At 41.0% G+C, this 144,179-nt stretch overlaps 2 protein-coding genes and 1 non-coding gene across 6 annotated transcripts in view; 1 reads left to right on the plus strand and 2 right to left on the minus strand.

The window, feature by feature from the left end:
- The first annotated feature begins 26,956 nt into the window (after window positions 1-26,956).
- On the plus strand, window positions 26,957-108,816 carry ARHGAP25 (Rho GTPase activating protein 25). Of its 4 annotated transcripts, none has more exons than XM_016137867.2 (11): window positions 26,957-27,431; window positions 61,127-61,326; window positions 68,509-68,596; window positions 73,417-73,533; window positions 85,113-85,320; window positions 89,985-90,117; window positions 91,201-91,274; window positions 92,838-92,959; window positions 93,773-93,969; window positions 98,680-99,212; window positions 107,050-108,813. In XM_016137867.2, the coding sequence occupies exons 1-11, from the start codon at window positions 27,179-27,181 to the stop codon at window positions 107,255-107,257; spliced, it is 2,133 nt and encodes a 710-aa protein (XP_015993353.2). In that variant the 5' UTR covers window positions 26,957-27,178; the 3' UTR covers window positions 107,258-108,813. The 4 variants fall into 4 exon arrangements, with proteins under 4 accessions (XP_015993353.2, XP_015993354.2, XP_015993355.2 ...); XM_016137869.2 differs by having other exon boundaries at window positions 27,316-27,706; window positions 107,050-107,257; XM_016137870.2 differs by lacking the exon at window positions 26,957-27,431 and adding an exon at window positions 60,652-61,009 and having other exon boundaries at window positions 107,050-108,814.
- Window positions 108,817-130,123: 21,307 nt separating this feature from the next.
- On the minus strand, window positions 130,124-130,229 carry LOC118605845. Its single transcript, XR_004952253.1, has one exon. It is a non-coding gene; the product is annotated as a U6 spliceosomal RNA (small nuclear RNA).
- A 10,035-nt stretch (window positions 130,230-140,264) lies between these two features.
- Window positions 140,265-144,179, minus strand: part of BMP10 (bone morphogenetic protein 10) — a 6,816-nt gene continuing 2,901 nt past the window's right edge. Inside the window, exon 2 of the mRNA XM_016137866.2 lies at window positions 140,265-142,057. Coding sequence (XP_015993352.1) covers window positions 141,117-142,057 — 941 coding nt within the window. The 3' untranslated portion in view covers window positions 140,265-141,116. The remainder of the gene's footprint in view (window positions 142,058-144,179) is intronic.

Below are 144,179 nucleotides of genomic sequence, written 5' to 3' on the forward strand. Positions count from 1 at the left end.
TCGTTCATTTGTAAATTTATTTATTCAAATGTTTATTTAGAGAGATAAGTTTCCACCCCACATAAAACTTAAGTTCTTAGGTGGAAGGCAGTCAATAACCTAGTAAATCGAAATTAAGATAATCAGAAATTAATAACCTGGGAAACAATAATAAAAGTATAGATGATCAATGAAACCAATTGTCTCTAAAAAGAGTAGTAAAAGAGACAAATCTGGGGTAAAATTGATAAAGAAAACAAGAAGAGAAGGCAGAAATAAATATTAAGAAAATAGGATATCACTGCAAATAGAGTAGATATTTTTAAAATCATAAGAGATTATTATAAACAATTTTAAAGCAGTATATTTACAAAAAACTTAAAAGCCCACCAACTGTAAAATACACATTTATGAAATTCACAAAGATAGACTAGGTGGTTGTCCATAAAACATGTCTCAAAACATCTCAAAGTATTGATGTTATATAGATTATGTTCTCTGAAAGTGTTATTAAATTATAAATTAACATCAATACAACAGTTAGAAAATTCCCCCAAATTTAGAAATTAAGCATCACAATTTCTAAATGACCCAACAATTCAAAGAATAAGCTACAAAAGAAATTCAAAACTATTTGAACTGGATAATAATGAAACATAGCATGTCAGTATTTGTGGGATGCAGTTAAAGCAGTTCTTAGGGAAAAATTTATAGCTTTAAATGCTTATATTTAAAAATAAAAGGTTTACGGTTATTGGTCTATGCTTTTATATAAGGACATTAAAAATAAAAGAGTAAATCAAATCCAAAAGAGTAGAAGAAAGAAAACAATAAAGACAAGAATAGAAATTGTAAAATAGAAAACAGACAAAAAATTGAGAAAAGTTGACAAGTTAAAAGTTTTTTCCTTGAAAAGATTAATAAAATTGATATAACTCTTGTAAGACTAAGTAAGGAAAAAAGAGGAAAGACACAAATTACTAATATCAAAACCAAAGTGGAGACATTAGTAAATATTCTAAATCTATTAAAAGATACTAAGAATGATAATAAAAAGTTGTATGGTAGTAAAATTTGAAATTCAAATAAAGTGGACAAATATCTAGAAAGACAACTTAGCAAAGTTGACACAAAAGAAGTGGAAAATGTTAATAACTTTCTATATATTTAAAAATTTAATCTATAATCAAAATTCCCATTTCCTTCCCCACAAACACCACCACCACCACCACCACCACCACCATCACCATTACCACCAGCAGCAACAACGATAGAAGCAAAACCTATGGGCCTAGAGGGATGGAGTGGTAAATTCTCTCAGACATAAGGTAGAAATAGTACCAATCTTACACAAATACAGAAAACAGAGGAGAAAACATGTCCCAAATAGTTTATAAGGCTGTCATAACATTGACAGCCTTATAAACTTTTTTCTTTTTTAAGATTTCTAGATCCTTTGGAGGACATATACTACTTGATTTTAAAACTACTGTAAAGCTGTAGTAATCAAGATGGTGTGGTTTGGCATAAGAATAGACAAACTAGTCAAGGGAACAGAAGAGTAAGTACAGAAACAGACTCACGCATAATATGGTCAATTGATTTTTGACAGAGGCACCGAGACAATTCAATATTGAAAAGGATTTTTTTTTTTTTGAGCAAATGGTGCTAAAACACTGAATACTTGAGTGGTAAAAAATGAACCCCAACTCTTATCTCTCTCCATATCTCCAAATTAATTTCAGATGAATCAAGGACTTAAAAATATAATCAAGAACCATAGGCCTTCAAAAAGAAAATATAGATGAATATCTTCAAAATCTTGGGGCAGAGACTGATTTATTAGGACATAAAAAGTATTACCATAAAATAAAAATTTGATAAATTGATTTTATCAAAATAAAACATGTCTACATGTTTGAAAGCACCATTAAGGAAGTAAATAGGCAAGTCGCACACTAGGAGAAATTATTTTCAATCCATGTATCTGACAAAGACTTAAATACAAAATATATTTAAAAGCCTCCTAAAAATTAACAATAAAATGACAAACAACCCAATAATAAATGCAAAAAGACTTGAAGAGATACAAAAGAAAAAAAATATATATATATATAGTTAGTAAGCACATGAAGTTTCTCAATATCATTAGATATGAGAGAAATGCAAAATAAAACCAGGAGATGTCAATTTCCACCAGCTGGAATGCCTAAAATAAAAAAATATATATTAGCAATTCTGTATATCAGCAAGAATGTAGAGAGACTGCAACTCTCATACATTGTTAGTAGGAGTGCAAAATGATACAAATCTTCTTGTAAGATTCTGACTTCTGTGGTCCTTCTCTACAGTTTCTCATAGAAATGATCCTCCTAAATATATCAAATGTCCCATTCTGGGCCGCCACGCATGTATAGGCACACAGCTGTGCATGGGTACCCTGCCATACACTGTCCCATCATACACACAGGAAAGAATGTCTTAGTAACTGTATATTTGCTAGAAAAATGTAAAATTTTCATTAAAACATAATCAAATTATTGGCAGCAATTTAAAGTAAAGCTATGAATGACTGCATTGTTTTTCACCACTTACTCTATTTTCTCTCTTTTCAAACTAGACGGTAATGTACTTCTGAATCTCCAAAACCTAGTAGAGTACCTGGACTGTAATGAGGCATAGTAATTATGGGCTTGGTCACCTTTATGTAGAATCCAGATAAATATCAGGAAATAAATTGGTTGAAAAATGTCACCTGTTCATATTATTTATTTATTCAAATACATTTATTGAGCTCTTATTTTCTGCTTATTAATTTAATAAAAACTTGGACTGTTGGAAGAAGGACCATATATTACTGATCTCTCAGCCACAGAGCACAGTGGAAATCAGTAATTAGAAGAAATGTGTTTTTTGTGAAATTTTATACTTAAATCAACATTGCAACTGTAGCTAAAATTGGTACCACATTTTAAATAAGGTAATTTTTATATGAAATGTAAATCTAGTATGAAAATTAAGTGCTTATCAATAATACTTCTAGGAAGCCATTTTCATACAAGAGGCCATTCTGGGTCACTGCTGAGTTCAAAGCTTGAGAATTTTAACTTATGAAAGTTTCTTTATTCCATGTAACTTGTATTACTTCGAGTTTCAGAATCGGAAGGGCTTTTAGAGATCACTTGGTCCAATCCCCTCATTTTCCAACTGAGGAGGCACCGCAGGTGGAATGTCCTTAGGCAAATATCACGCAGTTAGTTAAGACTTGAGACAAAAATCGGTCTTGTAACTCTTGGTTCATTGTTCTTTCCTCCACTGCAAACATATAAAATGAGAAATCCTGGAAACAGCTTATTTGGGGGACCTGGAGGATAGAGTGTCAGTTTAGGGGAAAGTAGGTTAATTACAGAACTCTCCAAAAGCCCTGTTCCTCAGAAGCCAAACTATGAGTCTTCTTTTTTCCTGCCACTAATCGCAATCTCTAGTGCAGGTTTTGGTCAGGCAGGTGGGAACAGGAGCTGGACGCTAAGGAGTCTAGGCAGTGGTCCCTAACATTTTTGGCACCAGGGACCGGTTCTTCTATGAGAATCTAATGCCTGATGATCTGAGGTGGAGCTGAGGCAGTGATGCTAGCACTGGGGAGCGGCTGCAAATATAGATGAAGCTTCTCTTGCTGGCTTGCCGCTCACCTCCTGCTGCGTGGCCCAGTCCATGGCCCAGGGGTTGAGGAACCCTGGTCTAGAGAGAATGAAGTTTAGCAACTCATTTCACAGAAGAAGAATTAAAATTAGAGAGGTTAAGCCACTTATTTCATCCTCCTCTCGGTGAGAGCTTTGTCCTGTAGAAGTTGATTTTGAACATTTCATTTAGTCATGATGTCTGGGCTATGGGCTTTATTGTCATGAGGCTCTCATTTTACTGATTGATAAGAAAAACAGAGAAGTGGTGTGCTATGATGAGAAAAATTCTGGCAGGAAATGAGATGTCCATTACCACCTGTGGCTCTCTGTTTCTCTTGGCAAGGCTCCTTTTGAAATCTTACATTGCCTCCTGTTGAGTCATTCGGTGGAGCTTTTTAAAAATTGTATTCATTTGCATTAACTTTTATAATGAAGAAGTGTATTCCCAACTGGACTGGAACAAAGCCTGCGGTTACTTTGTGCCTTCCATGCTGTGTTTATTCCCTAGCGGCCTGAACCAATTTTCAGTACTGAGAGTCAGAGCAGGAGCAGAAAAAGGAGGTAACTGGCAGGAGCTAGTCATGGGTTAAATGAAAAAACATAATATGTGGCTGACACACAGTCCACATTCAACGTTTGTTAGCACCTAGTATCATTACGATATTATTATGAAACACAGTACAGTATGTCTTTCGACTCAAAAGTATCATAAGGCGTTATAACTATTAACCAACTTAACAAATTAATGTTTTACTTTGTACTTTTGTTTTAAAATCTAACATTGCATGCTAATTTCAAACATATATGTAATCACTGGAGAAGCATTAAGAAATAGAAGCTGTCTGGAATTGACATTAATGTGTCTAAAATGCAAAGGAGCTTTGAACGTGCATCCCAACACATGGCCATTACAAGTCTAAGGTCAGTAAGACATGCTTCTTACCCTTTAGACGAGGACAATTAGGTGTCTGCAGAGGCCCATGTTATTCCCAATGCACCTGGCCCAGGCTCTGCTGTGTAGGAAAAGGTTTGGTTATTGCACTGAGGCTCCCAGGGGTAGAGCATGAGGGGAGAGAAGCCAGTTCTACAAACATCCTTGGGTTTGAGGAAGGCCTCTGATGTTCAATGCTCAGCTGAGGACAAAGATTTCCGGCAAGTGTGCTGCTGAGGGAATATCTCTTCGCATCTGACCTATGAGTCTTCAGTGAGGCTTTATCAGCTGGAGTAAATGAAAGAGCCTAAGTCCCTGACAATAGCCAGGGCAGAAGTGTCTCACCATTAATTCTCACAGGCACCTAGCCTGGAAATCTTGTCCAGGTGTGAATGATACTTCTGGACAGTGGCATAAATATGTGACTGAAATTTGAGGAGCAAAGAGCAAATGACAAAGGAGGCCAGACCTTCCTTATGTCATTGGTATGGATGACTCGGGCTACTCAAGGTCCTTGAGACTCCTTGCTCAGTTAGTTTATGTTAGTCCTCGCAGTTCCAAAGATTCTCATGCTCCAGGTTAGAGCTTCATCACTGTGGCCCCTTTTGGCAGAAAGGCTGCTTGAATAGCTCTAGTGAAGAGAGGCTAGCCTCAGAAAATCCCATTCTAAGCTTCTGGTCTTTTTAAATAGAATAAATAACTCTTGGGAATTCACAAAAATCATAAAGAAGGCTGTGGATTTGGGGATTTTGAATCAAGTTTGCCTAGATGGCTTGGACAGCTGATACTGGATTTTCATTGAAAAGAAGCTTTTCAGTATACAGTTGGAGATACAGTTTTTGAATGAAGAATTCCTGACAGACAACTTACTGCCATAAATGCACATTAAGGTATAAAGAACTGATGTCTGATTGAAAGGACTTATTTAAAGTTCACTTAGGAGGGTAATAGGAATCTGAAGTAGAAGAGTGAAAGAAAAGAGATACTAGTAGAGAAAGATGGGTAGAGAGAAGGAGGGCGTATATGGGCCTGGGGTAATGAAAATTTGCCACATAGATGGGAGGAGGAGGTACACATCGGATTAGTAACAAGTATGTATTACTTTGTTTGTATTGCTGTAATAAATTGTGAATTTAATAAAAAAAAATTTAAAAGGTCCCAAATTCTGTTTCTAAATCTCAGTGACATAAGATAATATACATTCTTCTACATTTTCTTTTTAATGATCTAAAAAAAAAAAAAAATCAGGTGTGGAAACTTGAGATTTTGTGATCTATTACAGTTTACATTCTGATGATAGTACTCCATGTATGTGTCTTTATTCTTCATTTTTAACATTATACATATAAAAATGAACATATTTTTGTTATAAAAATGTTTTTATGGTTTCTTTAGTTTCACTAAATCGCTTCCAAGAAATGATTTCTTGGTTAGAGTATTTGACATATTCTGTTTCTGACATTGGACACATATGTTTCTTTACTATCTCTCCACTCCCTAGGATAAAAACTTATAAATGGCAATTAGTAGGATTAAAATGAGACAATTCCAATTGCATTATGAAAATTTGAAGCTGCTTTGCATTTTTCTAAATTCCTTTGAGGATAAACACCTTTGTTAATAAAAAACATATTTTCATATGGAAATTGCAACTGGAGGCACAGGGTACTCCAAGAGTTCATATATATCTGGTTAACTTAAGGACAGATTGACAGATGGCTACTTGCATTTGGAGCTAAGGAGTCTTCTGATTAGTGCTGTGTCCATGTGTGGGATACCAGCTGCATATACTGCTGAGATTCAGAAATAAGTGGGTATTTCTTGTGAATTGGTGGGGTGGTCTGCTATGGAAGGTTGTATCCTGAGGGAGAAAAGAACCATGCATAAAGATATAATTCTCAGAGGGGTAAGAGATTTGGAGGACATAATTGTGATTACTTAAATCTGCCCAGATGTATACCTTGGTCTAGGGGAAAAATATTGAAGGAAAAACTGGAAATTCTGTAATATATCAGACTCAAGCAATCCTGCTTTGGGATCTCTCATACAGCCCATAACACAAAAGGGAGGGAACCATTCTCTTTCGTTCCCCTTTAGGACATTGCACAGCTCTGGTGCCCTGCAGCTCACAGTTTGTAGCACCGTAGCTCAGGGAAGGGCAGTGATGGTTGTCTCTGGCAGAGCTGCTTTGGGGCAGAGGATCTGCTTGGTGGAGTAATGGTGGCCACAAGTCAGGAAACTGCTGTGGCCAGTGGAGATTTGAAGAAAGACCATGGTGCAGAGACCATGGTATATGCCTATTGAATCATGCAGATATCATGGGAGTGAGATCTCCCTACATACACGGTCTGTGGGGACTGCCAGAAGTACTTGCACTGGAGTAGTTTTGTGGGCAGCTGATGGTCCAGGGACTTTGAGAATACCATTCTCTTTGCCAGGAACATTCTCTTGGTCACAACTGCTTCTTTGCTAGAATCATCTTCCTCGTAAGTATTAGCTATTCCAAAAAAACATTATCTGACCATTTTATGTTAGCTAGTTTCACTCTCACCCTCACCAACATCCTTTCATATCACCCTGCTGGACACTTCCTCACATAGTTTGTAAGTACCATGATAGTGGAAGTTCACCAACATATACGTAGCATCTAGTACAGTTCCTGGAAACTAGTAGGTGTTCAATGAAGACCTCACAGCCCTCATGCCTATTGTTTCCTGTTCTGAAGGACTCTTCTCCCATCTTCATAAGTCTTGCTCCTTCATATCAGTCCCTGGACTCTGCTCACCAGTTACCTCCTCAGAGAGGGCTTCCCTGACCCTAACCCTTTTCCTTGCCTCCAGGTTCCGTCCCTGTGCTGTAAAATATACAAAGGAAATGATCCAGAATATCAGTCTCCCAATTCTTCCTAGGATCCAGTGTATTTTCACTTTAATTCAGCAGCTTTGTGTGAGCTTTTGTCTTTTTAGCTGTTGGGAATAAAAGATAAAGTAAATGGAAGAATAAACATTCAGATGAGTAAATCAGGAGCATTCTTGGTGGCTGCTTGAAGGTACATATCAATCTTTTTCTTGGAGAGTCGCAAATGATTTGCAAAGCATTGACAACATTATAAATGAGAGTCCCCCAGTTCTGGTGCAGGTTGGTTTTCTCATGTCTTTTTAAGGGTTATATAATGTCAGTGAATTCCCTCTGAAGTTGGTGAGCAGCCACCCAATGACCCAATGACAGAAGAGTCATACCCTTGCCTTGTATAAACTATATTATATCTGTAATTAAAAAAATTTTAAAGACAAGTTTCTGTAAAACCCAGAGAGCTTTACCTATATTTATCACAGGATTCCTCCCGTTTATAGAACTTAGACCATTTCAGTGTGTTACTATTGATATTTTTTCAAAAGGTCACTCACAGAGAATTAAATTTGAATGCTTGCGTATTGTGTTATTGAGTTCTTACAAGTATTTTAGGTTAATACTTGCCAAAACTGAAACATTATTTTTAGTAATGATTGGGGAGCATATCTGAAAGGTGCTAATCTATTTTCTTTAATTTCCTGATTTGAAAATTATAGATATATGTGTAAATATATGTAAAATGTGTCATATATATATATATACATATATATATATATCTCAATTAGAACAAAACATTGTAACAAATCAGCATGCTTCTGTGGTTGTGAAATTTGATTACAAAACATATTAACATGCTTTGTAAAGAATGAAGGTTATAGGAAGGTATATTGTGTGTGTATGATATTTCCCTAGATAGAGCAAACTATGTAAGTGTTTTGTTCTCTTGTCTTGTGTATACTTTGACTGGCCCACAGTTATTTGGGCAAAGTTTGACCTATTTCTCTTGGTAAGAAATAACCAAGATCACACATTTGTAAGGTGTCTGGCTGAAGTTATGGATACAGCCTAGGAACTTGAAACCATTTTTCTCTGTGCAGCTCTGACAGGGTTAAATAGAATTTGAATGTAACTCATGCTCTGGTCAATAAGAAGCGATCTCTTAGTCGCTGAGCTGACACATCAAGACCTCTTCTCTTGCCAGGGATAGGTTTGATGTATAGACCTCAGGACTGTGAGCTCAGTACACCGTGTGTACCATTCAGCACTGTACCCCTTCTTCCCTGCCATCATGCACAATGAATGTCAGTGAGCAGGTTGGAAGGTATGACCCTTCTGTCATTGAGTGACTGCTCACCAGCTTCAGATGGAATTCACTGACATTACAAAATCCTTAAGGAGGAGACATGAGAAAATCTAAGATGAGGAAGCAGCAAGGCTTTGGAAACTTGGACAGAGAGCCGAATTTTTAGTATTGATTCCTCAGAATCTTTTAGGAGGACAGGAGCTGTGAAGGAAGGATAATGAAATTAGAGTTTTTAGCCTGAGGAAGCAAGACTATAGGTGCCATTTAAATAACCAGGCATATTGGGTTGAGTTAATGATTTAGCCATCCACCACAACATACCCCCCCCCCCACACACACACAGCTTGCAAAATCTAGATGCTACTAAGCCTGTAGCATCTGGAAAACACACTAAACATAAAACAACTTTTAGGACTTGTGGTTCCTAACCAGGAGGTGCAGCAGAATCACCTGGGATTCTTTTTCAGAATAAACATACGTGGGCCCTATCTCAGGCTTCCTTCTTTGTCAGGCGAGCTAGAGAATCTGCATTATGGTTTGGACTTACCATTGAGAAGATCCCTCTCCCATTTTCATATGTGGAACACTAGGTTCCTTGAAAAGTTTTCCCAGTTGATGTGAACCTAACTTTCTTATCAACTCACTTTGGGCAGGAAGATGGCCCTCTTTGCCTACAGAGCACAGAATCTGGTAGTAAGAGGACAAATTGTTTTCTGAAAGGCCAGCAGAGGGAGCTGAGAAACAACAGTTTTCCTCTTGCCAAATACTCCCATGGCTGCAGATGTGGAAAAAGTCAACTTTTCTCCACTATGTTATAATTTAGAACAGATTTAACCAAGATCCTAATATCCCAGAATTTGGCAAGTGAGTGTGCCTGGTATTTCAGTTCCACTTTGCCTCCCTGAGCCAGACATGTGGTCCTTGTTCCTGAGCGATAAGAGGACAAATTGAACACACCAGCCAACATGGCCGTCTGTGCTGCTTTATGCACCTTTCTGAGGCAGAGCCAAAGAGAGCAGAATCAAATGGAGCTTTGGATTACAAGAAAAAATGTACATTTCTCTTCAGATTTTTTCTTAATAAGTGAAGGAATAATTTTCCTTAAGGTAATAGTGTTATTATTATTATTATTTGATAGTTGCCTTATTGAAGAGTCTGATGACAAGCCCTTCCATTTGATTTGTACTCAGGACATATAGCGTGAGGTTGGTTTATACTAGTTCTGAAAATGGGTCAAATAGGTCATTTATAAGTGAAAAGGAGAATCAGACACAAAAAGGGAGGAAAAATAAAAGTTCAACCTAGACTTGCAATTGTGAAGAGAAATAGAAATGCCTAAAAAAAAAAAAAGGATATGAACTTGAATTATGAAAGAAATATGTTGATGAATAGAATCCATTAAATTCCTGAGTTAATGGAGTAATAATATTAATTTTGTACTAATGGCAGAACTTCAGATTACTCCTTGTGTATTAGTGGGGAAAGATAACCAGAACCAAACGGAATGTAAGTATTATTTGAATCAGAGTCTCTATTCTTCAGTTGGTATATGAAATGATGTGAATCAGACTAAAAATAGCAAAAGGGACATTATTTATTTATTTACTTATTTATTTATTTACTGAAAGAAGCTCTTGCAATTGGTTAGAGTTGGCTTTTCTGGTTTCTGCATAGATGAATGCCAGCCTAAGATCTCTCACGGTGTTCCATCTGAACAATACGTTCAGAATTTGGTCTATATCTCCCAGCCCAGGTGGCTTTGGACACTGCCGGACTACCCCCTCTTCCTGGGAGACATCTCCACATCACGTGTGTGACAGTTCCTTCTCAGGAGTTCAGAGCTCTCAGTCATCTGGCAGTTTCACAGGGTTAAGATATTTGCTCCGTGACATGAACTTGGTGGCTTTTTCAAGTTCTTCTATAACTGGGCATCAACTAGGGGCTGACTTGCCCTCTTGAGAGGTAGGTAGAATTACCTTCACTCTGATAACTGGGCCTATGGAAAGTGAAAACCAAGATTTCTGCTATACCTTCCTAGGGCTAACCAATCTTAGGTTGTTCTCTGAGTCTCCTCTGTCTCCTTGGCCTTCCACTTCCCCTTGGACTGTCTGGGTCTTCTATGTCAAATTTGAAACAGAGTCACTTTAATTTCTACCACACATACACACACAAAACAGCAGTCATATAAGCCCGTATAAGATTCTTTGCTGAAAATAGTCCTGGGAAAGTGATGAAGGATGTCCAGGTAAGAGTTACAGCTCAAAATGTAGGCCCCTCCCTATCAAAGGCACCCATTTCTCTTTCCTTATCTTCTCTCCAGTGGATTTCCCAAAGAGGTCTAAAGTCTCCTTTTTTTGCAGAACATTTCAGCCCTTTTCTTTTGAGCCTTGGTGCTTGCCTCATGGGGGTTCATGGTGGTGCTGGTAGGGAGGAGTGAGGGTGAACTTTTCCCCTAAGTCCTTCTCAAATTATTTTTCTAAAGGAGAAGAGTGCCCTTCTGAAGACAAATTTTGGTGTAAGCCATAAGTTAATATTTTATCCTTTCATTACGATGATTTTAACTCAATTACTCGTGTCCTTGAAAGGAGAGCTACTCCCTCCTACATTAAACTTTATTCACAACCTTGATCTTGATACATTTAAACTGCTGGTTGGAGAAGGAAAAATTTTGCACTAGAAACTAAAATTCCTTTAAACAGAAAAAGTACACTATAGTATTTTTTTTAAAGCAATAATACAGATTTTAAAAATCCAATAAGTTAAGATGATCACATACTCATAGTAAAATATTGCATTGCCTTCTTTCCTTCCCCTTTTTTCCCATCTGCTCCTGTGAGGTAGCCGCTTTTGACTATTTCTGCTTTTAGCTCTTCTGATGGTTACAATCTTAACTTCCCTGAATGAGAAGGATGATTAAGCTCTGAGCATGAGGGCAGATCATAGACACTGGAAGGCTTAACTCAAACATGTGGGTGGGAAGCCAAGTTAGAATTTCTGCTGAAAGAAGAGGGGCCCCTTCATTGTCAGTTGTCTCCTCAGATTCGTGATTCTTAAACCAATTACCCATCAGTATCACGTGGGAAATGCAAATTCTCCAGCTCGACCCCAGGACTTAATGAATCAGAACCTATGGGAGTGGCACCCAGCAACTGGTGTTTTTAACAAGTTCTCTAGGCAATTCTGTCATGCACCCAAGTTCGAGAAGCACTGTTCTAAGTCAACCACAGAAACCCTATGCTCTTGCCAGTGACTGTTGAGGAGTGGACCTGTGACCATCTGGACTAATGAGATCTCATGAGAAGTTTTGTTGGGGGGCTCCTGGGCAAAGATCTCTTGCTCTTAAAAGAGATGCATGGAATAGTAGGAGGCATCCTCAGTCCTTCCACCAGATGTTATTGCATCTGAGTGAGATGGTGGAACTTGTGGTCCTGGTGTGAGCGGACACACTGAGTAGGGCAGAGGTAGATAGATATGAATGCATGATATCCTAGAACCCTGACATTAATCATCTGAGAATCGTCCTACCATGGACATCTTGGTGTGGGAATGGGTGAGGAGAAGGGATAGGAGAATAAACCTGTTCTACTGTTTATTCTGTAGGCATTTGTTCAGTCATTTTCATATCCCATCCCCCAGTCCAGAGCCCTTCCAGGCCCTCTGTTCCATTGCAGTGTTCTCTTAGGTATGTTCTGAGCTGATGTCTCTTCTGCTAATCTTTATCCCTCGGTGTAATTCCACCCATCAACTGGCTTCCAAAGATTCGTGAAAATCCTTGGCCTACTGATTGTTACCTATGCTCCCCATTCTTTCTTGTCCTTCTTTACTGTCATTTAGATGGAACTTGGGGAAGGCAGAGAGAGAAAAGAGTATGCTTAGTTTGCCAGAGTGAATCAGAAGACCCAGTTTGTTTGTTTGTTTGTTTGTTTACTCTAATTGAGACTTGACACCCATTGTCCGTTGTAACCCCTTTCTAAAAGAGAAAGAAAAGATGAAGTTCATCAAGAAGGAAAAGAGCTCCTCAGTGGGGTCTACTTGGAACACCCATGTAACTTTGTAGGACATACTGTGGAAAGTAGTCTTCACTCTTACAAGCTGTGGCTTCTCCAAAAATATAAACCTTTGGGTTAGACAGGGATACCGAGTGAGTGAACCTGGCAATAGAGGTCAGCAGGTCCCCTGAACTTGCTTTAGGTTGCTTCTACCTTCCCCTAGAGCTTGGGCCAACAGCCTTTCCTCCCAGAAAGTAACTCAGAAGATGTGGAATGTGGGTCATTTTACCTTCATAATTTTATGAAACTGAAGTTTTTGTCCAGCACAAACAGATCAAGAATCTATATATAGTTTTATTCAAACCTTCAACCACATGATATAATCTTGAAGTAGCACTTACATTGGTGAGAAACCACCATGGAGTCTCTAGGGCCATCTCAGATAGGCTTCTGTATTCTACTTTATAGAGATTTCTGACCCAAACTTCCTTCAGCCTGATAATGGTTTTGCCACAGCTGATATTTCTCTTTGCTCTTTAATCCTAGTTGAATAATACATGTGGATTTTTCTCTCTTAAAATGTCAGAATGTGACATTCTGTTTGTTTAGAAGTATTTATTTTATCTGTATTCCTTAATATATTTCTCTTATAATTAAATAGATGTTAAACTCCTGGTTCTGTGCTGTATCTAATCAGGGCCCCCTTTTGAAAGGGCAAGGCATGGCAGAAGCACTAGAACTGAGTCAATTCGCTCCTTTCGTTGTGAACATCAGACTCTTCCTCTGCAAAAGGTGGAAATTAATCACGGCCTCTGACAGGTTGTGGTGTGGAGGCTTGACAGGCTTGAGATGTGACAATGTCAGTGCTGTCTACACAAAGCCAAAAAGGTCCGGCGTCTAAGCAACTACACCATCGCTACCACGGAGAATGGCAACGGCCACGTGACCCTTTACATTTTCACTTAAAGTGTAGATGATTATCCCTATCACTTTTCTTGTCTAAATCTAATCTGTAATGCACTGCAAGAATTTTTTCATTTCTTTAAACTGGGAGTGAAAGTAAAAGGCATATTTTAAAACATTCTAAATGCAGAGATTTTTACGACACCTCCTCCACTTACATGTAATTTGACATATTTTATGTTTCATAGTGCTGTATGCTTATTCTCTTTCCTAAGCCAATAACTTCACTTTCATAGAAGAGCTTTTTGTTTTTCTTTGCACTCATATTTCATTGATTTAAATAATTGACTTTACCAGATAGTTAGAATAGTAAATACAGCTTGAGATGCATTTGCTTGGGAATAGATCCAACTGAATTAAAATGTACGATTCACTTGATAAATGACATATTATTAGTCCTGAGCACTCCTCAGAACCTGGGCACCCTTCAGGGAATTTTACAAAGGACTGCACAGAGAAGGTAAGTTAGTTAAGGGCAGGTCCATTAAAGGAGATTCTTGTATACCAGTTAAAGACTTTCCCTTTAGAGTGGTCTTCTAGAGCCTGGCTACTCAAATTGCCATCTGGGGATAAGCAGCATCACATCATCTGGAATGTGTTAAGAATGCAGAGTCTCAGGCTTCACACTAGACTTCCTGAATCAGTATCTTCACTTTAACAAGAACTGAGATAATTCAAAATCAAGAGAAAGTCTGAGAATCACTGCTGAGGGCATATATTAGGGCCTCTGTTCTTCCCTCAACACACTCTCTTTTAGTGGGTTCATCTACTTTTGAACTTGGTACAGAGTGGGTATGTCATAAATATGTGGTAATTTTGTTCTGAAAAAATGCAAAAGATTGTTTGGTTGGAAGTTACCTCCAGAGCCAGCTTATGGGCCACCCAAGAAAATCAGTTTCATAATCTTTGTCTGCATTTCCACTTGCTGCTGTAATAAATCCACAAACCTAGTGGCCTACAATAACACAGATTTATTCTCTAATAATTCTGGAAGCCAAAACTCCAACTTGGTCTCATGGGGCTAAAGTCAAGAAGTCAGCAGGGCTGCTTTCCTCTGAAGTCTCTGAGGGAGAATCTGTTTTCTTATCTCTTCCAGCTTCTAGAGGACACCTGCTCTCCTTGGCTCGTGGCCCTTTCTCACATCATGCTGACCTGGGCTTCCCTACTCACACTAATCTCCCCTTGCCTCCCTCTCATAAAGCCCCATGTGATTACACCCGGCCACCTGGATAATCTAGAACAGTGCCCCCATCTCAAGATCTTTGACTTAATCACATCTGGAAAGTCCCTTTCCCAGGGAAAGTAACATGTTCTCAGGTTCCAGGGATTACAATGTGGACATCTTTTGGGAAACATTATTCAGCCTCCACAACAAGGTATTGTTTTAAGGAAATTTAGCATTATTAACATTAGCATTTTACAATGCCTGCTATGTCCCAGGCATGTTATATACAGGAAACCTCATCCTCCCGAGAAAAGCCCACAGTAGATACTATCTTCCTGTCCTTGTGGATGAGAAGACTGGGGTTCAGCAATCACTGGGATTGGCATCCAACACTCATGAATCCAAGCTTATTGAGTACCATTTTGCACCTGGCTCATATCATCAACACAATCACCTGATTTGCTCCCAAACTCAGCATGGGTGATGTCAGACAGCCCAAGGTTGTTCAGTTACCTATTATGTCCAGTGATCTAAAGCCCACACGTATTTTGAGAAGGAACGTTGAAATGTTATGCAAAGATCAAAGAGATGGTTTTGCTAGACCAAAGCCCTAGCAACTTCCTGTGCACTATCAGCTGACTGATCAGGACTCATTTCTAGAAATCACACGCCCAGACTTTAAAATCACAGGAGATAGAAATGCCATCCTTTGGCCCAGGGATGTTTCAGAGATGTCACTCTGACAAACTGCCATGATACACTGTGGCTAAAACTTTTGGTGGGGCAGAGGAATGAAGCTGTGACAGAACAGAGATTGTGGACTTGGAAACATTTTGAACAGGTTTTTATAAAAATAGCTCCTATAATTGCTCTGGAAGCTTTGCAATGGGCAGAGATCAATTTCCCCTCAATTATGTGGATATAATTACTTTGTGACTAGAATCATCCAAAAAGGCAAGTTCTTTTATACAGGACCATAGTCTGCTCTCAGCATTTTCACACCTCCTGATTCGAATGTCCTTTAACAAGGTGGGCAAAATCTATGTGGTTTTAAAACTTGTAAGTTATTTTTTGATACTCCTTTTCTGCCCCCAGATGCTGTGGAATATTTGAGAGTGACCCTAATAGACTCTTCTGCTTGGTGAATATTATCTTTCAAAATTGAAATAAGTTTTTACAGAAATCCAGTCGTGCTTATAGAGGTGACTAAATGCAGAAACACTTTAGACACCTCCAGACTCTGAAAGCTTATTAACATCCTTATTCTTTTTTCCACCCCATGTGTCCGAAGCTTCCTGAAGACAACTTGAACTAATACCAACTCTACATCAACATTGGAAATAATTATGTTTCAAATGAAAATGTATACAAGTTTTAATTGCCCTGGCTACTTAAAATATCATAAACAAACTTTTTTTTTTTTGAATAATAGATAAAACAGACTTTATTTATGAAACTGGCCAAAACTTATTTCTACTTTTTGCCATCAGAAATAGCAATCAGAACTTAATTCCTTGCTTTATTTTGAATTTTATACTCTATTTTAAGGATTATATTGTATTTTTTTCTGACCATTAAAGTTTGTGACAACTCTGACCTCTCTGGTCCTTGCCTCAGTTTTCTTATCTGTAAAATGAGATAAATAATATCTGCCCCATTTGCACACAGAGTTATGATGAAAATCATGAAGGAAAAATGGATTTGCAATGGGCATGAAAGTTGTGTTCCCTTTGCCAATGTGCAAATGAGTTTAAAGTAAAGTTAAACATATGCGCTAGCTCTTCCCTTCCCCCAGCAGTGTTGAGTGCTCTGTGTGCATTACTCAATGTGAACTGTGGGTTTCATATCACTGGCAAAATCAGCTGCCTTTGTCACTTCCTGTTCTGACAGTGCTCTGCTGAACGCCTCATGATCGCAGGAGAGTAGAAGGTGGCTGGCAGTCCAGTTTTGGCTTAAACCTACAGTGTTTGAACTATTGGATTAGATTTCCTCTCAGCTAAGTCCCAGGTAGACAAAAGATTATAAGTTTGCCTCTCTGCAGCTGGATCCCTTTCCCTTCTCCGGGTGTCTCCACCCCTCCCCACTGCACCACTTCCTTGTTCTCAATATGTCCAAGCCGATAGAACTGGTTGTGTCATTACTTGCTGGGCAGACAAGGATGGGCTCTTGAAACCATACCACTGATTTGTGGTCCAGAATTAGTCCCCATCCCCAGCATCTCAGCACCACAGTGCTTTGTGGACAGACAGCACCCTTCCTCACTTCTTTCCTTGCTCTTTCCCAGTACAATCCCAGATGGCTTTGCAGCCTGATTGGATTTTTAAACAAGAACCTCGGGGGCCTCTTATTTCTCGAGTTGGAGCCAATACAGCACATCTTAACTTGTTAGCTATAAACTTACCTTCTTAGTAAGTCACATGAAATCGAAATATGAAGGTTCTTTAGGACACATCACTTAACCAGTGATGGTTATTTTCTTCTCTAATGTTTGTTAAGAGCTTACTACATGCTAGACACTAAATTGAGTATTTTTGATGTTATCTCATCTGAGCTTATCAATTCTGTGAGACAGATATAATTACCTTCATTTTGCATATGGGAGAAGTAAAGCTTAGAAAGGTTAATCAGCATGCCCATGGCCATGCAGGCAGTCAGCTGAGGAATTAGGATTCAAACCCAGGGAGTCTGGCTCCAAGGCACCACCTCCTACGGTACTTCTCATCCCAGCTCAGGCTCCTGAACTCTCAGATTCTTCCACAATGCTTATGGGTGCATGGGTGCTCAAGGACGGCCATGTAAAGCACTGTGCAAAGGACTGGGGTGACCACGAGCACATGTCGCAGACAACCCTGTGTAGGGGGTTGACAGGTGCCGCATTCCTCCACTCTCCAAACTGGAGATTGGCGAGCTTGGCCTGGGGCTCAGCTGGATGCACACGGGCCTGGGCTCCAGCAGAGGGGCAGCATCTCTTCTTTGCTCTCTCTTTTTTTATGGGGCAAGTGTGACTGTGGCTGTGTTTTGCTCTTGGGCTGGCCATTCTAGTGCTCATTTACATGCATCAGCTGTGGTTGGTAAGGAGTGTGGAATAGCAGGCAAATTTTGTGATTCTGAATCCACCGGGAAGCAGTGGTCATAAATGGACTTCCTGTAGGCAGAGCTTCCCAGCACATGACAAAGGAGGTCATTTATAATTTAAAGGTCTGTGGCCATCCACTCAGGAGAGGCAGACTTTATGCCCTGAGAATATTTTCAAGAAAGTGAGACACCCCCCCCCCCCTCTTCAGGAGCAGGGAGACTATAAAGTCAGTCTGACATTTGTGAGCCAGGCTAGCTGAGACAGAGTAAGAAGGGGCAGATAAAAACCTGGAGCAGTTATAAGAAGGAGGAGGACTGTGAGAACATGGTCAGGAAAGAAAGGCAGGCCGCAGGGGCTCCTTCTTGCTCCAGGGCTCCCTCTAGGGACGAGTGAATAAGCCCCCACTGCCCAGTGGGTTCTGAGGACTCAGAGGGGAAGGAAAACAGCACTGAATCTTGGAAGCTTGACCATTTTAATGCATCTTTGCTGTGAACTGAGTGCTTGGGAAGTGGTGATATGGAGAGACACCCCAAGGGGGCAATCACAAGGCCCATGCAGGTACTCCGCCCCAGGGAGAATCCTGGACCCTTGAGAGTGAAAGCATGGGGGATGGGGGACAGGAGAAGTTATCCTGCCACCTTCTTGCTTACCTGGCCTATTGGCCAGGTAGTCCTACAAGTTTCTCTAACCTCCTTTCCTGGGGTTAGTACCTACAGCTGTAGGACACTTTCAAAAGTAGTTTTTAAAAGGCTTGAGGGATGGACGGAAGGATAAGACAAGCCCTGTCACTGTCTATAGCCAGTCAGTCTGGGATGGACACAAATTGAACACAGATGTGTCTTAGGTGATTTTACTAATACATTTTCTGGTCCCTGGAGATTACCTATGGTGGCATGATGGAGGGTTTTGGAACCCCAGAGGACTTATTTCTTCAAAGAGATGAATAAAAAATCTGGCTTTGGAAAGAGAGAATACAATTGGTTGAGCTTGGTCATGTCTGACATTGGAAAGTGGGTGAGGTGGGATAAATAATCTCCCTCTTCTTACTCTAGATGCAACAGAGTTGTGCCCCTGATTGATGAGCTCTTGGGGTCAGTTAGCAGATCTTGAGCTGAGCAAGACTGTCTCATGGGCGACCTGAGGAGTCCTCTGGGTAGCCAGGATTCACGGCCTCCCTTCTTCCAGTGGGAAAGGCTGAGACCCTCCTTGACTCAACTTCCCACTGGATTGGGACCTCCAGCTCTCCAGGTGTTAAGAAGCTGACATTTTCCCCAAGTCTCCTAAACACTGGGCCTCTAATTTAGACTGCTTGACATCTGAACCTCTGATGTTCATTTCTCCTGGGCAAAACCTCTCTCACACTAGCCTCATAAAAAGAACAACTGTGGGTAGCCACCCCAGCTGGGACAAGCCCCACAGTGTGTAATTCTTACAGGATGCCAAGAGTGGGGGCCCAGGCACCTGGGAACTTTTCAAGTTATTACTGATTGAACTGGCTGATGTTCTTCCTGAGCCACTTTGGGGAACCCAAAAGTGTAAAGTCAAAGAAATGTCTTTTCACATTATCTAAAATGTCCACCCAGTAGACTTCAGCCCTGATCACCAAGCTCATAGGTAACTGCCCCCTGGACCATCTCCACTTGGATGTCTGCTGGGCATCTTGAGCTTAATATGTGCCAACCTCAACTCCATTTCCCCAGCCAGCTCCTTCCCCATGTTTCCCATCTCGGCAAGAGGGGATCCACTGTTCCATTTTCTCAGGCCATGATCCTCGTAGTCCCCTTTTATTCTTTTCTTTTTTGCACACCCTTCATCCAATCTGTTAACTGAACCGATAGGACTGATCCAGGATATATTTAGAATCTCGACATTTCTAACCAACTCTCTGGCTGTAGCATTGCTTTTGTCAAATTTAGAAAAATATCACCCTCACAATTGATGGGTGGACAGAGCCTTTGTCCAGAGAAAGATACCCCTTCCTCTGGAGGGATGTAGCTTCACATTAGGCAATGGGCCTTACTGGATTCCAGTTGCCCTGGTCCCCTCTTGAGGTCCATGCCGCCATGCCGCTTAGTGTATTAACAGCATGACTGTGTATGATGTGCTGGCTGGGTCACACTGGTCCAGACCCATCAACTTCTGTCACCCGTACTATTGCAAGCAGCCCCTAAAGTCTCTGCTCCTACCCTTGCCCTCCTCGCCTTTCGGACTCGTCACCCCTTTTGCTTTCTCCCTGCCACTTGAGCTGGGGCTGCTCATGTCCTCTTCTCTGGTCCTTGACATGGATGCCATAGTGATCTTTTGAAAGTACACATCAAGCGAAGTCATTCCTCCACTCAAAACCTCACTCCGAGTCAAAGCCAAAGTCCTGGACAGGTCTTAGAAAGCCCCGTACTATGTGTCCCGTTATCTCATCACATTTGTCCCCAACGATCTCCTTTTTCTTTTCTTGGCTCCAGGCACACGGCCTCCCTGCTGTCTTTGGTTCCGCGTGGCTTGCTTCCACTTCTGGTTGGGCTCTTATACTTATTCTTCCTTCTTCTGGAAGATTCTTCACAGATATATATCTGAATCATTCCTCACCTTCTTTAGGTCTTTACTCAAATGTCCAACTGTTCAAAACTGCAGCCACCTCCCCTGAAACCCAGCACATCCCCCTTCCCATAGCACTTCTACTTTCTTCTGTACCCCCCTCCACCATCTAACATATTATACTTATTTAATTTATTTATTGTGTTTATGTTCGTCCCTTTTTACTAGAATAAGTCTCAGAAAGGCAGGAATTTTTGTCTGTCTTACTTTGGCTCTATTCTCAGCTCCCAGAACAGTGCCTGGTATGTAACATGTGAACAATTCAATTGATATTTGTCGAGTACATGAGAGGCTGGAACAGAGCAGGCATCTTACATTCGACATGTGAAATGATTGTTTTTGCAGGTCAAAAGCAGTCAAGTGGTTCAACCTCATATAATGTAACCTATAGCGATGGCCCACAGGAGGTATAGGGTGGAGGGTATCCTCCTTGACTTGCTCTGCGTATGCCCATTCACAAGCTTCAGGTACTGTTTATATCCCTTGATAACAAATTGTTGATTTACATAGACATTTCTCTCCCCATTCCCATGACCTATGGAGCAACCTTCCTCCAGGTAGAGCCTTGACCACAATAATGCCAGTCTTGACCTTTAGGATTCTCTATATATTTTTGGCCAGGGGATAGCTGGAAAAGTAAAGGTTAATAAACTATCAACCATGACCAGCCATCAGAACGAACACAGAGACCGTGGCAGAGGTGAAGTCAGTAACAAAGCTGAGCGTTTCCACCTCACTGCTCAGGAAGGAGGCTCTGAGCCAAGGTGACTGCACAGTCCCCTGAGCTCGAGCAGAGTGTTCAAAAGACAGAAGTCTCTTCCTCTGCCAGGCTGATAGTTTTTGGTATTTGTTTCCCCCCCATATTTGCCACATAAAAAAGGAAAAGGGAATAAAACCTCGAATCTGTGCCTTCTATATTCCGTTTTCTTAAAGATATAGACTATTAAAATCCTTATGAAAAAGATCTTCCTTGCCACACTCCAGGGCATACATGCTAGGGAATCGGGGAATTTGTAGTTTCATTTAAGGATGATAAAAATGTTCTAAAACTGATTGTGTTGGTGGTTGTACAACTCTGTGAATTAAACATCATTGAATTGTATACTTTAGATGGGTCAATCAGAGAAGCCATTTATCTCAATAAAGCTGTTATAAAAAAAAAACCCCAATGAAATGAAGATCAGACATGAGAAATTGTCTCAAAATGCAGAGGACAGTAACAGAGGTGAAGAAAGGTGAGGAGACAACAAAGAGGAGAGCTGGCATGCAGGCAACCGGCGTTCCTGGAGGCGATCCCAGAACGAGTAGGATAAAAACCACAAGCAAAGGTATAAGAAAACCCCCTTCCTAGATTCCTTACAACGTCACTTAGCCACATAGATACTTAGACATATCTGACGTTTGCAAATGACCAATAAGCACTATTTGTTAAAGAATTGTTTGCTTGAACAATTGGCAATGACTTTTTAAAAAATAAAAATAATGCCAACTGTTAGTGCAGCTGTGAAGGAACCAAGTCCCTCAGATATCACTGATGGGGACTTAAGCTGGTAGAAATTCCAGGACATTTTGGAAATATGTATCAAGTCTTAACATTCTCTTAATCCACATTCCCACATTTCTCCCTCTAAGAATTCACCTGAGGGTGAGGAGAGAGAGAAAGAATTGACCTCAATATATACAAGAATATTGTGAAAATGTGTACTCATCTCAAATGCTCACTGATACAGGGATTTATTGAATAAATTTGGCTCTTGTCACATAATTAAAAACTATGAAGCCATTGACAATGATGTTTTAGAAAAATGCTTAATGACAGATCTGTTTTTTTTTTTTTTTTGGTCAAGAGAACATAACAGCTTATAAAACAGCATGCACACTATTTTTTAATTTTAAAATACATATATATGTGTATATAATCTAGTGTACAGCATGGTGACTAGTTAATAATATGGTATTGTATATTTAAAAGTAGCTGAGCAGATCTTAAGCTTTCTCTCCACCGACAAGTAAAAGGTAACTATGATAACTATGTGAGGTGACGAATGTGTCAATTTTCTTGGTCTTGGTAATCATTCTATAATATGTGTGTATATCAAATCGTCATCACATTGTACACTTTAAATATGCATAATTACAAGTGTCAATTATTCCTTAAAAAATTAAGTGTGTGTGTGCGTGTGTGTGTGTGTGTGTGTGTGTGTGTGTGTGTGTAGAGAGAGAGAGAGAGATACAAATAAATGGAAAGAGTAAGAGAGATAAAGACTGGGAATGGGGAAAATTTTCATTACACCTTAAATGGTAAGAGTTATTTTTATTTTCTTTATGCTTATTTAAAACTTTCACAGACTTCTATAATGAAAAAATAACAATGAAAGGATTACTTAAAAGGTCCTCCAGTGATTGTCTCCTCAGGGGGGAGTCCAACCCCTGAGTCATTATATGGGAGGCCCTGGCCCAGTGGCTCCTGCTGCCCCTGCTGCCTCTTCCTCTGGCCTTACCTTATGGCCATACACCATTCCTCACTGGGTTTCATGTTTTAACAGCTATCTTTGCTTCATCTGCCCGGAAGTCCTCCTCCTGCTCCCCCACTTTATTCCCTGCCTGGGTCACCTTTCCTGGGAAGCTATCCCTGACCACCCAAGCAGAACTCACCTTTTTTTACTCTCACCCTACCCCACGTATGCTCTATTTTTGTACTGTAAGCAGTTCTGCCGTTATGTTTACACTCTTCTCTCATGAGTCATTGGAGGATTAGGTTCTGAATCATCCTGTTTACTGGGCATCTAGCACAGTCTTGGATAAACGTTTATGGAGTGAATGAGCAAACAAATGAATGAATCTGTTGGCTGAGCCCTAGGCTCACGTACCTGCAGGACATCTGTGCTCAAGTGCCCCTCAAGTCTCTAAACATAACGTCCCCCACGCTGAGCCCAGCACCTTCTCCCTCAGCACCCTGACTCCCCTCCCTGATCCCCATTGCAGCCCTTGACCTCGTCGTGCTCTCCTCGCCTCTGAGATTGGAGCCTCCATCCCTCCAGGGACTGGAGCAGACTGTGGGCATCAGTTTTGCCTCCCACAGAAATACCCTGGGGCTGTCAGTCCCACCACCTGAAAAGCTCTGGTATTGTTTTCCCTTCTTTACTCACACACTGCTGCTGACCTCTCTCCCCTCTATCTCACTCTCATCTGATTGTCTGCCGCAGCCTCCCCATCCTGATCTCAATTAAAAATTCCTCAAGGGTGTCTATATCATTAGTAAATTCAAAACTCTTTACCAAGGCTTGTCAGGAATCCAGCCTGATACAGCCCTATATCTCTAACTTCTCTCTTCCATCCCACCCCTTCCATCCTTTTCAGGAGCAACCTGATGGGTTCTTTCTTGCCTTTGTGTCTCTTGCATAACTCATCCATCAAGCCTTAATTTAAAAGATACTTCCTTTCCCTCACACCCAAGTCCCAATTAGGCCCCTCTGACATCAACTTTCATAGCTCCCTACATTTCCCCCAATGTAACCCTTCTCATGCTGTATTTTACTATTCACTTAATTGTTCTTCTCTCTCAGCAGACAGTATGCTGAATGGCAGCAGAAACCAAGTCTGTATGTTCATGAACATTCCTCCTATGTCCAGAAAAAATCAAGCCCTTTCTCAGTAAATAGTTAGCATTCAATGAATGGTAGACAAATTGCTTTTGCTTTTGCTATTATACATGCCGATTCAAACTTTGAGATGAGACAAGACAACTAGTTCTTCATTTTTTGAAGGTTGGAAAGAGGGGAGCAGCACCGTAGCAGCTGGCTGACCCAGAGTGGGCCCCTTGGAAGGAAGCCTGCAGTGGTGGGCCTTCCCGGGGTGCTTTTCATCCGATGGCCTTTCTAAGCATTCACAACCAACTTCCCCATCAGTCATGAGTTTTTCCAAGCCTTACAGGAACCTACCCTAAAGAGTAAAGGAAGTTCTTTGCATGTTTCTAAATAGTAAATTTAAAATATTTTTAGAGCTTCTGAGTTAATGTCCCAGGACTGAAACTTTGGATGATGTTAAGTTCCCAGTGAAGATGTTGCTGAGCTGGGGCTCAAGATAGCTGTTTACTGCCCCAGATCCAAGTCAGGATAAAAAAAAGAAGCAGTGGTGTTCCGGTCTGGCAGGCAGTAATGCAGACTGGGGGCTTCAAAGTCTCCAGCTGGCTGAGGCAAGTTCAAAAGGATGAAGCACCCCTGGGGAAGTTAGCAGGGATATGGGTAAATTGGGTTGGTGTGGTGGATCAGAGACTTGATCAGCAAATATTCAGTCCTTTTTACCCCTCCCCCAGGGCCGTATGTACTTCCTGCCTTGCTTATTTGAACTTGACCATGTGATGTATGTTGGCCACTGGAATATAAGCAGAAGTGATATGAACAGAGATTTTAAATGTACTTGTGTGATTCTTCCCTCTTAAACTCGTTTCATTCACAATGAGAAGAATATGTCTCAAGTCACCACTGCTCCTCAGCCTGGTCCCTTGAATATGAGTTTTAGTCAAGTTTAATTTGAGATGGCTATTAAATATCTAAGCAGAGACGTGTGGGTGATCTGGGGCCGAGGGAGTGGTCTGGGATGGAAATCTACATTGGAATTAATCTACATGGTATTTAAAGCTTTGAGAAAGATGGGCTCATCAAAATGTGGATGTGGATGGAAAAGAAGCCTATTGAGTGAGTCTTGGTTTCCTCCAATATTTAGAGGTCAGAGAGATGAAAAGGAAGCAACAAAGAAACAGATAGGAAGCAGCCAGGAAGGCAGGCAGACAACCAGCCAGGTAGAAGTCCTGGGAGCCAAGTAGAAAGAGGACTTGAAGTTGGGGACAGTGATCAAATGTGCCCAAGGCTGCTGATAGGTCAGTGACATGAGATGAATTGACCAGTGGGTATAGTGGCAGGGATGCCATCAGTGTCCTTGATAAGAATATATTCTGTGGAGTCATGGGGCCAAAAACACCAACAGAGGGGATTCAGGAGGGATAATAGCAAACATATTTGCAAGTGTAAAAAATGCTTTGCTCAGCAAATTAAGGTAAGAAATGGGGCTGTCGCTGAAGAGGAAAGTGGTATTGAGAGAGATTTTTTTTCAAAACAATGGGATAAAAAAACAATAAGTTTGAATACTGATGGGAATGATCCAAGAGAGAGAAGAGATTGATGATACAGTAGAGATGGAGGACTGGTGACAACCGGGTTGTTCCTCGTAATGGGGAGAAGGTTGAGTGTGAAGGCTTACATGCAGGGAGGTGGGCAGACTTAGTGGCGGAAGCCTGCAGACATTCTCTTCCAGTTACATCAACTTTCTCAATGAAAGAGGAAGCCAGGTCATCAACAGAGGGTGAGACTGTGGGAGGTGAAGAAGAAAGTATGACAGAGTTGTCCAGGAGAGTCCAGGAATGAATGGATGGAGGGTCTGTAACTTGCATGCTGGCTAGCAGTGACTGTTTTACCACTATCTAATAAAGTCTCATGACGGACCTATGAAGTAGGCCCTATTATTTGCCTCATTTACAGGTGAGGAAACTGAAGCACAGAGTGGTCAAGAAACTTGTCCAAGGTCACACAGTATGAAAGTGGGGGAGCCAAGATTGGAACACATGCAGTCTGGCTCTGGGCCCAAACACTTAATCACTAGGTTAGGGTGACCCAGTTAAACATATGAAGGCCTGTCACGGAACTGAACTAAATGGAATGAGGGTTGAATTAACATCTGTGGTGCAACCACTGTGAGCCAAGCTCTCTACTAGGTGTCTACCTTCACAGCTCTGTGCAGTCATGGTTATTATCAGCCCCATTTCACTGCTGAGGGCACTGAGGCCCAGAGAGATGCATTTGCTTGTTAAAAGCTGCAGAGCTAGGAAGTGGAAAAACTGTCTTTTGAACCCATGTCAGTCTGATTCCCAAACCCATGCCCTGTAGATAATGCCAACCCTATTATAACACGTGACAGGCTCTCCTCATCTTAAGAGAACTTACTGGTTAAAAACATCAGAACCTTTCCTGCGTCAGGTTGAGGTCGCTTGGAAACTATTCTGAGGAGGTGGAGAACTTACCATTGGGTAAATTCTTACAGCAGGAAAAAATTTAAAGGAAGGTAATTTTGGGGGAATGCTGGTTGTTTGACCATTTTCTGATGCCTGATCCACTCAGTGAGGAGGAGGGTTTAGAGGTATATGGCAAGAGTCTTGGAGTTTTCTTTTTCTTTTTCTTTTTCTTTTTCTTTTCTTTTTCTTTTAAATTAAAGTTATAGCCTTATATCATAAGAGCACTTGTCCTACTTCTACGAGCATTTCCAAAAAATATTTTAAGAAAGAGTGCGCATAATGCATCATCTGCATAGAACAGCCACCACTTCCTCATATGCAAGGAAGCAGACAGTTAAAAAAAAAAGCCAGGAGGCAGTCGTTGTTTATCGCGACGTCTCTTGGTCTCTTCGGTGAGGCCTGAGATTCTTTCAAACAGAAGCTTTGCTTCCCATGACGCAGAGCGAAGTGTAAACTGGGATATTTCTGGTAAAACTGAAAACAAGAGAAGCAGGGTGCACACTTCATGAGGTACTAGCACTCAGGGGGTTGTGGGTAAGGTTCAGTGGGGGTTTGGGTGCCATCCCAAAGTCACAGATGAATGGACCTTTCGTCTGAGAGGAAGGAAGACACATGCTGGCAAATCGACTTCAAGCCCAAGATTGCCTGTGAAGCAACCATAAAGAGGAAAACACACACACACCGGCTAGAGGGAAAGATTGAAAAAGCAGAAAGGGTGCAAATAGCGACAGACTCGCCATTTCAGCAGCTACTCACTCGAACCAGAAGCAAAATGTCCCTGAAGTTGCCAAGAAACTGGGATTTCAACCTGAAAGGAGAGGCTGGGAAAATAGGTACGGTCAATGTCTTTTTGTTAGCTTTGTGGTCTACTTGAGCGTCCACCATTTGCATGTTAGTCTGCAGGGAGCATAGTCTGCCTAAAAATAGATCTTGGCAAATTTTGGTTTGGGGAAAAATTTGCATTCGAAATGATAGATTGGCTCAAAGTTCTCAAATGCTGGGAGAGGGCTCTCTCCTTTGTTTGGAGGTTGCGGTGGAATGGAGCTCTCTGGTGTGTGCGATCTAGGGTACTTTGGATGGGCTAAGGCTACAGATCACACACAAAACTGTGAGTTTTTTTCTATTTATCATGGAAGGATCATTTTTTTTTCCTGTTTGGACACTCATCCATATTTTGAGCGATTTTTCATAGGTGCACAGAGACAAGAGTCTTTTGAAGTGCTTGATCTGTGAGTAAACTCAAGGTGTCCTGTTTTGTGAGCCCACTGGATCTTCAGGCCTTCTCTGTGGACTCAAGGCTGAGGTGAAATTACTGTAGAAAGACGTGAACAATGAGGACAAGACAGGAACATAGAGACATTTGAAAGTATAATAAAGACAATTTTAGCTAAGGGGGGCAGAATGAAAAGGAATTCTTAGAGGAGTTGAAAAAGTGATGCATTTTAGATTAATTATCGTAAGGGATGCTGGCATGTTTTTAAGATATACTGGCCTTTAATCCGTACCTCTTTTCATTGACGATGATAGTGACACCTTGATTTTACTCCATTATGTGATTGTTATCATGAGTTTCTTTATGTGAATTTCTTTTACTAGTAAATTTATCACAGTAATTTAGGGTAGAGCAATTGGACCAAAAGTGATTTTCTGTGTTTTATATTTCTAGCCATATAGTGATTTAACTTCCTTGATATTAGACATAGGTAAGTGTTAAGGTGTTTTTAATGGCTTGAAGAAGGTTTGCTTGGAACAAGGTTTAGTCTTGGGCTTCTGACCGTAGTTAATGTGCTACTAAAATAAGTGGTCTATTGTAAAGTCACATAATGGAATATTAATAGAAACCTAAGAAAGGATTTGAAAGAAAACTGAGAGTAATCAGAGAAGCCATTTATCTTGGTAACCAGGGAGGATTAGCAATCTCCTAATCAAGCTAGGAATCACAACATGCTGAGGTCAGCTCAGAGAATAGGTAGTGTGCACACCTCTTACAGAAGCCAAAGATTCTTCTTCTAACTGCTGTTGACAACAACGTATTTAGCTAATACTCATTCCATTTATGTTATAATAATTTGTTTTTAGAAGCAAGACTTCTATGGTTCTGTTCCTCTGAAAATGTCTCTCTTCTTTTACATGGGATTCATTCTACCCGCTCACCATCTGTGCTCTCTTTCTGTTTGAAAATGGGAAATGTGAGGTAATTAAAGATTAAATGATTAAATGGGTAGATTTAATGATTTCTATCAATTTTTCTTAATTCATGGTCCTGTGGCTAGCCTGTATTAGTCACTTCAAGTGCCTGCTCAAAATACGAATTCCTGGACACCATCCCGACTTGTGAAATTAGAATCTCTGGAGGAAGGCCCAAGCATCTGCAATTTAATAAGAAGTCACTCCTCTATCCAACTCGACAAAGAAGTTTTTCTGTAGGGGCTGTAGCCTAAGTTAGTAGTCTCGAAGAGTTACCATTCACCTAGCATAGAGCATAGAGCACAGTGCCTGGTCCCAGTGGGCACACGATAAATATTTGTTGACTGAATCAATGATTGGCTGCAAGCAGATGATAGTGTTAAGCATTATGTAATTAAAAATAATTAGATAATGAAATATAGAGGAGCCCTTCATCGTCCATGCCATTTACAAATTTGTTATCCTGAGACACTGAACAGCAGCCAGAATACCTTTCACGAGTGTCACGTCGATGAGAATTCAGATTACAAGATGAGTCCTCTAGGGGAGAGTCACTGACTCAGCCAAGAAACCTGCAGTCCCTTCTCCAGCGCCCTGTGTCCAGATGCGAATGTAGGAACTGGCTTAACAATATGTCAAAGAGGCCCTGTTAGGAAGACAAGCGGAACTGGGCATCATGTCAGGGTTAGTGAGGATTATTAGATCAGCGTTTCTCAACCGCTGGATATTGTGGGCTTGATAATTCTTTGATAGGGGCTATCCTGTGCATTATAGGATGTTAGCAGCATCCCTGGCCTCTACCCACTAGATGATAGTAGCACTCCCCTACCACCAGCAGTGGCAACAACCAAAATGTCTCCAGAAATTGCCAGATGTTTGGGGAGAAACATCTTCCCTAGTTGAGAACCTCTGGAGTAGATGATCGCCAAAAGGGTAAGATTGAAAGGTCACTTGGGCCTGGAACCCAAGTATTACCTTATGATTCACTGTCTATGTCAATTTTCAAAAGGCTTGTAGTAAGATAGATGGGCAGCGACATGAGGAGGATGCCAGGTTCAGTTCTTGTTTAGAAAGCTGCAAAAAACTGACCAATCATGTGGCTCAGAAAGGGGCCCCAGCATTTTCGTGTGTGTGTGTGTGTGTGTGTGTGTGTGTGTGTGTGTGTGTGTGATTTCCCCTAGGTCTTGTAAGTGCTGAGCCAGGGCTAACATGAAAGTGAAAGTCTCTTTGGGGGGGGGGGTTGGGAGAAAGGACTCTCCATTGTATTTCCACCTCACAGAGTTGGGGAGGGATCTGCCAGATCAAAGGGCTGACCCAGAGACTACCACCATGGGCCTTGTAGTGGTGGCAGACCAGGACCCTGGCCACTCTGCATGCAGTCCTGGTGCTGGTTAGAACAAAGAGGAAACAGACTTGACTTGTGATGGAGCCAAGAGTGCGCTTGCCTTCCTTTGATCCTTTATCATCTTCAATTTTAGTCCAACAATTAAAACTGTGACAGCCTTCCACTGCTTTTACGCACTGTTACTCAAATCTTTTACACTTTCACATATTTGTCTAACTCAATGGTAAACTCTGAGGTCAGGTTCTAGGACGCAGTATCCTTTCCTGTACTGTCCAGGGGTCTGGGACATCCAGAGCTTTGCACGTGGCACTCTGTGGAGAGGGTACTGAACATCCAGGGAAAGGTCTCCTTTGCCCTGTGGTTTGGGGACCTTTAGTTGGAAGATTGCCATGTGAATTTCAGGACTGTGCCTATTGTATCCAGTCACGGGCACCTCTTTTTATTTTCTCAGTCTCCCCCTCCCCCAAGCTAAAATAGAGGAGAACAAGCCCCTAGAGAGTATGTGACTTTGACATAGATAAGGAAAATGACTGGAAGGGAGATGGTTTTCAACCTTTTTTCCCTCTGAAATTTAATGTTGAAAAAAAGATTCAGAAACAAAATTCATTAATCTAGTCTCCCAAGTGTGACAATAGTGGAGGGTTTTTTTTTTTTTCACTTGACTTTTTTTCCATTTGATAAAACATGATTTGTCTGACATGGAGTTAGATCTGTTTCTTAGAAAATCAGAGTAAAGAGAATGAAAACATTGGTTACTTAAGATCTTTGTAATTAGACCAATTTATAAGACCATAAGGCTTTACACAACGCAGGTTTTTATTTTCATTAAAAGAAGTCATATTTGAAAGTATAGTTTTAGATAGATAAATGCATACATAGATAAACAGACAAAGAAAATCACAAATATATAAAGCAGTCCTATGAATGAATAAAAATGATTGAAAAATGAACAAACAACATGAATGGACATTTTGAAGGATAAGAAGGAATAACACTGCCAATAAACATATGGACATATTCGTAATCACAATAATTAAGAAATGTAAATTAAAAACATAACTATATACTTATCCTCACCCACCAAACTGGCTAAAACAAAAAGTCTGACAAGACCAGTGCTGTCCAGGACGTGGAGCAACAGAAACTCTCCTTCGCTGAGGAAACAACCGTTTTGGAGACAATCTGGCATTGCTCAGTGAAACTGATGATGCACAAACCCTGTGAAGCAGCCGTTTCACCCCGGAGACTGTCCCCTGGAGAAGCCATTGTGCACACTAACAAGAATAGATGTGCGGAAGTTCCACAGCAGAGTCGTGTAATAACAGGAGGCAGGAAGCAACCTAAACTGTCGTATCTTTGTAAAATGGAATGCTATGTAAAAGCAAAAAGTAATTAATCATAGTTACACAGTTAAGTGAGATCGAAAACCAAAACCTTAATATTGGGCAGAAAAGGGAGGTCACAAAAAAGCAGGATGGGGTTCATTTATATTAAGGTTAAAAGCTACGTATGTATGTGGCAAAACTATGAAGAAAGAATGAGTTGACTAATATAAAACTCAGCATGGTTGTTAAACTTCTGGAGAGAAGAGAAAGGGAAATGCATTTAGGAAGTTTAAAAGGTAGGTAGGTATATGAGAGTTTATTTTATTATTGTATGTAAAATGAATAAAGAAACGAACATGTAAATCAACACTTAAAAATCTGGAAGGATGTACAAAATTTATTAATAGTAGTTAACTATAGGTGAAAGGTTTATAGATGATATATACCCACACGCATATGTATTATTATTTTATAAGTATTTTGCAGGCTTTTTATAATTAGATATTAACTGTGCTAATAAAAATTCCCAAAGCTGAAACAAAGAGCTTGGCTAGGCCTGTAGGTGCAGGTCTTACAGGCATCGCATCTTCTTTGGTAATTGGCAGGCCCCTGCAAACCCCTCGTCTGAGACTGGAATAAGCCAAGACGCATACCTCATCATCTGTAGACTTTCTGGGCCTCTATACTCAGGATACAGGGTTTTGGGGAAGAGTGACATAGCCCACAGTGACCAAGCCAGCCTACTTGAGCATATTTCTTGCTTTCTGTGAACATGGGAATGCTGGTTCCCCAAGCCGCGATGCCGAGACTATGCAGCCCATGGGGAGCTGGTCTTTGTTCGGTGTTCAGCTTTGCCAAATTTCCAATGGACTAATCTAGACCAGTCTGGGTTCTGGACTAAATGTAGTTTATTCATCAAGGCTTAAACCTTTGCACTTCCTGAGCAGCTCCCGGTCCCCAATGAATAAAGGTCCCCACACAAGCAGGCAGAGTCAAGGACAAAAACATGCCTTCTTCAGACCGAGAACACTGGCACAGGCATGCTACTCTCAGGGCCCACATCTGTCTTTATTCCTTGTTCAAGAAAAAGTGTCTGTCCCTACTTTTAGGCATACATTAAATTCTTTCCTTGCTGCCCAGGCCGAGAGCCTTCTGGCCATCTGGGGAACAAGGATCGATGTCATCCTACACACCAGTAGAGTGAGGATCAACTTGAGTGGTGATAGGAAGTCAAATTTCTATTCGCTGCTCACTCATCGAGAAAGTCCTCTCTGCAGACACTAAGCAAGGCTGACCTAGATTCTGTACTTTGTGTTAGATTGGGAGCCAGAGTGCACGTAGATTGGTAGAAGTGAGCTCAGTGGCTCTTGGAGCATATGTCTCTGGCAATGGGACTAGACTGAGATGCCACATGGTCCTGGCATGGTAAAATTGCATTCCAGACACAGGAGTGCCGCTGTCTCTGGCTCACAGTTTACAGAACATGTAAACAGAGTGTCTAATAGGAGAACTATGGAGACCCCAACCCTCCCCCTCTTCGCCTACCGCTCCTTGCCTGCTGCCTTCAGAGCTGGAGCATGGTTGTTTGAATAATGAAAGCCCACTATAAGGGTGTTGGAAAGGTCCTAGGACTGATTGAAAAGGATAAGCTGGTGACAGTGGTCCCTTCACACCCAAGACTGTTTGAAAGAAGAAAAGTGTAACCTCTCATGAAGCAGTACTGTGGTTGGCTAATTGCATACAAGAGAAGGGAGTGTGTGAAGAGCTAAAGTGAAGGTCCCATTATGATCAGAGCAACTGAGGCCACAGGGTACCTGTGGAGAGCCAGGAAAACACCATGGGGGGACCCAGGGTGAGGCGTTCCATCCGGAGGATGGTTGCCAATTTTGTAGACTCCCCAGACAGAACTGAGATATGGAAGTTACAAGGCAAATAACTAATTTATATGTCTTGTTTTCTGCTTTACTCATCACCGTTTTTCTCCTTGTAAGCCTTTTTTTTTTTCCTTTGAAAGCTTTCTTTAAAAAACCTAAAATCACCCTACCAAAAATGTTAGACCCATAGGTCTGGCCACCAAATATAAAGGCAGTCCTGCTCACTGCTTTGCAGGGCTTATAGGCTAGCAGAGCACAGACAAGGAAATAATTACAAGACACCGAGACAAGCCCTGGGATGAGACCAGCCGCGGTTGCCGCAGGAGGGCACCTACGGATAGGAATGTTGGCCCCGCCAGCACTCTTCCCGTCACTGCCATTCTGCCATTCCTTTCCTTTAAGGTGTGGACGTGTATGCTCTTCCGTGAGTCCAGGACTTACTGTCTTTCTCACGCTGGTTTTCCTGTACACACTCTCTGTTTCTCTAGAGAAGAAAAAGGTTTTGTAATTCTGTACAGCTCCTCCTGCGAAGGGGTCACACTGAGAGATCGTAGGATCTGGCCCCGTTCACCCGCCCACGGTCTCCTCCCACGCCCGCTTCCCCAGCGCACACACTCGCACTTCAGAACTCAGTCACATCCTACCTTTTCCAGTCCCTGCTCTTTCTCATTTGCCTAGAACCCTTTCTACTCGGGGTTCCCTTATTACCACCTAATTCCTACCCATGCTTTAGTCACAAAGTGTAGACATCCTGTCCTCTGCATGTCCCTAAGTCCAAATCACTGAAAAGAGAGAATAATAACCCTTTCCCAAGACATTTAAAGAGAAAGGCTTAAAGCTCTAGAGACTGTGGACTTCCTTTGAGATGAGCCAACAAATGCATTTGAACTTTCATAATATGAGTCAACCCTACCAACTGATTGCTTGGTTTTCGAACAACGAAATTAGTCTTTAATCAGTAATATGCAACACCTGCACTCTAGGCCCTCCCCGGAGAGAATAAACTTGAATTGCCTGTGAAGAGCAGCACTGATGGAAGATTGTCTAGGGTAGGAACCCCCAACCCCCGGGGTTGCGGACTAGTCCATGGTCTGTTAGGAACCGGACTGCACAGCAGGAGATGAGCGGCGAGTGGGCGAGTGAAGCTTCATCTGTATTTGCAACCGCTCCCCAGCTAGCATGACCACCTCAGCTCCACCTCAGATCATCAGGCGTTAGATTCTCATAGGAGCACCGGTCCCTGGGGACTGCTGGTCTAAGGGACAAATTGCCCATTTATCTCTTTGATAGGAGTGTGGGAGGGCAGGAGGGTTTTGGTGCAGAAAAAGGTGAATGGGTTTGAGACCCTTCTGCTAATTTTCAGTGAATCCCCTGGCAAGTTGCTTAATTATTAAATAGGATTAATAATACATATGTTAAGAGGAAAAATTATTTCATGTATATATTATTTTAGATGTTCAGCAAATACCTTTTCCCTTCCTTATAGATAATTTCATTTCCAACCTCAGATCAAACTACATTACCTTAGCTCCCTCATAGAATGGGCTCATTGAGTTCTGCTTTAATGTTACACCCTCATTTTTTTTTTTTTATCATTACAGCAAGTAATGATTTCATGAAATTTGCTCCTCTTTGTATTGTAAATAAGAAAACGAGGAATGGACAATGCCAGTGACTCTCCTATGTGTAACTCTATGTGAAAAAATTTGCTGAGAATTCAGTGCTCAGAAATATCACGTCTCCTTTGAGGAACTCCTTGCTTTCTCCTTTCTGATAAGACAGTTGTGCAAATTATTGGGTTTCTCATTTTGTCTTGACTGCCAGGAAGCTCAGAGCTACATTGAGGCTTAGAGCTAAATTGATGCTCAGTCACAACAATTTTCACTCATTTGATTGGCACACACATTTTTCTTTCTCTTTGATATAAATTTATGTGTTCGTTGCAAATAAGTTTTCTATTTGAATATGAAAACCCCATGAAATCTTTTCTTTTAAGACAAGACTGTAAGTATATGCATTATATCAGTACAGTGCTCCTCAGATATTCTGTGGGTAGATTTCACACTTATTAGTAGCACCTTGACATGACAATTTTTTAAATGGTATTCGAAGTCATTCTTTAAGTTCATAAATGAAAACAATTCTACAGCCACTCATATTCTTTTCCTAGAGTTGCATAAAATGATGGTATCTTGAGTACACTTCATTTATTCATTCGTTCATAAAGTATCTATCTGCTTACCTCTATGTGGTAGGTCCATTTTAAGGACCATTCTCGATGGTGTACTTCTCACGCTGACAGCATTCTCTTACCCACAGCTCCATCTTTCTAAAAAAAGTGTTTTTCAACTTTGGTGCCACCACATATTGTCTATAAGCTTGTGAGGTATCCATCACCAGAACTGGGACTGACTCAGGTGACAACTGCTTCACTCCCTTGCTTCTTCCCTGTGGTACCAATCCACCCCCAAAAAGTGCACATAAAAATCTTAGTTCCAGATGGAGCTGGTAATATTCCACCGCTGGACCCCTGGACTACAGCTTCTGAACCGTTTGTGCGCTTCCTTGTTGGTTTGGGACTTTCAAAGTGAAAGAGGAAGTGCAACAGTATAAAGATTCTGAGGCTGATGTCGAATGTTTTTTAATATTTTAAAATAATTTTATACATTTAACAAAGAGAATTTTCTGACAAGGTCTGAAGTAGCTACAATAAAATGATCCAGCTATACATAGTAGGGTAGTTAGGAAGCTAGCTTTGGAGTCAGACTACCTAAATTTGAATTCCACCATCACTAATTACTAGCTATGTGACCTCGATCCTCAGTTTCTTCATCAGTAAAATGGGCACATAGTGCTAACTCATATGATTCTTGTGAGGATTAAAGGAGATGATCTTTGTAAAACCCTTAGCATAATAGCAGCATTGGCTATACGCTTCATAAACATCAGTTGTCATTATATCGCCACTGTGGGCATCACTACAATGTAGATATGATAACAACTCTTTTTAATCAAGTCATTGGTGAAAGCCACAGCCAGAAGTGCTAGGGTTTCATTCGTCTTGGCCCAATTTAGTTCTTTCTTTTCTTCAGATGATTGGTTGTCACAACCTGCTGATCCTCTTTCTTGCGCAGTGTCATCCCCGGCCCATGACAACCCTGCTGGTCTGTAGTTGGCTGGCCATGTCTTGTTTCTACTCCTCTTACCTCCGATGTGTGAATGTGCCGTCCTTCCTTAATGCATATGAATTTTATCAATTATGCTTATGTAGCTATATGAGTCTTTTTTCTTTTTCTTTCTTCTTGGTCTTCTTTTTTTTTTTAATTTTCTTGTTTTTTTTTTTGTTTTGTTTTTGTTTTTTTTTTTGCCATTTCATTTCTAAATCAGCAAAGCACCTGAGTTATGACTTTCCAATAAGGATAATGAGGCACTTCTGGTTAAGTTTCCTGCAGGACGCCTGCTGTAGAGACAGCAGGCACCGTTTCTGTGCTGTTGTGATGGGAGCAGTTCCTCAAACTTCCCTTATTTGGGGTAGAAAAAGAGTCACTCTGGGTTGTACACTGTCTGGAAGATCTTCCCCCAGTACTGAGGAGCCACGTTCTCCAGAATTGCTAACGTCTCCCACTGTTTCTTGTGCCTTTGGCCACGGAGTAAACTTGAAAGTTGTTCGGGCCTCACTGGGGTCAGTGTTTAATGTCTGTGATCACTTACATGTAGATTATAGCAGCAGCTGACCAGTTTTTCCGATTTACTGTAAGAATCCCACACGTGGCCTACTATTCATTTTTAGATCCTTATTTTTAGATAAAATTATGAGGAAACAGCAAGACCTTTGAAACGAGATTCCTGTCTTCCTTACCTCAATTCTGATCTTGCTATGTAGGGTTCTTGTGAATGCATTCTTCCCCTTAACTATCCTTTTGCATTTTATTCTGTGTGCTTGGTCATTTAGAACCCAGAACTCCATTCTGCTGATGGGTAAGAAATCTCACCATGCACACAACCCAAGATAATGATGGTAATAGCTGAAGAGTACTGTTGTCACCTCTAGTCCTTTCTCTGCCAAGGTCCTCCGTGCTCTGTTCTGAGACCAGCTTGCCTTCTCTTCGTTTAGCACTGACCCCCCTTGGGACCATTCTGAGTATTCTGGCTTAGCTAGGGTGACCATGCCTCTGACTAAGAAGATTACTGAGATATGAGACTGTCGTTATAAAAATCGTGAAAGTGACCCTGGCCCCGAATCTCTATATCTGAGAAAACCAGGTATTTTGAGAAAATAATACCATCATTGTGATAGATGCTCTGTATATCTACTGAATTGAATTTCCAGTGAGGTTACACAGTTTAAGGTAAAAATGAAATTATGGAAAAACTTCTCAAAACTTTAAGTTGTTGTGTGTTCTTTTTTTTTTTTTTCTTTTCCAGAAATCCTTTCAAATTCTCTCTTCAGTCTCCCTGAATCTGCCATACTTTCTCTGGAAAAACTGAGAGCCATACCTGTCAGTCATATAGCAGGTTACTTCTTTCCAGAATCACACAAGAATCTCTGCCCTGTGGAATCTATATCTGGTCCATAGGTTTGCCACTTTATTTTCTACCCTACTTTCTCATCACCATGGCCACCAACACCCATCTCCTCCTGGAAGCTTTCCCGAATTGCCCAAGTAGAATTAGTTTCTCCTTCTCTGTGGAATAGTACTACTTCGCTCCTTTTCCTTCCATTCTGGTTGACGCATATTTATCAGAAATCTACAGTGTTCTGGGAACTGTACTAGGCTCAGGATGAAAGTAAATAAAAAGAATTAAGGTCTTGGGCTCGAGTAGCTCGCAGTCTCATAGGAGAGACACTCAGAGGGAAGCAGAACTCTCCATAAAAGGGAATCAGTTCATAAGTAATTGCAATTGTGACAATTAAAAATCTGACACAGAGTTTTTTCTATAACTAAAGTTTCCTTGCCCTACTTGAGCTATAGCCCTTAAATATCTACTAGGGGCTAGTTGTAACTTGTTATTTCAAATATAGTCTTTCAAAAAAAAAAAAAAAAACCCCACAAATCATTTCCAATCCCAGAGTGCTATTCTGATTAATGGCCAATAGAGGGCGCACGCAGACAAATGTACGGTAGTTGCCCGTCTACTGATAAAGTTGGTCTGTTTCCATTGTTTCTCTTCAGAAAGCCCTGAATTTAATTAGTCTCTGGTCAGCACGAAGTTATCCCCATATCTCATCCTTCTGTGACCTGAAATTCCCAGCGTTGTAATGAAAGTGAGTGATGATGTAATCGCCTTTGTGGCTTTGCAGATAAAAAGCGAGGTTCCACATAAAAAGTGCTTCTGAATGAACACACACACACACACACACACACACACACACACACACCCCAACTCAACTAGGAAGCCAGACTTGAATGTAGTGAAGTGGAGGGTGTCTTTAAGAACATCATCCTTGAAGTCAGATAAGCCTGGATTTGATTTTCGGCTCAGCCTTTTATCACCTCTTTGACTTTGGGCAAGTAGCTTTAATCGCTCTGTGCCTCAGTTTTCTCATCTGAAAAATGGAAACAGTCATCCTTTCTCTATCATAGTGTTGCTATAAGAATCAAACAATGGCTGTCCAAGTCACTTAGCATAGTACCTGGCCACAAATTATTGTTTCATTACTGGTAGTATCTCTCCTTTGATGGCCTCATCTCCAACAATACTTCTCCAACCAGTTCAGCCACTCATAGTCATAAGTAATCATGTCATCCCTATAATTGTACCATCTCTGAAATCTTGCTTTCAGACTGTGACTACCACACCCTATGTGCCTTGCTCACCCACCCAGGCAAGTCTCTGACCTCAAGGAGCTGCCATTCAACTGGTTCTATAACTTTTTTACTAATCAATCTTCCATTACATCCTCTTTACCATAGATTCCTAATTCTGGTGTCATAGAGCTGCTGAGCAAATACTCTTAAATCCCTCTCTTCCGTTGTCATAACCATCTGAAAACACGCCTAACCCTGTTTAGACCCAATGATTCACCTTCTGGGCGCCTGCACCTGGGCAGTTAAGCATGGCTGGGGAAAATCGGAGCTTCTAGGACTTACTTAAAGTTTGTGATCTAGCATGTTAGATCTAGAGCCTACTACACTTACCTAGTAAATTTATTTTCCTTTTCTCCAAAACTTATTTTTTTCTCTCCTCAAGACTTTACCACCTCCTCCCATCATCACTCTCGCTTTTATATTTCGTAAAGAAAAACATATGTGACCAAAGGACTCATTTTTCTGCCACCAAATGTTTTTGTTTAACCACATCATCACTTCCAGCACCGCCCTTAACCCTGGACAGCAGGAGCCCATATCCAGAGGCCCAGATCTCAGAGGGTCCTGCTCTGGTCTGGCTCCAGCTCTTTTTTTCCTCATAGGACAAGGCGTCTGGCCAAGCAGACATGCCCACCTGTAGCTTGTGCCCTGCTTGTCCTTGGGACTGTGAAATTCTCTGTAGGCCAGAGCTGTTTCCATGTCCTGTACAAATATTTTCCTGTGTCCTTCTATGGTTCTTCAGATGGTTGATTGCCGGGAGTTCCAGAATAGAGGCTGAGTGTCTGGGCTGACGTATTCATTTGTATGTGTGCGAGTCCCCTCACTACGAGGAATGGAGCTGCAGCTAAGGAGAGAAGGGGCATGGGCTGCAGGACAGGGCGTCCATTTGTATTCTTGCCACAGGATCTGCAATGTCAGTGGTGGACCTGGTCACTTCCCATTCTGCAGTCAACCTAATTAAGTATTGGTGCATGCCAGCCCACCAAGAAGGTTCTCATCAAAGTCACTAGTAATGTGCACCTGCTGGGTTCTAGACTGCTCAACATCTCCACTTAGATGTCTCGTGGACCCCTCTCTCCTAGCGTGTCCAAAACAGAATTCCGAATGATCTTTCTTCCCACCCTTCTGTACCCAACACTAGTGTCAAGTTGGAAAGGGTCCAAGAGCAGTGATTCCTGAAATGTTCCATGTTGTTACTTTATTCTTGTTTTTAGTTTTGAATTTTTCTTCTATTATAATGTACATTAAAGTATTATTTATACTCCACAGTGTAACTGAGTAATGCACAACAGTCCATAAGGTAAAAATAATGTTTTAGTGTGTTGCTGAAATCAAAGGTGAAAGTTTTTTGCTTATGATGTGTGTGTGCAGAGGGAAAGGGTGCTAATAATAGTTATTGATGCTGTTTATCAACAGACTCATAGGAAAAAGGAAGTTCCATTTTTTTTTCTCCCAGCAAGACCATATGACACTTATTTCACCTGCTCTAAGCATGAATTGCCTGTGGAGTATTCTAGAAGGATTTGTTTTGGGAATAACATTGCAGAATCCAAATACCTTAGACCACTTCTGACTCTTTCAGTGACTTTCACTTGTGTCTCATTCCATCCCTAAAAGGGATTAAAGATGCTCGTCCTCATTATGAGCCCAGAGAAGGTGCTGGACTGGTTCGCACTCACTCGGTGAGTCGGAGTGCTGGCCTAAGCCCAGCCAATCTTCTCTCTCCCAACTCAAGCCTCACTGCTGGTCTGCCAGGGACTCTGGACAGGAGCCAGAAGGAAATGGGAAGGCACAGGAAAAACTCAGTTTCGTAAAACAAGGACCCGATGTTAAGGGTGAAGAGAGAGCGTGGAGGATATACAGCATGAATAAATACGGCTAAAGAGCCATGTGGCATTTAGTACATTCTAGAGGACAGTAAGTGCCTTATTATCCTTCAATTAGCATAGCTTTCCTTTTCCTTCTTTCATGCCTATGCCTGCCATTTTTCCTTTCTATTCTTAATGATCTCCAGAGCAGCTTATGATTATGCATATAATACCCAGCAACATTTATATCAAGCCAATTTCAATGTCCTTCCACTTCGTGCCCTGGATTGGCTTTAGTAAGCCTCTAACTCTCTTGAAATTGTATGAAAAATTATATGTGTCCATGCAGATTCTCAAAGCGGTCTGTAATTTTATAAACATTAAAATCATTCTTTTATGTTTCCAAGCAGATAAAAAAACTCTCAATGAGGAATCCGGTGATAATTAGCCCAGATATAATGTAGTGAGCAAAGGGCTTCCATTCTCTGTCCTGACTCTTCTACCCAAAGGTATTTATTTTCTGGATATTGTACGTTGAGAGATGTAAAGGAAAAGATAAGACTGAGTGAGAAAATATCACATGGGTTCCCTAATCCAGACTTTTTCTGGCCCAATCTTCCTGGCCTGGGGCCAATGCACTAGTGACAACCGAGAAATTCCTAGAATGGCTTCTCGATGCTGAACTGCAGGTCCTGACCAGACACAAGACCAAACCCTGTTCCTCCAAGTGTGAACCGAAGCGGACGGTGGCCGCCAGATGGCAGCACATCCGCCAGGACCGGGATGGTCTGGTCGGCACAGCGAGATCTCAGGAGCTGCAGCCGACAAGCTGGGCTGGGTCTCGGCCTCCATTTCATTAGCTTCAAGAACGTGACTGTGTATATAGTAGATGATTGAATTTTAGATCTCGCTTATTGTGTTGGGCTAGGGATTTACTGTACTTTCTATTATCTCACTTGGTCTTTATATCATAAAGGGCAGACAGAAAAATTACCTTCTACATCTTGACAGCTCTGAGGGAGTAAAACTTGGTACTGCCAGAAAAAAAGCAAAACCTAATAACGTTCATGAAATTAGTCACGCAAATTGTAGAACGGAAGTTATGGTTCCATTTGTTCTGTAGCAGTATAAAGAGTACAAACTGTTCTTTAAGGTAGAAAGGGGGGAAAAAAGAAAAAGAATGAATTCCATTTCAAGGAGGGACTTGCCATTTCCGCTTCCAGGTGACCATTATTTGTTTACTAGTAGGCTTGTAGAAGATGGGCGGCGTTATTATCACTTTACAGATGAATGCAATAGGCCTCTTTGGGGCTGTTTTCCTGGCTTGCCTCCCAGAGGGCTCCCAGCTCAGTCTCCATGGGTGGCCACAGGCTTGGCCCTGGTAACCCTGCCGTCTTGGGCAGAGCTGACTGCAGCGTGGTGAACAGCTGACTCAAGCTGCCTCTATCTTGTTTTCTCCCAATCTGAGGTTCATAGAAAACAGGCATTTAGAAGTGAGCCCTGCAGATGGTAGGGCACTAAGAGGAAGGCCCTAAACTCTATCAAGAGCTCAAAACTTGCAAAATCTACCCGCCCCCCTATCTGTCTGTCTCTCACTCTGTCTCATGTTCTTGCTCTTTCTTTCTGTCTATCTGGCCATCTATCTGTCTATATTAAACCAGCTCAATGTAGTATCCATTTCTTGTAGCCAAAAAATTGTAGGCTAAGACAATGAGAAAACGTGGAGAAATTATGTAAACTGCCCAAATACAAACACAGAAAGTTAGCAGTAGAACCGGGACTGGATATCAGGTCTCTTGATCACTACCCAGTGGGCTTTCTGCTACACTCCACAAGAAAACTCCTTTGCAGGGTCTCTAACCCCGCTAACTTGCCAACACTGTACTATCTCCTACCACTGGAATTAGGAGACTGTGGTTATGGAAGGAAACACCCCTGGCTATATTCCCTTATTTGTTTGGGACACCACAATGAATAATCTGAGTGATGAGCACGGTTGGGCTTTTTTCACAGGAGCTTAGGCTCGTAAAGTGGATGATATGCCCTGGCCTTGCTAGTGTCCGTGAAAATGACAAGCCAAATTAAGGGGCATCATTGGCTGAGTCTGGGATCCTGCTCCTTATGATTTGAAAAGGTTTAGCTTGGTCTGTTGATCTTCTCCTCACTCTCATGCTTTTCGAGGCCACACACCTCACCCAAGTCACTGCAGGATAGTAGGCGTTACTTTTTTTCCCATTCAGAACTTGCATTAGCGATGGAAACTTCTGTAGGTCAGGACAGGATGAGGATGTCATAGTGTTTGGTGTAACAAGCGTGTTACAAAGGTGAGCAGAAGAAAAACATTACTTTGAAATTGATATCTAGTAAAATTCTTTCGTTTTTGATCTGTAGCCTTATGAGTTTTGGCAAATGCAGAGTCATGTGACAACTATCACACTCGAGACACTGAGCAGTTCCATCGCTGTAATGAAATCCTCCTACACCCTCTTTTTTTGTCAAACCTTCTTCCCCATCCCTGATCCTGGGTCACTCATCTGTTCTCCATCCCTCTCGTTTTTCTTTTTTCAAAGTGTCATATCAATGGAATTATGTAATATATACCCTTTGGAGTCCGATTTTTTTTTTTTTTTCTCAGCAGCAAGCATTTGAGATCCATCCATGTTACTACTTGTATCAATATTTTTGTCCTATTTCTTGCTAAATACTATTCCATTACGTGGGCGTAGCCATTTATCAGTTGAAAAATGTTGGTGTTGATCCTAATTTTTGGAGATTATGAATAATTTGCTATAAATATGTGCTTATGGGTGTGTACATAATGCCTCATTTCTCTTGGGTAATTTTGAGTAGTGAGACTGCTGGGTCATATGGTAGGCATATGTTTAACTTTGTAAGAACTTGACAAATTGCTTTCTAAAGTAGCTGTACTATTTTGTGTTCCCACCAGCCTTGTATGAAAGATTGGGCCAACTTTTCATCCTTACCCGTCCTTGATGTTTTTAGTTTGTTTTTAAATTTTATTTTAGTTATTTTAAAATGTTTGCAGTGATATCTCATTGTGCTTTTACTTTAGTTTTCCCCCAGTGACTTTTAGCATCTTTTCACTTGGTGAACTGTCTGTTCAAATATTTTGTCTATTTTTTAAGTTGGTTTGTTTTCTTGTTGTTGTTTTGAGAGTTCTTTACATATTCTGGATACAATTCCTTTGTCATATATGTGATTTGAAAATATTTTCTCCCAATCTGTGGCTTGCTTTTCATTTTCTTAATGTCTTTCATGGAGCAAAAGGTTTTATTTTGATGAAGTTTGATATCAATTTTTTTATATAGATTGCATGTTTAATGTCAAGTTCTTTTCGATAATCCCAAACCAAGAGAGTCTGTGGATATTAAATATGTTTCATGAACGTTATAGACTCTTGGAACCTCTCGTTTAGCTCCTGCCTGCGATGGTTTGCAAACATTTTCTTTCATTTTTTCTCTGCAGCACCGCCCATGTGAACACACCCACACACTTAAGCATTACAAACACAGATTTCCTGTGTCACTGAGAACCCTCAGCCTCCCTTTTCAGGCCTCCTCCCAAAGATCACAAAAGTCACATTTTCCAAAGTATTTCTTGTTATGCCGAGGAAAGTGCTGGAAGATCGGAATAGTCAGTGCGATTTTTATGGCTGAACACTCCAGAATGTCATTCTGGATCCTCTTCTTCGAAATTATGCAAGTGGAAATGCAATTCTGGAAACTCATCTTCTCAAAAATGCATTCATCCTCAGTACAATGAAACTCTTGTGATCTATCAATGAGATGTAATACTTAAGCCAATTAATTAGCTATGTTTTTCTATCTGCATTTTGAAACATCTTCCCATATATTAAAAGGAGGAGATGCTTTCAAAAGCTGCTCTTAAGTCTGGGTACAGCCCTCCTCACCCTCCACACTTGTCTTAAGTCCGATTTGAAGTCAGCCATTTCATAGTCGGCACAATTAGACAACAACAACAAAAAAGGCCAGGAAAGAGCAGGAAATAGGGAAAAGGTGAAGTTGAAAGAGAAAAAATATGGTTCATTCTTGAGCACATGAAGTAAGTCCTTTCTACCGTTATTTTATTTCACATTGAAAGATTATTATTTCTTTTCTAAATGTGCCCCATGTCGTGTTATTATAAGATGTATCTGTTATTTTATATTTGATGAATCTCCATTTAGTGCATATAGTGAGTTTAGTGAAATCATTCCGTTAAAATAAAACCCAACCCAAACATTACAAGTTGCTTTTCACCTTGAAAAGGTCTCTCATCTCTACGATGTACCAGATCAGAGGTACTCAGAATTGGAAGTGAATCCTCTGTGTCATGAGTCACTCATTCGCGGTTCCCCTTCTTCCACTTCCTGTTTGTCCATCTGTGCTTCCTGCTTCTTCAGCTTCTGCACCCAGGACTTCAATGTTTAGTTCGTCCTTCAGTGACCATTGGCTAAAAGCTAACACATGGATAAAGAAAATAGAAGGAAGAGCAACTGATGTTTCTCTAGTTCTTCTATGGACAACAAGAGACTCGGTGTAGAGGCTGTGAGAACTACCAAGAGGTGGTCAGCCACAAAGAGTAAGGTCTGCGTTTGACCACCAAGAAAGCCCAGGTCAGACAAAAGCACTTAGGTGGCTCACAAACTAAACCCTAACATTTTTTGTGAGGACCTTGGGCGGTAAAAGCAAAACTCCTGAAAGCATTTTTTTTCAGACAGCCGATAAAGTTTGACAGCATGGAAGAGGAAACAGAACTGCAGGATGTCAGTGGCAGAATCACAGGAGAAATTCTGCATTTTGCTGAGCCTCGCTAAATACTATGAAAACATACACCAAGTAGAAAAGCTGGTAAATGACAAAGTAAATTCTCAATAACTTCCCACAGGTCAGTCGTTCCAAGCAAGCCATTGATATTGATTTTTTCCTATTTGATTATGTTTCATAAATTTCAGAAAGATTTCTTCTGTCAAACCATAAACATTTTTAACAGCATCGCAAAATATCACTGCAATGGAAAATTTCACACATTCCACAGCCCGTAATTATAATACAGTAGAAGTGTCAGAAATTTTTTGCTGTCACTTTTTTTTTTCTTTGAAGCGTCTCACACATACTTCACCATTTTTTCCTACACTATTAACACACCAAACACTTGGCCTGAGTCCTAAGAACTTAAGATTCTTAGACTTTTCAGTAGTTGAAGTTTTAGGAAAACAGAGTATCTCAAACCTTCCTACTGGTTTGAGATAGACATACTTTACCACCTAAGAAAGTATTCTTATACTCTCGATAATTAATTTTCTCATAAAAATCAATATTGAACTTTATCAAGTGTAAATTCACAATTTTTTGAAAACATATGGCTTTTTAGTTCTTTTACCTATTGATGTAATAAATCATTTAATAGTTTTCCTCATACTAAAGTATCCTGGTATTCCTGGAGTGTTCTAGACACTTGGAAGACATGAGTGATGAAATGAGCAAATCTCTAACTTGGTAAAGCATATGGTCTATTTAAAATGGTCTTTATAAAATGAATTAGGAATTATTCCTTATTTTTCTGTGCAGTCTATTCAGCTCCTCACTGCTTCCATTATGGGTTTCTTTTGCGTGTGTGCAGCAACTAAGTATATATTTTGCTATCTGTCTTTTTACAGCTTTATTGAGGTATACTTTATATGCCATAAAGTCATTTTGTTGTAAGTGTACAATTCAATGATTTTAGTAAATTTATAGCACTTACAGCAATCAGCAAAATGCAGTTTTAAAATGGTTTCGTCTCCTCAGAAAGTTCCTTCCTGCCCATTTGCAGTCAATCTCTGCTATCATTCTCATCTCAAGGCAACCAGTGATCTGATTTCTGTCCTTAGAGCATTGCCATTTCTGGATATTTCTTATATATGGACCTGTAATATGCTGTCTTTTGCATTCAGCTTCACTCACTTAGCACAGTATTTTCGAGGTTCATCATGTTGCAGCAGGTATCAGTATTTCATTCATTTTTATTTTTGAGCAGTGCTGCATTGCATGGCTATAGCACGTTGTGTTTGCCCATCCACCAGTTGATGGACTCTGGATTGTTTCCAGTTTGACCATAATGAATAATGCTGCTCGTATTTGCATACGAGAAATTTTGTGGACATGTGTTTTAACTTCTTACGAGTAGATTCCTAGAAGTGGAACTGCTGGGTGGTATGGTGTGCTTACGTGTAACTTTTTAAGATGCATCCAATTTAGGGAGAGTAGCTCCTTGTCTGTTCATGGAGACGTTCTTGTTCTTCTTTTTTTGTTGTTCTTTTTGTTTGTTTGTTTTTTGGGGGAGCCCCAGTTTAGACGAAAAAGTGCCCCCTACCCTCACTGGTACAGTGACTCAGTTTAGGAGCCAGCAGGACAAGGCCACTGTTTTTTCTCTGGCTGGACTTTTAGCACCTAGGATAAGCTGGAAATCACACACATCAGCCATGCCTCTGCCCTGGGAGTACTTCCAGAAGGGGATCTTGGGGTCTCCATCTGTTCCCTGCCCCCAGTGCTGCGGCTCCTTCCAGGAGTTGGCGCAATTCTTCTTGTCCACAAAATTTCTCATATACAAATGTTCCCAGCAGCATTATTCATAATGGTCAACCTGGAAACGATCCAGGGCTCGTCAGCTGGTGGATGCCCCGCATTCTGGGGCAGCTGTACTTCCACATGCACTGAGTTGTGGATTGCTCGGCTCCTCTCTCAGTTCAGCCCTGCGTATCCTGCCCCTCACAGAAATCCTTCTCCCAGAGAACAGCACACAAGATTGCATCCTTCTCTCTTTTTACTTTCATTTTACATTTCCATTCATTATTACTGAACTAATTCTTTGGTAATTTTTAGGAAAATTTGGAAATGGGACTATTACGCCATGAGGTCAAACCACCTGAAATTCCCTCTGGCATGTCTGCTGTCCTTTCTCTCCCCCCAGCACCTGCCCTTTCTTAGCCCCAAAGGCCATGTTCAGGTTCTGTGGTTTCTGCGATGTCTTGGCTGACAGCTCTAAGCTCCACTGATCCCCTCCTTTCCTGAGAGCTTTCTCTTTTACTTTCTTTCCCAAATAACGAATCCCTCATTTCTGCTTCCCTTTCTCTAATTGTACACCCCACACACATTGTGGTATTAGTAATAAGTGCTAGTATACAGAAACCAGAAGACTGTGGGGGGCTAAGGGCCTTAACAAGCATCTTATTTGACAACTTCATTTTATATATGTACAAACTAAGCTCTGCAGAAGTCATTTTTGATACTAATAATGAACAAATCTTTACCTACTTTATACTTCATAAAGGACATTTACATATTGTATTCTGCTGGTACATAATCCCATCAGGCAGGGGAGGGTGATCTGCCTAAGATGACAGAGCTAATTCAAAACTTTTGAAATTGGATGTAAATTCTTCCTAATATTGGGACAGATTTCTCCCAGTGATTTCTTCTTTTTTGACTCACTTTAAGTCTTAAAATTTTTAGATTGCGAGACTCAGCCTGTAGGTCATCGAAAACTGGCATAGAGCTTCTATAAATAACTTTTGTTTTCTTTATAAAAAATGGCAGCAAATAGAAGGTGTAAAAATTACCCATAAACCTACCTCTCTGGAAAATAATCAGTCTGGTGTGAATCTTGCCATTATGTTTTTCTGTGCTACACTCATATGTGTTTGCACTTTCCCTATGTTACAATGTGTGTATATACGTGTATGTGTATTTTTTAAAAAAACAAAACAGAGTCATCTCGTATATACTATTTTGAAATGAGTAATTTTTAATCTAAATGCATCAATTTAACACATTCCCATGTCACTGTAATCTAATAAAACATTTAGGGCTACACAGTATTTTACTTTATGGCATAGCATGCTTCATTCAACTGTTCCCATGTTGCTGGACATTGTAACAGTGAACACCTTTGTAAATAAACTCAATGACATATGTTATATATTAACTAAATTACTAGAAGACTTCCTTGGTTGAAACGGCATGGATGTATTTGCAGCTTTAGATATATAAGGTCTGGTTGAGAGTTGGAATGATATATCCAGAAGGTGATGGGGTCACTAATATCTGGGAGCTAAGGTAGTACCTTAAAACAAATCAGCCACTCAGCCTGTTGAGCTGTCAATACTTGAGTAATTGTTACAGTGGTTTTTGTCTTTAAACCTCTTACATTGTATTATTACTGGGACTTCTCAGGGGCTCTTCCTTGGCTTAATATTAAAATTCACAAGCACTCTAACCAAGGGCATGTCAAACCATTTCATTTGATTAAAGTCACCCAGGTAATGTCTTTTTTGGCAAATATATTTTTCTTAATAAATTAAATGAATGTATCTCTAGAGGCATTTGTTCTTGGTATAGAACTGGCGTCCTGCATGAGCTGACAAATTAAGTTAGACACATTGCACCTAAAATAGGATTGCTATGCAAAGTAGTTGGCTGAAAGATGTTTTATTGGTCAATCAAAAAAATTTAGAATTGCAAATGAATTCAAGATGCTTTATTTCCATTTTTTTACATTTTATTTTTTATAAATGAAGAAATGAAGTCTCAGAAAGGCCATGAGAATTCCACATCTGGTTTGTGTCTGAACTAGAACTTGAACCTGGTTCTCTTGATGACCAATCAGATACACCTTCCACTGCAATATATTGACTGCCTCTCTACCACAGAACCAGGGGAGCTGTCATAAAGTATTGGCAATCTACCAGGCTGCAGTGGTAGCTTATGGACTACCACTTCCTCCAACTTTTGTCATTGCAAATACTGATAATCAGTCACTGCACTCTTTCTAGTGAGCCTGTGCTAAGCCTCAGATGTCCCAGACTTCACTCCCAGTCAAAAGGATTGTCATGCAAGATGGAGTCTCTTTGCCTTCCTTACAACGGCTGTTTTTCAAGGTGGGGCTGTCCACTCCTCCTTTCCCTACCCCAAGGAATCTCATTCTCTCTCTCTCTCTTTCTCTCTCTCTCTCTCTCTCTCTCTCTCTCTCTCTCTCTCTCTCTCGCATGCACACACACACACATGTCCGTGCACGTGCACACACACACACACACACACACACACACACACACACACACCATCACCACCACTAACTGTGTGAATCAAAGTTGACTTTACAGGAAATACTATCCATAACTGGAAACATCAGGAGTCCCTCGGTTCTTTCCCTTCATTAACTGATAAAATGACAGTGCAGGGGAAATGGAGGGGCAGGGTTTGTCCCGGAGGGAATGTGTACGTGTGTGGTATAGCATCTGCATAGTATCATTCCACTGAGCTCAGAGGAATAACTAACAGGTCTGGAAATGCAGGCCTGGGAAAATGAGCAAGTTGAAGTTCAAGGCGATAGCTGATGTGTGAAAAAAAATAAGCCTAATAGAATCTATTTTTTTAAAGCCTAATGGAATGTTAAAAAAGAGTTCTCATACACATTTTAAATGCCAATGCAGAGAATAAATATAGTGACCCCTATGTATATCTACTATTGAAATTTAATAGTTATCATCAAAATTTCATAATAATAGCTTTATCCCTTTTCTTTTATTCCTTTTCTTTGCTGAGATATTTTAAAGCGAACCCCACTATGTAATTTTATTCCTCATGTGTAAGTATACATCTTGAAAAATATGGACATTTAATTTTTTAACCACATGTCCAACAAAACTAATTGATAATTGATTGGTATCATCTATCCTCTATTCGTAATCAAATTGCTTCAGTTTTTAATAGAATCTTTTTATCAGGTTGTAGAATAAGAGAAACACATTCTAACTTATACACCAGGTCCATCCCACTGCAAGAATTATTTATTGTTCACACTCTTAGTAAAATTATAAGGTTAAAAGTCACTATTTCTGAAAATCAGTGCAGTCCTAGGAGCAGACTGGAATGACATCTTTAGGATGGCTAATGGCTTGTAGCCTCATTAAGGCCCAGTGCTTGATCATGGGTGTCAGTCCTTGAGCATCGCCCAGGCTGGATGGCTGCTAGGAAATGCTGGGGCCGCGGAATTTATTTGGGTTTATAAAATACAAATACTTCAAGTATTCTAATGCACTACTTATGTATAAACACAAATGACTGAGCAAAACCTCTTACTGGAGCAAATGACCAGCTCTGTCAATGAAGGCTCAATACCTCTCCTAATGCCCTTCTTACTTTTAGCACAGCGCGTGATTGCAGAGCGGAGCGTACTGTGCTCACTGTCCCGCAGTGGGACATTATCCTTACCCTGATATCTGGGAAGGCAGTTAGCTTTGATGCACAGTTAAACGACCACATTGTCCACTCAGGGTACATTTACCACTCAATTGCCAAATCTCCATTTCACCTTGTGCTGAGGAAGAGGCAGCCCCGGGCAGTGTTCAGGAGGAAGCAGTCACAATTCTGTAAGCTTCTTGTTATTATGCTTAGCTTCCTGTTATGCAAAGATAGGCAGAGGAGGCCGATGAAGTGTTGCAACTGATGGAGACACACACCCACAGGAGGCAACTGTACTGGAAATTCCTAAGAAACGCACAAGCCCCAAACCATGCACACCAGAGGGCTGGCCCTGGAGAGGCACCTAGCTCAGAATATTTGCCAGAGTGCAGAAGGCCTTGCAAGCCCAAGAAGAAACAGAAAACCAATTTTCTCTCTCGCTCTCTTCCTCTATCTCTCCACCCCCACCTTCTCTCTGTTTCTATCTCCCTTGTATGGCTACTGACACCACATTTTTACCTCTTCCTGCAGAAGACATAGCTATGTGTGCTGAATCCCTTTCCAAATCAGAATTTGCTTTTTCAGATTGAAATGTTCACTTGTCAAACAATGAAGAACATCTCTCCAAACTACAGAACATGAGGAAATCAGCCTGTTCAGCCTCTGAGGATGAGGCAGGCAGTTGGAAAACAACTTTAAGATGCTTCTTTGAATTAGGTTGCATGAACTTACCTCATGGCCCATTGTCTTGGGAAAACCTGTGTGATTTAATTTTGGGTACACCGAGCAAGCCCCTTTGCTGTCATCAGTCTTACAGTTAGTTGTCTTTGGCAAGGGGCAAAGTTTTTCATACAAAAGTTAAAAATCAAACCAAAAAAAAAAAAAAAATCACACTCAGGAGGGTAATCACAGGATAAATGTATCCCGAAGTCTAAATGCCAGGTTTTGAAAGTGACGAGACTTCATGTTTCCCACCTCCCACCTCCTTGAATGGTGGGCGCTTTAAATGGGGAGCAGTTTGCTTTGGAGAGGCAAAAAAGGGATGAGGAAAGCAAAGAAGTTTGGAAGTTCCGAAGCTAAAGAATCTAATTTTCTTCTACGAGAGCCCTCTTCCCACGATGTATTAACTGGACAGAGTGAAGGTCAGCATGTGTGGGCACAGTGAGTGTGTGTATGTGTGTGTGTGTGTGTGTGTGTGCGCGCGCGTGCACGCGCGCACGTGGGGTGTGGGCGAGTGTACGAATCCCTCTTTGTCAGGCGGGCAGTGATGACAGGCCTGCTGTTTCACACAGTTCCCCAGCAGCTTCCTTCTCGGCTGGGGTGGTGTGCCCACTGTGAGCTGCAGTGTGACCTGAGCACTGAGCCCACCTCAAGTTCACTCCGCGTTCTTCCCTCCCACGCCACGGCCACATTGGGCTTTGGTCAGAATCCTTCCGTCTCTTCAAATGAGCTTGAGTGGAGAGTTGGTAAGCCATGGCAGGACCACCTAATATGACCATTTTCGTGTCGAAATGTCAGCATAGCCCTGGTGATGGGTTTGGGTTTCGGTGCCATTGCTTTGTCACTGTTTTTCAAGGCCTGCTGAGCCTTGCAGAGCATATGTTGAATAGGAAAAATAGCACAAAGTTGTTTGAACATAAATTAAGGCAAAATAGGTGAAGGCTGAGGTAGATGTCTCACATGAGGGGTTAGGAATAGTGGCTTTTTCCCTTCCCAGAGGAAGGGTTCTTACACATTGATTCTTAATGTCAATGCACTCGAATACATGCTTCTTTGGGGGGTGTGAGACCTATGTATGGATACTGGGCTTTGAAATCCAATTTCTGGCTGTGTAACTGTGGCAAATCATCTCACTTCTCTGAGCTTCAGTTTGTCGTCTGTAAAATGAGAATGACAATATGGTGCTTAGCTTATAAAGTTAGCGTGAGCACTAAATAGAACTAGACTTATAAAATGCTTGCATTGTGGCTGAACATAGTAAATACTCAATAAATATATCACTACTGATGTGGATTCTTATGAGAACAGGACTTACATCTTCTATTGGCTACTCTGCTTGAGTGGGCACAAGTGAATATATTTAAAAATCCCACAAATAGGTAAATTGGCCAGTATTGGTTGCAGATATAAAATACCTGATAGTGGCTCCATTTCATTCTAAAATAGTTATTTTATTTACTCAACAGATATTTATTGGGGAACGTCAATTGGTCAGATACTTTTCTAGGAGGCATGGTTAAGTGGGCGAAGAAAATCTATAGAAATCCCAGCCCCCTTGGGAACCTGCTTTCTGATGGTCGAGCTTCCATTCCCCATTCTTCATCAGTGCTACTCTTTCCGCATTCTGATTTTACCAGGAAGAAAGTCTCGACTAGATGCTAATCCCTCTTTAATACTTTGTGGTTCATGATTGATTACTAATCCCTCTTTATTTAATACAAGGGGAACATGACAGGGCCTATCACAAAATAGGGCTGGGGTTGAGGTAGCAGCCATTGGCAATAGTGTGGTGGAATGCATTTTTGAATGCTAGAGTGCACAGTATGTATTTTAAATACCACAGGTCTTGAGTTCATTAATTTAGAGGGTTTCCTTTATTTTTCAAACCCTGCCCATGACTTACATCATGCCCTGCACATAAGAAATGTCCAATAAATTTTTCTAATTTGTTAATTAAAGGAATAAAAAAGATAAATTCCTTTGTTAAAGAGAACTCACACTATGATTTTTTATTTGACCATTATTTTCTCTCCATATAATGCGCACACACACACGCGCGCGCGCACACACACACACTTCCTTCCTCTCTTCATCTTCATTCCTTCCAATTAAATTTTCTGAGCCAGAAACTGGAGGGTCCTCAGGATACTAAAATGAATAAGACATGGTCCTTGCCCTCAAGATCCTATTTATAGCTCCAGCACCTTATAACCTGCAGCCATGCAATAAAAGCACAAACATGTTTATTCCTGAGGCCACAGGGCCTTCAACGCACCTTGGCAGTCAAATATGTCTTTCCGAAAGAGAAAACTGAGAACAGAAACTCAAATACTTCTTTTAAAAGGACCTCTTGCCTTTGAATGGTGCTTGATGGCTTTACACGACCTCTATTCGACATGTTCAGTGTCTTGGTAGAAAGGGCGAGTAGTGCCTCAGATCATGACGTTATCCTGGTGTGTATCCATCCACTTGGAGACAGAGGAGCCTATTTCCCCACCTGCAGGCACCATCTACTCCTCAAGGACAGCTCCTGTCCCAGGGGTGTGACGTGAGCAAGAACTAGTTCTGGATCTTTGCTCAGCACAGAATGATAGACTCTATTATTCTTTCATTCCCCTTCCAGGTAGCCGCCCCTTGCTCCATCCCTACACTCTTGGGGATAATGGATTTTCTTGCTGCACTTCTTTCTTCCATACTTAGACACAGTGAAACCTCCCTTTAAAGCCCCAAGGAAAACAGTAACCTGTCTTGTATGTAATTTTTATTTCTAGAGCCTCAAGTTATAAAATGCCTGCCCTGATGCTCATGTCTTCTGTGCTCAGCCTTTTCTTTGGTTTCTGAACATCTATTGTGTTACTTTTCAGATTTGGAATTTTCATGTCATTCAAATTTCCTGACTTTCCCTTGAGCCTGTCTCCCCTCTGTGCCCCTGACCCCCACAACCTTTCTCTTAACCCACAGGCTTTACCTATCAAAACTAGAACTCTGAGGAAGTCTAAAACACTCAGCACACCCTCACATTTCAGAACTGGACTCCCTACTCCAGAGAAGCCAATAGAAGATGTACGTCCCATTCTCATTTGCTCAGAACTGGACTCCCTATCTGTTCAAAATCATCTTGTTCTCTGACTTCCTTCCCTGCCTCCCAGGTCTATGAGCCATTTAGGGGCAGGGTTATGTCTGGTTGATCTTACATCTCAGAACTCAATACGATTCCTGGTTCATGCCCAATGCTAAGCCACTGTGCATTGAATGAATGGATGGAGAAGGCTGACTTACCTTGCAGAAGTCTTTGCCTCCCTTCCTCCTATTCAGTCAGCTGCTGATGGTCTAATGGTCTGCGTCACAACAGCCTCTCCTACTCTTTCCTTCTCCACTGCCATCACTCTATTCAGGCCTCTGGATTTGCACCTGGAATATTGTACAATGTCCAGCCAGTCTTCTATTTTTCTTTTTCTCCTTCCCTCTCTTTCTTTTCAGTCTTTCCCTCTTTCATCTTTTCTTTTTTTTCCCTTTAACATAAGATCGAGTCCATATTATAATAATAATGCTAATAAGAATAGCCTCTGTATATAGCTATGTTTTAAAAGGCAGACATTGGCTGGGGCCTCTTCACTTTTTATATTAACTCTTACAGACTACCCACCCCACAAGGTATGTATTATTATCATAATTTCACAGAGGAGGAAACTGACCCTCAGAGACAGAACATGTCTATCCATGGCTGCATATATAGAAGCCTGTACTGTTTGCTATTTCACCTGCTTTCTCTTTGTTAGACACTGTTTTAGGTACTAGGTTCACAAAGATGAGCCAGGCCCAAGCATCAAGGTAGAGCCCCTGTCTTCTTAGACTGTTGTGGAGAGAGAAGACAGAGTAAGAAAGAGTACTAAGTAGAAAAATAAGTGCTTTGATGGGCATATGTCCCCAGTTAAGAGAGAGCAGAGCCCAGGAAATGACCGAGTCTAGCCTAGGCTGAGAAGACTCCTCATAGGAGGTGTGGCCTGAAGTAAATCTTGAAGGATGAACAAGTTTTCTAAGAGGTCAAATTGGGGTGGGTAGAGAGGGGTGGGAGAATATTCCAACAGAGAGAATAGCATATTGTCAAAGGTTAAGTGCAGGATGGGTATGAGAGAAAAGCAAGAAGCACAGTAGGGAAACCACAAAGAAATTTGAACCCCGTGGTGGGGAGTTCAGCCTTCATCTTTTAGGATGAAGGTGTTGGAGGGCCATGGGAGGTTCTTAGGCAGGATAGTAGCATGATCAGATTTGTGTCCATAAACAATGTCATCGGCGGACTGGAGGTGGGTCTGGTTAGGAGGGGTATGAATCAGAGGCTTATTTCAGAAATCCAGGGAGAGGATAGAAAGGTCCCAAAACCAGGTGGGTGTAGAGAGGAAGGCTGGATCAGAGAGAGAGACAGAGTTGTTGGTTGTGATGACTCGAGGAAGGAGGTGGCTTTCTGATTTGGTTGCTTGGCTGTGAAGAGTTTGTCCACATCATAGACACCAGTGGAGATAAAGCAGTGGGTGTATTTGTTGGTGCAGGGTGGAGAATGGTGAAAGGCGGGGAGGTGGAGAGGTGGGAGGTAAATGCGATCTTCAACATGGTGACCTTGAGATTCCCACTGAGGTATATGCAGGCAGTTGAATAGATGGGCCTGCAACTCAGGAGGTTTTTGGGTTGCAGCCATATAAGTTCTACTTCCTTTTCAAGTTCATTTAAACATGGTTCCCAAAATAATATACTACTTATACCAACATATTGAGAAAATACCTTAAGTGGTTCCCCCAGTTTTGAATAAACTATTCCTATCTCACTCACACATAGAATCTAAACTGAGGCAAAGTTGAGAGCAAAAAACAAACAAACAAACAAACATACAAACAAACAAAAACAACAAAAAACAACTCAAAAGTAGATGCTAGAAGATTTCATGACTGATTATTTTTGGGGTTAGGGGTCAGAAGATGGGAAGATGAAGAAAGGAAGTGATAACACTTCCCAAGCTGACCTCTTTGTTAGTACTTCCATCTTTAATTTTCTCTTGCTCTAATGTGGGGCAAACCCCAGCTAACTTCTACTGCAGAAACAGTATCCCTGGAAATGTGCACTTCTTTCACTTCTCTTCTTTCTTTTCTAGTGCCATCACTCACCTGCAGACTAAAATTCAGCATATGCAGTAATATTGCATAACTCATCTACATTTTTACCATGCGCCTCCCCCCTTTCTAAGGTACATGAAACAGCTCCCTCTTGCCTCTCAGATCAAAGTTGAGGTTCTCATTCTGCCACCTGAAGCCACTTTTTCTGGGGCTGTACAGCTTGATTTCTTTATTTGATGAAATGCTTCCTTACCTTTAAGGCCTCTTTGGTCCCATGCTTAGTAATGATAACACTCAGATTCCAGGAAGTGCTGCCCAATAGAGCCTTCTGTGATGATAGATATGTTCTCTGTATATGTTGTCCAATCATCTAGCCACGAGCCACATGAGGCTACTGAGCACTTGACATGTGGTTGGTGTGACTGAGGAACTGAATTTACTTTACTTTAATTAGTTTTCATGGGCATAGCTGCTCATGGCAAGTGGCTACTGTATTGGACAGTGCAATTCTAGAGGCTGTTCTTTCTCTCTCTACTAGAGTAAGACTGAATTTCTGACTTCATGAGACCTTCATATTCCCCTTCCCTAGAGTGTTCTGTAAATGTTTAGCAACTGCCTTCCAAATTCCCATCTTGCCTCCCTGGTCTAGCTCAAAGCCTGGTTCAGAAATCCTTCCCGAAGGGCTGGGAGCATGCACTCAGTGTGCTATGACTGGCTCACAAGTGAAGCTTATCATGGTTATTATTTTCATTATAAGAAATAGCTCCATTAATAGTAACAGATTTCTTTGTTTACTTTATCCAGGAACAAGTCACACCCACAGAGAGAGAGAGACTGTTCAAAGGAACTAGCAAGGAAAGTTAGTCAAAATTAAGTTAAACTCAAGGCCTATCAGGCTTTCTTCCCTGATATTTGAATTATCTCATGATGCACCTGGTAATGTGCAGTGTGAGGTGGTAGATGGCTTTGACATGGGACAGACAGTTCCCCTGTTTAGTTACTGGCTCATCAGAGCTCCAGCTGTCACCTCCCCCATGTTTGGGCCTAATTTCAGCAGTGTGGAGGTTTGTACTGAGCCATCTACTCTCTGACTTGTAACACATGATCCAGTGACTGTAGTCACACCGCCTACGCTGGGGATGGTAACAGGCCTCAAGAAACACTGGGTGGATGTATGGGTGAACAGTATCACTTCTGGAATATAAAAGATGGTTAGTCAAGACCTTGGACATATGCGGCCAGACAGGTGGCTGCCTCCTTGCCATAGTGGCATTAAGCCTCTCTTGGCCAGGTCTGAGAACATTAGATCCTCATACCTACTCCTGCCTTTGTCAGGCCATTCTGCAATGCACGGATGCTTCTAGGGGAAGTTTTTGTGTGTTTGTTTTTGTCATCATTGTTTTTGCCACAACAGAGCATAAAAAATTTCCCAGAACTAGCCATAGATTAATAACCCAGCAATTAAGTTCTTCTGTGCTGAGTTAATTTTCTTCAATCTATGGTGTCTTTCTGGCTCCTGCTCCCCTCATCACACTTCTTCAACGCTGTTGGAGACTTTCAGTTTCTCCTATCTCCTATAGTGGTTCTAACGATTTCTGTGGGTCTCTAGGGGGTAGTCCATGAGGCTTGAGTTCTTGTAATCTCCCTGTTTCTCTCTTCTCCTGTGCTGGCTCCAGTTGGTGACATCACCCAAGAGGCCAAGTGAAGACTTCTGGTTATGCTACTGCTAGGAGAGGGGTCTTCCCTCCCAACTCTGACACTGCTTCTGCTTCATCTGCATGGTCACAAAAATCACACCGGCACTGGGCTGGGTGACACAGAGGCTACTAGGGCGGGGAAAATACCCCTGCATCTGCCACAATTCCTCACTCTTTCATATTCTCCATAAATTGTGTGCCTACAATTTGCTCTCTTTCTAGGACAGATACGAGTCTTTGCAAGTTACAGTCTCTGACCTAGAGATACACAGAGCTGTACACAGTTTTCCAAATTCCCTCCTCCCATTGTATTCCTGTTCAAACCCTCCTATCTTTCTTTCAGATCATCTACACAGCCTTAGAGTAAGTGATCAGCCCCACTAATCTGCGAGTTATAGGTGGAACATCTTCAACATAGCAGTTAACTAAGGAGCAAGATCTAAGAAAAATTTTGACTAAGGTGCCAGGATGCACTGATGTCAAACAAACCCTTTGGAAGCATCTTTCCAAATTGTTTTCAAAATGTCAAATTATTTTTTTACTAGAGCTGAGTCTGTCTATTCACTCTTATGATGATGTCTGTCCAACAGGAAGTTGAATCAAGTATGTCTTGCTCCCTGGTGTATAACATAATATGACATCTCAGTCCCTGATGGGAGGTAAGGGGTGACTGCAAGCTGGCACCTGGAAATGAGGGTATGTGATAGGAACACAGACCCCTTGTGGAGGTCAAGGGAGGCCAGTTAGGGCAGAGTCCTCTTCAGACAACAATACAGGATTGAAGTGCGACACGTGTAGATAAGGTGGTAAGTCTGAATACAATTAAAATCAGTGGAAGAAAGATTCTACAATGCCATATAAATTTTAGTAGTTGAATGTATGCCGTAAACATAAATAAAGTTTGAAAACCACAAGTATAGAAGGACATAGAAAGAAAAGAATCAAAAACAAGGGGAAAAGTTATTGATTCAATGCATTAAAGATAAGAATGAAGGAAGAGAGTAAGTTTAATGATGGAGCGACATTTTGAAATAATGAGAGATGTTTAGGAAGCTCTCAGAGCTGATCTCTGTCTTTGCAGTAACAAGTAAAGTCATCTGTTGATAAAAATAATGAGTAACATTTGCTTACCTTGGACCAGGGACTGTGCTAAGTGGTTTACGTATGTTAACTTGTTATTTCTCTGCAACAATTCCATAGAGAAGGGACTATCCTAGTTTAACAAGTGAGGAAACTGAAGCTCAAAGAAGCTGCATAATAGACCCAGAGTCAAAATGACAGGAAAGGAAGAACAGGTCTCTAACCAGGTGGAATGCAATGGGTAGAGAATGGAGTTGGCTTAGTTCAACTACATTATGAATGTCATTGGGGCAGGTGGCGGGGGGGGGGGGCAGGTGGTGGTGGTGGTGGTGACAGCAAAGCTGAATAAAGGAATCATGAAATGGAAACTTCCTCCAGCAAGAAAATAAATGTAGTCGTAAGACTGGTAAGTGTGGAGAGAGTTGTCCTGAATGGGAATTACCATGGAGACAAGCTGTGACTACTTGGCCCTGATCCAATGATGGGCAGAACTTATGTATAAAAACAAAAGCCAACTACACAAAGCAGTGACTTGAAAGGGTCTGGATTCAAATTCTGTTTCTCCGTTCTGCTGGCAGATTTATTTTCCTTTCAAATGCTCCTGTGCTGTCAGCACATGGGAGGGACAGCCTGAATGAAAAGGTAGGAGGAAAGCGGCTACAGGGAGGTTCTTGGTCCGGTATAAAGGGCTGTAATCACTCTCAGCAGACAGGGGACAGAATGGCAATTCGACACTTGGCAAGAAAATTCAGGAGGTGCCAGCTTCCTGCCTGCTGGCTGCGTGGAGTGGGGCCAGGGGCGTTGGGGGTCTGCTGGGGAAGGGCTCTATGTGACAGTGAGGTCAGAGCGAACACAACAGCTCCTTCTTGGAGAAGAATGCCCGGCAACTTCCGGTGCTGCTGCAGATGCGTGGGACTCACTCACCCTGAACCCTCAGAGCCAGATATTATTTTCTACTCTCTCTTGTCAGATACTGACTCCCACGCAGGAAAAAGGAAGCACCTTTTGTCATATGCTGCGGCCACTTCCTCTGCAGAACGCTCCAGCCAATCTTTCGCTTCGTAGAATGAGGGGGCCGACCCGGCTGCCGGACTGTGCGCGCTGGGCCTCTGGGTCTCGCCTCCTTCTCGGTCTCGGTCCAGCCTCCTCCGGAGAAGGCCCCTCTGTGGGTCGCTGGGGACTTTCTCTGATACAGATCTGGACCCTTGAGCCGGACCTGGTGGGGGCCCCACCCGCTGCTCAGCCCCCTCGGGGGTTCCTCTCTCACCTCCCCGCCCACTCTTTGCACACTGCTTCACGTCCCTCAGTCAGTCCGCCTGTCTGTTCCTCTCCATAGCTCGGTCAAGGAGTGTTATGACCGGCGAGCAGATGGCGGCTTTTCACCAGGCGTCCACTCCCAACCCGCTGGAAAGGCCTATCAAGATGGGCTGGCTGAAGAAACAGAGGTCCATCGTGAAACACTGGCAGCAGAGGTACTTTGTGCTGAGGGCGCAGCAGCTCTACTACTACAAGGATGAAGAAGACGTGAAGCCACAGGTACTGGCCAGGCTGTCTGTCCCCATTACCAATTCTTTCTCTCTCTCTCTCTCTCTCTCTCTCTCTCTCTCTCTCTCTCTCTCTCTCTCTCTCTCTCTCTCTCTCTTTCTCTCTGTCCCCCCCTCCCCACCTCTTTCCCTCCCTGGCTCCAGCACACAGGATGTGTCCCTGGAGTCCACCTAGATGGCATATAAATTCACAGGGGCCTTAATATTAGGATTAGACACACATCCATCTGCAAGGAGGTTGCTCTCTCCTTTTCACTATTTTCTAGATCTAGAACCTGAGCTGCAAAGATGACAGTGTGATCCTTCTCCAGGGAGCCCTGAGATGAACACTGTGGAGCTTCCTAAGTGCGGCTCTAACTCAAGGCTGGCAACACGGTCTTGATGATGACTCTGAGTGTATGAGAGCTCAGATAGAGTAGATTTGGGTTCAAGAAAAATGATTTGGGGCTTTCGTGTATTTGTTCAATCAATATTTATTGAGCATCCGCTATATGATACTGTTCTGGGTACTTGAAATAAACAAGCGAGTAGAACTCAGAAGATGGAGGGAAAGGTAGAGAATAAACATAATAAATAAGGAAAGCTATGTGGTTTGTTGGAAAATGAGTAGTTCTATGAAGAAAAAAATAGAATGGATTAAAGGGAGACAAGTGTTTGAAGGAGGTGTTACAATTTTTAAAAGAGTGGTTAGAATGAGTTCATGAGGAAGGTAACATCTGAGCAAAGACTAAGGAGAAGTAAATAATCAAGCAGATCTCTGGGGAAAGAGCACTTCAGACAGAGGGCACAGCCCGAGCAAAGGCCCTAAGGTGGAACATATCTGATGTCCTTGGGGAATAGCAAGGAGGTCAGCGTGGGAGCCGCAGAGCTAAGGAATGAGAGAATCAGAGGGGATGAGGTCAGAGAAGTGGGAGTGGTTGTGGGGGATTGCAGCTCAGATTACAAAAGGCATCGTAGGCCACTGTGAGGACTTGGGTGTTTACACTGAGGGTGATGGAGAGTTCCCAGGAGAAATGGAACATTTTTTGACTTATGTTGTAAAAAAGATGGCTCCATTGTGTTCAAAAATAGACAGACGTAGGGCCTGAGGAAGGAGGCACAAAGGTAATTCAGGTGAGAGGTTATGATGTTTGGAATCTCAGTAGAAGTTGTGTGCTAGAGGAAAATGATCAGATTTCTCATGTACTTTGAAAAGAAAGCAAACAGGATTTTCCGATGTAGATGGGGCTATAGAGGGCTTTGGTCCTAAAGATTGGGCCCAAGTCTTTTCTCTTTTCACCATTGATTCCTCATGGCCATTGTGGTGCATGAGAGTGAAAGGGATTGCTATTACCAATTACTCTGGGATCCCAGGTGTCAACTGTTGTGTCGGAGCAACCAGGAAAACTAGTCACCCTATCTAGCACTCGTGTCTCTGGAGGAGTAAGAATGAGCTTGGCCAGAAGTAACTTATTAGGGAAAACAGACTCTAGAACCTTCTAGAGCCAGAAAAAAAAAAAAACAAAAAAAAACAAGAAGGATGAGGATATTGGGGGTGCATGGCAGGGTATGTAAGAAAGGTGACAGCCATTTTGGAAGAGAAATATTATCTTTTAAGAGCAAACTTGAGGATCCGTGATGCATCAGCAGCACCTAGTTAAACAGGCCCTTTACTGGGGAGCTATTAGTGTCTGTCACTGCGGAGGCTGCAGAAGGGCCAGAGACCTCGCTACAGACTGGGTTCTTAGTGTCCTGTGCATGGAAGTTGGACTTTCTTCTCTTTACAAAACAACTCAGACCCTATCAGAGCAATTACAGGCTCAGATGATAGTGACTGGTACATTAATAGCCGAGGCAGGAAGTCTTCCCATCCGCAGAGAGTGAGGGAGATGGCAACAATGTGTGCACCTTCCTGAAGTGGACAGAACAGTTCGGTAGGTTCACTGCCACAGGTGTGGAGGGTGAGAGGCACATGCTATCTCTAAGCTCATGTTCTTTTCCTGGCTCTACTACCATCTGGCCATGTAATTATTTAGTTTTTCTGGACTCTTTCTTTTTTCGTAAAATGAAACAATCGTAACTGGTTTTCATTTATCACAGGATCAAATGATATGAAGCATGTATAAAAAACTGTTTTGCAAAAGCATAAGCTGAAGTCAAAGTGTAAAATTATTGAGGGTCTTAGCCTTCTCTCCTTTACTTCTAGAGAAGGAAACCCAAAGTCCTCTCAGGATTACTTTAGCCTAGGATAATTAGGTAAAGCTGCTTCTAAGATAATAAGCATGGTTTATTTTGTAGGAAAATCATACATCGGATCAATAGGTTGAGATCAATAAGTCAAATGGGAACAGCTCATAAATCGATAGCTGAAAAAAGCATTTTCTAAAATCCAATACTCATTTCAGATATAAAAAAGGTTTTTAAAAAAGCTTTTAAAAATAAAATGAATTTCTTAGAAAGAATATTTTCTTTTATGTGGATATGTATATTTTGACTACAAAAGCTGTATGTGTGTGCATGATAGGAAATTTGGAAAATGCAGAAAAGCACAAGGTAGAAAATAAAAATTATCCTATCAGCCAGAAATAGACACCTAAATCTTTACTTCTTCTAGTTTTTTTCTATACATATGCATTTTATAAACTCATCTATCCTAAGTGTAAACTTACTAGAATAATATCTTTTAATGAAAAAAATTAACAATATGTCATTAATATGGCCCCTTATTATTAAATATTCTTCTATAATGTAATTCTTAATAGTGGCAAAATAATCTATTATATGGGCATTCTATAATTTAAGTTGAGCTGATGTTTCTATATTATTATTACAAACAAGAATTAAGAGGACATTCTCGTAGACTTTTCATATAGCCACTATTATTTTATTAAGGTAAAGAAAAATCTATTCAAAATAGTTTTATTATACTATTTAACATTATTTTGGGACACTCAGACATTACAAATATCTAGAAACAAAATGAAACTTACAGACATAAGCTAAATTTTTGGAAAAAAGTAAAGGTATATTTCTACACTATGTTTTACACCATGATTCTGGATGGATTAAAGACTTAAATGTGAAAAATGAGTTTATAAAAACTTTAGAAGAAAATGCAGTTATCTGCATAATATTTGGAAGACAAGTTTTTTAAAGCACAGCAACAAAAACAGCACAAGGGAAAGACTAATCACGTAAATGAAAATGTCTGTACCTTAAAAACAAAGAGAAAAAGCAAATAATAAACAGGAAAAATTGTTTATATACATATGGTAAACAGTCTTAATATTTAAAATAGTCTTTCAAACCTGCAAGAAGCAGCCCAGTAGAAAAATGAACACATGACACAAATGGGCAATTGCCCCAAAAATGCAGTGGATAAAAAGCATATATAAAAGTTCAGTCTCAGTAGAAACTAAAGACATGCAATGTCAGCTAATGAGATACCATTATCCCCTTATCAAATTGGCAAAGATTTTTCTAGAAATTTCAGTGTCGGTAAGGACTAGGGAACAGGAATTCTCATGTGCAGCTGGTGGAAATGAAAATCCGTACCACCTTCCTGAAGGGCAATATGCCGCTTAAAAATGTGAATGCTTTGACTCTGTGTTTCTAGTTTTAGGAATTTAATCTGAGTGGATGATTAACATGGATGTAGATAATTAAATTTACCTGTACATGTTTGTGCCACAGTGTTATTTATAATAGCAATGTAAAAACAACACCCAGTGGTAGAGCCTAAGTTATATCAGAGGACTTTTATGAATCTATACAATAGAAAAAATTAAGCCATCGATGCCCTAAATTAATGCTTTTTGAAATTGAAATATATTCATAATATAACTATTTTGTTTTTTTAAAAAAACAATTTACAACAGATTTCCTTTTCTTTAGGAAAAAAATTATGAATCTGTATTTATGGAAAAAGGCTTAGAAAGAAATACACGGAGTGTTAACTGTGATTATCTCTGAATACTGGATTATACATAATTTTTAATTTTGTACTTTTTTGTTTACTTTCTAATATTTCTAAAATATAAATTCATTGTAAATTTACAAAGAACACACACTGATCCCTAAAAAACTCAAAATAGGAGACATGCCCCAAATCTTAGAGCAGTCAGATGAAAAAGGCCCTCAAATATACTGATGATGTGTCTGTCAGTGGGTGCAACCTTTCTCGAAAGCAATTCAGCCAATTTTCCAAAGGCCACAAAAGATCATATACCCTTAGACCCTATTATTCTGGTTTTAAGAAACTATCTAAAAGAAGTAATGAGATATATGCAGTGCTATGTCAATGAAACATATTGGACCTAATGTCCAAAAAAGGAGAACAATTACATAATTATGGAACTCTTGCATATGTGCTTTAGGGAACTGTATTGCGCAACAGAAGGCAGTTTGCATTTTTCTCTTCCAGGTTCTCAGAGAGGTCTATCAGGCTCTCATAGTGTAATGCTTTCTAACTCATGACCTGGTTTTATTTAACTCATTCCAAAAGGTTCTTTGTCAGGGCAGATTTTAAAACAGAATCTCAGCAGAGTGCCTTTCAAGTCTGCTATAATGGTTTTAGACAATCCTGGCCTAATTGTCTCCTTGTCTTGTCACTTGCTTTCTGTGAAGTTACTTATGCAGTTGTCTATCGGAGATGTGCTGGTAAATGTTGAACAAATGACTTTCTGGTTGGGGAGCTGATTTGGATGTAGAAATCAGCAATTTCTGTGGTATAAATACTCCCATCATGGCTGACTCAAGCTACGAACGTGACGTCACTGAACATGGAGTTGAGATACGCAGTAGCACAATGTTTTATAGCGTTTCTACCACACAGATAGATGTAAATAACCAACCGTATGAACAGAAATAATAGTAAAATATAGTAATTAGGAAATGGTGAATTCTGAGTTGTATTACTTTTATTTTTAATATAAAATATTTCATTTTATACTGTCTATATAATTTAACTTTTAATAACGGCTGTGTTTAACAATTAGCTCAGAGTTCCCGAAAATGTAACAGTCGTCCTGAGCCAATATTAGCGGGGGTTCTGACACACCACTATTGTACTTCTCCCCCAGCTTCATTGCCGCAGGACTTGTGGCCTCCGGAACTTTCATCTTCGTACAGGGTCTACCCTAATCAACCCAAGTAGGCAACTCAGGCCCTCCCTTGACTGGGAAAATCCTTCTTCCCATCAAAGTCCCCACCCTTAATCCCACTAATGTCTCTTTTACTATTTCCTACTCTTCCTGTCTCCTCTATTCATTTATGATGTTCAAGGCTCTCTCGTTCAATATGAGGAAACAGCTTGCAATTGGCATTTATGCCTTCGTGCGATTAAGTTTAACTCTGATTATTGCTTCTTCCAGTTAATGGGACTTATGAGTAAAGCCTTCCTTGTAATTCTAGAATCCTACTGACCAAAGTTTGAATCATACCTTTCCTATTGATAGCTAGCTTTTGATCTTGGATCAGCTAATCAGTCTTGCTGAACCTTACTTCCTCATCTCTCCAATGGGGAAAATATCAGTCCATCCCCCATAGAGCTTTTATGAAGATTAAATGTGATAATATATTCAGGGCATTTAGCATAGAGCCTGGCACCTAGTAAACTGCTCGATAAATGGTATTTATATATTTCTTATTTTATTTTTACTATTTTTTAGATGAAATTATTTGGGGTATCAAATATTAGTTTAGAGAGGTACTTAAGAGATGCAGGTACCTCTGAAATTATACTTCCTTATCCTTCCTACCAGGCAGTGTTCTCTCCTAACTAAAAATAACACGACCTTTTATTCTGGTGCCTTAACTCATGCAAAGTAGCCCAATAGTACCATCTCAGCATCATTTTTTTCTGGGGTTGTAGATATTTAAGAATGGTGAAAACAACATGGGTAGAGATTATTTTTAAGTAATAAAATTAGAGAAATTCAAAGAAATGCAGAATTCCCTTTTATGAACATTTTTTCCCCCTTTTTCTTCTCTTTCCCCTTTCCGTCCTTCCCCTTCTGATCTTCTTTTTCTTCTACTCTCTTACTCAACCTTAGATTTTTTTTTTTTTTTAATTTCTAAACCCTCAAGAGACATTTATTCTTTCAGGCACCTGAGCTGACCTGAGAGGTCCTTAAGACTCTTGCCTTCATAGCTCTTTGTGGCCAGTTCTTGTCATCCCCAATTTGTTCTAGAATAAAGACACATGTGTCTACTCAGCTCAGAAATGATGAGTAACTAACTCTATTGCAAATTAACTATGTCCCTCTGTGTAGTAATTTTAGACTTTCAAAGTGTTGGTTTCTTCATCTGTCAAGTAGAAGTGGCAAATCTTGCCGGACTCTGGAGATGGAGCTGTTGTGGGGCTTTAATGAGATACTGCATGTGACTGTGCTGTAAGTGGTGAAGCATCAAGCACACACATGATGGAAGTGATTTGTTTTTCCAATAGCATATTCATGTATCAGAAGTCACATATCCTGCTGCAGCTTCGTTGTCCTCCCCTATGGACCCCTGATCCTCTTTCAGGGGTCATTAAGCTGAAGGGTCCCCACCACCACAGCTATGATGTTGAAGAGCACAGGCTTCGAATTCACTTCTGAGATGAATTACCATTCTGCCCTTTACTAGCTCTGTGACATTGGGAAAATTACAGGACCTTTCTGATCCTCAGTTTCCTCACTTGTAAATGGGCATAATGAAACCTTGCTTGGAGGATTGCTGGAAGAACTAAATGATTAATACAATCAAGGCACTTAGCAAAGGGGAAGACTCCATCCCCTTGAATGGCTAGCTGTGGTTCAGTCCTCAGTGTCTCTTCTGGGATCCCAGCAGTTGGTATGGTCGACCCAGTCTCAATATTGCCTTCACAAAGATCAGGTGTCTGCTTTGGCCAGGAAGTTGGGTTCTTGGAAAAGTAGAAAAAGGCAAGTATTGGTGAGGATGCCCTCCCAGCTCATTCTCCTGTCAGGACCTTGTTCTTTTCTCTCTAGGCACCTAGTTTGCTCTCAGACAGCTACACTTAATTCGATCGAAGCCTGAAAAGCAGAAGGGTCCCCATTCAAAGCTAGCTTTTCACGTTCTCCACCTATTCCCCTCCCACATCCTATCATAATCCTATTTGTCCTCCAATTTAATGTTAGTTCATAGGTGATAAAAATCACTGCTTATCTTACAGGCTTGACTTTTGATATTTCAGGGTTATATGTATCTACCAGGAAGTACTATCAAAGAGATCGCCACAAACCCAGAAGAAGCAGGGAAGTTTGTCTTTGAAGTCATTCCAGGTAGGTGACAAAAGGTGGGACAGAGGTATATTGCATTCTCATTTTCCATCTGGATCCTAGAAGTGAAAGCTATATTCAGTGGATCTGTCAACAACTAATCAATCAACCAAGTAAGGGCACATTGTAGTTCTGTATAGACTTAATGAACCTGTACTAGTTTATTAACTAGCAAGTGAACTAAGTGGGTGCACATTCAGTTCAGCTCTGTAAGCACTTCGTGGACATGGACTTGAAGTCGTGTATCTCACTAGGCATTGGGACACTGATCTGAAGACATCTCTGCTCACTGAAAGGAATTCAGTCTAGAAGGTTAGTGGGACATTAAAATGAACAGTTAAGATATAAATTGAACCATGTGAAATTGCCATTTCGGTAGGTGGAAAATCGTGGACAGTCAGCATTCTCCTGTGGTTCAGCGTGCCCTAATAAGAAATGACAACTCTGACTTACTGAGTGCTTAGCACATGTCAGGTGCTGTAATTCACCTATTACACGTGTCCGCAGCACACTGGAGGGCGCTGTTCCCAGCCAAGAGTTACTTTACCTTCCTCAAGTGCGTTTGGGGTAAGGGGAATTTGTCTCAGGAGAGTTCGTTTGCGTTTGTGGGAATCAGTCACACTGAGGCTGCTTCTCCCTGTCCCTTTGCTCCTTTGTCAGCGGAACCAGGAGCTCCAGGGCTGCTGCTCCCATTGTGCAGCCAGCTGTTGCCAACATAGCAGGGGAGACCGCAAGTCCCCTGAGTGCCCCCTTTGCTTAACTCCCTCCTTACCACTCACCCAGAGCAGCTGTGTGCATAAGACACTTGGTGAAGAAGGCAAGGTAGCAGAGAGGTTAGACATGCCCAGTTTGGAGTGACCCTGCCCAGGTCCAAATTCTGGCCCTGCTTCTAACTATTTGTGTAATTGTGACCACATTATTTAATTTCTCCCTGCCTCTATTTCTTTATCTGTAAAATGGGGACAATGATGATGATAGCGAAGATTAAATAAGTACATATGAAACATTTCTCACAGTGCCTGGTAAACAGTTAGTACCATGTAAGTATCTGATATTTTGAAGAGAACTAGAGGAAATTATAATGTAGAAACCAATCCTAAAACTGACTATGACTATTGATAGGGAACAAAGAAAACCTTTTTTTTTTTCAAGTTTAGCTCTTTCCAGGTGGCCTCTCACAGCACTCCCTTGCTTTTTGTATCCAGCTCTCTTCCTCCTTAGAGGAAGAGCTTACTCTTTCAGTCTCCCCTCTCTAGGATAAACTCACCCCTTTTCCACAAGGTGTCTTCTAGTCCTAAGATCCCTTACAGGCACAATTCATTGCATGCAACCATCCATGGTAACACATGTCCCAAAGCCTGAATTTTCAACGTGGGGTAGCCTTACCGAGAGCTCCAGCTGCAAATTCACCGTGGGCTTTGCACCAAATGTCTAGTACCCTCGAGAATTGCTATGCTAGGATAGGATGAGGATCTGTCCTCTCATTATCACTCATACTTGCAGAAGTCTCCTGAGCTACTAGGGGAATTCTTGAACAGATTCACACACAGACACAGACACACACACACACACACACAGATACACACATACACACACACACAGATATATACACACACAAGTCCCATAAGGACAAACAATAATTCTAAAGCAATAGAACAATCTTCCTAAAGGTGCCATCATTCCCAAGCCTCTACCAGACCTAAAATGAGATAACTCTTTATATTATGATGCAGAGAATTTTTAGTTCCCCTTTTAGTCATCCTCTTGTGCTAGATGATTCTTAGGGCCAATGCTGGGACAAGTGACAGCCTTGCAAATCAGGGCCCTCTCTCTGTTATTACCAGTGTTAGTTGCACAAAGGCCACAGAAAAGGCTTTTATTGTAGTTGTGTTTTTCTTAATTTGGGATAGACAAAAATTCAAGGCAAGTTTGCCTCTTCCCATTTACTTCAAGCAGAATAACTGTCTCTTCTCCCACCCAAAGGGAGTCATCAAGGATAGGAGGGTATTCCTTCTGTTGCATCTAAGGTTGTCGCCTTATTAGATGTTGTCATTCACTTATAGAGCAAATTTATTGAGCCCTGCCGTGAGCCAGGCACTATTGGAAGAACTAGGAATCCAGCAAAGAACAAAATAGCCTGCATGCAGCTAACATGGGAGGAGACTGACAACAAATTAAATAAATAAGTAGATTGTATAGTTTTATGATGGAATATGTACTATGGAAAAAAAATTAAGCAAAGAAAGAGAAAGTCCTGGGTGAGGTGGTGGCGGTGGTTGATTTGTCATTCTAAATAGAGCAGGCAGAGTAGGTGACGTTTGAGTCACTTTTGTTGAGAAGATGACCTTTGAGCAGAGAGCTGAAGGAGCTGAAGGAACCAGCTAAATGCACGTCTGGAGGAAGCATTCCAGGAAAGGGAACAGCCAGCGCAGAGTCTCTGAGCCTATTTCATGTGTTCAGGAAACAGCAAGAAGACCAGCGTGGCTGCAGTGGCAGGGAAGGAAAAAAGCCTGGGAGATTTGGTCCGGGTGGACACAGCTCTTACAGGCACTTACAGGCAATCGTAAAAAGTTCAGTTTTTATACTAGAAGAATGAGAAGCCATCGGGAAGTTTTGAGCAGAGAAGTGACGTAATCGGACTTATGATTTAAAACTCTTTTGAGTTGAGATGAAAAGGGGCCTCGAACAACAGGGAGACCAGTGAGGAAGCCATTGCAATTGTCTAAGTCAGAGATGGAAACAGGGAGAGGGTGAAAAATAATCAATTTCCGGATACATTTTGAAGGAAGAGAGGACTGCATTTGCAGATGGATTGGATGTGGAAAAGAAAAGTCAAGGTGACTCCACAAAGTTTTCAGCTTAACGATGGCAAAGATGATTTTAAATGATGAATTGGAAGGAGTTCCTTAGACAATAAAAGAAGGGATGTTCCTTTCTGACAAGGGAAGATCCTAGTAGGTGACACATTTGTACAAACAGTGAAAGTCAGAGAAAATATGTGCCTGAGGGCAGAGTTGGTGTTCATGGGCTTTGTATTAATGCTAGGCGATTTCTATGAAAGAGAGCTCATCCTAGCACTGCTATATGTCCAAATATAACTTTTTTGTAGGGCAACAAAAGATTTTAAAATTTCCTTTGGTTCTAGTTTTTTGAACCTGTCTGTATTAATATCAGTGAACCTCACCTTCTTTACCTCCGGGATGACCCAATTCTGAACACATTTTATCATCGGATCATCAGATCTTTTGGCCCTAAGGGTCAGTCCATGGGAGCCTTGACTACTCAGAAACATCTTAGGAGCTGAATGTTTCTCAGTGAGATTGCCATAGTGGATCGAAAGGATCTCCCAGGAAGCAAGGTAAACTAAAAAGTCATGTTCTTGACAACGCAGTAGGCTGGAGTGTAGATGTGGTGGGGAAAGATACCAGATACATGTTGGCCAAGGTCAAATTTGAAACAATATAGGCTAGTGGAAACTCTTTTGGGAGAAAGGAGACCAATGGCTTCACCCTGAGCTTGGCAGTTAACTTACTGGGCACCGAGTAGCAGGTCCCTTTGCATTTCTGGGTTAAGGTTCTATTATTTGCAGAGTGGAAATGATACTAGAGTGCATTCTATTTCAAAGGGATATTATGATTCCTATAGCATTTTGTTGTTGTTGTTCTTCCCTGAGCATGTTTTACTTCCTATTCTACGTCTGGAAACACCCAGCCAGGGGTTCCAGGGACAAATCTTTCTGATTAGAAGAGCTGATGACCCAATGATAAGATGATTCAAAATCAGCTATCTCGAAGGGTGAAAGAAGGCGAGACTTGGTGACATTAAGATGGGTTCAAGAGACCAGGACCAATGGGAATTTGAAAGTCTTTTGTTTTCCTGTAAGAAGATAAAGTTTTTGGCACAAACATGGTACTATAACAGGCTTTCTTTGAGGGAAATGGCTGGACATTGAGAGAAGAATGAATTGATATCTACAAAGACACTTTGAAATTTAATAGCACCCTGTAATTGAAAGGAATTGCTGTTATTTTCTTGTCCTTGCTAAGATCTGTGTTTGATGCTCTCCTCCTTCTCTTCTGCTCTCTCCCTATTTTTTTTTTTTTATCATTTTGTCACTTTCTTTCATTCTTTATCTCGGTATTCTCTTCCCCCCTACACTTCCTTTTCATTTCCTCTACCCTTTTGTCCATTCGAGAACACAAATGCAGGAAATAATACATACGTTTTTAAAGAGAAAATAGTAAAGAAAGTCCTAACAAACTTCATTTGTTCATCATGTATGTATCGAGAATCTATCATTCGCAATATCCTGTGCAGACAGGAGAGCAGTAATCCTGAACAGGAAGTACCGATTTCATGAGAAAGACACACAGGTGTTTGTTGTCCCTCCTTCCTAAGTTACTGTTCCCGTTCTCACCCCACGACTGAGTTCAAAGGTAGCTTAGGGAAGTATCCACGATTAGCATGATGGACTGAAGTTGTCAAACTTGTATGGGCTGGTCCTGTCTCCTCTAATAATGAAACTGCCCTGTGAATTTCCTCTTCCTTTTTGGTAAGAAATGGCTTCTATTCTCCACAGGTGCAGCTCTCAAGCTAAGTCATCCCAATTGTAGACCATGTGGTCAGTGGTTTATCTACAGAATTAGAGCTTCAGCAAAAACGATAAGGGTGCACAGAGATTCAGTGCCACTGAGGATGAGTAGATAATCTGATAGGTTATTTAATTGAAGCAAGGAAATGGTCGGATATGGTGCCCGTTTGCTTCCCCTTGCTCAAGCCCATGACCACTCTTCGATCTTCATTAGTGTTACTTCTTCTTCCAGCCTCATGGGACCAGAGTCGCACGGGACAGGACTCTTATGTCCTCATGGCCAGCTCCCAGGCAGAGATGGAGGAGTGGGTTAAATTCCTTAGGAGAGTCGCTGGCACACCCTCTGGAGGTAAGGACTCCTGCAGGCTTCGCGGTGCAGAGGTCTGTAATATTTCAGCGATGGGGTGGAGGCAGCTCCAGACATGATTTTTCCTTGAGCAGTTTTCAGAGGAGACCACCAGAGGACAACTTTGAGTTCATGCTCATTGCCAAGCCTCTAACTTCCCTCCCTGGGCGATCTCAGCTGGTATCAGGAATCCACCGGTGAACTCAGAATCTGGGGCAGGGAGGCAGTTCTGTGACCTGTGACCTGCCTAGTGGGGGCTACAAGAAAAGGGGTGAACTGGATGGAACAGCCAAACTCAAGAGCGCCCGCCCCAGCCATCTTGAACGGTGTCAACTGATTACAAAAAGAATAGTCTAGTTTCATTAACCACTTCTCATTTCCTCAACACAATATTTTTTATGGTGCTAATCAGGCTGAGATGAGGCTTTTATTTACTAAAGCTCTATTATGTGCTGTTTAGCCTGCATAAGCTTAGCTTCAGTCTTCCTTATTGCTCTGGATTGTGAGATTGTTGACATTTTCTGTTTTCCCTCATCTAGTGCTTTAGGCTCTCTGCGTTGACAAGGGTGGTTGATGTTGCCTAACTATGCACTTGTTCTGAGTCAAAATACTGCCTTTGCACTGTGATCAGCATCTGCGACCTATGTGGTGCTCGGCTCAGCCTTGCCGCAGTGATCTGCTGTACTCTATTAAAATCCACATGGGGATTTCTCCCTCCCCTCACCCCAAGGCCATCACCCAGAGAAGCAAGTCAAGCACAAGTCCTGTAGGCAGGGGAAAGTCCAAGGGAAAAGAAAGAAGAGAGAAGCACTATTTATTTATTCAAGAAACAGAGTTTGGTTCTAATGTGGCATTTCAGATGTTTTTAAGTCTCTCATTAAACCCAAATCATAGATCTCAGGATGAGAAGGCATTTGAAGACAACAGAGTTGAGTCTGAAGCCCCAGGACAAGTCAGACATTTGCTTTTCCTGTTTGTAAGTCAGGAAACTTCGGTCCTGAAGAAGTAAATGATTTGTCCATGGGGTCCATCTGTCCAAGGGCAGGGACTGGGCTTCTGCCTCTGTAGGCGGCCTGCTTCTGCCACAGCGTGATTTCACTTGTAAGGTGCCTGGGTGTACTAGATAGCAGAGCATGTCCCTTCAAACATTGGAAAGTCTCTGAGAATATTGCTGCTGCCTCGTTGCAGCCCTTTGTGAAAGTTTCTATGTCTTTTTCCACCTGGAACCTGTCTACTGCTCACGACCTTCACTACCCTCATCCTGGTTGACGTGACTACCATCTCATCCGAATTATAGTCTGTTTCCAACAGAGCAGCCAGTGCGAACCTGTTAAACCTGTCATCATATCAAGATCTTTTCCCACTCAACACTGTCCAATGGCTTCTTTTTTCTCTCAGAGGAAAAGTCAGAAGTCTTACGATGACTCGGAGTGCACAGTCTACCCCTACCATTACCTCTCCGATTTTGTTTTCCAGAACCCTCTCCCACGCTCGTTTCACTCCAGCTTCCCCAGCCTCCTTGCTCTTCCCCAAGCCCCCTACTCATGTTTCTGCCTCAGGGCCCTTGCACTTGCGGTTTCCTCTGCCTGGAATCCTCTTTCCCCAGGTAGCTGAACTGCTTGGTCTCTTGCTTTCTTCAGGTCTTTGCTCAAATGTCAGTCAGTGAGCTTGCCTCTGATCATTCCATTTAACATTGAGCCTTTCCCCACCCTGCTCCCAGCCCTCTCTATTCCTCTTTCCTGTCTTCATTTTTCTCCTTGACACTTACTCTCTTCTAATAGGCTGAATATTTTACTCATTTGTTTTGTTCAAAATTGGTCTCCCCTCACTAGAATGAAACTTTCTTTCTACTTTGCAGGGTTTTTTCCCTCTCTGTTTTGTGCAATGCCGTATCCCAGAATCTAAACAGTGGCTGGCATAGCATTTGCTCAATTAATATTTATTAAATGAATGGGCAAAGGAATGGCCTCCTCTTCCCATGGCAGCACTGTTTGCTACTCCCCTAGGCTTTCTACTTTGTTAAATGACTAGCAGGTTATCTGCGAAATTGTTCAGTAAATGGATTGCTCCCTCTAAAATGATCTCCCTGCGAGCATTTTAATGGTGAGCTTTAGTGAAGTTCTTTATGGTTCATACACCCCTTAAAGAATTTGATCAAAGCTATGGATACTCTTCCCAGAAAAAAACGTCCAGAAAAATACAATTTTACATTCAACTGTAGGATATTTTGAGAGCCCTGTAGTCCATCCATATACCTCAGGTAACAAATCTCAACTTTAAGTTTTATAAGTCACTCTAGTGATAGTTCCGCAGAGCTAAGGCCTCTTCCTGCCCCAATCCCCTTTCTGGCTCCCTTTCTCCCTAATGGGAGAGATGGCTCACACGGCACACCCAACTTCTTCCCCTTGGATCTTCCTGTCTCACAGCTGGCCCCAAACATTCCTCTCACCTTATCTGATTCCAGCACCATTTCCAATGTGTCTACGTGGGTGTTTCCCTATATGTCTTAGACACCAGCGGGGTGCCCTGCAATTTAACTCAATTCTGACACTATCTACCTGGAGATTGCATCAGATCCCACAGGTTAAGGGCGCAGTCCTACAAAACTGCCCCCAACCACACACACACACTTCAGATGATAATCACAGGTTCAGGAATTACCTGTGCTTCTGACCAACTGGCTATATAGATTGGAGGTTCCAATGGCACCCCCGCCAACCCCCCCGCCTTGGATTTGATTAATTTGCTAGAGCGCCTCACATGACTCAGGAACACAGTTTATTACTAGATACCAGTTTATTATAAAACGATATAGCTCAGACATAGCCAGCTGGAAGAGATGCACAGGGCAAGGTATGCGGAAAGAGATGTGGAACTTTCATGCCCTCTCCAAGAGCTCCACTCTCCTCACGTCTTCATGTGTCACCGAAGCAGAAGCCATCCGTACCCTGTCCTTTTGGGTTTTATGGAGGCTTCATTACAGAGGCATGACCGATTAAATCATTGGCCACTGGCAATAGATTCAACTCCCAGCCCCTTTCTTCTCTCCCAAGTTCTGAGTTTGGAGGGTGGGACTGAAAGTTGCAACCCTCTAATGACATGACTGGCACTGGCAACCAGCCCCCATTCTTAGGTGCTTGCCAAAAGATAAAAAGATACCTTTATAGCTCTCATACAGGAAATTCCAAGATTTTTAGGAGCTCTGTGCCAGGAAGGGAGTCAAAGACCAAATATATATATTTTTATTATAAATCACAATATCAGACCTTAGAGTGCAGCTCCTTCCCCAGAAGTTCTGGATGCATTTCAGGTTTTCTTGATTTACGTAGGAGAAAGGGAAGAGAAAAGATCACACCTCTACTTCCGGTGACTTTCCAAGACACAACAGCTGCCCATTTTCTCTAAACCACCTCTTCCTGTTAGTAAGAGGGCTCTGCCTTCCCTGGACCCGCACATTGAAACCTGGTCTCTGTTCCATTCTCAGGGAGCAGGCAGTCTAAAATGCAAATTGTTACTCAGTGGGGACCTGTTCCCCCCTCTTTCTCTGGAGGCTGGCCCTCTGAGGTTTTGCTCAGGCCGCTGCTGGGTACATAAGCACTGCATATAAATCGTTCCCAACCAGATTGTCAGACCTTGGATTAAGTCCCATGTGTCAAGCGTCTTTGTGTGTTTGCCAACATGAGCACAGAATGTATAAATACTGAATTGTTAAATGCTTAGGGTTCCTTTGCTTCCTCTCATTTTTAAAGTTCTTTCTGTCCTTCAGAGCATGATTGCATAATCTGCACAGCTCAGCTTGTGGGAGTGTGCTCTCTCTCTGATTCATTGTTATTCCATGTGTTCTGGTTCTTTCTTTCTAGCTAAACTGGACATTAAGAGGGATGATTTTTACTTATTTTTATTAACGCTCTTATTTCCCCTCCACGCCCCAGATCCTGACACCAAACAGATAAAGATTTATTCATTTACTCAACAAATGCTCCTTAAGCATGTGTCATATGCTAAGCACTGTGCTAGCAGTAGGGGTACAATATTGATTGAGTAAGAGAGAGAGGGAGAGAAAAGAGAGAAAAAAAGACAGTCTTATCCTTCAGGGAGCTCACAGTATAGTAGAAGACACATAAATTAATTTTTAGAAACCCAAAGAAAACCATAAAATTACACCCCTGAAAAGTACCACAAAGGAAAGACACATGATACCATATGGAGGGGGTTGAGGTGGAAATGTGTTTATCAAGAAGCTCAGGGAAGTCCCAAACTAATGATGATTAAGCTTAAATCTGAAGGGTCAGTGGAGGCTAAGTAGGCAGAGAAAAGGGAAGAAGAAGTGTCTCAGTCAGCGAAATAGCATGTGCAAAGGTCCTGTGACCAAACCGAGAACAGGCTCTGAATTGAAAGGAAGGCACTAACAGTGGAGATAGCTTTGTTAAAGAAGTTGGTCTTCATTCTGAGTTCTTGGAAGAGGGCAATGGTGTTGGGGGTTGAGGGAAGTAAATCAGCTTGTACAACGTTTCAGAGGTAATGTTGCCTGGACATGGGAGTAAATTCAGTAAGGAAGGAGAATGTGGTGTCAAAGACGAAGCTCCCATTTCTGGCCTATGAGTGAATGGGAGGATGAACACTTGGTTGGCAGCATCACACTCACTGCGCAGGATTGCCCTTCCTGACAATCCGCCCTACTCCTGCCTATCAGCAACGCCCGCCCCCCGCCCCCACAGCCCCCACTCCAGTGATGCCAAGAGTCCATTTCAAGTCTCCTGGGCCTGTCTGGTAGGGTTGCTGCACTATATGCTAAATCATCTCAACGGGAGGGGGGGGGGGAATCATCTCAGTTTATCCAGCAACCCACGTCCAAGACCATTCTTTCTGAAGGCCTGACTGAGCCACCTGCAATTCTGAAAACATTTACAGGGGCTGGCTTCATCAACGCTAAGTGAAATGCTGTGTTCCTGCCAGATGCTTTGATATATGGGGCAGTGCTGGTAAGGGCTTGTGTGGGGGATTTTTTTTAACCCACCTCCATAGTATCCCTTGAATGGCAGTTGACAATTAGCTGCTAAGTAAAAGGAGGCACTTATTTTTATTGTGGGCCCTGACAGCTTTATGTTCACTCTTTAAAAGCCAAGAGTCATGTGTGTAAAGGTGAGTGGGGAGGGGAAGTGGTGTGGGAAGGAGGAAGGGAGGGCCTGGGGCAGGTGCCGACAGATCCCAGAGTTTCCGTGCCGGAGTCAGAACCTGAGCAGTATTTACAAGCATGTGCTGGTCTGGAAGCAAGAGAGGATGGTCCTTCCAGCCTGGGGAGGAGGATAGGCTTCAGGCTGGCCCAGCAGAGGCTGCGATTCCTCGCCCTTGCCTGCCTCGTATTCCCAGGATGCCGCAGTGGGAACTGGGCTGTGGCTTTCCCACCCTGGCACTGATATTTTGCTGGAATTTCAGGAGGAAAACCCCCAAGCTCCAAAAGAAAGGTATTTCTTTCTTATTTTGTGATTCAGTTCTTCCACTTAAAGACACTTTGCCCAGCTTTCCTTTCCACTTCTGTCAGGGTTGAGGATACTCCTGAATCTGAGCCCCTGGGAAGCAGGTACTAGTACTTGGAGACAGGGCCAGGTGGGGAGGGTGCAGGGCGGGCTCTCTTGGTGCCCTGGGCTGGACTGGAGGCAGGGCAGGGAGGGTCTCTTATCCTGAGTCCAGGGGTGTTTAAGTGATGATTGAACAGAGTCTAGGTTAGAAAGGAGGTGACAGCTAATCTTCCCATTTTTACTTCCCCCAACCAATCCAGCGTTCTGGGTTTTTCTTTTTGTTTGTTCTGGGGGCTTGAGAAGTAAAGGCTGGAGGATGCCCTGTGAGCAGAGGATGGGCAGCTCTCCACCCCCTTCTCGCTCCTCTTGAGGCTTGATGATGTCTGAAATTTCTCCTAGACTTTACACAAAAAGGATTAAAGCACAGAATTTAGAATCGTGGGACAATTATGACCGAGTTCCTAATCTGAGTCTCAGTTTTCTCATCTATAAAATGGAACAGTAATATCTACTTCCTAGGTTCTTATGAGGACTAAATGAAAGCACACACGAAAGCTTTCAGGCAGTTTGTCATAAAGTTAGCTTAATTAAATTTATTAATAATTATAATTATATATTACATATTATAATTAGCTAATTAATTAAAATTTATACTGTTACGATGGAAATGCCTCTGTCGCGTGGTCCAACATGCTGAGAAGTCTTGCGTGAGCGGGTGGCTGGCTGAGGGCGGGAAGATCAGTGAGGCGGGGGCTCCCCAAAGGGGCAGGTGCCACCTGGAAGGGCCTGGCGCAGAAAGGGAAGCTGGGTGTCTGCTCCTCGGTGTTCCTGGGGTGGAGAATGGGCTTCGAGTACCTCCCACCCCACTGACTGCTGTCTTCTTCCTTCACTGGCCCCTTCTTTAGTTTCATTGGGCTATCTTGGTTCATCTATTTCTCCATAGCTAGGCTATTCATGTCCAACCAGGATCAAAGGGTGGCTGGCAATCAGGCCCAGAAGTCAGAAGTAGCTAGAAGTCGGAATGGGTTCTCTGGAATTCCAGGGATGATTTAAACTCCAAACTCCTCATACATGACCTGAGATGAAGAGTGATGAAGCCTGATCTAGCCAAACTAAAGATAACAAGGATGCTCTTTCTCTCACCTAAGAAGGGATCCTATTGGTTCTGATATTTCTAGAGCTTGCAGTGGTTATGTTTTAGTGAAGAGAATAGCTTTGACTGATTTCTAGGCTGGAGATGTAAAGTTCAAAGTCTTGACCATATGGGTGAGATTTAAAGCCATGAAGATTATGAAGTATATAGAGATGAAGAAAGGAAGGCCTGGGACACTTTGACGTTTAGAGAACAGAGGGAAAAGGAGGAATCATCAGAGGAGGCTGAGAAGGAGCAGCTTGTGTCTCCTTCAGCTTGTGTCTCCTTCAGACCAAAAGCTATGTGAAACAGTTTCTCAGGGAGTGATTTGCTGTGCCATATGTTGCTGATAAAGCGATTAAGACGAAGACTGAGAATGTGACCCCAGGATTTAAAAATGTAAAATAGGCCATTGATCTTGACAAGTGTGAGTTTGGAGAAATGCTGGTTAGAGTGCATTCAGGAGAAAAGAGGCTGGGAGCAGGAGGAGTGGGAGACAGCAGGTAGTATCAGCTCATTGAGGACTGGTCCATCCTGTGCCAGGCTCTGCGCCAGGAGATAAAAATATGTGGTGAGCCAGACAGTCTGTCGGCCTTTGAGCAGCCCGCAGGCTAGTGGAAGAGAGGAATGTGTAAATAAATTGTCAGAAAACTACATGAAAAGTGATAGAAGAGAAGTATATACAGGGAGCTCTATGAACACTGAGGAGAGAGTGACCAGGTTCCTCTGAGGTGAAGACGTCTGAACTCAGGTTCCAGGAAGATCAGGTACCAGGTGGGGAGGAAGAGGAAGGGAATTCACTCCAGATTTTTTTATTCTTTCTATCATAATTTCCAGCTACCAAGGTGGCTGGCCCACAGCAGATGATCAGTCTACATTTGCAGGATAATTTATGAATTCCAGTGGAAGAAATTTTCAAGAAACAGTTGCAACAGAAATCATTACAGTAATTTTGAAAGTAACAGTGAGAATAGAGAAGAAAGATGGATTAAGGTGTATTTTAGAATGTACCAGAGGAAAAGAGGGGTGTTGCAGATAAATCGAACACACATTTTTGCTAATTGGATTAGTCTGGTGTAGGTAGTTTGTGTTAATGGTTTTGTATTCCCAGTGCCTAGGAAAGTGCCTGGTGCTTGATTGACTAAATGCTATTGCCTGCGAGAAAGGCTATAGGAGAAGCAGTGATTTGTGGATATTGAGGGTGGGATAAAGCGAGATTGGAGAAGACACTGTGAGCACTGCCATTAGATATTCGACTCATGGAACAGAAGAGAGGAAGAGAAAGAAATAATGGAGATATGAGATGAGAGAGAGAGAGAGAGTGAGAGAGAGAGAGAGAGGAGAGAGAGAGAAATAGATCTTGACCGCATATGTGGATTTCTAGAGTGGGAGACATCTGTGTTGGAATGCCAAGAAATGACACACTGAAGAAGCAAGTGGAGGAAGGGGCACAGGAGACTACAAGAGCCTGGGTGGAGATGGGAATTAAAATGAAAGTGGATGGTTTTATAGTCACGTAAGAAGAAAGTCTTGAGGAGGAGGAAAAATCAACACTTTCAGGGTCTTCGGTGAAGACCAAAAGAATGAGAAATGAACACAGGCCAGATTTGCTCTTAAGGAGGGCACTAAAAATATTACTGAGCAGATTGTGTGGAAAGATGCAGGTGGATGAAACCAAACTAGGGTGAGGTGAGAGGTGGAGAAGTGAATGCTAAGGGAAAAAGTAAAGGCTGTGAGAGTGGACGATTCTTTCAAGAAGTAGACACATTTATTGATGAGTATACTGGTGAAAAGAAGAAAAGCGAATGTTGCTTGTGCGAGACCTGGAATAGGAGATTAGTCTTTAATAAATAGGTAAAGACTTAGACGCATGTAGCATTTTGCAGTTGAAAGAGAAAAAATTAAGATACAAAAAAAGAGTGAAGTCCTGGAAGAGGTGAAAAGAGATGGAACCCACAGTTCAAATAAGTATCATCTTAGTAGAAAGTGTAGGGTCCTATTTTACCAAAGAGAAGGAAGGGTAAGAGAGGCAGGGACTGAAAATGAGGACGTTCACTCACGACATCCTTAATTTGGAGAGAGAAGGGGAAGAGGAGACAAGGTCACCTGCTGAGACAGATAGAAGAAGGAATGGGTGGTGAGCTCAAGGGGAGTGGTGAAGGTTTGGAACCAAGGTCTTAGAGACTGGTAATACAAATTTCCATGATATGGTATGCAGTGTTCCCTCATAGCTTATGGTGGCCTGATGAAGGATGTGGAGAGGGTAGCGGAAATAGGCAGAGTGGAGCTGATAGAAAGAAAAGAAGTATTGGGCAATGGTGAGAGTGACATCGAAATGACTGATTGTGGAGTGTGGGAGGAATAAAGAATGAACACCAAGGCTGATAGACTTAGAGAAGGAGAAAAGTTAGAGGACTGTCTATGCAGAGGAGTGTAAGAAGAAGCTTCGTTCTAAATCACCTGCAAAGTAGAGCATCTGCCTGGGGACCTCAGAAATGGAGTTCACATTTGGCAGCTCTGATGTCTCTGTGTACACTGTCACATCATGTTTAGGATCTTTCTCTATGGGATCCAGTGAGCCCCTTGAGCCCAAATTTCAGCTGCTTCAAAATACATCTGCCTCTCCCTTTGAATTTTCCCTCTCTGGAACCTTCAAAGGGAATTTTACAAATACCATGGCCTGCTGCCGGCACGTGGCCAAGCGCTCAATAAATGTTCATTTAAAGCTGAATTCACCTACCAAGGATATTTCTACTAGTGTTTAAACTAAAGAAATGCCAAAATTATCATTAATCATGTAAAGATGAATTAATTCATTAAGTAACAAAATTTGTTGACTGTCTACCAGGTCCTATGCTAAATACTGGAGATTAAAAGAGACCATCCTCATGTTTCCAGCATTAGGAAGCCTACAGTTGTGCAGAGGGCACAGGGACATACAAATAATTATAGCAGTGTGGAAAGGGATTGGGGTATATGAGAAGGAATATGGGTACACAGTGTCGGGACAGAGTCTCTCAGCCTTGGGGTCAGGGAAGGCTCTGCAGAGGTGACAATATTTGCTTTTAAGCCAAAGAAGGCAAATAGAAATCCAGTAGATGGGGAGGGAGAAATGAACTGAATGGGCAGTGAGAAGAGACCGTCCAAGGGCACAAAGACTTGAGAGTACTGTGGGCTTTGGGAACACCAGGGCGAGTGCCTTTGGGGGCATAGCAGGAAGTCTGGCCAGAAAGGTAGATAGGGGCCAAGCTGAATGCCAGCACCGTCTCTTAGACCGTACCCACAAAAATATTTAATCAGTCTCACTGGAATACAAGTAAAACAGATAATGGCCAGCAGGTCTGGTTGGGAGAAGGGAAAGCAGAGACCCACCTGCTCAGCTCCTCCTAGGTCTGATGCCCTAACCTCTCAGTATGTGATGTGATGAGGGAGGGGCTGGGGCTACAGAGGAGCCCCCTAGGACTTTGAGGGGTAATTTGAAAAATGCTGTGGCAATTGGAGAAGAAGTGGATGACTATTAAAAATAGAGGAATGTGCTCAGGTAGATCAGTGGTTTAGAGAGGACAGTGGGAGAAGGACTTTGAACAAGTTAGAAGAGACACAGCCACAGGTGGGAGAGGAGTCCAGCCTGGCGTAGGGCGGTGGGTGGGGGTGCAAAGGACATGGAAGACTCAGGAACTCATTATAGCACTTCACAGGTGGAATCCACATTATTTAGAGGCTAGATCTGGGGGACCACCCAGAGAGAAAGAGAATCATGGGAAAATCAAAGAGCTTTGGGAACCAGAGTCCATTAATAGAAGTAGTCGGTGAAGCAGAGCCCTAATTATGACAGAGGGAAACTCAGGCAGGACAGAGCTGAAGCCATGGCCTGTCTCATGAACCTCCAGGACACAAAGGGCATGGTGGCCTGTTGGGAAAACAATGGGTAGCCAATGACTGTCCTGACTTGTAAACTAACCTTGCTGCACTTCTGGGGCGGTGAAAGTACAGAGCCATGTGCCGATAGGACTGGGATGGAGCTGGTCCACACATGCTTTGCTAGAGGCGGTGTACTTCGGAAAAAAAATATTTTTGAGAAGCAATTTGCATACCATCGAGTGATAAAAATGTTCAAACCATTTGACCTAGTAATTCTACATGTGGAAATTTACCCTAAGGAAATAGTTTAAAAGACTAAAAAGCCTATGTTCATCCATCCAAATGTCAAATAATTAATTAATCAATTAATTAGAAATAATACATTATACTACACACAACCCATGGACTCTACTAGGTGAATGCATATGATCTCTGTGGCCATGTTAATAATAGTAAAACATAGTAAACAACCATGGAACAATAGGTTTAATACACTATGAGACATCCATATGATAGACTATCATGCTTTAATACTACTACTATATGACACAAGCAGAATTCTAAGCGGCCTGCTTGCTGCTGTGGTTAAGAGCACATTCTGTTGCGTTTTCTGCCTGGGCTCGAATTCTGACTGTGTCATGTCCTGGCACCTGACCTCGGCAAGTTCATCGGTGCCTCTAAGGCTCAGTGTCTTTAACAGTAAGGTGGTATAACAATACTACCAGATCATGGGGTTGCTGCCAAGATTAAATGAGAAAAGGTATGCAAAGTGCTTAGCATAATTCCTAGCACATGAGTTCTCCGTAAAAGTGAGTTGTTATGTTAAATATATAAAAATGTGTGTCAATAGAAAAAGACTGACAGAGACTGCCCCAATTTCTAACCCCAGATTTATAGCCCTAGGAAATACTATGGGCAATTTGTTTCCTCTATTTTGTTCAGTATTATTTTCTTAAAACCTTTGTGGTCATAGGCAACACAAAAGATCGAGAAATAGGCAAAGCATTTGACCTGTCAGTTCATCCAGCGGAAGTCAGGATCATGGTCAGGGCCTGTTTTTCTCTTCGCAGCCGTGTTCGGCCAGCGTTTGGATGAGACTGTGGCCTATGAGCAGAAGTTTGGCCCCCATCTGGTGCCCATCCTGGTGGAGAAGTGTGCGGAGTTCATCCTTGAGCATGGCCTGAATGAAGAAGGCATCTTTCGACTACCTGGGCAGGACAATCTAGTGAAGCAGCTCAGAGATGCTTTCGATGCTGGGGAGCGGCCCTCTTTTGACAGGTACGCTGTCCTCACCTTGCCCTCCCCTCTGCCTCAGGTGGCTGAGGGGACCTCTCTCTTCCCTTTGAGCGCTGGGACTCACACAAACACTTCCAAGAGCCTGGCTTGCAACAGAAAGAGTCTTGTTTTGCTCATAATTCAGAATCTGGGAGCACAGGTAGGAGAGTATGATAATCAAGTACCTGAGAGATGATGTGAACTAGAACACAAACCTATTGGGCAGAGTCACGAGATGTTTAGGATATAGGGGAAGGGGAAGTACAGAGTAGGGGAGAAAGATGGGACCTAGCTCCAGGGCCACCCTTCGGGGAACATGAGGATCATGGAAGAGCTGAGCTGGCTGTACAACAGATTTGGTGTGGCGGAGAATGCGCCATGTCTAGAACTAAGGGCTCCGATGGTCTTCCTCAGCTTTCCTGAAGTGGCCCAAACCAGGACTTATTAGTTTGGGAGACCACTCCACTGTCCAATTCTGAACTTAGTTCTGAGCCCTTATGGAAGGAGTACATACTGACAGCTTGACAACCTGGTGTTCTCGAGTTGAGGTTGCCCAGCCCTGTTTGGGGTGTATGGGGTATAGTGCATTTCTCCCCACCATCCCTCTCCCACCCCACCTCCTCCTGCCACCCAGTCAAAGTTTTCTTCTCTGCCATTCTCAGCTAGTACACCCCCATCCCTGACATTGCACACTCTCTGCCTATTGTGCAATGTTTGTCCTGGTGGCCTGCATGTGCTTGTCCTGCTGGCAAGAAAGAGCCATTGTTCTTTCTAAATCAACAGCCCATTAACCAAGATTTAGTAAGAAGGTCCTGAATGCTATCCAGTTTCCAAGGGTTGAAATTCTCTATAAGGTTATTTAAGACTGGGGCCCAGGGCTGATTCTGGGAAAATGATGAATAGCTGAGTGTCATGCTCTGTTGACAGTCTCACTGCTCACCTCTCCCTCACCTCTCACTCCGATCCCCAAAGTTGTCCATTCTCCCTCTGAAGCCTCTCGTAAGATCCATCTGTTTCCATTCTCACAGCTCTGTCTTAGTTTGGGCCACCGTTATGTGTCTTTACTGACCTCGCATGTAATAGGTTAATTTGCCAAGGGCGCTTGCTATATTTTAACAGGAAATCGATGGGTGGAGTTGTTATTGGGACTATAGCAGGTTATAGGCATCAAATTTAAGAAGCTTTTCAGCAGTACCATAAATTGCATTTCATTATCAGGTACTTGTTCAATTAAGCTCGCCACCTTTATATATAGTTTTCTTCTTATGTTTTTAATTAGCTTTGAGTTGATCAAAAGATACAGGTGAGTTGCTGCTAAAGCAATGCAAACAGTCAGCCAGGAAGAGGAGAGGTGATTTGTGGGTTTACCAAATACCTGCCCTAGGCTTGAGCTCATGCATGTATAAAATCAGCTTGGCTGGTGGAGTCAGGGTCTTTGATTCCTCTGAAATATTTGGGGCTGGAAGGAAGAAAGTGATCACACATCTCCACTGCCAGAACTGAGGGGTAGCATTTATACATCCATCATAAATACGGAGAGCTCTTCAGGCTCCTCCCAAGACTGAATCTTGGGTCCATGTGACTCTTGTGGGGACTCATTTAGATCTTCTAAATTGGTATATGTGCAGTTCCACCACGAGATCCCCCAAACTGCCTCACTAGAATGAAGAAAAACAAAGGAGCTCTAATCCGATAGATTCTAGTGCAGATGTGTCTGGCTCCCATTGAACATATAAATATGAATTTAAAAATCTCTTTGTCTGGTCTCTACTGGGCTGGATATCAACCAGCCACAAAGCCAGTATACTTCCAATACTAATATTTCTGTGAGAAACACATAGACATTCTGCATTATAAGATGAGTGCTTCAAGGGGTGGGGAGCAGGGCCATCTAAAGGGCCTTGGCTAATCTCTGATGCAGCAGGGGTTGAACTCAGAAGCCAGCCAGCTCCTGACTTGCTCTTAGGCCTTGATTTTAAAATGTCACTTAAGAATGTTTCACCGGGTTGGAGGAACAAGCAAATTGAGGGAAAATGCTGTAAATTTAGACTATAACAATGATATCTGAGTCAGCCCAATTCTAATGGGGCACAGATATTGAACAAAAAATTTATAAAAATAACTGTATAACTTCTATTATGTTAAGTGCTAAAAATGAAAAATAGATGGTACTATGATAATTTAGAACAGGGGGCTTTTGACATGGTCTGGTGGACTTAAGGAGGTCCCCAAGAAAATGACATTTAACCTGAGACACAATAAATGAGAATGAGGAGTTAGCCAGGCAAAGCACCCTGGTGAAATGAATCGGCAGCTTTCTCTGGCTTTTAGTGTTCTAAGATGAATATATAGCTAATTGTATTTTTGATTATAACTTTAAAATATCTATACTGTGTCTGTGGTTATGAACCCTTTCTGTTCTAATATTGGATATTTTTGCTTAGTTTCTCCTGATTAAACTACCTATTACTTTGTCTCTTTCATTATTGTTGTTTCTCTTCAAAATATTCTGTTTTTTGATGTATCATCTATGTTGTTTCTCTCATTTTAAATTCTTTGTTTTCTACATTCATTTTCTTGGTGTGCTTTGAGTGTTGGGGGTTGTGCGTCGAAGAATGGAACCCTGGGGGCAGGAGGCCAGGTAGGAGGCTGGGCAGAATCTTGCAAAAGACGACGTTCTTCTGGAATGGAAAGTCAGGGAGAGGTTTAGAGAGATTCTTATGACATCTCAATAGTAGAATTGAAGAGCCTGGGCAGACCAATTGCAGGTAGGGTGAGGGAGAGGCTTCAGTCAAATAGGAGACCCTGGATTCTGATTAAGACCTTGTGTGGACTGCGATGCAGGGACATTAGGAGAGTACCACTCCTGCAAGGTGTCTGCTGGCTGTCTTTCTGACATTTTCTTGGGACTTTCTCATGTATTTAACAAGGCTTTGCCTGGGATATTTTTAGAAGGTGACTCAGCAGGGAAGGCTTTTCCAGAATCCCCACCCCCGATTTCCTGAGGGCAGCAGTGGAGCACGGAAGGCTCTGTGCCAGCTCAGAATTCTCCTGTAGAGGTACAGAGTTCACAGGCTACAACGGGCGAGCCATTGAGAAGACAGCACCAACCACTGGCTGTTAAAAACAAACAAACAAAACATTCACGCAAAATGCCAAGACAGCTTTACAGTCAAGTTCTGGTGGACTTGTTTCTGCTACCTCAAACACCTTCCTTCTCCTCCTGTTCAATCTACCCCTCCTGCCCATTCTCCAGGAAGTATCTCTACCCAGCAGATTCTATATTTCACATCACTGAAACCAGGGGGATACTCAGATTATCTGAACCTCTTATTACATCATGACTTTTGAAATACTACCAGGACCGTCCCTTAAGAGTACCAGTTTTTCTTGATGTATAATAAATCAATACCTCTTCACTAATGATCTTCACTTATATGATAGATTCAGATTTGTTTTCTCTGCAAAATAAATTCGATAGTTCTATAAAGGAGGGGTCAGCAGACGTTTTAAAAGGGCTACGTATGAAATATTTAGGTTTTACTGGCCAGTTTCTGCTGTAGCTACTCAACTCTGCTCTTAAAGCAAAACATCAGCCAAACACTATGCAAAAATGAACAAATGTAGTTGTATTCCTGTTAGCACTTTATTTACGTCTGCTGAAATTTGAATTTCATGTAATTTTCACATGTTATGAAATATTCTCTTTTTGAGTTATTTTCCCAACCACTTAAAAAATGTAAAATCCATTCTTAGCTCACAGGCTGTACAAATACAGGCAGTGGGCCAGATTTGGCTCCTGGGCCACGGCTTGTCAACTCCTGCTGTAAACCAGAGAAGCTGGGCCGAAGACCCAGGTCTCTTTCAGCTAATCAGGCAATCAATCATATGCACGCTGTCTGAGTCCTTGCAGCAGGGCTTCCTCTCCCCACGCTCCAGGCTGATACACATGCTGCCCGCCCCATGCTCTCACTTCTCAGAAGAGTCTCTATGGCCCTTCAACTCTGCATTGAGTGTCCTTTTCCCACATTTCCATACACTCCTGGGTCCTGGGCTTCCGCTGTCATGGCACTAACCACACAGTATTACAATGACTTGGTAACGTTTGAGTTTCTGAAGCTCTGTGGTTCTAGGAGGTTGAGTATTCTGTGTTTCCTTTAGGTTTAACACTGAAGTCACACTGCCTGATATAGTATCTTGCCTTTAGTAGGTTTTCTCAATGCTTATTGATTGAATGAATGATTGCATGAATATGTGGGAATCCCAGAACTATTTTAAGGTTCCGAGGGATCAAAGAGATCAATAGACCATGGAGGTAGAGGGGTCATCACATGAAAATGAGACACTAAGGGCAGAATACTAAATTGTGAGGTGCTAAGTGATGTGAAGAAAGAAGAAAACAATGAAGACTAAACGGTTGGAGTTTTAATGAGAAAGCAGATCATCAACTCTTCTTTGAGGCAGTTAGGTGGAAGAGATAAAGAAAGAAAGTTATTATTCCAGAAGGGAGTATTAGCAAAAAAGTTTTGGTCAGATACACCTTTATCAGGCTCTACTCCTCTGCAAAACTCCCCTTTGAAACCTGAGATTTTTTTCAGTAGATCACCAGTGGGGAGGTAAGAATTCTGGAATTTTGCTTCCAAAAAGCATTGATTATTTCCTTCCAGAGATACAGATGTGCACACAGTGGCCTCCCTGTTAAAGCTCTACCTCCGAGACCTCCCAGAGCCCGTGGTTCCCTGGAGCCAGTATGAGGGGTTTTTGCTCTGTGGACAGCTCATGAATGCAGATGAAGCAAAGGTTGGTATCTTATTAGAGTCAGTTGTCTTGTTTGGAAAAAAAAGTAATGGTTAACTAAACACTATTCTGGTAGGCAAGCAACAATGAGTCAGGGGGGCCATATCTTTTGGTGAGATATTTGTCAAACTGGAACTTCCTTGGCAACAAAAGGCAAATGAAGCCAATTATGGTGACGGCCTTCATGGGCTATAACAATCCAATAAAGAATTGAGCCATAATCAAATACCCCCCAAGTCACTTAAAAATTAGTAAGAGAAGGAAGATGCATCTGAGAAAGGTTTCAAGCAATGTGGCCTTGTTGAGATCCAATGGGACATGAGACACAGGTCAGACTGACCAAACTGGAAGGCAGGTGAGAGGTCAGAATGTAATACCTCCATGATGACCATGAGTATCAGACATGGGCATATAAAGAATACATGTGCCAGAAGAAAGAAAGGCAGGGAGCTTTTCTTTGTTCTTTACAGCTTCAGTAGCCTGTAGGGTCTGTAGCTCCTTGTCCTTCCTCTCTCTGGCACATGCATTCTTTATATGACTGTCTTTGACATTCATGGTCATTATGAAGCTAAAACATTCTGACCTCTCACCTGCCCTCCAGATTGGTCAGCCTGCTCTTTTGTCCCAGCGGGTCTCAGCAAGGCCATATTGCTGAAATCCTTCTCAGAAGCATCCTCCATCTCCAGCTATGTTTTAAGTGACTTGCAAAGGGTATTTTGCTATAGTCCAATTCTTTATTGGAATGTTACATCTCAAACATTTCTTAAGCAAATAATTATCGTGAGGGTGAGTTGTCAAATAGTCCTTGCCTCAGGGTAGCCCCGTGTTGGGTAAGAGGACATAATAACAGGCAAACTAAAAAATACACCGCACAAAAAACAATGAGCCTCCCATACATTTTTGCAAGATCTTGTGAATTTATTGCTTTTCAAAATAAAAAATTATTAAAAAAACACAAAAAAAACTTTGGGAACAGGTGTGACTGCCAGAGTGTTGCTTCTGCACAGACATACCAGTTACATTCCAGGGTCTCATTACTGGCAAGTGAGCACGTTCATTTTACTAGAGTTAAAAACCTCTTTCCAGGCTCAGCAGGAGTTGATGAAGCAGCTCTCCATCCTTCCTCAAGACAACTACAGTCTCCTGAGCTACATCTGCAGGTGAGAGTCCCTGGTATCAGCTCCACAGTTTTCAGCCACATCAGAAAGAAGCTCCTGGATAGAGGAGGAAAGAGTGTCCTGTGAATGTGGAGATTCTGGTCCAGACCTTTGGAAGGTCAACTCTATTTACATAGTTCCAAGGTAGTTTCCTATATCCACAAGATAATTCAAAGAATCTCCTGAAAATTTTGTTGGCACACAAAATGTACATGCTTTTTCCTCAGGCCTTCCCAGCACTGCCCAGAGTCCTGGGACATGCAGTGGAACACAGAATCCTTACAATGTTTCTAGAATTATCTTCTGTCTTCTTGACTCTGGGCTATAAGCTAGCACCCCAGAGTCATTCATTCTAGGCCATCCTTTCTTTTTCCCTTTTCGAGGACCTGCTGTGTGTCATCTTTGTGGAAATACATAGCATGTGGATTGACCCACATCTGAGTGAGTTGGGAACTGGCATCTCCATGTCAAACAGAGATGAAATTTATCTTTATATATATAAAAAAATGTTGTAGTTTCTAGATTATAAAAATGATTGATTTGGAAACCAGGAAAATGCAACATACTGTAAATAATAAAAAAAAATTACCCACAACCCCTACCCAGCAAAAATCATTATTAATATTTGAGTGTGTCTGCTTCTGGATGTTTTTCTCTCTATGATAGATTTTTACATACATCAGTATAAATATAGTGAAACAATTTTTTATACCAAATTGGAATTATATATCTATTTTATATATATATATATTCACACATATATATGTATATGTATGTATGTGTGTGTGTATATATATAAATGTATATTTGTATATATATATATAGTCATAGCCTGCTTTTTGGGGCTTAAAGTTACATTGCAAGCATTTTCCTATGTCACTAAATAGGATTATAAATAATTCCATAATATTCTATAACATATTTTTATTTGGACATACCACCACTTATTTGATAAGCTCTCTATTTGGAATTTTATGTTGCTTCAGCCTATCCACTACAAAAAATAGGTTTAGAGAAAGTATTTAGAAATCCTTTGTCGATCTGTTCAGTATTTTTTTAAATAGTGAATATGAAAACTGCAAGCCTCAAATAGGTAGAATTATAATAAAAAGTGTTAATTATTGAGCAACGAGGCCTTGTGGATTTCCATTTCTGAGATCTCACAATAAAGTTTTCTTCTCTGAAGACTTGAGTGGGATGGGTGCTGAGAGCCTGGGAAATAAGCTTATAAAAGCAGAAAAAGCAGCAGTCAGATACCGGTCTGAGTCCTTCTAGTCTCCTCCCAGCTCTCTGAACTGGATCCTGCCTCCACCAGTGTAACCCCCTTCCCCACTCCCAGCCCAAAGCCATCATCACAGCTGGGAAGGCCTCTCCTGGTTTCTCTTCTTCCTTGATCTTGAAACTTTCTGGATGAAGCTAAACTCTTGTGAGTAGAGCAGGCCGATCTCATTCCTGAGATCAGAAGGAAAGAGTTGGAATCTATCTCTGAGATCTCATTGGTACCCGGAAGTGCTTCCTTCTGGCAACTTTCTATTTCCTACTCTGGGATTTCCTGGCTGCCCACAGGTTCCTACATGAAATCCAGCTAAACTGTGCTGTTAACAAGATGAGCGTGGATAATCTGGCTACTGTGATTGGTGTGAATCTCATCAGGTCAAAGGTAGAAGACCCTGCTGTGATCATGAAAGGTACGTATGGCTGGTCCTGTGGTGAAGGCAGACACAGAGGAAGTAACAGCAGTTATAACACTAGCCCTTATGTTTGTGCACTGATCTACAATTTACCACGCCTTTTCAACTGATTATATTGTCTGAATTGCAAAATAGCCGGTGAAGTAGGCAGGGCAGGAATTGTGTCCATTTTTCAGATCACATCAGTGGTTAAAGATTTACTCAATGGGTACAAAATATAAAAGGTTAGCACAGAAATTTAGCTAGTGTTTCTTGATCTTTTATTACATTTAAATACCCTTAGCCAGAAAAAAACAAGTTTCATTTGATAAGCCACGTCACAAAATAGCTACTTCTAAAGCTGTATTGAAAAGGCTTCTGAGGTGGTCTTGGTTCAGTGAGCAAAAAAAAGTCTTGGCATAGAGGACTGATGTCTGACATGAATTTGGGGAGGCAATGTGCCTGTCACGTGTTCACTATGTGTGCAATAAGAAATCAGATTTCATACTGAGAAACACATTGGGAGAGGTAGATATCTCCATTTTTTCTCTGTCAGATTGCTTATTTCCTGATTAAAGACCGATCCAATGGAACATAGGCTGAAAATAACCCTTTCGCCCCACTTTCACATCCTTCTTTATCCCGTCCCTTTCACCACAGTCTCCTATCCTAAGCAATTAAGAAGGTTTCAGTGAGGAGCAAAAGGAAGTCCTTTGGGGTCCTGTGGTTTTAGAGCCACGTTTGGAAACATCCCATGTGCAGAGACCCTTGAGGACTGCCTGCCTCCTGTCCCATGGTCCTGTATTATAAATACTTTTCTTCTTTGTTCAGGTGCTCCGCAGATCCAAAGAGTAATGACCATGATGATCAGAGACCATGAAGTCCTCTTCCCTAAGTCCAAGGATGCACCTCTGTCACCCCCAGTCCAGAAAAATGACCCCAAGAAACCTCCAGTGGCTCGAAGCTCTGTGGGCTGGGATGCCACTGAAGATGCCCCAATTTCTAGGACAGACAGCTTCAGTAACACGGTAAGGTGCAAAGAGTCTTTCTCCTTCCATCTGACTCTTCCATTAGCCCAGGTCATTCCATTTAAGAGCTATTTTGAGGGTGGGAATTTGGAGAGTTTTAGGTGATGCAGTGGGTACAGTTGATACAGACTCATTTGAATGCATCTTGAAAGCCTCGCCTCTTTCAAAATCTAGTTTCTTCTAGCGTCCAGGAGGTGGGGTTAGTGACATGTGAGCCAATCACCAGGCGACCAAGCGATGGGACTCCACACTGAAGCCCACTCCAAAAGTAGGCTTTGGAACACAATGGGGAAGGTTTCATGGAGGAAAAGATATACCACCTTGTAAATGTTTTAGTGAGGGTTATTAAAAATTCTGGGTCAAAGTCCAGAGAGAACTGGTTTCCTGCTAACCCGTGGAACGTGATTTCTTTCTCAGAGTACGCGATGTGTTCGTGTAATGTTTCTCATTCCCTGATAAGTTGTCTCAGCTAAGTCCACCCCGTCGTTTGCACTGAAGGGTTGGGGCTCACGTTCCTAATGTCAGAAAACTCTGCAGACTCTGAAATTTAGATTATTTGAGGGCAATAATTTACAAAGGTCAAATATTTTTATATATTTATAGAAACATATTCAAAAAAAAAAAAAAGGATGTGAACTTTATATAGCAGGCTGCTTCTTTATGTAGTGACCAAGAAATGAATTAAAATTTTTGGGTTAACCAGGTAATGTGAATTACCTAGAGTACTATTAATCCTGAGGATGATTAAGAAAGGATTGAAAAAATAGGTGGTGATAGTGGTGGTGATTTTTCTTAGGTAATATCTGGACACAGTGCACCTTACTAACACCCCAAAATTAAATTAATATTTAGAGATGCTTGTACTTCATATAATGGAATCGTCCTAGTAGTCCTTGAGAGTAGCCATGATTATGTTCACTTGCCAGGTTTCTGCTATCGATTTTAAAAGTGTGGGTAGCTACGGGCAGGTGCTATGCTAGGAAATTTAAACAGATCACCTTTGAGTCCTCACCCTTACTCTGTAGGGCAGAATTTATCATGCACATTTATGGGTGATGACCTAAGTCTCAGGAAGGTTGACCAGCTGGCACGAGATGACAATCCTAGAATGTTACAGAATGGGATTTAGGTCTAGTTCTCATCTCAAGGCCCAGGTACTTCTGACTCCCAAATGGGGTTGCTGAAGCATGTGATTAGCTACAAAGGTTAGAGGGAGAGCTTGAGCCCTAATTTTCTGGCTTTACCTTTACAGCTCTTTTTTTTCTTCTCCTTTTCTTTTTAATTTAACTTAAAACATGCAATACATACACATGGTTGAAAATAAATAAAAAATATATAATAAAAAGATGTATTGAGAAGTTCTGCTTCCTCCTCTATCTCCGCCCACCCCATCCTTTCCTGCCTCGATTAGTTTTTTTCCTCTCTATGCTGTACTTTACATCCCTGTGACTATATTGTAACAACCAATTTGTACTTCTTAATCACACTTTTTACCTTTTTTACCCAGTCTCCATCTGGCAATCATCATTTGTTCTCTGTATCTATGAGCCCGTTTCTGTTTTGTTTTGCTCATTTATTTTGTTCTTTAGATTAAACATATAAGTGATATCATATGGCATTTTTCTTTCTCTACCTGACATATTTCACTTAGCATAATATCCTCTAGGTCCATCCATGTTGTGGCAAATGGTAAGAATTCATACTTTATATGGCCAAACAATATTCCATTGTATGTATGTGCTACTTCTTCTTCATCATTTATCGATGGGCGCTTAGTTGACTTCCATATCTTGGCTATTGTAAATAACACTGCAGTGAACATATTGTAAATAACACTGCATATATCCTTTTGAACTAATATTCTAAATTTCTTCAAATAAATACCTAGAAGTAGACTTGCTGTGTCAAAAGTAATTCTATTTTAATTTTCTGAGGAACCTCCAAGCTGTGTTCCATAGTGGCTATATCAATTTGCAATCGCATCAATACTACGCGAGAGTTCCCTTTTCCCCACATCCTTGTCAACAATTGTTGTTTGTTGATTTATTGATGATAGCTATTCTGACAGGTGTGAAGTGATATTCGTTGTGGTTTTAATTTGCATTTTCTCTGATGATTAGTGACATTGAGCATCTTTTTATATGTCCATGGAGCATCTGTATGTCCTCTTTAGAGAAATTTCTGTCCATTTTTTAGTTGCATTGTTTGTTTTTGTGGTGCTGAGTTGTATGAGTTCTTCATAAATTTTTGATATTAATCCCTTATCAGATACATCATTGGCAAATATCTTCTCCCATTTGATAGGCTGTCTTTTTGTTTTGTTGCTGGTTTCCTTAGCTGTGCAAAAACTTTTTAGTTTGATGTAGTCCCATTTGTTTATTTTTCTTTTGTTTCCCTTGACCATGAAGATATATCAGGAAAAAAGAGCAATGTCAGAGAGCTAACTGCCTAGGTTTTTTTCTAGAAGTGCTATGGTTTCAGGTCTTACATGTAAGTCCTTTATCCATTTTGAGTTTCTTCTTATATGTAGTAGAAGAGTGTGGTCCAGTTTCATTTTTTGCATGTATCTGTCTAGTTTTCCAAACACCATTTATTGAATAGATTGTATTGTTCTAATAGTTCTTTTTGTAAAATCTTTAGGGTTATCTATATATGGTATCATGTCTACTGTAAATAATTACCGGTTTACTTTTTTCCAATTTAGATGACTTTTTTTCTGTCTGATGGCTGTGACTCGGACTTCCAATACTACTTTCATTCAACAATGAAAGTGGTACAAGTGGTCATCCTTGTCTTATTCCTTATCTTAAGGAAAATGCTTTTAGATTTTCCCTATTAAGTATGATGTTAGCTGTGGGTTTATCATACATAGCCTTTATTATGTTGAGGAATGGAAGTTCCCTCCATTCCCACTTTTTTGATTTTTTATCCTAAATGGATGCTGGATTTTGTCAAATGCTTTCTCTGCATCTAGTGATATGATTATATGAGTTTTATCTCTCAATTGTTAATGTGGCATATCACATTAATTGATTCGCGGATATTGAATCAATCTTGCACCCCAGGAATAAATCCAACTTGATGATGGTTTAAATGTGTTGCTGAATTTGATTTGCTAATATTTTGCTAAGGATTTTTGCATCTATGTTCATCAGGAATATCAGCCTATCATTTTCTTTCTTTATAGTATCTTTGTCCGGTTCTGGAATCAAGGTAATGGTGGCCTCATAAAATGAGCTTGGGAGTTTTCCATATTCTTGAATTTTTTGGAATAATGTGAGAAGAATAGCTATTAATTCTTCTTTGAGTTTTCAGTAAAATTCACCTGTGAAGCCAAAGCCATCTGGTCCAGGACTTCTGTTTGTTGCGAGTTTTTTGATTACTGATTTGATTTCATTAGTAGTAAGCAGTTGGTTCAGATTTTCTATTTCTTCTTAATTTAGTTTTAGTAGTTGTTTTTCATTTTTCTTTAGTGTTCCTTTACGCAAATGTAAGCAGATATGAATGCAAACATTTACCTCCTTTTTTACATAAAATGTAACAATCTTTCACATACATACTCTCTCTACAAATACACACACACACACACACACACACACACACACACAATCTCCACTCTGTATCTTGAAATTTTAAACTTAACAGTATATCCTGGAGACCTTTTGAGGTCAATACATAGAAAGCTACCTTATATTGCCTCGTTTTTAGCAGATGGATAGTGTTAGATTCTGCACATGTACCATAATCTACTTAATTAGCCTCTATAAATAAAAGGTGGTTTTTACTTTTTTGTGTGCCAAACAAGGTTGCAGTGAATAATCTTGACCATGCTTCATTTTGTATACAGACAGATGTATTTCTGGGCTAAATTCCCAGAAGTGAGATTGCTAAGTCAGAAGGTAAATAAATTTGTAACATGAAATTTTTATTAAAATTATCAAATAAAGTTTTTGCCAGCCTTTATTTTCACCAGCAATGCATAAACTAACCTGTTTACTTACAGTTTCACCAGCAGAGGCATGCTGTCAAATTTTGATAAGTGTGAACTGATATTTCGGTAATTTTAATTTTTAGTTTATTCTATTCTAAGAGACTCCAAACATCTTTTATGTATAAGGGCCAGTTGCGTTTCTCTCTGTGAATTGTCTGATCTTTCTTCTTTGCCCATATTTATGTTAGTTATTGGTCTTTTGCTTTTCAATATTTAAGAGCCTTATATATTAAGGAAAGTAGCCTGCTGTCAGTAGCCAGTTTGTCATTACAAACATTTTTGCAATTTTGTCATTTCTCTGTCGATTTAGCCTGTGGTGATTTATTTGTTTTAAATTTGTTCTTTTTAGTTTTGGGGGTCATGGAAACCTATGTAGTTTGAATTTATCAAACTTTTCTTTCATGGCTTCTGGATTTTGAGTCACGGCTAAAAAGGCCTCCCCATTCTAGAGTTATAAAAGAATCGTAGTTTATAATTCTTTTACCACAAACAAACAATGCTTTTAGTCGGTGCTCTACCTCTAGAGTATGAGTTCCGTCAAGTGCAACGCCATTTAAAAAAATGCTGCATAGGTAATCAACTGATGTGATCGTCTTCTGATTAAGGGTTTCATAGGTCTGCAGTCAGGAGATACTTTCTTTCAATCTCTAATTTTTATCTTAGGAGCATGACATATGTTGGAAAAACCCATATAACATCTGTGGCCATTTTTTTTATAGACTAAAGACTCAGAAGCAACCAGCCCCACTGGACAACAGCCAAATGATGGGTGTCTGGGAGATGATAGCAATGCCCCCAGGGAAAAGCTAGGCGATTGGAAGCTGCAGTCACGAAAAAGGACTCAGACGCTCCCTAACCGGAAGTGCTTCTTGACAGCAGCTTTTCAAGGTGCCAACAGCAGCAAAGTGGAGATCTTTAAAAATGAGTTCTGGTCACCTTCTTCAGAGGTGAAGACAGCGGAAGGGCATAGGAGAACACTGTCTCAAGGTGTGCCAAACTTTTCCGACATCCAGAGGACTTCCACCTACGATAATGTCCCTACCTTGCCGGCATCCCCTGGAAATGAAGCAGATACAGTTTCTTTCCATGCCTGTGACTCAAAAAAAGATAGTCTTGCCAGCCCAAGCTCTGAAACTGTGCCTGGGACAAAGGACTCTGGAGAAGAAGAACTTGAATCTTTGCAAAGGATGGTTCAGGAGCTGCAAAAGGAAATAGAAACACAGAAGAAAATGTACGAAGAGCAGATTAAAAAGTAAGTCACATGCAACAGGGAGGAGAGCCACTTGCCTTTCATCTTTTAAAGCAGTAGGAATTGTTATCGTCTGCCAAAGACGTGCCATTATAAACCTTCAGTTTAGAGGATACAGTAATCTGTAGAAGTTGGACCTAATAAGGAAAAGGGTAAAGGGAGTGATGAGATGACTAAATTAGTGAAAATTCTAAGTTTTAAATTAAATTCGTGAAAAGTTAAGTATGTAACTTAAGTAGCTTAATCAACTTTTTCTAAATAGTGGTTCTTTAAGGATCAACATGCTTTAATGAATTAAGAGGAACTTGAAAATTTTTTTATGTGAATGTGATTCATCTATTTTGAAAATATTTATTAAGCACCTTCTGTGTGCCAGCCACCATCTCAGCTATTAGGGAATAACAATGAATGAAAGACAAAAGTCTCTGTGCTTATAGAGCTCTTCTTCTTGCAGGGATAGACAAACAATATAAATAAGTAATGAAAATACATTCTATGCTAGATGATGGAAAATGCCATAGAAAGAAATAAAGCAAGGCAGGAGGTTGGGGAGCTCAATATAGGGGTTCCAGTGTTAAATAGAGTGGTCAGGAAGGCCTCACTGAGAAGGTGGTATTGAAACAAAGGCCTAAAGTGGACGAAGGAATGAGTGTGGTCCACATATGGGGAAAGAATAGGCAAGCGGAGAGAACCAAAGATACAGAAGCCTGGGAAAAGAGCAGGTCTGGTATTTCATGCAAAGGAAGAACAGTGGTGGGCTGCAGCAGCAGCAGAGGGAAGGAACTAAGAGGAGAGAGGCCAGAGAAGTGCAAGAATCCAGAGCACATGGGCCTTGTTATCCACCTTAAAGACTGAGTGAGACAGAGATCCTGGAAAGCTTGACTTGACTGAAGCTTCACTGAATTACTAGCTTCCCACTGAGCTCAGGCTATAAGGGGCAAAGGAAAGCAGAAGGTCATTGAGGTGGCTATTAACACAATTTCATGTACATCCCTAAGGTGTATGGATACAATTTGTGTTCTTGGGTAGATAAACTATGTCCTTAAAATCTTTTTCACACTACTGATTTTCCATGAGAGAAAACTTCAATCCAGCTTAGCCCATCTTAACACTAATCATGACGGAGTGAAATGTGAACTAATGGGGTTTTCAAATTATAGGTTTTTTCAGTCCATTAAGACTCAGGTTCATCAATCAATAGGCCTTGGCTCACACCTTTGGAAACATTTTTGGTGGCAGGAAACTAGCCCCAGCCTGATCTGCAGGATTTCTTGAACAATCTCAAGGTCTCGCAGGCCTGAGGCAGGCAGTGGCTGGCCTTGGTGTCATCTGAGACTTTTGTTAGGGGCTATAGGCTCAGCAGTGAAACCAAATCTGAATCTGCATTAATCTGGTGAACATTACTTGCCCCATCCTGGAACTTCACCTCAGTCAACTCACATACTACCTGAGGCTCTTTCAGCTGTTGAGTCTTTTAGGCAGCTGGCAGACAGCCTCAGGGGGACTTGGGTTCCCTGAGCCTTCTGCTGAGTTGTCTCAGTCCCAGTACTAGTGGCAGCCAGCCTTGGTTCACAGCCTGGCCTTTCCCACATGCTTCAAGGTTCAGCACAAGAAGTGAACAACCACAGATAGCTTTGTAGTTCTTATCAGGTAGCCCTGGGGCGAGTGACAGGTAGCAACTTACCTTGGCTGCACGGGATCGCCTCCCAAGAGGCCCCAGTACCAACGCATCTGGAAGCTGGTGTCAGACCACAACAGAACACCACCTGATTAGCCCCACAAGTAGCACACCCAAAGGGTGGTCTCAACAGGCACCTGAGTCTGCTGGGGTGAATTCCATTTGTTGGGTCAGCCCCCACACAACAGCTCATATGCTGTGGGCATTGTCCATACTCATAGCCAGTCAGCCTGAGAGTCAGTCCCACTCACGGATGTGCCAACAGCAATCAAGCTTCAGCAACAGCTGGAGGGCAACACAACCTACACAGGGACACTCCTAGAGCACCTGGCTCAGGTGATCAGAGAGATCGCACCACTGGAACACACAGGGCACGTACTACTTAAGGACATTTAGCCAAGACCGAGAGACATAGCAGATCTATCTAATCCATAGAAATGAACACAGAGAGGGAGACACAATGAGAGAACAAAGAAACATGTCCCAAATAAAAGAACAGGAGAAAACTCCAGAAAAAGAACTAGATGAAATAGAGGCAAACAACCTACCAGATACAGAGTTCAAAACACTGGTTATCAGCTCAATGAACTTAGGGGAAGAATAGATGATCTCAGTGAGAACTTCAAAAAGAGACAGCAAAAAACGGACATAGAAACCATAAAAAAGAACCAGTTAGAAATGAAGAATACAATAACTGAAATGAAGACTACACTAGAAGGAATCAGCAATTGATTAGATGAAATGAATGATCCAATCAGAGATTTGGAAGACAAGGTAGCAAAAAACACCCAATCAGGACAGCAAGAACAAAAAAAGAATTTTAAAAAATGATATTTAAAGGACTTCTAGAATAGCACCAAGCGTACTAAGATCGCATCAAGGAGAAGAGAGAAAACAAGAAATTGAGAACCTATTTGAAGAAATAATGAATGAAAACTTCCCAAACCTGGCAAAGGAAGTAGACATACAAGTCCAGAAAGTACAGAGAGTCCCAAACAAGGTGAACCCAAAGAGGCCCACAGCAAGACACATCATAATTAAAATGGCAAAAGTTAAAGACAAACAGAGAATCCTAAAGGTGGCAAGAGAAAGCCAGTTAGTTACTCACAAGAGAGCTCCCATAAAACTGTCCTTTGATTTCTCAACAGAAACTTTGCAGGCCAAAAGATATTGGCATGAAATATTCAAAGTGATGAAAAGTAAAGACCTATAACCAAGACCACTCTACCCAACAAGGCTATCAGTTAAATAGAAGGTGAGGTAAAGAGTGTCCCAGACAGGATAACATTAAAGGAATTCATCACCACCAAGCCAGCATTACAAGAAATGTTAAAGGGACTTATTTAAGAAGAAGAACAGAAAGGGGAAAGAACATAAATATGAATAATAAAATGATAATAATTATGTACCTATCAATAATTACTTTAAATATAAATGGAGTAAATGCTCCAATCAAAAGACATAAGATTGTTGAATGGATAAGAAAACCATGCATATGCTGTCTACAGTAGACCCACTTCATATTGGAAGACACACACAGATTGAAAATAAAGGGATAGACAAAGGTATTTTATGCAAATGGAACAAAAACAAAGTTGGGTTAGCAATACTTATATCAGACAAAAAGCTTTAAAACAAAGGTTGTAATAAGAGACAAAGAAGGACATTACATAATGATAAAGGACTCAATCCACCAAGAGGACATAATCCTAGTAAACATTTATGCACCCAACATAGAAGTACCTAAATATACAAAGCAAATATTGACTGATATAAATGGAGAAATCAACAGTAATACAGTCATTGCAGGGGACTTTAACATCTCATTGACACCAATGGACCGATCTTCCAGACAGAAAATCAACAAGGAAATAGTGGCCTTAACTGACACACATGACCAGATGGATTTAATTGCTATTTTTAGAGCCTTTCACCCCAAAGCAGCGGAATATACATTCTTCTCAGCTGATTTCTCAACAGAAACTTTGCAAGCCAGTAGAGATTGGCATGGAATATTCAAAGTGGTGAAAAACAAAGACCGACAATCAAAGCTACTCTATCCACAAAGGCTAGCGATTAAAATTGAATGCAAGATGGACCACATATCAGGCCACAAAACAAGTCTCAATAAATTTAAGAAGATCGAAATCATATCAAGCATCTTCTCTCACCACAAGTATGAAACTAGAAATCAATTACAGGAAGAAAACTGAAAAATACGCAAATACATGGAGGCTAAATAACATACTATAAACATTGAATGGGTTAATAATGAGATTAAGGAGGAAATTAAAAGATAACCTTGAGACAAATGAAAATGAAAACACAACAAAAATCTATGGGACGCAGCGAAAGCAATCCTGAGAAAGAAATTCACAGCAATACAGGCCTACCTCAAGAAACAATCAAAATCTCAAATAAACAATCTAACTTACACTTTAAGGAACTAGAAAAAGAAGAGCAAACAAAGCCCAAAGTGGAAGAGGAAGAAAATTATAAAAATTATAGCAGGAATAAATAAATAGAGAACAACAACAACAAAAAAGGGCAGTGCAAATGATAAGAGAAGCCAAGAGCTAGTTCTTTGAAAGATAAACAAAGTTGTTAAACCTTTAACCAGACTCATCAAGAAGAAAAAAGAGAGAGGACCCAAATAAATAAAATCAGAAATGAAAGAGGAGAAGTGACTCCACAGAAATACAGGATTATAAGAAAATACTACAGGCAATTATATGCCAACAAAATGGATAATCTAGAAGAAATAGATAAATTCCTCGAACAATAATCTTCAAGACTGAGTTATGAAGAAACAGAAAATCTGAAACGACTGTTTACTACTAATGAAATCAAATCAGTAATCAAAAAATTCACAACAAATAAAAGTCCTGGACCAGATGGCTTCACAGGTGAATTTTACTGAAAACTAAAAGAAGAATTAACACCTATTCTTCTCAAACTATTCCAAAAAATTCAAGAGGAAAGAAATCTCTCAAGGGTATTTTACAAGGCCACCATTACCCTGATTCCAACACCAGACAAAGATACTACAAAGAAAGAAAATTATAAGCTGATACCTCTAATGAACATAGATGCAAAAATCCTCAACAAAATATTAGCAAACCAAATTCAGAAATACATTTAAAAAATCGTATGCCATCATCAAGTTGGATTTATTCCTGGGATGCAAGGTTGATTCAATATCTGTGAATCGGTTAATGTGATATGCCGCATTAACAATTGAGAGATAAAATTCATATAATCATATCAATAAATGTTGAAAAAGCTTTTGACAAAATCCAGCATCCATTTATGATAAAAAATTAACAAAGTGGGGATGGAGAGAACTTCTGTTCCCCAACATAATAAAGGCTATGTATCATACCTAATGAGGAAAAGCAAAAAGCATTTTCCTTACGATCAGGAACAAGACAAGGATGACCACTTGTACCACTTTCATTCAATACAGTATTGGAAGTCTGAGTCACAGTCATCAGAAAGGAAAAAAAAAAATAAAAGTCATCTAAATTGGAAAGGAAGAAGTATAACTGTCATTATTTATAGTAGACATGATACTATATAGAGAGAACCCTAAAGGTTCACAAAAGGGACTATTAGAATCAGTAAAGGAATTCAGTAAAGTAGCAGGATACAAAATTAATATTCAGAAATCGGTTGCATTTTATACATTGATAATGAGCTATCAGAAAAAGAAATAAGAAAACACTCTCATTTACGAATGCTTTAAAAAATGCCTACGAATAAATTTAACCAAGAAAGTAAAACACCTGTACTCAAAAATTTATAAGACAGTTAAGCAAGAAATTGAAGAAAATACAAATAAATTGAAGCATATTTCGTGCTCATGAATAGGAAGGATTAACATTGTTAAAATGTCCACACTATCCAAAGCAATTATAGATTCAGTGCAATCTCAATCAAAATACCATTGGTATTTTTCACAGAACTGGAACAAATAATCCTAAAATTTATATGGAACCAAAAGAGACCTGAAATAGCCACAGCAATCTTGAGAAGAAAGAACAAAGTTGGAGGTATCACAATGTCTGATGTCAAATGATACTACAAGACTGTAATAATAATAATAATAATAATAATAATAATAATAATAAAAATAAATAAACCGTGATACTGGCATATAAACACACATAGGTCAAAGAAAAAGAATAGAGAGCCCAGAATAAACCCCACACCTATCTGGTCAATCAATCTATGACAAAAGGCAAGAATACACAATGGGATAAAGAAAACCTATTCAATAAATGGTATAAAAAGGTGAGGGGATTAAGAAGTACAAATTGGTAGTTACAAAATAGTCACGGGGTTGCAAAGTACAGCAGAGGGAATATAGTCAATAATATTATAATAACTATGTATAGTACCAGGTTGATACTAATCAAGGGAATCACTTTATAAATTATATAAATGTCTAACCACTATGCTCTACACCTGGAACTAATATAAAATAATACTGAATGTCGACCCTAATTGAAATATAAAAATTTAATGAAAAAGCAGCCACTGACAAAAAAAAAAATATATATGGGTTCATGAAAGGAAGACTTTTGTTTGCCTTCATTCTTTGTTTAATACAGTGAACTGTCCTTGTAGAAGCAGAATGTAGCTCCTAAAATTAATCATTTGTAGAACTACAAGTCTTGTTTGACATCTTGGCAGTGACCAAAGCAGCCCCAGAGAAGACTCCCACTATATTCTAACATGAGTGTCATTGACATAGCAGGCAAAGAACTAGCTGCCATAGAGGCAGCCACTCCTCCTGAATGGAATAAAGTCTTCTGGACCCACTATCAGATGGCCTCCCATCCTTGGCAGAGGGAGGAGAATTAGCAATTCTCAGTGTATAAGCTTCATGCTTCAAATATACCTCCTCATGTAATCTTGACAGCAGTCCTGTGAAATAGATAATATCCCCATTTTATAGAAGAAATGGGGTCTCAGGAAGAATAAAAAGATTCCTAAAGGTCACACAGCTAATCATTAGTGGGGCTGGGATCTTAACCCAGGTCAGGCAGTTCCTGGGCTCACTCAGATCTTACCTCTTCACTAGAACAAGGGGTCAATATAAGACAGTGTCTCATTTGAGATGTCCCCCAAAGCTCAGAGAAGAAAACTAGATTTGTAATGGGAAGACTAGAAGGAATAAGACTAATTTAGTTTTAAAAAGAGATAGGCAGGGGTAGATAAGACTCTGAAGAGGGACCATGACATGCAGAATGGGCCAAAGTGCTTGAAAACAGAAGCCAAGCATGGGCTCAAATGAGAACTCAAGTCTCTATATAAAATGGTCAGGTCACTGAAGAAACAGGGATGCAGTACCTCACAGAATGAAATTATGAAGCAAATTTTTCAATCACACAATGTCCCCACAGGCCCAAAATTCTCTCTCTTGGCTTAAAAAAAAAAAAAAAAAGGTATATATACATACTCTTTTTCCTAAGAGTAAATTCAGCCCAACTTGGTAGATAGAGGGTCTCTTGGGACTAAAATAGGATTTGAGCCAGTAACATTGAAAATTCTCTGAATTCAGGAATCCAACAGATTCTTCACCTAGAGCAAGATTCAGAAGTAAGGGTAGGATTGCCAGGACTGCTTCTCCCGAAGGGAAGTTCCCTGTACTTCTCCAAAGTTTGACTCTCTTAGTAAGAGACAGCACTGGTCCATACACACCTCTGAAACAGGATAAGAAGGCTCTCACGTGTACACATGTGTTTGGAATCTAGAATATGGCTTTAGTAGTCAATCAACATTTCTATTGATCAGGACAGATGTAAGGCACTGTGGGGTTAAAAATATACATATATAAGAGATGGTCCAAGTGGTCCTTCTTCCAAAGACTTCCTTATCTGGTGGAAGATAAAAAACATAAAATGACATAAAAACAACAATATAAGAGATGTCACAAGATGGTGTTAAATGACAAAATAGGGCCTTAGACATGCTCTGGGAACTCAGGTTTCATGGGAAGTATTCACGTGGAAGTTGGGACATAAATAAGAGGTACAGGTTGGGTGTGGGTCTTCTGATGTGGAAAGGGAAATAGACAGAGGAGTTTGTGAGGGAGGATGAAGAGGGAGTCTAGAAGTAATGCCCAGTTCTTTAATTCTTTTCTTTCCTCCCTCATAGCCTTGAGAAGGAAAATTACGATGTCTGGGCTAAGGTGGTGAGGCTCAATGAAGAACTGGAGAAGGAGAAGAAGAACTCTGCCGCCTTGGAAATCAGCCTCCGAAATGTGGAGCGCTCCCGGGAGGATGTTGAGAGGAGGAACAAGGCCTTGGAGGAAGAAGTCAAGGAATTTGTCAAATCAATGAAGGAGCCCAAGACTGATGCCTGAGGGTCCCAAGAGTACTGCAGAAGCAGGCCACAAATGCCCAACACTTCTCCCTTTGTCCTCGCTGCCTGATGACTGGGAAGCAAAGTCATTCCCTAAGAGGAGAGGACATTTTGTGGGAAAACATCATATTTTCCAGTAAATAAATCAGTAGGATTTGTGGGAAGATAAAGGTGAGCGGGGACATATGTGGACATCTATGACTGCTTGTGGCTTTATTCAGAATTGCATTATTCCACTGTGGTCTCAGACTGAGTGAAATGGAACCTCCCATGGCTGGATGGCTCTGTCCAATGGAGCCATTTGAGGCAGGCCACATCCCAGGAGCCAGGCAACAGACTGTCCCCAACAGAGACTGGACTGAGGCTTAGTTCTTGCTGTGTGTGTGGAACAACCCACCTAATCAAATGATCTCAGGGCATCTCTGAGACATGGGCTGAAAATGATCTTCAGCTTTTGACTGCTTACCATGGTGTGCTGTTTTGAGGGGCCACACCTGCTGAAGCCAGAGGCCCATTCTACTACTCCTGCGATGATTCACACTCTTCGGGGAATGGACATTCAAAAATATTATTTGAGTAAGAGAAAACAAGCAATAAACTGTATTTATGAAAACAAAATCAATGAGAAAATCATATGCAAATAAAGCAAAAACAAACTAACAAACAAACAAAAAAACCAGAGCTGCTTTTGATCCATACAGTGCCTTTGTGACAGTTGATAAAAGGCTCTCCTTGGAGCCAGTGCACCCCTCTCCACGCACATGGCTTGGTTATTAGGGCACAAAGTAGATTCCAGTCCCTCCTTATTTTTCAGTGACCACAACTGTATAGGGTGGACCCGCTATAATGTGACTTCCTTTGAGGCTGGTTGGGGGTTAGATAGTAACAGTCGTGATAATGATATTTTTTTCATTTCACTCAAATGCAAGTAATTTCACCCTTTAAAGGGACACGAGGCGCTAGAGAACAGCTGGGAGAGGGGCTTTCCCAGCAGGCAGCTGACTTTTCTTCCTCTCTTAAGCCAGCCTGGCAGAGGCCCCTGGCAAGGCCCAGGCCTTGCTGGGCAGAAAGGTGGAGTCTTTAATGGTTTGCTGGTTAGGTGGTCTCCAAGCTCTTTTGACTGTGTGCCCAATCGGTAGAAAATATTTGAGCATACACCCCCTAATATAGGCATATTTATTTATTGATAAACTTTATACATGTACAACTACTGTATTGATATGTCATGTATATGAGAAAACATACACAGAAAAGAAATAAGATGATGAGATAAAAACAAATACAAATAAATGTTCTCAACTGCGTTTTCGGCTCTAGAGACCACTGGACCGATTTCCCAGCAGGTATTACCTGTACTAGTTTTACATAAGTCTTCCCATTGCTCCCATAAATTTACTTGAACTCTTGAAGCCACGTGGCTTAATTAGTGGTTCGAAATCTATAGTTACCACGAGGCGAGTTCAGCCTTCCCTAGCATATGTGTCCTCCATTATTCCTTTTTCTCCCTCTGTTTTCCTTTTCTCTTACTCTGCTTTCTTCACTCTGGTTATCACTTCCCCATCCCCCCCCAACCCCCGGCCCCGCCTGTGGCCGTGATGTATTGTTACTCACAGAGTGAAAGGTACAGACTGCGGGGGTGGTGGGGTCAGTGTTTCTCAGTCTTGCTACTCAGGCCTTGCTCCGCCCACTCCCCAGCTCCTTGGGAACCAGACAGGCAGAGTGAGGACGACATCTAGAGCGTTCTCTTACAGGTCTGCTTGCAGAAGATTGAGGGGCAGGGGAACTGATTTGGAACATAATTAAGTAAAGCAACACAATATATTTGATCTCCTTGGGTTCACTTTTTTAATTACAGAGAAATAAACTAGAAAATACTGAACACGTAATTTATGCTGATGAGCGTCTGCGGTATCGCCAGGCATATGTTCCCTCCTGTGTTCTCCCCTGGGTTCCTCACTGATTCTTTGGGTGCTAAAGCAACTTGAGCAAGGAAATAGCTGGCACCACAATTCCAAAGGGAACATGTGTTCGAAGGTGCAAAAGAAGGCCCTGAAGTCTGTGTCTGGAGGTCCATGTTGCAGGCTCCTGCTGCGTCTGGGAGTTGGAACGCAAGCTGAGTGGAAAGGCCACGTTTGGATCCCAGCTCCCTCCGGGTCTCGCAATGCCGCTCGCTGGTCCTCTTCCTTCCACAAGTCCTACATGAAAATAGAGCCACTGTTCCAGCTTCAGAAGCGGGAGTGTCAACTCCTCTTCATGATCGAAAGGGAACCTTAAATTGCCACTACTTGCTCCTGCGTCACCTTCCATAAATGGACAACACAAGAAAGAGTTTTTCCAGAACTCTAGTCCTTTTTGAGTCTGAGGAAGGTCTAGGAAAGATCTGGGGTCTGGTGCCACTATCCCCCATGCCGCAAAAGGCTACACGTGAGATGCATGACAAGAGAGCTCCAGGCTTCATCGGGACCAAGGTGCTGGTTTCTGAAAGAGAGAACCAGGAGACTGACCCATGTCATCCGGGCTCTGTTGGACTCTGGTTCTCCCATCCTTACTTTTAAAGCCCTTCCATTTAGTAGGATGACCTACTAAATCTGCCTTTTTCCAGCCACCCACTCCTATTACCCCCTCTTGTACCTGCACAGATACTAAGAATCTAAAAGAGTCTGCAATATGCATTTTAAAACCATTTACCCTTTTCCTGCTAAAATTATTCATTTTTCTCAGAGTCTCAAGTGTGGCACATATCAGAACACTTTTGAGTTCGAGGCAGATCTGATGATCTTCCTAGGTATGTGCATCAGGGAGGATACTGTCTCAGGGTGTCGGTCCACTCAGCCTGCTATAGCAGAATACCACAGACAGTTCTGGTGGCTAGAAATCTAAGGTCAGGGCCAGGTGAAGGCCTTCTGGGTTGAGTTGCAGATTTCTTGTATCTACACATGGTGGAAGGGGCTAGGGAACTCTGTGGGAGCTCTTTTATAAGTCTCTAATCACATTCACGAAGACTCCAACTTTATGATTTCTGCACCTCCCAAAGATCCCCCACCTTCTAATACTGTCATCATATTTGGGGGTTAGGAATTCTACATATTAACTTGGGGGTGAGGCACAAACATTCACACCCTAGCAATTGCCTGCCAACAGATTTTGGTTAGTCTGTGGCCTGGAGAGATGGAGTGTGACATCCCTAGTACAGAGCCTGCAGCAATGGATGTGAGTAATAAATGTCTCTTGTTGTTTTGAACAATTCTTCAAGCCCTGCTCAGAGGCCCACCCCTCAGAAAAGCTTGAAGCAGGAGACCCTGAGGCAGCCCAAGGCTGCTAAGCAGGAGGACAACGAGCACCAGGGCACAGCAGCTGCTGGCTACGCTCCCCAGGCTCAAGACAGGAGGATGTGAGTGCACTGACGTCATGTAAACTTCCACATTCCACCACTTCCTCTGCAGATACCATCAGTGGTCAGGCCAAGTGCTTGCTGGGGAGCAGAGCGATCACAGAGGCTGCCCCTGCAATTCAAATGAGCTCCTTTTACAAGAATCTCATGAAAGCTTTAATCCTGCCAGAGAAGGCTGGGTGAGAAAAGCCCAAGGCTGGAGATCCAGCTGCTGCTCATTCAGGGGGCCCAGGCTGACATTTGGCCAGTAGCGGAGAGAGCTGCTAAGTGACTTCAGATGAGGAATGTGCAGAGAGTACCAACACAACTGTGCGATGTCAACATCTCTTTCCTCCCGTGCTTGAAAACTATCTTATGATGATAGAATAGCAGCACTAGAAGACGCCTTAAGCTTACCTAATGTAATCACTTAATGGCTAGGGAAACTAAGGTCCAAAGACATAAACTGAATTGCCAATACTCACACAGCAGTGAGGATTACAATTTGGTGATTTCTGAGGGCTCCTCTAACCCACGATTCTGCAGTTCTTGTGATTCTTGGCTTCTATCTAACAGTTCTTTCCCCCAGATCAAGATGTGAAACCCATCGAACGTCAGTTGCAGAGGGTTCCCAGAGCTGGGCTCATCTCTTGGTCACAACTAAGAACTAGCTAATATGATGCTATTCCTCATCTACTTTGTATCATAGATGCTGTTCTAAGATAGTGGTTCTCAGCCTTGGCTGCACAATAGAATCACTTTAAGAAGCTTTTTGAAAAATTCTGAAGCTCAGATCCTACCCTGTATCAATTGAATCAGAATCTTGGAGGGTGTTACCTAAGAACTTTTTTTCTTGAAACTTCGCTATTTATTTTAATATGCATCAAGGATTCTATGTGAATGGATGGTGGTGGTGGGAGGAAATAGAGTTACACATTCCCCATCCTTACCTTATCTTAAGATGTGCCATAAGTTACATGCAGGCTCTGCCCTGTGGAACTGTACAGCTTAAAAAGCCTATTCTGGCTGAAGGCTTGAAGCTTTTAGTATAGGGCACTGGAATGTCTTCATCCTGTTTCACAAGGTCTGATGGTTTCCAAAACACTCCTGCTAGATACTTGCTTTGGAAACAGGCCCATCTAATGTTCCATTTACCCATACTTGCCTTCCTTCTTGCTTTTTATCATCACCGACTTTTGGTTAGGATACAAAGTTCTATTTCCCTTAAAAGTCACTCCTTCCTGGCTGCAAAAGAGGGCAGTGATTTTCCTGTCAGCTGGCCTTGGACTGGACACCAGACACATTCTGTGGGAACTTGAACTTGATCCCCAGGAGACAGGTGATCTAGATTAGATACTGTGTATATATTAGGGCTGGATGTTACCTTCAATGAAAAATCAACCGCAATCAGAAAAAGCCAATACCATGCTCTGTAATATTGAGTTTACTCACCTATTTGAAATGTTGATTATTAATCAAAACTAATGCTGTCAGAATTTAGCTATCACCTTCTAATTTCTCATGTAAGATTTAATAGAATGAACCCAATTGCATGTGCATCATAAGTTTGACTTGATATTCATACTAATTATTTATATTTAGTCTTTGACAGTCATTTTTGTATGTCTTCCTTGATCCTCTGAGAGTATCAGAATCCATCCCCAAAAGAATTCGAGGGTTACTAGAAAAATGAAATGATGGAAATCATATGGCACCCAGTATCTGCCATTCTAATCTTGAAATAGTTGTTCTCTATGAAGTGGTAACCTGGGTAGTTATGTTGCCAATGATATCTTCACTTAGTACAAGTAAATTGTACTCAAGATAAAGCAAAAGATTACAGCACTGATTCTTCCTCCTGCAGTTGAGTGTTTTAGAAGGGCTACATTTGACTGGGGACGTTTTTTAAAAAAATGTATTTCCTAAGTACTCTATTCCCTAAGCATGGTATCCTCTGGTTTATCTGTAATATCTCAGTTAAGTCTCACAACAAACGACGAGGTGGTTTCGAGTATCATCTCCATTTTATAGAAGAGACAACTGAGTCTTCAAAGGTTAAGTAATTTGCTCAGGCTCACAGTTAGTATCTTATTTTTAAGAGATGATTTTTTTTTCATTTGAACACTTGAAATTAGCATGTTCAATGTGTTTTTGTTTTAATACCATGAAGCAATTAACTCAATTCTGACACTATCTACTCAGAGATAGTGCCAGACCCCACAGGTTAAGAGTTCTGTCCTACAAAACTTTTCCTCCTCCAACACTTCAGATGCCAATTCAAGTCTAGGTTGCCTATCACCTGTGCTTCTGACTGACCAGCTATAAATTAGAGATTCCCATGATTCCTGATTTGGGTTTGATTAATTTACTAGAGTGGCTCACAGAATGCAGAGAATGGTTTACTTACTAGGTTATCAGTTTTTTAAAAAGGGTACGTACAACTCAGGAACGACCAGATGGAAGAGATGCATAGGGCAAGACATGGGGAAAGGTACGTGGGGTTTCCTTGCTCTCCCCACATTTCCACATGGTCACCAACCTCCTGAATCCCAACCTCTTGAGTTTTTATGAAGACTTCATTACATAGGTATGATCGATTAAGTCATTGGCCATTGGTTATTGAACTCGATCTCCAGCCCCTCTTTCCTCCTCAGTAGATGATAAGGCCAATGGTAGGGACCACCAAATTTGCCCTAGTGATTTCTATCTATCTTCTTTTGCTGGTATTCCCATTTAAACTGTTATTTTTATTTTTCATCTGGTTGTATACTTTAATTCATATATTTAAAAGCATGTGTGAAATTAAAAGTAATCATTTTCATAGTAATAATCGCTAACATATATTAGGCACTGAGTATTGCATGACAGACTGTTCTAAGTGGTTTGTTTGTATTAACTAAGTTAATGCCAACAAAATCCCAGAATTAAATAGCAGTATCCCTGTTTTATAGCAAAATAACACGCTTCTACTTTTGTCCCTGCCTTTCACCGTGACTCTGCAAACTGTCTCACATCCAGAGAATAACTTTTTTCTGACAGCTTCTGGGGTTGGAGACGGAGTTGGGGGCACCTTAGGGCAATGCTAACACTTTATACAATCTCCAGTAATTGGGTGAATCGCTCATTTGGCTTTTGGCAAATTAGTCTGCTTTCACATGTTAATAGCCAAGCTTGACCAACTGGAAACAGATTTACTGGAAACTGTAGTGAAGTGAGAAGAGAGCAACAGCATAAGTGAAGTTTGCACCTGACAGGAAAAGAGAATTACACACACACACAAAGGGTGCAGGGCAAGGCCGGGGCCTCTTTCTGGATCACTGAACTGAAGATCATAGCGGGGGGGGGGGGGGGGGGGTGGGGGGGTGAGGGGTGGGGAGGTGGAGCAATGCTTAGAAACCACGCAGAGGATGAGAAAGCAGAGGGAGCTCACCATTTGGAACTCTTGTAGGCCAGTGGCTCCCACCTTCAGGCAGTCATGTGCAGCTGTGCACGGAAGGGGTGAGCGCAGCTTCAATCTGGCCCACACTCTGCCCTCCAAACCTTGCGCCCTGACGGCCCAGCCAGGCACAGGGGCCTTTTCCTCCACACAGAGACACAGCTTGCTAAGCCCAGCGCCTGCATGAGGCCACAGGCGGCACAGCTTTCAGCTCACACCAAGGAGCCATATAGGCTGCCAGACAATCCACCAACAGATAGTCTCCATAGGAGCAGAAATGGCAGCAGAGCGCGTGAGGAATGAGGAAGTTCCGGCATGCCGACCTTGTTACTTGTAGAGACAGAGGAGGAGTAAAAGGAGTCTTAGATCTCAAGAAATTTTCTAAGTCCATCTTAATATAGCTCTTTATTAGTAAGTAAAGCTATTGCGTTGTTATTAACTATCATTATTACTTATGGCAGATGAGAAACTCTTTTTGTAGATAACGAAGTCAATATCAAAAAGTTTGTTATGGAGAGAACCAGCAGGCTGCACATTTAGAAGCACGGACTTCCCATCCTAAAATTACCTCCTTTCTGTAGTCTAGGTGGTGGGTGGTCCTGGTCAAGTTAAACAGGGGTATTTACCTTGGGGGAATTGTTCCAAGTTTGTAATTATTTAATCTATTTCCAGGCATACTGTACATCTAATTGTGCCACTGGGAGACTGCCTCATAAACCTTTCCCTACCAACAGTACAAGCTTGACTACCTTCAGGTCGAGTGCCCCTTCTGTAGTATGTGCCTCCACCCCCCGTCCCACCCCTCAGGCATGTACACACCCTTGGGCCCTGTGTTACCCCAGGAGCTGCCATGTCAGTTCACCTCAGCCCAGCTTGGCTATCTTCCTTTGGGGCCCAGGACAGTTGCCAAATCATCGCTACTTCAGGAACCTGCACTCAGCTGTGTTAAGGATGTCTCCTCTTACACACAGTCATGCAATTCACTTGATTGGCAGTGCAGGTGTTTCTGTTTCTCATGTGACCCTGTGAGACATCACTTTCCTCACCTGTAAACTGGGGTAATACTGAGACCTATACTATCACACAAGAAGGCTGTTAGGACCAGATAGGATGATACTGATGAAGGGCATATAAATGTGAGCTATTAGCCTGAGGATTAGTGTTTTGCACTTCAAAGCCCTCAGAATAAAGAGTTCTCCTTAAAACTGGCTCTGTGCCCCATTTCCCTGTAGACACTCTGGCTCTCATAGTGAGGTCTGCCACAATGCAATACAATAATCCCCCTTATCTGTGGGGGATACATTCCAACACGCCCAGTGGATGTTTGAAACCTTGGATAGTACCAAACCTTATATATATTATGTTTTTCTTATACATACATACCTATGATCAGATTAACAGTAAGAGTTAATTAACAACAATAGTTAATAATAAAATAGAAGAACTATACCAATATACTATAAAAAAGTGAATGTGGTCTCTCTCTGTCACAGAGTATTTAACTGTACTGTACTCACCCTTCTTGTGATTATGTGGGATGATAAAATGCCTATATGATGACATGAAGTGAATTAAATGATATAGACATTATGACACAGCATCAGGCTAATATTGACCTGTCAGAAGGAGGATCATCTGCTTCAGTGACCCTGGGTCATTAAGCCATGACAATGTTGATGGCTGAATGTGAGGAGCATATGATGTTGATGGTTGGGGAAAATTTAACATTTTCAGATTGCTGTTGCACACTGGTAACTGAAATTGTGGACAGCAAAAGCACAGATTGGGGTGGGGGAACTACTGTACTCTCCCTGTAATACAGAGTTTGCTCCCAACTCGTTTGAATACATGGACTGGAGGACAAGTGTCCTTGCTCAAATTAAGGGTATCTGGGCCTCCTGAGACAGCTTGAGAAAAATGGGCTGTTATTGCACATAAAGTCATGATGGGAAGTTTCAAGTTTTTGACCCAGTGTGCACACAAGAAGCTTCCAGTACAGGATGTGCTGACAGCTCATGGAGACCCCAGGGACCTGGCTCCTCTGTTTTGTCTTCCAGAAACCACGTTCACATCAGAGCACTTGGTGTGGAGGAAATGCCTGGAGGAGATGCAGGAGCCAGACTCATGTCTTCCGCCAGAAGCCTCATGCACTAGGACAGAGGGGTGAAGTGATCCTAATGTACTCATGCTTCCACACCACTTAGAAAGCAATCTTCCTGTAAAACAAACAAACAAAAAAAGTTTCCCTCCCCCCACAATGTTCTTTAATAACTTTTTGAAACCTGGTGTTTCAAAACAGTCCAAGGTAGTGAACAATTAATAACATTTACCATTTATGTGGATTACAGAGTGAGAATTACCTGAATTTGAATCCTAGCTCTACGTTAGTGAATAATATCATTTTGAATTCTGCATCACCATTAAAATTACCAGAAAAAGTCTCACTCTTGGCGAAACAGTTTTCCAGGGCTGCCATTAACAACAGAACTGTATTGTCTCACAGTTCTGGAGACTAGAAGTCCAAGATTGAAGATGTTGACAGGACTGATTTTTTCTGAGCCCTCTCTCCTTGGCTGGTGGGTGGCCGCCTTCTCCCTGTGTCCACACACAGTCCTTCTTCTGTGTGCATCTGTGTTCTAATCTCTTCTTACAATGACACCAGTTATACTGAATTAGAGCCCATCCTAATGACCTCATTCTACCTTAATTACCCTCTTAATAGGACCCTTAAAGGGCTTATCTCCAAATATAGTCACATACTGAGGTACTGGGGGTCAAGGGTTCTACATAAGAATTTTGGACGGGGATACAGTTCAGCCCATGAGACTCGGTAACCTTTACAGTACTTAGATCTCTAATAAAGTGGGATCCCATCTTTCAGAATTTCTTCTGCACGTCAATAAAAATTTTAATATCTTCATAACTAGAAACCACGAGTGATCGTTTCATTTTGTTTAAAATTTCCTATCACAGAAGATGAATAAGATCAGAGCTCTAAATTTTTTTCTGACCCGTGGATGCCATGAAAAGAACACTGGATAGGACGGTAAAGGGGTAAGAAAACCGGGCTTTTACTTGTAATATACAACAATTTTAATTAGGTTATTTATTAAACTCTTAATAATAATATTTTTATTAGTTAAGTCTGATGAAAAAGTAATTTACTTGACTCAAGAACCCTGAATGCCCGAACCAAGACTCACCCAGCTATTACTGTGGTGGATTTGTGGGGATTTGCCAGACAATCGCATGTTCTTTATTACTATACAGATTTTGCCCCAAACGACAGTGACCTGGGCTGCCTTTATGGTGGCACACGAGCCTTTTGTACCTGGGCTGGATATGGATCCACAGCCCATGTTCCCAGATTGCCGAGCAACCTCCTCCAGCCTTTCATGCTGCCTCCTTCGCCAACCTCACCATTCTGCCACTGAGAAAAGCAGACAAGAAAGAAGCATCATCAAGAAAAGGAGGGGAGGGAAGTACTTTTCTTAATCCCTATGGAGAGCTTTTCTAAGCCACTCATTCCAGACTTCCCTGAAGCCCTACCTGTCTCCCAGCTGGTAGAAGGCAGGGATAACCTAATATGTGTGTGTGTGTGTGTGTGTGTGTGTGTGTGTGTGTGTGTAAAATTCAAATCTCTCGATTCTGAACAGTCATAAAAAGAAAGAAATGGGATGTGGGAGTTGGGGAGGTGGTGGTAGGTATGAGGTGAATTTACACTTCTCTCCTAGTAGTTGAGGCTTTGGGGGTCGACAATGAAGAAACATTCATAAAGGCCTGGAGGCGTCTTTATTCCCTGTGGGTCCATAGAAAACTGCCAGTGTTTGGAGAAATGTCCCCATAAAGGTGAAGAGGGCATTTTCAAATGCTTCTTGTAGACCATAGGCCTAGCTAGCTGTTAAATCCAACGTGTGTAAGTGAAGAAACAAATGGAAAGTAGAGAAATAGTGGTAGTCCACTCCTGCCACTAGTGGGAGCTCTAGGTTCACGCCTCTCCATCCACCGTGGGAGGATAGGCTAGAACATAGGGTGAGGGTATTTTTGTGGGACCTTGTCCTAAGGGATGAGAGGCTAAGGTCAAAACTCTCCCTTGCAATGTTATCTTCTCATGGTTTTATTACTCCAAACAGCTAGTTTGACAAGAGAGGCTTGCCACACCTATTCAGTTTCTTACACATTATGAGTTTAAAAAATATAGTACCTAGAGATGAGGGTGAGGGCCCAGGGCTCAGAAGCCCATGAGATCAGACAGCCTGCTCCAGGTTGTAAGCTGCAGCTTGCCTGGGATCTGAACAAAAGACATCCATCCTAAAAGCTCCACATGTTCACCGTGGCCCAACCTCTAGAATTTATAACAAAAGCCTTATTGAAGTAAGTGATCTTTCTTGGAGAGTCCCCTCTAAACGTGGCTGAGAACCAAGGGTAACAAGATGATACTGAGGTAGGTGTGGGCATCTTTGACCTCATCCAGATGCATCTCATAAGCCTAACTTTACTCTTTTTAATTCTCCAGTTTAGGACATACCAGTTTTGTTCTTTATCCAGGTCATTGTTTTAGAAAGGATGGTGCTGAGTGGATTGGAAGGTTAGTGGCTATCAAAGGAAACACCTGCTGAGGACCAAATGCGGATAAGTTCTTCCCTCAGGCCTGAGAACAAGGTCCCGCTGGCAACATGCTGGTTTTACCTCACTGCATTTACCATCGTTCATAATAACGTACTTTTTGCAAGATAATTTGATTAACATTGGTCTTATCTACTAACCTGTAAGACTCATGGAGCACAGACTGCATTCATCTGGTTCATGCATTAGACCCAGTGTGTAGCAGAGTTTCTGGCACACAGTAATTGACCACTCAGGTGGCTCCCAAACTGTGCACTAAGGTGCCCTGCCCCATGATCTACAGAAAGCTTGCAAAGGCACCAAGATATTTTACGTTTTCGAAGGAAACACTGCGATCCTCAACATCTATAGACCAGAGACAATTACCAGCTTGAAGTAGTTCACAGCTTAAACATTTTATCACCTGCATTCCTTTCAATGACATCAAATTTACCAAAGCTGGGTTTTTAGTTGTTGCTATGATAAAATGCAAGTGTTGCACAAAAATCAGCATGGAGCAGGAAGTGAGAGTGGTGGTGTCCAGTCCAATCCCGAGGTTTGAGGAGCCTTTCAGTGTGCAACTAAAGCACATATTTCATTAGCAATTGCAATTATTAATAATTTTTTTCATAAAGCATATACTTTATTATGTACATAATGGGAAAGGGAGGCCATTTGCGGAAAACTCTTACTATAACACTCATTCTAGAGCTCCTTCTACATTAGAATAAAAACCAGTATTGTTTTTCTTTCACTGTATGTGTACTTTTTTCAAAAAACTACTAAGTTGTTGAGGCATAAAGGCTTTTTAAATTGTTTAGACTTCACTATTTAATAAATGGCACCATTAGTTATTTCTTTTGGCCCAAGGACACCATAATTCACTTTCTGAGAAACTAAGAGCACCAAGATCTGAGAAAGTTTGGGAACCTCTGGTTTAATTCATATTTGTTGATTGATGAACTCAGGATGGCAATTCGATGCCTAATCATTTTACCTACAAAGTAATTCAAAATGAACAAAAAAAAAACCCTTGGAGAAAAAGCATCACTGACCTTCTATTTTCCTCAAAGAGAAGACAATTCTGTCACTTGCTCTCTTTTTCAGCAACCTATTATTTATTGAATACTTAACCATTAGCCAGGTCCTAAGATTTTATTTATTAAGATTTTAACAGAACCTCACTTAATCCTCCCAGCAATCTTTTGAAGAAGATTGTTATATAGGTGGAAAACAGCCCAAAGTGGTAAATACAATATTTAAGAGCAGATTTGCTTAATTCTACTGTTTTCTTAATAATTATCATAACAATGATAATGATGATAAATTTTGCTAATTTATCATGATTAGCTATAATTTTAGCTCATTATACTATTATTACTATTGCTAAAATTTAAACTTTAACAATAAGCCAGATATTGTACAAAATGTTTACATGGATTATTCTACTTAATGATAATGACATCGTAAGAAGTAGAGGTTATTAAGATGATGACTATTTTATTAAATAAAAATATAAGCAAGTAAATACATAAAGGAGCTTTGGTGAGGTCATATTACTAAACCAGTATCTCACCACTATTGCTAATGGAGCCAGGTTTTGAATGCATACTGACTCTGCTCTATGCTAATAACACTGCCAAAATAAGAAACTGTTGGGTAAAAAGTGGTTGCTAGACAAAGAAATTACTACAGGCAAGTAATAGTTACAGATGTCGAAAGCGGAGTGTAGAGGAGCAAGTCTCATTACATTGCAATGTGTTTTTGTGTAGTTTTGTGTGTTGCAGTTTTAGAGAACTGGAAGTTTTGAGAAACGTAATAGCAAAGGAAGCTTCTCTCTCTAGGAGTCAGTGGCTCTTTTCAGAGGGATTCTGTAGCCATCTGGGAGCACGTGGACCTCTCTGAGGCAGGGCAATCTAAGAAGAGACTCAATTGCTTTGGGAGAGTGACACGTGTTGAAGTACCAAGGTGAAAGCAGCGAACTGGGCATCCTCAGTATCCCTTCTTGTCCCACCTTCTTCTACAATATGCTCAAGGGAAGGTTCGCTAAGATAAACAATATAAAGAAACAGAAAATATCACGTCTTCTCTATTCCATGGTGACAAACAATACTACTCTTTGCTGGAGAAATTATTAAGAAAACAATATTTCTGAATTTGTCTTCCCCACCTGAACAAGTAAGTTGAGTTGGGAACATTAATCTTTCATTTGGCACTGGAGTGTTTGGAGGAGCTAACGTCACACATATCCCAACACCGACTACAGGGCAGGTCCCTGGGGTCTGGCCCTTGCTCACTTAAAATCTAGAATGGAATGCCCAAGGGTGTGTCCAATAGTTTCAAAAGGAGGGGTTTTGAAAGAATGTTTTGGCTCAGAACTGAAGAACCAGTACTCTCAGTGAAGTATGCAGTCCTTGTCACTGAGCGTTATCATCCCACTGAAACAGCTTTTTGCATGGTTTCCACCTAAACGTTTTATTTTTTGTGTATCACTAATATCCAAAATAAGTTTTTCACAACAAAAAAAGCAAATAATTAGCTTTTGGAAAAACAGTCAGTCCTGGGTTTAATTTTAGGCGTTTTTGACTACCATGTGCCAGGCATGTTATTTTTCTCTACCTAATATGTTGGAGCACGCAGAGAATGCCAACTTCTGTGACAAGAAATCAAGGTCCTTGCCCTCACACAAATGTCCTTCTAGAGGTAGAGATAGATACAAAAAAGCAAATAAATATAATAACTGCTGGTTGTGATTAATGCTATTAAAGAAATAAATAGATTGCTTTGCTAGAGAATAAACAGAGACCTGAAAATCAGAGATAGCCATAAGAAGACCATCTCGGCAAAAGAAAAAGCAGAGACAACATTCCTGGTAGGTATGGGATTTAAATTATTAAAAACACAATTCTTGTGAATAGACTTTCAGATCGACAGGACAAATGCTGTGATAAAGATTGTTATTGGGACACATGAAAAGGAACACCCAACATCAAATGTGGAGGAGCTACTTGGAAAAGATGGCATTGAGCAGAAGTCTTATGGTGAGTGGAAGGGAGTAAAGGGCCTCTAGGCAGAGAGGACAGCACATGCAAAGCAGAGCCATCAGTCACCTCAGGAACAAGACTGGATGGAACTAGGTCCCAGAAGAGGCTACAAAACCTTGGATTGAAATGAAAGCTGACAGGATTGTATACTGTTGTTCAAAGTTCACATCTCTGAAGAGAAGTATTAACAGTTGTTTATCCTGAGTTCCAGCTTGGACTCGTAAAAATTGGTCACTTGAGTAGATTGGTGTAAATCTGGAATTTAAGAATTTTATTTTCAAAAAAGTTGAAACCACATACTACCACTCATATGTGGGATGCAAACCTAAAAGCGACAAACAAACATGACAAACAAACAGAGACTCGTGGACATGGACAGTGGATCAGTGGTTATCAGAGGGAGAAGGGAAGGAGGGAGATAAATGGGGTAAAAGGGGTCAAATGTGTGGTGACGGAAGGAAAACTAACTGGGTGGGAACATACAATGCAATATATACATACACAACACACTGCTGAATTGTACACTTAAAACTTATTGGATTTTGTTGATCGATGTCATCCCAATAATTTTTAATTTAAAAAAATGAGATAAAAACCAAAGGAAAAAAAAGGAAAGAAAAAACCCTTTATTGTTCTTTTCTGCTAATTTGCCTGGTGCCAGTCATTTCTCACATCTTTCTTTCTTTGGGCCCATTGTTCGTTCTATTTACTTTGCTTTACAGTGTTGCAGGTAAAGAGTTATACAGTTAAAGTAGGATTTTTCTAGGGTAAGTTATTACCTTAAAAAATGTTCATCTACTGTATAGAAGCCATAAGTTCTTTAGTATTTCATGGTGCCTTATGGCTCCAAGCCCGCGTGGCTCACCCTCTGTGTAACTTCTCTTGTCATCGTATGACATCGAAGACAGTGCAGGGAGACCAGAGCATTTTTTTAAAGAGAGGAGTTTTTCTCTTTAAGTTTTACCTTTTGAAACACTGTCCCCCCACCCCCAGTGGTAACTTCTCTTAACCAATCTTTTATGTCCCATCCTCATCCAAGTCTCAAAATCGCTTTCTCCACCACCCACAACAGAGATGTTTGGCTGGTTTGTGTGCTTAACATGAACTCTGCCTATCTTCTTCTCACGCCATCTCTTTCATCAGTATATCAGTCTAGTCTCTCTCGTTTGTTCTCTCCTAATTACCTCCCTTCATCTGGCGCTCTCCTTCTTTGTCCATCATCCAACTCTGCATCATGAAAGTATAGTAACCTGGCAGCCACAGGTAGAGTCCAGAGAGCAAGCCCTGGAGTCCAACTACATGAGTCCATTGTCGACCTCCCACCCACTTGCCAGCCTTAGCAAAGCCACTGACCTTCTCCAAGACTTGGTTCCTTCTTATCATAATGGTAATCATCTGATTCAGTTCAGAGTGCTTGGCTGCAAATAAAAGGACACCCAACAAGAATCACCCAGGCAATAAAGACATGCAATTATCTCTCCTAATGAGAATCTGGAGCTGAGTGGTGCAGGTATGGGAAGGCAGCTTCATGATGCCTTCGGGACTCAGGCTCTTCTCATGCTCCCCGTCCCTTGCCAGCCTCAGCCTTTTGGCTTGTCTCATGCTGGTCACCTCATGTTTCCAAAATGGCTACCTAAGCTCCAGGCCATTTGATTCCATTCAAAGTCAAGGACAAGAGGACATATGCCTTTCTCTTTTTGAGGTACTATGTTTTTATCTGGAAAAAGTAGCATCCCCAGAGGACATGCCTTGACTTCTTATTGCTCAGAACAGAGTCACATGGCCACCTGTCGCTATAAAGGCAGCTGGGGAACTGCATTTCTGGCAAAGCAGAGCAGGACACCCCAGTTTGTTCAGACAAATGATGAGCCATGCCATGGGTATGAACTAAATTAGAGTTTTCTTAACAAAGAAGCAAGAGTAAGCAAGGGATCTATTTTCAACTGCTACTTCATGATGTTGCTATGAGGATTGAATAAGGTGACACTCTTGGAACACTGCCCGATACTTAATAAGAGTTTAGTAAATGTTAGCTAATATATATTTTTTATTTTAATCTTTATCACTTTTAATCCTGTAGCAGTCTGGGGTCTTACATGTAACCAGTCCATACTCACTTTCAACCGCGCACATCTGTGCTCAGTGCAACACTGACTAAGGAACCTAATTTTTATAGGTGAAGAGACAGTGGTAGATGAGATCCACAGGAAGGACAGGGGCCCAGATATGACAAGAGAGTTAAAGGTTTATAATACTCCTTAACCAAGTGGAAGGTGGAGGTGGCTGGTGATACTTGGAAATTGCTGGACAGTCTTGTAGTCTGGAGACTATGAGACCATGGACAGTCTACATCCATCTCCTGGTTGTGTGGTTTTCCCCAAGCAACCCCAGAGCATGAGTGAAGAAAGAAGAAAGTAATGTAAATCCAGGCTAAGAGTTTTGCCTTGTGGATGAGCTCAAAGGAGTAGGAGACAAGGCGACTTAAGAATTTAAGCCAGAGAACAGATGGACTGATGGACAGTGATCTATGACACATAGACAAGGAAGTAAAACTTGGAGAGGCTGATAAATCAGGATAAAATGATAGGGGATGGTCAAAGGATCTCTGTTTTTTTTAAGTCCAAAAACAGGTAAAGTCAATGATAGTGAAGAAGAGAGAACTAGAAGAGTAGGCACTTGGCTGAGTGTCTAGAGGGAGCAAGCCAAGCAGTATTCCTTACAAAATGAAGACCAAATAAATCTATTCCTGTCTGCCTATGCCACACATCACAGGTTTACCTCATTTGGCTTATGTATTCCTAAGAAATTGTTTACAAGTTTACATTTTTCTATCAAGATTTATAAATTTTCATGTATTCATATTATCTTCTTATTGATATGTTCTTCTTCCCAAAGCATAACCAGCAGAGCGAAGAATGACAGTGCTGAAACCTCTATCTGCTCTAGGGTCATGCTCAGGGATGAATCTCTAACTGGGGCTGGGCCAAGTTCAGTGCCTTGAACTGCGTGTCTCCAGTGAGGCCACCACAGCCACTGCCCTACCTTTGTCACACTGATTCAAAGGCCACAGGTACAGCAGTCATTTATTTTTAAAAAAAAAAAAAAAAAAAAAAGATGCATCCAGTCAGGCCAGTCAGGTTCTCTACCTTGGGATCTTGAAGAGAGACAGGTAGTTGACTATGAACATTACAGCATCTGGTGGTGATATATTGGGTCATCCTCCAGTTTCTCCACACCTTGCTCTCTGTTCCCAACACATCTAAACTCAGGTAATTCTAGTTATGAAAATATCTCTTGAATTCATCCTTTTCTTTTCTCAAGCACTTACACTGCCTCAAATTAGGTCTTTTTTTTTTTTTAACTTTCTTTCTGGATTCCTTACTTCTAATACCTCTCAACTAGGAAATAGAGCACCCCTAGGTACCAGGGACCCTGTTGGAAAGAGATGGGCAAATGGCATGAGTCACAATGAGTGGTCACTGGATGGCCTGCAGAATTTCAGTTTCTGGAATTACAATAGCAGGAGACACTGTCTAGAATCTGGTATGAATTGAGCTGCTGTTATTCTGGTAGGCATTATTTTTTAATTGAAGCAGAATAAGCCAGGCACCTCCATTCTCTACTATTCCAGGCCCTGATCAAGGCATTAGACATATCAGACAATTAGTGAGATCAACATGAGTCATGTTTCATGAAGGAAATTTTCAGACTATCTGAGAAGACATATGTGTTGAAAGTTACAAAGGAGAAAGCACAAAACTGGAAAATTTAGCCTAGTCTCAGGAGTTTGGGGAAGACTTCCCTGGGGAAATAATAAGAAAAGATTATGCAGGCAGGAGGAAAGGAGAGAAATTATATTTCCGAGATATGAACAAAGGCAGCAATTTTCTTATTCATTGATTTCAAATACACTGGACTTTTCTAATATATATAAAGATTTTCAAATGAGGCACATGGCCAAAATATAGCAGCTTCTTTGAGATACCACTATAGTTTTCTCAAATATTTCCAGAGACATATCTCTCAAGCCACAATAAGTTAAAATATTTGATGAAATATCGTATTTTATTTTTAACATTTATTTATTTATTTCTTCATCCAACAAATATTCATTGATTACCTTCAATGTCAGGCACTGTTCTGGGAGCTGAGGAAAATATGATAACATGTGATATGAACAGTGGTACACATGTTATAAAAATTGGTTTAAATGTTGGCCTTAGGGTAAAATTGAAACTCTGGGAAGATACCCCAGGTTGTATCTATCACTTTTGTGTATCTTGTGCACGTAGCTACACCTCTCCAGGGGACATATGGACCCCAATTTCAAGAACTCTGGAGTAAGCAGTAGAAAGGGTTATGGTTTGGGAATTCTCAACTCATTCCTACTTTATAAGCAATTTCTGATCTAGGAAGTTCATTTAGTCTCTCTGGCTCCAGCTTCCATATTGAAAATAAGAGGGTTGAACTAGGTGAATTCAAAACTTTTGGCAGCTCTATAATTATATAAATTTACACACTTACAGAGATATAAGAGACCATAAACTCATCTCGGCCATCAAGTACTTAAATTGGTCATTAGTAGATTCTTGAAGAAAGAGTGGCCAAATGTCTGGGCCACTTAAGAACAGAAAAAAGAAACACAGACCCAGAAGTTCCACAAGAGAGTGTTTATTCAGAGACACAAACATACAGAAGCTTTACCATGAGGTCACTTTCTCCTTATCTCTGCAAGGCTGATGGAATATACACATCTGTCAGGATTTTTCTCTCAGAACTCCAGGAGTCAACCAGAAGCCAAGTTGCAAATACATCCACAATTAACCCAAGAGGTAAGTGCCTGTTTTTTTTTGTTTTGTTTTGTTTTGTTTTTTATCTCCCCACCACCCTCATGTCTCTGGTGATGTCAAAGTGAAAATTCCCTGGAGCGTAGGGGGAGGTTCTGCAAAGAAATGTAAACCAATCTCTTTCTTTCTGGAGGAGGATAAGAAGATACAACCTTGGCATGAACTGCTAAAATTTAGAAGAGGCAGCCCTCCTCCATGATTCACCTCTAAACCTTTTCAAATGTTTACTGCAGAAAAGTCCTAGTGAGGGTGCTCTCTCTTTTTTTTTAATTTGAAATTTTCTACTCAGTGGTCATTGCAAAGCTAAAGATCTTGGGAATTCCATTTTGGTCTATTTCTGTGGGGTTTTCATTGCCAACAGAGACAGTTTCAGATCAGCCTCATTCAAAAGTGTGTGTTCCAAACTCCCAAAATTCTGGTGTGCTAGCTCTACTGGGCATTAGGAAATTTCTTTAGAATGGACATCAGGAGGGCTTCCTAAGAGCCCTGTGCTGAAGCCATCCAGGGCTACAAGATGGCACAACCCCCATTATGGCCAACATCCCACATGTACACATAAAAGTATGATAAAATCAGCTTTATGTTCAGCCTTATGGGAAGAGAATGGAAAAAATTAACAGGAAAGAGAGAATAAAACATCAAAGGTAGCCTAAGGTTTTCAGTGGAGGAGAGTGGAGCTTCCTGCCTTTCCTCAGTAATACTGTTAACAGATATTTATTGCTTCCGTACCCTTTGGCACACACTATTCCAGTACTCTGTGTGCATTAACACATTTAATTCTCACAGTAAGTCTATAAGATAGGTGCTTTTATTTTTCTCCTTTGGTAAATGAGGGAACTCGGGTATAGAGAGGATCAGTAACAGGAAGCCAGGCTGCCTTAGCACTCAGCCTTTTAGCCACTATGCCACATTGCCCCTTCAGGAGCAGACAAGAGGCAGAGCTGCTGGAGGCGTGATTGCATGGCTACCTGTAGGTTCTCTGTAGCTCTTCCTTTCCACATCTCTGGGCAGCTGCACAAGTGAATGTGCAAAGCACTATCCACTATTAAAGATTTCAAGAACCCTAAATTTGTAAAAACGTGGCCAGGAAAATGTGAATTTTCCCCCCAATATCTATTTTCCCCTTCCTTTCCCCACTCTAGCTCTTCTAATTTTGTTACCTTCCATGTTACTAGACTAAAGTAATCACAGACATATGTTCAAGTCAAATACATTTTGAAATGTCCACAATACCTAAATAAATGTGTACACACACATAAAAAAGAAAAATTCAAAATGTTAAATTATTTTAGGTCATGTCTTCACTTTTACTAGATTTAGCTTCAGAATTGAAAGGAAACGTAAATCCAGATGAGAGGGAGTATCACCCTCTAGGGGGTTCTCTCAAGGATCTGTGTGCGTTACAGTGATTGAGAGCGGAGTTCGGCACTATTTGTATTTAGTGGAAGAGCCAAAGATGTTAAATACCCTATAGCATGAGGGGCAGTCCCTCATAGCCACACATTTTTCTGCCTTGAACACCACTGGTGCCAGAGTGACAAACACAGACTTGCATTTTAAACTCCCATTTTTTAGTTAAGAAACTAAGCCATAGAAAAGTGAGAAAATTTCTTAAGTTCACTGATCTCAGCCTGAGGGAGAATCCAGATCTATGCATGTCTAGCAAAGGGCTCTTTTTGCTACACAAGAGAGTCCATAGAGATAAAAACTATTTTCATTATAATGCTAAGACATTATTTGCTTTATAAACTCTTATTCTCTCGCAGGTTGTATACTGTATAATGAAATGCATCAACATTTCGAAGATCTGCAAACAAATATTTTCCAAATGATAAATGGATGATATTATAGAATCACTCTTGGGTAAAAGATCCATTGAAAGTGCAAGAAAACAAATGGATTTTAATGTCACTAAGTACAAAGAATTCATTGATTTGGTTTAAGATTTCACCTTGCACCAAACCTTTAAGAAACTATCTCTCATTGAGATTTAGTGTAGTATCAGAGAGGATTATCTACAATTACCTGAACAAGCTGTTAAAATATGTCTTCCTTTTTCAACTACAAATTTGAAGGTCACATTTTCTTCATCTGTTTCAACCAAAAGAACATATTATAATGAATCTAATGCAGAGCAGATAGGAGAATCCAGTTGTCTTCTATTAAGGCAGACATTAAAGATATTTGCAAAATTGTAAAGCAATGACAATCTTCTCATGACATCAGTTTTGTTTTGGAAAGTAGATTTATCTTTACAAAATATGTTATTTATAGTAATGTGCAATGAGTTTAATTTTAAATTGAATTGATAAACACATTATAATTTTTCAGTCTAAATTTCAAATATAAACATATATAATCCACAAAACGCAAGCTCCTTGAGGTCTTTAGTAATTTTTAAAGATGCAAAGGGATCCTAAGAATAAAAGAGAACTTCTGTCTGACATTATATCCTTTTGACTACCAGATTCTCTTGGGGGAGATCAGGGACTCTGTTTTAAAAATTATTTCTCAAATGATTCAGATATACAAATTAGTTTAAGAGCCATTGACAGAGTTAAAAAAAAAAGTCTCATTTTAACGTTGAACTGTAGAAAAAATGCCAGAATCAAGGGTAGGCCTTAATAGGCTTGTTAAGAGTGTCAAAGCTGCTGTTGGCTCTACATTACCAAGGAGCAAAGGCAAACTCCTTGAACTGGGGGATGCAGAAGCACCCAATGCAACTCTTGATCCATCTTGATGAAGAGAAGCAGCTGGAAATTTGAGAGAATGAGCCTCAAGGGCTGGACCTGCAGTCTCAGTGGGAAAGTCATAGTCCCACTCAGGAGGGATGTAATTCTCCCAGTGTCCTAACTAACCTCAAGGCCAGAGAAGGCAAAAGAAATAGCTTATGGGCCAAATTTGGCTCGCAAATGTGCATTATTTAGACTTTCCAGAACATAGGCACTTTGTGGAATCAGATGGGAAATACAAAAAATTTTAAATTCCGTATTCCTAGTTTATCTTAAAAATCGAAAGATCTGGTACGATAGGCCTAAACTCTACTGTGGCAACAATTTCCTGGAACTGTACTGCTGCTGCTGCCAACAGATGGAGTTGAGCCCTCTAGTGGTCCAGTCTCCAGGCCACCTCACTCCTTTATATTACTAGTCTGGCCTCGGGTTGTGTTGCTGGGTGGGATGGGGAGGTTGCCATCCTGTTTTAGACTGCTCAAAGGGAGTGATGAATCCTTTGATGGTCTACGAAGACAGGGACTAGACTGTAGCAGTGAACGAGATGGCCATACAGACTCAGAGTAGCATGACAGAGCATGCAGTCTGGCATTGGGACTTTAGGTTGGCCTAATTTGCCTGAGCACAAGGGTTAGAGGCCAACAGTTTGATCTTTCTATATTGATTTTAAGTCAATGTGTTAATAATAGCACTATTTTTAGCTATAAAGGGCTCGAATTAGTTTTAGGTGATTGATTAATGTGTTTTATTGATGAATATCAGAGCTCAGAGTAACCAATATTCTCCATGCAGTGTCTTTTTGTTGTTGTTGTTGCTGCTGCTGTTGTTGTTAAAGAAATATGCAATGCTTGATGAATTTGTGTGACACTCTTGTGCAGGGACATTCTAATCTTCTCTGTATTGTTCTACTTGTAGTATATGTGCTGCCAAAGTGAGCAATATTCAGTGTCTTTTCGACATCACTTATGTGATCATAAAAAGAGCAGTCATAATAAACTGCCTATTATCATCCATATGGAAATCACTTGCTGTGTTGCTGAGTCTTCATATTCAGTCCTTGTCATGACAGTTAAGAAAATCCACTTCCTCAGGTGTCAGCTGTGGATCCAAAAGCATCTACCAAAGATAAGCAGTTGTCATGGCAAAAAACAACAAACCTAAAGGTGATGGATCATGGGACTTGGTTACTGTACTTGCCTTGTGAATCCACACTGCCTTCAACCTTTACTTAACTCCACACGTAACTTTTCAACACCATGTCCTGGGCTGTCTCAAAAGCACTTTGCTTCTCACTTTGCAGCTCCTCAAGCCAATGACATTCGACCACGTTATACAGATGCCTACTCACTAAATAATAATGTTTAGCAGTATGGATTTGTTAAAATTCGGCTTTCATTAAATGCATTCATGAATGCCTGGAAAATGAAAAATATGGTCAAGTAGAACCTAAAATTTTTTGTTTGTTTTCTAATCATCAAAACAAACAAATATCAAGGCAAATCTTAGCATATAACTTTACTGAAAGCATCTTGGTCACATGAGGTTGAATTCTGATATAAGACGTTGCAATATCTAAAGCATGTGATTAATTCTTCCACTATCCAACTAGATGACTTTAGTTAAGTTACTTAGTTTTTCTCTGATTCCTTTGTCCAAAGAACAAGAGTTCCAATTAGAGCTTTAAATATAATAAACAAAACTGAAAGAAGCCTATAGGTCTAGCTTAAACATATTTCTTAACCATCTTGAGTCACCAAGTTTTAAAAACCTATGATGATTTGACTTAATTTAAGAAAAAATATTTTCTTAGCAAGGAAATATTTTCCATGCCTCCAAGTATTCTTCAAAACTCGACTTTGGTGACTATTCTCATTTACTTAGACTAGCTCTTATTGCTGGGATTAAGGAGAGTGAGGAGGATACCTGCTCTTCACTTCAAGTATAGTAAGAGTTGCTTCAAACTGTATCTCCAGAGATCTTGATATGTGTTTCTTGTGTTTGCAGAGAGGGGCATCAAGGACTCGAGTCTGCCTAAGAAATTCAAGTTCTAGAGACCAGCTGGTGACTCGATCTGATGGAGGAGTGAAGAGAAGTTGCTGCTGAGCAGGGACTGGCTGGCTCTCTGAGGGTTATGCGAGGCAACAAATACTTGAATGTTTCCCATGGACCTGGGATGGGCCATGCACAGAAAAGACAGAAAATCACCAGAGAGATTTTTTAGATACTATCTATGGGGGTAATAAGAGATGTCTGAAAATTCATGAACACACCCCACCTTCGAAAGATGGGGTCTAATTCTCATCTGGATTCCGAGTTGGCTTTAGTGACTCATTGCAACCAAACAGAATGTGGCAGACGTGTCATAGTGCCTGCCTTTCAAAGCTAGATAATGAGATAATCTGCTTCTGCCTCATTATTGCTTTTGGGACACACACTCTGGTGGAAAACTTCTGTCACCATATAAGAAGCCCACTTCCCCTAGGGTGGCCATATGGAGAGATAGCATGAAGAGAAAAGTAGAGGGTAGGGAGAGAGAGAGAGAGACTCAAGGAGCCCCTGGCCAGGTGCCACATGTGTGAGTGAGGAAGACTTCAAGATGATGAAGCCGCAGGCATCATTTTATTATCATTGTCCCAAGCACTGTCTGGGTATGGTTTGTTACACCGCGACAGATAACAGGAGCACCATCCAATGGCACAAAAGAAGCTGGGGTGGGCCCCTCGTGCCCTGGGCAGTGCAGAAAAACTAAGCAATCAGCTCTCAGATCATAGGAACTATACAGGCTGAGAGGCAATTGCAAAACTGAAGGGTTTTGAGAAACTTACAAAGAAAAGTAAAGCTTTAAACTTTTCCAGGCCCAATGTGAAATTGGCTTATGATGGTCTCAGTCATTCTATCTCTACTCCTTTCTTAGACTTTTTTTATAATGCCAGGCTAAACATCGCTGACAAAACATTTGAATAATTTTGAGATGGAAAACCATTTCTAAACATGATGCAGAAACCAAGAAACCACAAAGGAAAAGACTGACAGATTTGACTAAATAAAAATGTTAAACTTTTAAACAGCAAAATACAATGTTTTTCAAAAAATTCAAAGACAAGCAACAAACAGGAAAATAACTGGCAACGTATAACAAAAGATTAATTGCATTTAATATATAGAATTCCAATAAATCTGTTAGAAGAATATAAACAATAGGTAAAAGACAGGAAAAGTCTATTGATAGAATAAAGCATATTAGTCAACAAATATATGAAAATGTATTCAAACTCATCAATCATTAAAGAAATAAATTTAAATTTATTTAATTCAACTTATTATACTTAGCATCTGTATTAGTTTCCTAGGGCTCCTGTCACAAAGTACCACAAACTGAGTGGCTTAAATGATACAAATATATTGTCTTACAGTTCTAGAAGCTAAAGTCTGAGATCAAGGTATCAGTAGGATTGGCTTCTGAAGGCCACAAGAGAAAATCTGTTCCATGCTCTCCTCTAGCTTCTGGTGGTTTGCTGACGATCTTTGGAGTTTTTTGGTTTGGAGATGCATCACTCAAATGCCTTCTTCTTCACACATGGCATTCATACAGTGTTCACATCTGTCTTGTGTCCAAATTTGGCCTTTTTATAAAGACACCAGTCAGATCACATTCGGGCTCACCCTAATAACTTCATTTTAATCTGATTACCTCTTTGAAGACCCTATTTCTAAATAAGGTCACACTCCATGGTACTAGGGCTTAGGGTTTCAACTTTTTTTAGGGGACACAAACCAAGCACAGTAGCCTCTATTAAGAAAAGCAATAGTAATGAATATTAGAAACTGTATGGAATCGGCACTTCTGTATACAGCTGATGTAGCATAATTTGGTATAACATTTTGGAAAGTAACTTGATATATCTTTCAAAATAACGTATTCTAAATGTGCATATTCTTTTCTCCCGTAATTCCACTTTTGTGAATATAGCAAAACTAAAATAGGCAAAGTCAGCATAAAAAAGAATTTTTGAATGTAAATGACCAGAGAAATGGGGAAGATGATGTGTCAGGTACTGGTACTGTTTTAGTATTAGCAGATATTATAGGTATTAGAATCAAGAGAATTTCAACCTCAAATCTCGAAGCTGTTCTTCAACAATGAACCCTGAGAGACTTGATTTATGATGCTCTAAATAGCTCATTTGGGAATAGAGAGGATAACTATTTCATTTTTCTCTAGCTCTTTCCACACATTTAACCTTCTTCTGGCTGAAGCTGCCAGATTTAGCAAATAAAAACACAAGACGCCCAATTAAATTTGAGTTTCAGATAAACAACAAACTTGTTTTTATTGTAAGTACTTCCCATGCAATATTTAAGACCTACTTATACTAACAAATTATTCATCATTTAATTTACATTCAAATCTAACTGGACATCCTATATTTTATCTGGTAACCCGATGCCTGACCCCAGACTGTACAAAGTGGGTGAGGTTGGCCCTTGGGTGCTATGATGCTATATAGTGTGATTTCACTATATATACCTCATTCAGGCAGATTCTCAAATGTGCTTTTGTAAGAACTTAAAAAAAAAAAAAAGCAAAAACAAATAAAAACAAAGAAGAAAACATGTGACAGTTGCAGCAAAGATGTAACAGGAGCTAGTTTCATGTAAATATTATGTTAATTAAAACAGATGAGTCTGGAGCATAAACAAAATAACTGCAGGGGGCTGGTTTTTGTTCTGGCTGAGTTTCCTAAAATAGTAACTCAGTTCCCATCCTGTTAGCACTCTGTCCTTATCAAACGTTGAACTGGGGTATAAGGAAGTTTAAATTACCACTGATTGGAGATCCATTTTCTAAACACTTGAAACAGATGGTTTATTGCCTGAAAAGCATGCTTCTTTTCAGGGAATGTAGTGTTGAGCTTGGTTATTTTAGAAAAATATTTTCTTGCAGCTCATGTATTGATTGACATTAGGTTTGCCACACTGATGAACAGTTTTTCTTCATCTCTGTTTCTTCCATTGTTTGCCTACTGGACAGAGGTCTTATTTTTAATGCTGCCTGCTTGCTTCTTAGCTATTGCATTGGTCAAAAGCTGCTATTCCTCCCATACAACTTCTCACAGCTTCAGAAAAAGAGCAGTAATTATGCAGAAGACTTTTTAAAATTAATGTCAGGTGACAGTGTACAATTGATAGAGTTGGATACTACCAGCTGAGCATCGGTGAACTGAACAAAAATAAATAATAGTGTTCTTTTTACCCATTTTGAGGGCATCTAGCATCCAATCCAGGATCATATGTTGCATTTAGTTGTCTTGTTTCTTTAGTCTTTTTAAATCTATAATGGCTCCTCAGACTTTCTTTGCTTTTCATTGACATTTTTAAAGAGTGCAGTCTGGTTATTTTGCAGAATGTTCTTCAAATGGGTTCATCTCTTATTTCTTTATAATTTATCAGGTTATGTTATACATTTTAGGCAGAAATACTAATAAGGGGCTATAACCGAATTTTCTAACACCATTCCCATGCTGTGCAAAAAAGATGGCCCTGTGTCCCGTGAGTGAAAATTTTCTACTGAAACCTGATTTGACAATGATGCTTCATGCCTTCCACCGAAAAATCTCAATTTGAACTGAGCAGCCTAAAATTTTTATAAGATTCTCAGAGTTGCATTTGAGAGTAAAAATGAATTGGGATGTCTGTTTGTCTCTGGGCTCTCAGAACAAGATGAGCACTTTCGATCCATGCTCATGGTCTGAGGAAGGTTAAGAGAGGGCAGGGACTGGTTCCTGTAAACTGACAGTTTGGGAGAGTGAGTAGGAGATAATCGCATAATCCATTTATAACCACCCAAGTTAACAAGCTCTCACCTTCTCCAAATAGGCCCCTTATTTACAAATAGTCACTTCTGCACAAAAGTGGGCTCTCATCCATGTGACTAGAGTCACATGCAGCCAGTCTCATGGCATTATTTTCCTGCAACACCACAGGATCAACTCACATTAGGAGCACTGTTAGAAACAGTGACATTTTACATGTATAATCTAAGTTTTGGAAATGATTTCTTTTCCCCCCCAAATAACGTGCAGCCATGTCTGTCCAATGGAATTCCAGGCTGTATCAGTAGACAAGAAACTCCTAGAACAACAGTGGCTGGTTCTGTGCCGCCAAGCTCAGGTCAGACTACATGTGGAACACGGGTCAGGGCACCACACTGTGAGACACATCCGCACCTGGAATCATTTACAGGAGAGAACGAATAAGTTGCTAAAGACTCCAACATTAAGACTAAGAATGGCTTTCCAGGCCTTTTTAATTCAGCCTTGGCCTTAGCCTCAACTTGGGTTCTTAGCTCCCTTTCATCCAGGACTAGAACGCTTGTCTCACTTTTATCAGTTGTCCTGGTATGAAGGACAAGGGCTGTGCTCCCTACTGACACACTTGCCAGATATAGCCTGTCAGCCAGGACATTAGAGGATTCGCCCCAAAAGAGGTGCAGGATGATTGCCTGAGGGAAGGAATTTTAGTCCACCTGGGACTATATCTATGCCCTTCAACTCCCACATTCTGCCGTAAGAATGACTTCCTTTCAAACAGGCAGAAGGATCTGTCTGTCCTCCAGGCCTGTTACCCACTCAGGAGACAGGTCTATTCTCAGTGCAGGTTTTTCATCTGGCTAAGGGAGTTCGCTATGTATGGCCATGTGTTCAGACACATACTATCACAGGAAATGGGGAATAGTGGATCCAGGACAGGAGATCTATTTGCAAACTGAGGCACTGTCATGAAGATGGATTAGATGTGTAGGTGCAGCCTCAAGAGTTATGGACTGGGAAGTTATGAGAGACACCAGGAGAGATTTCAGTTCTGTATAAGGAAGAACTCTCTAAAACTTTCTGCTTACCTTTGTCTTTCCTGCAGTGATTTGCATGTATAATGAGCTAAACTATTTGTTAAACTAAGTACAATTCCCTTCCCTTTACTAATATTTGCAAAAATAAATAATGAAAAGTGTTTTTGCTGGGCTCCTGGAAACAGCGAGGCATGCCTGACAACTTTTAAAAGTCCGCTTTAAGCCTGAGGTTCTATGGAGTTTAATAATCACATTTCGGTGAAATTTATTTAGCCTGAATATTTTTTCTAAAGGAATTGCTCTTTAATCTGCTTCTTTCTAAACTCAAAGAAGAAACTTTTCTCAGTGATTGCCAAAGGAAAACCAATTTCACTTTCTATGTGTGTCACTGGCATTCACAGAATATACAGAAAGTTGTGTGAAATAGAGGATCCATATAACAGCAGAATCTCACTCTCTGGTAAGATCACTTAGAAGCTAAAACCAATTTATTGTTTCTTCAGGTCATCTTCTACTAATATAATAGGATGTTTGATTTCATCTGGATATATGTGAAATGGAAATGGAAAAAAAAAAGCAGGGAAGGAGAGCAAAAAGGATTTCATCACAAGGAAAAATAACTTATAAATAATTATCATCAAAACAATTTTTCAATTTTATTTAACAAGATAACACTGAATGTACACATTTGATGTATGAACAGTGTATTTATTCCCATCTTCCTTTTATACTAGTAATTCCTTCATAATTTTGAACATAAATAATGAACAGTTTTTACACATGAAAACAAACGTGCCTCAGTTGATTGGTGTGACCATGCTATTAGCTGGTTTCTTATGTTTATGGAAGTTTGCTAGGTGGGCACAAGCATGTCCACATCCCCACTGCAATCAGCCCAGGCACTCACAGAGCAAGCGCTCATATGTGACAGCATGCTGATCACAGCAAATGGTCATTCCCTGATGAGATTATAAACTTACAGATGTATTTCCCACCCAGAAACACTTTTTTATGTGGCTTTTGTACAGCATTATCTACTTTCTTTCTATCTAATGTGTGAAATCAAATGTGCTTGTTGAGAACAAGAAGTCACAGTAGTGTCCCTTTTTCACCAGATGGCAAAGAGCCAAATACAATCCATGGGACCTCTGAAAAGATCCACAATCCTTACAAAGAACAAAGCCCCTTCTGTGTTACAGACCAATTGTACATGGCTTTGCCACAGCACTGCTGGGCTTTCTGGGCTGTCGAAGAGTCCAGTAAGAAGTAATATGTAAAATCCCTTTCTATGAAAATATCTTTTACTTAAAGAATATAGATTCTAAAGAATATCAAAACAATTACTAACAGTTCTGGGAAAAATATTTTCCATTAATTTTCCAGGTCAAACATTTTACATAGGGAAACAATTAGGCACCTTGCGAAGAACTTTTTTGGGAATCACAAGTGAACACTTTTTACATTTATAAAGTAATTGGTCAAATTACAAATGGATTTGTCCAACCAAGTCTCTGAATTGGTGAATCAATGAAGACAATGGATACAGTCAGAGGGAAGCACCTAGATTGGGAATGAAAAGCCCCAAATAAATACTGAGCAGTAATCACAGTCCCTCACAGCCTGACAACATTTTCCTTCTCGTGGAAAAATGACAATGTCAACTCATGGAATGACATGACAATTTATTGGTTAAATATTTTCTGGAACACCTACACTTCATTTAAAAGTATACCATTCAGTTAAAACTGTACTATTTATAAATCAGTAATTATGCCAAGGGTCTCACAACATGCCTACAAGAATCAAATATACAATGTGATGACAAACTTATGGCAAGGCTCCCTAAAATAACAGGAAATTCTGATGCAAAAAGAGACTGAAAATACAGGCCATGTATTATAAAGGAGCCATACTCTGAAGACGGTAATACTCAAAAAGCACAGAAAACTATTTTATCCCAAGAGAGAATCGCAAACACAAAAATAAAATATATGATATTCTACACTATATTACAAAAATAAATATATCCATCAATAAATAGCAGGACACCTAGAAACTTTTACATGACCATTTTGGGTGTTGGCTGCCCAAGTCCCTCTGTTACGATTCTTTTCGAGAGTCCTTAGAGTTTATCAACTTCAGTGATGATAATTTGGCCACAAAGTGTTAAAAAAAAAAAAACAGGCATGGGATGTAGTCAAGGTCTGTGACCAGCAAAGGCATTAGTGAGCTCTGATTTCCTAGGGAAGAAGAAAATCATAGATACGCATGTTTCTGTCTGGACTATGGTAAAGGAGAAGCACCTGTGGTGTACGGCCCAGTCGCAGGCAACCTAGATTTTCACTTCTCTTTAGCAGAAGAGTGATTATAAGTGCTCATGACAAGGTTTCTTCAGGAATCTGGCAGAGTTGGCAGAGGGCATGAGGAAAGCAGGATTTGGCATATCTTAGTGTTCTAACATCAGGGTGCTAATAGCGGTGCCGGAGTAGGCAAGCATGGCTCCTGAGGGCTGACTGTTAGTGTTCAAGAATTTTGCAGGCCAGTTGACATCACATTAGTAGTTTGAAAGAGGCCATTGCGGGAGTATTTACATGACTGAAGTTCACAAATCAGGGCTTATTCTGAACCCCACCCCCACCCCAGGATTGCTGGCTGTAAAGCATTTACCAGCACACCACTGTCTCATCTTTTAGACATAAAGAACGTTTTGCTTGATTTTTATCTAATCAGAACTACCTTATTCAGCTGAGATTTTATCATATGTCTATTAGTGTCCTTTAGAAAGGAATAGAAGTACCGTAGAGTATGTGACTATAGTGTGTGTACCATAAGTGTAAAGGGTGCACCACACCCCAATGAGAGCTCTAAATGTGGCTATCCAAAGCCAGTTACACACACACACACACACACACACACACACACACACACACACAGCATTGTATATGGAGGCTATTCCATAAATGAATGATTCTGAATTGCATGGTCATCTCAAATTGTCACTCACTGCGTACTCACTGATGGTCAGAATACCACTTTTTGGGGGCCACAAAAATTCTCAGCATGTGCCCTCTGTTCGGTCTCAGAATCTATATACCCAGATGTACAGAGGTGAGATCCAAATTGGGCAGAATGTCCTTTAAAATAGTTTCTCTTGCTTCTATTTTCTAGTGCAATATGAGTTTATAACTCCAAGAGTTTTGTGAAAGAGATGCTGCTGATGGTTTCCCGGGGTAAAACAATAATGCCAGACTTCTTAAGGAAGCATTCGACAAGGTGAGTAGGGGACAATGTACTGGAAATCACATTCCCGATTCTAGCATTAACCATCTTTGTTGTCTGCCTGGAGGTTTCAGTACAGTCTGAGAACTGCACTGCTCTGGTTCTTCCTGCACAAAGCCCATAATGCTGGGAGGGGAGGGGTGGCTAGACCACAGCCAGAGTCGTAGTGTCCTTTCAACCGGCCAAATGTTGGCAGACACACGGGACCATTCCTGTCAGAAACACCTCCTAGCCCCTTGGTCCTGGCAAGTTCCACAATGGGAAGACTGCAGAATGGGAAGAATGGGATGGCTAGAGGCCGTCTACCATGGGACAAAGCTGATTTGAAAATTCAGGCTTAGCTTTCAAATCATTTGTGTGTCTATTTATTAATTCCTTTATTTAGACAGATCCAACTGGACTTTTCTTTTTCTTATACTTAAATATTCTTCACGAACAAAACATTTCATAAAAGATGTTGTTAAAAGAAAATCAAATTGAATATCAGGGAGAAATCTAGAAATTAGAGTACTTCTTTCGTTCACCCAGAAAGAAATCCTTTCAGGTATTCCCCTCCAGCTCACAGCAGGGGCAGTGAAGGCCAGTGAACACCAGAGATACAGGAATGAGTGCAGAGCATGAGGCGCTGGGACAAAGAAGAAAGAGGGAAGCAAAAAGGTGGGAAAAGCAAAAGCAGAGGTGCAGAGGCAAGGGAGAAATACTAAGAATTGAAGAAAAATACTAAGCGAAGAATCCAACAGGCAGATCCCTTTTGGTTTTCCTCCTCTTGATCTTTGATAATTTTTTTTGTCCCAAAGATTTCATTCTCCAATTAGAACCGCTTATAATTTTACAAACACATCCTAGGATAGCATCTAGATCCTTTCCCCCTCCTCCCCTATAACCCACCTGCCCCTCCTTTACCCTCAGCAGCAATAAAGGCTAGCACACATGGCCTTGCTTTCCTGTTATTTCCAGAACAGATGTCTCTCTGAAGTTCTCGCTGTTTTCCTTTCTTAGCAGGCCCTGCCCTCTAGAGCACACTGTTGCCCTGTTGGTTCATTCTCTGCTTCTCGAAGCCATTTAATTTCCCTATCAAATAACTCCTCTTCTCAAACATGCAGCAGCCTTTATCAGGCCTTGCTGCTTCGAGCAATGGCAGAAACTAAATTGACAAAAGTTACACCTACATCCCCAACAGTGTTTAGGAAATGTCATACTTCCCAGGATGGTTAAATGCCTGGTGCAAATTATCTTGGCATAAATCCTACTCGGAGAAGAGGCGACTGAGGACATACCATTGGCTTTTAATATACACACATTTGATTGAGTCATGCATGTGTATGAGTGTAATCTACCTCTACAGCGCCAAAAGAGATAAGTTTATCTATGTACACATATACATACACAAATATCTACCTTTCTACACTTTATTTCTGCTTAGGGATTGTTGTTTTCGAATTGATGTAGATAACAAGCAGTAGGGTTTTGCCACTTGCTGTTAGAGATAGAATTGCCAAGAAAGGACAAGTCCAAAGAAAAACAGATTGGAAGGGATGAGACTGTATAGCAAAATAAGCACTTCCTACAACAAAATGACCTGTCCATTTCCCTAAGGCAGCAACTGCTATAATCTGTACACCCTTATTAAATAATCTTATTAAATAAGAACACAAAATATACACATTTACAGTTATTAAATAAGCTACACGACTCTTCTTCTATCTACAGCCACACTCAGAGACGGCCATACCTTCATATTTAAACTTGTAGGTGACAACACCTTTGTCTAAATAGAGGATGGAGATGGGCTCTAGCTTCGTGGGGACACAGCAAGCTTTGGAAGCCTTCTGGGAATTCTTAAGGTGGACTAAAGCTTGGATAATTGCATGTTTTGTGGGTGTGAGATGCTCCGCCAGGGGGTAGTTGCAAACTCCACGGCATTCATAGGCTTCATATCCAGGAGGGGCAATGATCCAAGAGTCCCAGCCAATCTCCTTGAAGTCGATGTAGAGAGGGGTCCTCTTGCAGTAGTTTCCTTTGGCATTCCTTCTGATGCGAGCAGTGGAGTCATAGATGATGTTTGACCTCATCTGTAGCAAAGCCTCTTCCCCAGGCCCACTGGAATAACCATCCAGACCCAGGTCGTCCAGTTCCAGAAGCTGCTCGTGGGTGATCATTTCACTCAGTTCCTCTTTTTGTTCCTTTTCACTGCTTTGGTCATCAGAAAACACGACGAGCAAAGGGACATGCTTATTCCTGTCACTGGTATCTATTTCCAGTTGTCCCCTGCCAGTGTCCTCGGTTTCATCATGTCTGCTCTCAATGTGGACTTCCAGCTGGTGGGTGGATGAGCCTGACTTTTGCCAACGTCTGATAGCATTCGTCACATCAAAAGTCTCCCACTCACTGTTGGTTCCGTAGATGTCCCCTGACATCAAGACCAACATGTTTCTTTCACTCTCATTGTCCCCATTGCCCTCTAATAGTTCAAAAATGGTAATTTTTCGGTCTACTCCTTCATATATCATGCGGTCTCTTTGCACCAGCGTGTACAACCTGAGTTCAGCCAGGATAACCTCTTCATGGTGAGGGATGGACACATTGAAGAAGAGAGGGTATTTTCGGAGCCCATTAAAACTGGCTGGTTGGGAAAACAGATCTAAAAAAAAAAAAAACCCCAACAATCAGATTTGCAGTATGTCACAAGGAAAAACAGATGTTTATTTATGTCATAAGAAGGCCTGTCCATGAAAAAAGCTTGATACAGAGAGAATGAGGGATGGTGATGAAAACAAACACAGTGTTAGCATTCTTTGACAGAAAATATTGAAAGGTCAATGGTAGGATGCTAAATTGAGTTAAACTGCCAAGACTAAAATGGAAAATGGCAGCCTAACAAATGGAATAAAACTCACCCAGCCTTGCTTGTGTAGCTTATCAGCCACAGAGTTATAGAACTGGGAGGGACCTTGGAGATTGTGTGAGCAAGCTCCCAATTTTTCTAACTAGTGAAGAGCTAGAAAAGGCAATGTGTGGTGGGGGTTCTTTTCTTGAAGCTTTCAGGGATGAGAGCTTCATGGCTTGTATTTGCATTCGTAATGAGTGGAGATTCCCACATAGCTGGCTGGGCACTAGTCTTCCTGAAGACATTCCTCTAGACCAGGGGCTGGCAAACTATAGCCCACAGGCCACCCATTTTTGGAAATAAAGCATTATTGGAACATAGCCTCACCCATTCATTTCTGTCTTATCTGTGATGACTGTTGCACTATGACGACAGAGTTAAACAGTTGTAACAGAAAATACATGGCCTATAGAACCTAGACGATGTACTATCTCTGTGGCTATTTTCAGAAAAAGTTTGCTGACTCTTGCTCCAGACACCAACGCCTGACAAGGTCAAGAAAATAGCTATAAAACAAGGGGGTCTCTGCAAGTGATTTTGGGTGTGTGGTCCTTGACAAGGATGAATGAGGGAAATGAACTTTGAGGATAGACTGGCCATCTTAGTTTTATACCATTAGCACCTGGCATGGAGTTTGGCACATGCTAATTGCTCAAGAATATTTATGAAATAAAAATTTAAAGATCTTTTAGTCTAAGAAGCATACCTCCAAATATTAGCATGTTGAATTACTATCTGAGACTTTTATAGGACCCCAAAGCTCCTGCACTCTTGCCCCAGGTAGCACATGCCTACAAGGAATTCCTGAGGGAATCTGTCATTAATCGAAGGATTCCATGACACCGAAGATGCTAAGGACCACCAATTGAGGGTCCTCTTATCATCTTTCGCAGCATTTTCTCAACTGTTTACCCAATTCACTATTTCATTGGGGTCCCCATTCCAGATTATACTCTAATATATTTCTTTAACTTGATCTGATTATTTTTACTAACTCTTTTAGATTTGTTCTAAGCAACAACATTTATAAAATGAGAGGATCGAAGTGATATTATGTGGATTTTTATCTAATTCATATTAATAAAAATATATGATAATTTCACATGATTCACAGCTTTCTCTAAGTACAGCCTAAAATCATCTCATACCTTGCCAGTCGGAAGTATTGGTCAACAGAGTAAGTTTAAACTTTCTAGTGTGGCTCTTCAGACCAGCTCTAACCAGGTCTTCACTATTCGATCCAGCCATTACTCCCATTCACCATCTACAGTGCATGGAATGTTTCAATTGCTCAATGGTATTTGTTGAAAGATTAAATAAATTGTAAGCTTTCCTGTTTAAAGTAGACTGATATCTTCACCACTTACCAAGACACACCTTTGCTTTACTGTTTATCGCATCTTTGGTTAGGTTCTTCTGATCCTTGGAAAGCCTTATTCCTTCATCTCCAACTATCTAGCTGTGATCCCTCCCTGGGGCACCTTCCCTTCCTCACCTCCTTGAAAGTTCACTTCCCTCTGAGTCACTCGAGTGCTTACTCCCTATCTCTCCTTTGACCTTTGCCACTTACATCTTTGTGTTTCCGTTGTCTTTTTGTAAATAGATCTTCCCAACTGGACAGTCATCATCCTGACAGGTGCTGCAGCTTAAACTCCCTTCTATGCCTTCAATCTACCACAATGTCTTAAAAAGAGACTGCACTTTAAACATATTGATTAGCTGATGATTCTGGGCATCAGACCAAAGTGATTCATCGGTATGACACATGTTCTTATTACATCAAGTAGCTTGGGAGTTGTCCTCCTTCAGAAGAATGGGGGAGAGCTGACTTCACGTGGACAAGGAACATGTGAAGACCAAAGATAAAGGGGTAGAC

This window comes from Rousettus aegyptiacus, unplaced genomic scaffold (assembly GCF_014176215.1).
Source record: "Rousettus aegyptiacus isolate mRouAeg1 unplaced genomic scaffold, mRouAeg1.p scaffold_m13_p_7, whole genome shotgun sequence".
Taxonomy (NCBI): domain Eukaryota; kingdom Metazoa; phylum Chordata; class Mammalia; order Chiroptera; family Pteropodidae; genus Rousettus; species Rousettus aegyptiacus.

Coding starts and splice junctions, on each gene's coding strand:
- ARHGAP25 (XM_016137867.2), top strand. CDS start 27,179: ATGGACCTTTCGTCTGAGAGGAAGGAAGACACATGCTGGCAAATCGAC. Junction 68,597..73,416: donor TGTCTTTGAAGTCATTCCAG/GTAGGTGACAAA, acceptor TTCTTCTTCCAG/CCTCATGGGACCAGAGTCGC. Junction 73,534..85,112: donor CGCTGGCACACCCTCTGGAG/GTAAGGACTCCT, acceptor TTCTCTTCGCAG/CCGTGTTCGGCCAGCGTTTG.